A 144179-nucleotide genomic window follows, 5' to 3' on the forward strand; every position below is an offset into this window, starting at 1 on the left:
AGTTATGCATGGAGATTGTGTAGAAACTACAGTTCCTATTACCAGGGCTTCATTCTGTGTTCTCCTGACTCCTGATACGTTTCACGTGGTCAGTAATGGAAGCAGTTGATCTGGGGAATGGCTGTCACATAAAAATTCCAGGCTAGGGGAAAGGGTTTACTTTTCTCCATAATACTGGGAACAAATAGGGTAGATTAGACCTCTTTCTGTAAGAGAAGCTGCTTCTGACTGCCACCAGAATCTCAGGAAAATATTCAGATTTAAAAAAATATAGAAAGTAAAGAAACACATCGTATTCTGCTTTGGGATGAAGAAGAGTTTTATGCCACAGCCAATGTCTTCTCTGATTCCTCATGGTACATCACTCCCCTGGGGAAATTTGCCCCTCTGAATACATCTCAATGACTTCATCTATTAAATAGAGTGAGGATTAAATGAGGTAGTGCATATAAAACATGTGGTAAGCCCTCAAACAATAGTAGTTTTCTCTTTCCTTCACTTAGAATCTTTAGTGTCCAAAGTGCACAACCATAGTCCCCATGTTGTGTTGGTGACACAAGCTCACTCCTTCTCTAGTCCTCTTCACTACCCACTAAGCTGTTGTGTCCAGGGGATAGCCAATATACAGCCTAAGATGTGTCCAGCTCTTCTGCTGACCATCAGTGGCACTAACAGTGTCTCCTGTGGAATTCAGAAAGTGCATTGATTTTCTACTACATTCCTTCTAACACATGTTTGTAGTTGAAGTAGCAATTACATACAATAAAGTATGAAAATTGCATAAAGTTTTAGTGAACAGCTTGAAATATTTCTACATAACTGTACATTCCTGTAACTACCCTCACCTCATTTTAACAAACATTATTTCTACTTCTTTTAGAAAAATCTCCAAGAACACCTCGATTTTCACTTACACTTCCTTCAGTATATAAAAGCATGACATTCCAACCTGCTCTCTTTTGAGGTGCTTTGGAGTTATTTTTGTCCTTCGTAACCAAGATGTTCCAGGCTTTAGACTTCTGTCACTTGACAGGCAAGCATAGCAATGGAAATGCAACAAATTCTCCCTAATCACCAAGCATCTGTATGGCAGTAGTAAAGTTATTGCAAAACACTCCAAAACATGAGAGATGGCACCTGGTTGTAATTTACATACAGTAGCAAAGGAGAGGGAAAGTAAAATGAAACTAACATTTGATTAGTGCATACTCTGGGCCAAGGGATTGTGCCGGGTGATTTGTAGAGGTGTAGCCATTAATCTTCCAAGCATTTTCTATGTAGAGCCACACAATGCTCTCCTGAGTATCCATCATTTCTCTTACCACTTCTTCTAATCACCTTTGCAGTGATTGTCTCCCCAGAGAGAGCTATTCTTTTCTTTCAAGGTATTGCCTTGTTCCTAGCCCCTGTTTCTCTGTCTCTCTGTGTCTCTGTCTCTCTCAGCCTTACATTTCTTCCTTTGACACTCTTGAGCATCCTTTCTTGCTCTCTCCTTCTCTTCATCTCACTCCTCTCTGCTGTACTCCAATATCTCAGATTACTGAAAGTTGATCATCTGTGATTGGTTCCTGAGAACACCCAATCTTGGGTGCTTGGCCGTCTCATAAACTGTCTTCTTCAGACATCTCGCACTGGCACAGAGAGATGCCAGAATTCCAAAAGCAACAGCTCTCTCGTGGAAGGGAGCATAGGCTGCTTTACAAATTTGGCCACTGGTATTAGCTGAGTCATTCCCCACCCTTTTAGATGCCTGCTTTCTCCACTTGTTTCCAGATGTCTCTTTTTTTTAACAGTTGTAGGCATCCTTCATGGTTCTGAGCCAATATCCATATTAATCTTTCCTATTATGTTAGCGACTGTAATTCTTCAACATCATGTTCAAAGCAATTGAAAACAATAAAATAACATCTTATTTGAATAAAATTGTTAATGTTTCTCAGGAGCTTTTCAATTTGCTTCTCACCCTACCCTGTGATCTAGGCCAGGTGGACAGTATTATTTTCGTGTTTCTGAATGTCAAAGAAAGGGGAACGACAGGACGAAGTAACTTGTCATGGGTAACTTATCCCAACCTGCAATTATCTCTATATTTTACATTTTCTCTCTCCTCTACTATAGTGTACACTTCAGGAGAAACAGGACCACTTAAGTGTAGTTCACTCTTTTATTCTCCGCCCTCATCCCATGGCAAGCCCTGATAAATCAGTAGTGGGCTGTCCATTTGAACCTGGAGCTCCAGTCCAGAACTGTGTCACACTGGGCATCTGGTGCCCTGATTCTGCTCATCTTTGAGACCTCATTGTCCATTTCCCTCAGTCTGAGTTTATCCCTGGTGACCTGCAAGCCCTCTTTTGGTATGTGTTTTTTCCCATGTTATAGCTGTCTTTTTTTCTGTAACACTCCTAATTAGAGCTATCTATACTTCACCTGTCTCGATACTGGGGCCTTTGGACATCCCCTCTCTTAAATAATCAGAATATCTTCAACGAATCTGTGAGCCTGGGGAAACCCGTATCCTGTGATGTGGATGTGACCCACAAGCAGAGTCCCCTTCTGCCTTATGCTCAGTAGTTATGGCTCCTGCGGTGGGGAGACTTCCGAGCCAGCCCCCGCATCTTCACACCTCCCTAGTAAGTCTTTTTCTCCTTTTATTCCTGCTTCTCTGGCTGCATCTCTGCAGCCATTCTCTGAAACAGCATGATTCTTAATTCTCTAAGGCTGTCAATCCCTTCCCCACATTTAATCCACATTAAAAAAAATAATGGAAACAATGGTCCCACAAAATAACAATTCTTATTTCATTTATTGCTTTTTCAGATTATAATGTGACTATGCAAATAAATCATCCTGAATCAGTCTTTTCTAAAAAGTGCTTTTAAAATGGATCATTTTGCTTTTTCTTTCTTCCCTCAGCCTCTCACTTGTGTTTAATCAAACTAATTGTTGCCAGATTAAATTTGTCCATAATGTCAGTAGAGTTTTATTTTATCCCAGAATTTCCAATGTCTGCAATTTATCAGGCACCTAACAAACAAATCAGTGCTTTGAAGAGACTTACTTTTGCATGATGTTCAGCTAACAGTCCTGTTAACAAACAGGGCTTTAGACTAAAAATCTTGCTTCCCACCAGAGTGGACGTTGTAGAGCTTTCCTTTCAATTATAGTAAAACTCCGATTTGCAATGTGATGGTAAATTAAGATTTAATTAGACTGAAATTTTGGAGAACAATCTTTTTGAAAGAGCAAAGCACCTGTGCTGACTTTTCAGAGCTGGAAGTTCTCCTTCCCCTTCCCCTAGACATACATGTTCTGGACTCCTGGAATTGGTTGTCGGTGATGGTTTTATTAGGACTCTTGTGTCACAGACTTGCCAACCCAAACCAGGTAAAGACTTGGTGCTGAGAAGACTAGGAATTCAAAGATTTTAAGTATATGTGCTTTACTGAAAAAAAAAAAAAAAAAAAAGGTGGAGAAGGATAAAATAATGGAATCCAAGTTAGTTCAATTTGAGGTGAGCTCTAGGTTGAGGGCCTTTGATTAGTCCGTTCACATGCTGAATATCTGACCTCTGGTTGTACCAGTGCTTTGTATTCAAGCAGAGGGCAGTGTGAATCTTGGTTCTTCTGATTGCTGTCTGTATAAACTTGTTTGTGCTTCTTATTCTTTCTGAGCCTTTGTTTTCCTGTCCGTGAAATAGAGATAGAAATGCCTCTCTTGTAGTCCTGCACTGAGGATTAATTGGAACAATGTTTGAGTGGCACTTACACAGTGCTTGCACAGAGTAAAACAAAGTAAAGGCATTAGTCATTTTTTGTTCTTGTTGATACTACTATTACCCATTTATTTCTTGCTTTATTCATTCAACAAATATTTATTGTCTCAGGGGCCTTGCAAGATGTTATGAATATAAATACAAATAATACTTGGTCTGCCTTGTACTGAGCTCGTGCTCTGGCAGGAAACACAGATGAGAAAATCCTGAAATTATACTTCAGAAAGTTAAGTGCCACAGTAGAAGGGAAAATAGAAACTTTAACTTTCACATCCCTGTCATGTCGTGCTTGCTTCAGGGTGGTAGCTTTCCCCTCCACTTAGCACATGCCAGGAGTACAGAGCAATGCACCTGGTCAGCTCAAGGTGCCCTTGAACCGTTGGTGGGGGGTTGGCGATAAAGCATCCACACACTTCTGTTGGATGCAGGGTCAGGTTCTCATCTCTGAGTCTAGATTTTTCTCTCTGTGCCCTGCTTCTTAATCAGTTGTAAAAAAAAAAAAAAAGCCCCAGTCCCCTGGGGGAACATTTATCAACACTCTGTGTCTGTCCTGGGGTCAAGGAGAAACTGAAAACCCAAAGAGTCTTATAGGAATGTGTGTACAGTTCTTTTATCCCTATAGTCATATCTGAGCCTAACCAAAACCCCCTTAAGAAAATGAGGCTCCAAGAGGAAAGTTATTTACCTTAGATGAGATGGATAGTTTGGGGCAAGCCAAGACCAGGACCTTGATCTCCTCCTGGTACTCTGCTACGTCTACTGGCTAAATCTGTCAGAGGTGTGACAGAGCAGCAGTGTAGGCAAGGAATCATGAAAATCAGTACCGTAACAACTCTTAATAACAGCAACCTCTAACTATTACTAAGTGCCTATTTTGTACCAAGTACTGTTCAAAGATTTTGCATAGTATTATTTATTGTAGTAACACTAGGACCTAAATCATTTTATTCCTATTTTATAGAGTAATAGAGATATTAAGTTGTTGTCCAAGATCACACACTAATAGCTGGCAGGAGAAACCTTCAAGCAGCCAGTCCGACTCTCCGAATGCCTCTCCATGCTGTCCTGACTCGATATCATTTTCTGAATGACCACTCTGTGCCCAAACTTGTGCCAGGCACTCCAGGGCCAGGAACAGCATTGTGACCCCTGATCACAGGGTCTAATCATCACCTTGAGAATGAGGGGGTATAACAGCGTACAGAGTACAGACTCATAAAACCATGGATTATAAGAGCTGGTCTTCTAAGACATCAGAACTTCAGTTAAAAATAAGGACATAGCCAGGTGGTGACAAGATCCGCTGCCTGAGACTTAAAGCAGTGATCCATTCCTCCATATTGTGGCCCAGTGATTGTCAGGGACAGAAAGAGAAAAAAGAAGCGAAAAACATAGCAACAAGGATCAAAATAAATAACAAGGAAGCAGAGAGGAGAAGGAACGTGGAGGAGAGAGTGAGAAGACGAGCTGTCCAGGGAGAAGTGGAGGAGGAGAAAAGAATGTATGGAAGGATTAACCAAGATGGCGGAGTAGAAGGACGTGCTCTCCCTCCCTCTTGCGAGAGCACCAGAATCACAACTGGCTGCTGGACAATCATTGACAGGAAGCCCCTGGACTTCACCAAGGAGGATACCCCACGTCCAAGGACAGAGGGGAAGCCACAGTGAGACGGTAGGAGGGGCGCAATCAGAGTAAAATCAAATCCCATAACTGCTGGGTGGGTGGCTCACAGACTGGCGAACACTTATACCACAGAAGTCCACCCACTGGAGTGAAGGTTCTGAGCCCCACGTCAGGCTTCCCAACCTGGGGGTCCGGCTACGGGAGGAGGAATTCCTAGAGAATCAGACTTTGAAGCCTAGTGGGAATTGATTGCAGGACTTTGACAGGACTGGGGGAAACAGAGACCCCACTCTTGGAGGGCACACACAAAGTAATGTGTGCATCGGGACCCAGGGGAAGGAGCAGTGACCCTGGGGGAGACTGAACCAGACCTACCTGCTGGTGTTGGGGGGTCTCCTGCAGAGGCGGGTGGTGGCTCTGTTTCACCATGGGGATAAGGACACTGGCAGCAGAGGTTCTGGGAAGTTCTCCTTGGCGTGAGCCCTCCCAGAGTCTGCCATTAACCCCACCAAAGAGCACGGGTAGGCTCCAGTGTTGGATTGCCTCAGGCAAAACAACCAACAGGGAGGGAACCCGGCCCCACCCATCAACAGTCAAGTGGATTAAGGTTTTACTGAGCTCTGACCGCCACAGCAACAGTCAGCTCTACCCACCACCAGAGCCTCCCATCAAGCCTCTTAGATAGCCTCAACCACCAGAGGGCAGACAACAGAAGCAAGAAAAACTACAATCCTGCAGCCTGTGGACCAAAAACCACAGTTACAGAAAGATAGAGAAGATGAAAAGGCAGAGGGCTATGTACCAGATGAAGGAACAAGAAAAAACCCCAGAAAAACAACTAAATGAAGTGGAGATAGGCAACCTTCCAGAAAAAGAATTCAGAATAATGATAGTGAAGATGATCCAGGAGCTCGGAATAAGAATGGAGGCAAAGATTGAGAAGATGCAAGAAATGATTAACAAAGACCTAGAAGAATTAAAGAACAAACAAACAGAGATGACCAATACAATAACTGAAATGAAAACTACACTAGAAGGAATCAATAGCAGAATAACTGAGGCAGAAGAACGGATAAGTGACCTGGAAGACAGAATGGTGGAATTCACTGCTGCGGAACAGAATAAAGAAAAAAGAATGAAAAGAAATGAAGACAGCCTAAGAGACCTCTGGGACAACATTAAACGCAACAACATTCGCATTATAGGGGTCCCAGAAGGAGAAGAGAGAGAGAAAGGACCCGAGAAAATATTTGAAGAGATTATAGTCGAAAACTTCCCTAACATGGGAAAGGAAATAGCCACCCAAGTCCAGGAAGCGCAGAGAGTCCCATACAGAATAAACCCAAGGAGAAACACGCCAAGACACATAGTAATCAAAGTGGCAAAAATTAAAGACAAAGAAAAATTATTGAAAGCAGCAAGGGAAAAACGACAAATAACATACAAGGGAACTCCCATAAGGTTAACAGCTGACTTCTCAGCAGAAACTCTGCAAGCCACAAGGGAGTGGCATGATATACTTAAAGTGATGAAAGGGAAGAACCTATAACCAAGATTACTCTACCCGGCAAGGATCTCATTTAGATTTGATGGAGAAATCAAAAGCTTTACAGACAAGCAAAAGCTAAGAGAATTCAGCACCACCAAACCAGCTCTACAACAAATGCTAAAGGAACTTCTCTAAGTGGGAAACACAAGAGAAGAAAAGGACCTACAAAAACAAACCCAAAACAATTAAGAAAATGGTCATAGGAACATACATATCGATAATTACCTTAAACGTGAATGGATTAAATGCCCCAACCAAAAGACACGGGCTTGCTGAATGGATACAAAAACAAGACCCATATATATGCTGTCTACAAGAGACCCACTTTAGACCTAGGGACACATACAGACTGAAAGTGAGGGGATGGAAAAAGATATTCCATGCAAATGGAAATCAAAAGAAAGCTGGAGTAGCTATACTCATATCAGATAAAATAGACTTTAAAATAAAGAATGTTAAAAGAGACAAGGAAGGACACTACATAATGTTCCAGGGATCAATCCATGAAGAAGATATAACAATTATAAATATATATGCACCCAACATAGGAGCACCTCAATACATAAGGCAACTGCTAACAGCTATAAAAGAGGAAATCGACAGTAACACGATAATAGTGGGGGACTTTAACACTTCATTTACACCAATGGACAGATCATCCAAAATGAAAATAAATAAGGAAACAGAAGCTTTAAATGACACAATAGACCAGATAGATTTAATTGATATATATAGGACATTCCATCCAAAAACAGCAGATTACACGTTCTTCTCAAGTGCGCACGGAACATTTTCCAGGATAGATCACATCTTGGGTCACAAATCAAGCCTCAGTAAATTTAAGAAAATTGAAATCATATCAAGCATCTTTTCTGACCACAACGCTATGAGATTAGAAATGAATTACAGGGAAAAAAACATAAAAAAGACAAACACATGGAGGCTAAACAATACGTTACTAAATAACCAAGAGATCACTGAAGAAATCAAAGAGGAAATCAAAAAATACCTAGAGACAAATGACAATGAAAACACGACGACCCAAAACCTATGGGATGCAGCAAAAGCGGTTCTAAGAGGGAAGTTTATAGCTATACAAGCCTACCTAAAGAAACAAGAAAAATCTCAAGTAAACAATCTAATCTTACACCTAAAGAAACTAGAGAAAGAAGAACAAACAAAACCCAAAGTTAGCAGAAGGAAAGAAATCATAAAGATCAGAGCAGAAATAAATGAAATAGAAACAAAGAAAACAATAGCAAAGATCAATAAAACTAAAAGTTGGTTCTTTGAGAAGATAAACAAAATTGATAAGCCATTAGCCAGACTCATCAAGAAAAAGAGGGAGAGGACTCAAATCAATAAAATCAGAAATGAAAAAGGAGATGTTACAACAGACACTGCAGAAATACAAAGCATCCTAAGAGACTACTACAAGCAACTTTAGGCCAATAAAATGGACAACCTGGAAGAAATGGACAAATTCTTAGAAAGGTATAACCTTCCAAGACTGAATCAGGAAGAAACAGAAAATATGAACAGACCAATCACAAGTAATGAAATTGAAACTGTGATTAAAAATCTTCCAACAAACAAAAGTCCTGGACCAGATGGCTTCACAGGTGAATTCTATCAAACATTTAGAGAAGAGCTAACACCCATCCTCCTCAAACTCTTCCAAACAATTGCAGAGGAAGGAACACTCCCAAACTCATTCTATGAGGCCACCATCACCCTGATACCAAAACCAGACAAAGACACTACAAAAAAAGAAAATTACAGACCAATATCACTGATGAATATAGATGCAAAAATCCTCAACAAAATACTAGCAAACAGAATCCAACAACACATTAAAAGGATCATACACCACGATCAAGTGGGATTTATCCCAGGGATGCAAGGATTCTTCAATATACGCAAATCAATCAATGTGATACACCATATTAACAAATTGAAGAATAAAAACCGTATGATCATCTCAATAGATGCAGAAAAAGCTTTTGACAAAATTCAACACCCATTTCTGATAAAAACTCTCCAGAAAGTGGGCATAGAGGGAACCTACCTCAACATAATAAAGGCCATATATGACAAACCCACAGCAAACATCATTCTCAATGGTGAAAAACTGAAAGCATTTCCTCTAAGATCGGGAACGAGACAAGGATGTCCACTCTGACCACTATTATTCAACATAGTTCTGGAAGTCCTAGCCATGGCAATCAGAGAAGAAAAAGAAATAAAAGGAATACAAATTGGAAAGGAAGAAGTAAAACTGTCACTGTTTGCGGATGACATGATACTATACATAGAGAATCCTAAAACTGCCACCAGAAAACTGCTAGAGCTAATTAATGAATATGGTAAAGTTGCAGGATACAAAATTAATGCACAGAAATCTCTTGCATTCCTATACACTAATGATGAAAAATCTGAACGAGAAATTATGGAAACACTCCCATTTACCATTGCAACAAAAAGAATAAAATACCTAGGAATAAACCTACCTAGGGAGACAAAAGAGCTGTATGCAGAAAACTATAAGACACTGATGAAAGAAATTAAAGATGATACCAACAGATGGAGAGATATACCATGTTCTTGGATTGGAAGAATCAACATTGTGAAAATGAGTATACTACCCAAAGCAATCTACAGATTCAATGCAATCCCTATCAAATTACCAATGGCATTTTTTACAGAGCTAGAACAAATCATCTTAAAATTTGTATGGAGTCACAAAAGACCCCGAATAGCCAAAGCAGTCTTGAGGCAAAAAAATGGAGCTGGAGGAATCAGACTCCCAGACTTCAGACTATACTACAAAGCTACAGTAATCAAGACAATATGGTACTGGCACAAAAACAGAAACATGGATCAATGGAACAAGATAGAAAGCCCAGAGATTAACCCACGCACCTATGGTCAACTAATCTATGACAAAGGAGGCAAAGATATACAATGGAGAAAAGACAGTCTCTTCAATAAGTGGTGCTGGGAAAACTAGACAGCTGCATGTAAAAGAATGAAATTAGAATACTCCCTAACACCATACACAAAAATAAACTCAAAATGGATTAGAGACCTAAATATAAGACTGGACACTATAAAACTCTTAGAGGAAAACATAGGAAGAACACTCTTTGACATAAATCACAGCAAGATCTTTTTTGATCCACCTCCTAGAGTAATGGAAATAAAAACAAAAATAAACAAGTGGGACCTAATGAAACTTCAAAGCTTTTGCACAGCAAAGGAAACCATAAACAAGACAAAAAGACAACCCTCAGAATGGGAGAAAATATTTGCAAATGAATCAACAGACAAAGGATTAATCTCCAAAATATATAAACAGCTCCTTCAGCTCAATATCAAAGAAACAAACACCCCAATCCAAAAATGGGCAGAAGACCTAAATAGACATTTCTCCAAAGAAGACATACAGACGGCCACGAAGCACATGAAAAGATGCTCAACATCACTAATTATTAGAGAAATGCAAATCAAAACTACAATGAGGTATCACCTCACTCCTGTTAGAATGGGCATCATCAGAAAATCTACAAACAACAAATGCTGGAGAGGGTGTGGAGAAAAGGGGACCCTCTTGCACTGTTGGTGGGAATGTAAATTGATACAGCCACTATGGAGAACAGTATGGAGGTTCCTTAAAAAACTAAAAATAGAATTACCATATGACCCAGCAATCCCACTACTGGGTGTATACCCAGAGAAAACCATAATTCAAAAAGACACATGCACCCGAATGTTCATTGCAGCACTATTTACAATAGCCAGGTCATGGAAGCAACCTAAGTGCCCATCAACAGACGAATGGATAAAGAAGTGTGGTACATATATACAATGGAATATTACTCAGCCATAAAAAGGAACGAAATTGAGTCATTTGTTGAGACGTGGATGGATCTAGAGACTGTCATACAGAGTGAAGTAAGTCAGAAAGAGAAAAACAAATATCGTATATTAATGCATGTATGTGGAACCTAGAAAAATGGTACAGATGAGCCAGTTTGCAGGGCAGAAGTTGAGACACAGATGTGGAGAATGGACATATGGACACCAAGGGGGGAAAACTGCGGTGAGGTGGGGATGGTGGTGTGCTGAATTGGGCGATTGGGATTGACATGTATACACTGATGTGTATAAAATTGATGCCTAATAAGAACCTGCAGTATAAAAAAACAAACAAAACAACTAATACTAAACTTTCATTGGGTTATTTGTATGGAAATAATGTTAATATAAATGTTTCATACATTACATGAAATTTCTAAAAATCTTATATTTGTATTTGTATGGAAATATGTATGGAAATATGTTAATATAAATGTTTCAGACATTACATGAAATTTCTAAAAATCTTGTATTTGTATGGAAATATATATGGAAATATGTTAATATAAATGTTTCAGACATTGCATGAAATTTCTAAAAATCTTATATGTTCTGGTATAATGTTATAAGTAATAATCCTAGTTATTACTTTAAAATGTATATCTCAGAAATAACTAATTTTCTTGTCAACTGCATTATTATGAACTTTCATCAAATCTTAAAAAAAAAAAAAAAAAATAAGGACATAGGCTAGGAGCCTTGCTTGGTGATCTGGCTAGGCCCTGATTGTTTTCATTTGTTTCATGCATTGACTCTATTTATACTTGAGTGTGTCTTGTGAAGGAAGTAGTGTCTCACGTCTTGGGAGAGAGCTGAAAAGGATCAGACATGCCATGGGACTGTGAACAAAGGAAGATCCTCGGGGAAGTGTTGGTCTTGCCTTTCCCCGGCACAGGCCATCCTGATATCTGCGCCTTGTCTCCACTTATTTTTTCCTTCATGAGATGCCTGCCCTCCTCTTCTGACAAACTCTGATTTATCCTCCAAGGCCAAAAGGAAATGTTACCCTGTCACTGTAGCTTTCCCTACATTTATGGGAAAAAGTGTTCACCATTATCTCTGTGTTCCCATAGCACTTTCTGTATACAAATCTTATAGCATTTATCGCACTGTATTATAATTATGCATTTACAGCCCCTCCTTATATTCCTGGATGTATGGATAAAACCATATGTTGTCTCATCATCTGTCCAGTACTCACAGAGAACTTAAATCACAGTAGAGGTTTTGTAAATGTTTGGATTCCGTGTATTTGTTCTACCATCTCTTTTATTTCACATTACTCTCATTATTCCTTTAATGTCCCCTGGGTCCTGACCATAGATACCTTGATATCAAGGTCAGTGTTTGCTCCCTTACATTTTTCCTTGCTAAAGTGCTATGAGCAATTCTAGGAACATGGCATGATGCTGTCTGTCCACTGGAGGTATAGGCGGGGATGATGTGTATTCTTCCAAGAATAACGTCTCAGATTCTTGGTCTTTAGAAAGTGGTAGTACTAGCATGCCCCCAGGTTGTCTCACAGTTGTAACAGCAAAGATCCCAGTGGGGTCCCATACTACAGGGAGGATTCTGAGATCCATTCTTAGAGAACATGAGTCTGCACTCGTTTGCACACTCCCAGGTAGCACTGTGTCTTTGGAGGTCTCCTGACACCTGCTCTGGCTATACTATCTGTAGGTGAGCCGTTTGATCCTGAAACACCCAGAGTTTGGTAGGCATGCGATATTCATTCATTCTTTCCATTCAATTCCATAAAAACGATTTATTGAGTACCTACTAAGTGCCTGGCACTATACTATTGTGCTTGCAATTCACCAGTGAACAAAAACAATAAAAATTTTCCACCCACACAGGGTTTACATTCCAGTGAGGGGACAAACAATAAATGATATATGGAATAAATAAATAGGTTTCATAAGATGTTAGAAAAGGAGGAGAGTAACGAGAAAGAAAGAATGTAAAGAGAGGCAGTAACAATTTTAAGTCTCATGATCAGGATAGGTCTCCTTGTGAAGGTAATGTTTGAGTGAAAACTTAAAGGGTCTGAGGAATTTAGCCATGTACATTTCTGGGGAAAGAGTATCCCAGGCAGAATAAATAGTCAGTGAAAAGGCTTTACAATATGAGTATTTATATTTACATATATACAAATATATACACACACATACATTGCCTTTTTTTTTTAAACATCTTTATTGGAGTATAATTGCTTTACAATGGTGCATTACTTTCTGCTTTATAACAAAGTGAATCAACTCTACATATACATATATCCCCATACCTCCTCCCTCTTGCGTCTCCCTCCCACCCTCCCTATCCCACCCCTCTAGGTGGTCACAAAGCACAGAGCTGATCTCCCTGTGCTATGTGGCTGCTTCCCACTAGCTATCTATTTTACATTTGGTAGTGTATATATGTCCATGCCACTCTGTCACTTCGTCCCAGCTTACCCATCCCCCTCCCCGTGTCCTCAAGTCCATTCCCTACTTCTGCATCTTTATTCCTGTCCTACTCCTAGGTTCTTCAGAACCATTTTTTTTTTTTTTTTTAGATTCCATATTAGGTGTTAGCATATGTTGTTTTTCTCTTTCTGACTTACTTCACTCTGTATGACAGACTCTAGGTCCATCCACTTCACTACAAATAACACAATTTTGTTTCTTTTTATGGCTGAGTAATATTCCATTGTATATATGTGCCACATCTTCTTTATCTATTCATCTGTTGATGGACACTTAGGTTGGTTCCATGTCCCGGCTATTGTAAATAGAGCTGCAATGAACAGTCTGGTAAAGGACTCTTTTTGATAATGGTTTTCCAAGGGTATATGCCCAGTAGTGGGATTGCTGGGTTGTATGGTAGTTTGATTTTTAGTTTTTTAAGGAACCACCATACTATTCTCCATAGTGGCTGTATCAATTTACATGCCCTCCAAAGTGCAAGAAGGTTCCCTATGCTCCACACCCTCTCCAGCATTTACTGTTTGTAGATTTTTTGATGATGGCCATTCTGACTGATGTGAGGTGATACCTCATTGTAGTTTTGATTTGCATTTCTCTAATAATTAGTGATGTTGAGCATCCTTTCATGTGTTTGTTGGTGATCTGTATATCTTCTTTGGAGAAATGTCTATTTAGGTCTTCTGCCATTTTTGGATTCGGTTGTTTGTTTTTATGATATTGAGCTGCATGAGCTGCTTGTAAATTTTGGAGATTAACCCTTTGTCAGTTGCTTCACTTGTAAATATTTTCTCCCATTCTGAAGGTTGTGTTTTCATCTTGTTTATAGTTTCCTTTGCTGTGCAAAGGCTTTTAAGTTTCATTAGGTCCCATTTGTTTATTTTTGTTTTTATTTCCATTTCTCTAGGAGGTGGGTCAAAAAGGATCTTGTTGTGATTTATGTCATAGAGTGTTCTGCCTGTGTTTTCCTCTAAGAGTTTTATAGTGTCTGGCTTTATATTTATGTCTTTAATCCATTTTGAGTTTATTTTTGTGTATGGTGTTAGGGAGTGTTTTAATTTCATTCTTTTACATGCAGCTGTCTAGTTTTCCCAGCACCACGTATTGAAGAGGCTGTCTTTTCTCCGTTGTATATTCTTGCCTCCTTTATCAAAGATAAGGTGACAATATGTGCATGGGTATATCTCTGGGCTTTCTATCCTGTTCCATTGATCTATGTTTCTGTTTTTGTGCCAGTACGATACTGTCTTTACTACTGTAGCTTTGTAGTATAGTCTGAAGTCCGGGAGCCTGATTCCTCCAGCTCCGTTTTTCTTTCTCAAGATTTCTTTGGCTATTTGGCGTCTTTTGTTTTTCCATACAAATTGTGAAATTTTTAATTCTAGTTCTATGAAAAATACCTTGGTAGATTGATAGGGATTGCATTGAATCTGTAGATTGCTTTGGGTAGTAGAGTCATTTTCACAATGTTGATTCTTCCAATCCAAGAACATGGTATATCTCTCCATCTGTTTGTATCATCTGTAATTTCTTTCATCTGTGTCTTATAGTTTTCTGCATATAGGTCTTTTGTCTCCTTAGGTAGGTTTATTCCTAGGTATTTTATTCTTTTTGTTGCAATGGTAAGTGGGAGTGTTTCCTTAATTTCACTTTCAGATTTTTCATCATTAGTGTATAGGAATGCAAGAGATTTCAGTGTATTAATTTGGTATTCTGCAACTTTACCATATTCATTGATTAGCTCTAGTAGTTTTCTGGTAGCATCTTTAGTGTTCACTATGTATAGTATCATGTCATCTGCAAACAGTGACAATTTTACTTCTTTTCCAATTTGGATTACTTTTATATCTTTTTGTTCTCTGATTGCTGTGGCTAAAACTTCCAAAACTACGTTGAATAATAGTGGTGGGAGTGCACAGACTTGTCTTGTTCCTGATCTTAGAGGAAACGGTTTCGGTTTTTCACCACTGAGAATGATGTTGGCTGTGAGTTTGTCATATATGGCCTCTATTATGTTGAGGTAAGTTCCCTCTATGCTTACTATCTGGAGAGTTTTTATCATAAATAGGTGTTGAATTTTGTTAAAGCTTTTTCTGCATCTATTGAGATGATCATATGGTTTTGCTCCTTCAATTTGTTAATATGGTGTATCACATTGATTGATTTGCATATATTGAATAATCCTTGCATTACTGGGATAAACCCCACATGATCATGGTGTATGATCCTTTTACTGTGCTATTGGATTATGTTTGCTAGTATTGTGCTGAGGATTTTTGCATCTGTGTTCATCACTGACAGTGATATTGGCTTGTAGTTTTCTTTCTTTGTGACGTGTTTGTCTGGTTTTGGTATCAGGGTGATGATAGCCTTGTAGAACGAGTTTGGGAGTATTCCTCCGTCCGTTATATTTTGGAAGAGTTTGAGAAGGATAGGTGTTAGCTCTTCTGTAAATGTTTGATATAATTCGCCTGTGTAGCCATCTGGTCCTGGGTTTTTATTTGTTGGAAGATTTTTAATCACAGTCTCAATTTCAGTGCTTGTGATTGGTCTGTTTATCTTTTCTGTTTCTTCCTGGTTCAGTCTCGGAAGGTTGTGCTTTTCTAAGAATGTGTCCATTTCTTCCAGGTTGTCCATTTTATTGGCATATAGTTGCTTGTAGTAATCTCTCATGGTCCTTTGTATTTCTGTGGTGTCAGTTGTTACTTCTCCTTCTTCATTTCTGATTCTATTGATTTAAGTCTTCTCCCTTTTTTTCTTGATGAGTCTGGCTAATGGTTTATCAATTTTGTTTATCTTCTCAAAGAACCTGCTTTTAGTTTTATTGATCTTTGCTATTATTTCCTTCATTTCTTTTTCATTTATTTCTGATCTAATCTTCATGATTTCTTTCCTTCTGCTAACTCTGGGGTTTTTTTGTTCTTCTTTCTTTAATTGCTTTAGGTGTAAGGTTAGGTTGTTAATTTGAAATGTTTCTTGTTTCTTGAGGTAGGATTGTATTGTTATTAACTTACCTCTTAGAAGTGCTTTTGCTGCATCCCCTAGGTTTTGTTTCATGGAGTTTTCATTGTCATTTGTTTCTAGGTATTTTTGATTTCCTCTTTGATTTCTTCAGTGATCTCTTGGTTATTTAGTAGTGTATTGTTTAGCCGCCATGTGTTTGTATTTTTTACAGATATTTTCCTCTAATTGATATCTAGTCTCATGGCATTGTGGTTGGAAAAGATAGCTGATACGATTTCAATTTTCTTAAATTTACCAAGGCTTGATTTGTGACCCAAGATATGATCTATCATGGAGAATGTTCCATGAGCACTTGAGAAGAATGTGTATTCTGTTGTTTTTGGATGGACTGTCTTATAAATATCAATTAAGTCCATCTTTTTTAATGTATCATTTAAAGCTTGTGTATCCTTATTTATTTTCATTTTGGATGATCTGTCCAATGGTGAAAGTGGGGTGTTAAAATCCCCTACTATGATTGTGTTACTGTCGATTTCCCCTTTTATGGCTGTTAGCGTTTATGTTATGCATTGAAGTGCTCCTATGTTGGGTGCATAAATATTTACAATTGTTATATCTTCTTCTTGGATTGATCCCTTGATCATTATGTAGTATCCTTCTTTGTCTCTTGTAATAGTCTTTATGTTAATGTCTATTTTGTCTGATATGGGAATTGCTACTCCACTGTTTTTTGATTTCCATTTGCATGGAATATCTTTTTCCATCCCCTCACTTTCAGTCTATATGTGTCCCTAGGTCTGAAGTGGGTCTCTTGTTGGCAGCATATATACGGGTCTTGTTTTTGTATCTATTCAGCCAGTCTATGTCTTTTGGTTGGAGCATTTAATCTATTTACATTTAAAGTAGTTATCGATATGTATGTTCCTATTACCATTTTTTTAATTGTTTTGGGTTTGTTATTGTAGGTCTTTTCCTTCTCTTATGTTTCCTGCCTAAAGAAGTTCCTTTAGCATTTGTTGTAAAACTGGTTTTGTAGTGCTGAATTCTCTTAGTTTTTCTTGTCTGTAAAGGTTTTAATTTCTCTGTCGAATCTGAATGAGATCCTTGCTGGGTAGAGAAACTTGGTTGTAGGTATTTCCCTTTCATCACTTTAAATATGTCCTGCCACTCCCTTCTGGCTTGCAGAGTTTCTGCTGAAAGATCAGCTGTTAACCTTATGGGGATTCTCTTGTATGTTATTTGTTGCTTTTCCCTTGCTGCTTTTAATATTTTTTCTTTGTATTTAATTTTTGATAGTTTGAATAATATGTGTCTTGGCATGTTTCTGCTTGGATTTAGCCTGTATTGGACTCTCTGCACTTCCTGGACTTGATTGACTATTTCCTTTCCCATGTTAGGGAAATTTTCAACTATAATCTATTCAAATATTTTCTAAATCCGTTTCCTTTTCTCTTCTTCTTCTGGGACTCCTATAATTCGAACGTTGGTGCATTTAATGTTGTCCCAGAGGTCTCTGAGACTGTCCTCAATTCTTTTCGTTCTTTTTTCTTTATTCTCCTCTGTAGTAGTTATTTCCACTACTTTATCTTCCAGGTCACTTATCCGTTCTTCTGCCTCAGTTATTCTGCCCTTGATTTCTTCTAGAGAATTTTTAATTTCATTTATTGTGTTGTTCATCATCATTTGTTTGCTCGTTAGTTCTTCTAGGTCATTGTTAAACGTTTCTTGTATTTTCTCCATTCTATTTCCAAAATTTTGGATCATCTTTGCTATCATTACTCTGAATTCTTTTTCAGGCAGACTATCTATTTCCTCTTCATTTGTTTGGTGTGGTGGGTTTTTGCCTTGCTCCTTCATCTGCTGTGTGTTTCTCTGTCTTCTCATTTTGCTTCACTTACTGTGTTTGGGGCCTCCTTTTCTCAGGCTACAGGTTTGTAGTTCCCGTTGTTTTTGGTGTCTGCCCCCAGTGGCTAAGGTTGCTTTTAAGCCTAAGGTTTGTGTAGGCTTCCTGGTGGAGGGGACTGGTGCCTGTGTTCTGGTGGATGACGCTGGATCTTGTCTTTCTGGTGGGCAGGACTGCATCTGGTGGTGTGTTTTGGGGTGTCTGTGACCTTATTATGATTTTAGGCAGCCTCTCCGCTAATGCGTGGGATTGTGTTCCTGTATTGTTAGTTGTTTGGCATAGGGTGTCTGGCACTGTAGCTTGCTGGCTGTTGAGTAGAGCTGGGTCTTAGCATTGAGATGGAGATCTCTGGGAGATATTTCGCTATTTGATATTACAAGGAGCTGGGAGGTCTCTTGTGGACCAATGTTCTGAACAAGGCTCTCCCACCTCAGCAGCGCAGGCCTGACACCCAGCCGGAGCACCCTGTCAGGCACACGGCTCAGAAGAAAAGGTAGAACAAAAGAAAGAAAGAAAGAAAAAATAATAAAGTTATTAAAATAATTTTTTTAATTATTAAAAATAAAAAAATTAAAAGGTAATAAAAAAATAGAAAGAAAGAAAGAAAGAAGAGAGCAACCAAACCAAAAAACAAATCCACCAATTTAAGAAGCACTAAAAACTCTTTAAAAAAGGACAGACAGAACCCTAGGACAAATGGTAAAAGCAAAGCTATACAGACAAAATCACACAAAGAAGCCTACACATACATGCTCACAAAAAGAGAAAAAGGAAAAAAATATATATATCTATATATATTTAAAAAAAGGAAGAGAGCAACCAAATCAATAAACAAATCTATCAATGAAAATAAACTCTAAATACAAAACTAAGATAAACATAAAACCAGAAACAAATTAGATGCAGAAAGCAAACCCCAAGTCTACAGTTGTCCCACAGTCCACCACCTCAACTTTGGGATGATTTGTTTTCTATTCAGGTATTCCACAGATGCAGGGTACATCAAGTTGATTGTGGAGATTTAATCCACTGCTCGTGAGGCTACTGGGAGAAATTTCCCTTCTCTTCTTTGTTCGCATAGCTCCCGGGGTTCAGCTTTGGATTTGGCCCCGCCTCTGTGTGTAGATCGCCCTCTGGCCTCTGTTCCCCACCCAGACAGGATGGGGTTAAAGTAGCAGCTAATTAGGGGACTCTGGCTCACTCAGGCCGGGGGGAGGGAGGCGTACAGAATGCGGGGCGAGCCTGTGGCGGCAGGGGCTGGCATGATGTTGTGAGATAATAATAGCCTGAGGCCTGCTGTGTGTTCTCCGGAGAAGTTGTCCCTGGATCACAGGATCCTGGCCGTGGTGGGCTGCACAGGCTCCTGAGAGGGGAGGTGTGGAGAGTGACCTGTGCTTGCACACAGGCTTCTTGGTGTCGGCAGCAGCAGTCTTAGCGTCTCATGCCCGTCTCTGGGGTCCGTGCTGATAGCCGCGGCTCGTGCCCGTCTCTGGAGCTCGTTTACGCAGTGCTGTGAATCCCCTCTCCTCGTGCACCCTGAAACAATGGTCTCTGCCCCTTAGGCAGGTCCAGACTTTTTCCTAGACTCCCTCCCGGCTAGCTGTGGTGCACTAGCCCCCTTCAGGCTGTGTTCATGCCGCCAACCCCAGTCCTCTCCCTGGGATCCGACCGAAGCCCGAGCCTCAGCTCCCAGACCCGCCCGCCCCGGCGGGTGAGCAGACAAGCCTCTCGGGCTGGTGAGTGCTGGTCGGCGCCGATCCTCTGTGCGGGAGTCTCTCCGCTTTTCCCTCTGCGCCCCTGTGGCTGTGCTCTCCTCCGTGGCTGCGAAGCTTCTGCCCCCGACCACCGCCCATCTCCGCCAGTGAAGGGGCTTCCTAGTGTGTGGAAACTTTTCCTCCTTCACAGCTCCCTCCCAGAGATGCAGGTCCTGTCCCTATTCTTTTGTCTCTGTTTTCCTTTTCCCCTACCCAGGTACGTGGGGAGTGTCTTGCCTTTTGGGAAGTCTGAGGTGTTCTGCCAGCGTTCAGTAGGTGTTCTGTAGGAGTTTTTCCACATGTAGATATATTTCTGATGTATTTGTGGGGAGGAAGGTGATCTCCGCGTCTTACTCCTCCACCATCTTGAAGGTCTCCTCTACATTGCCTTTTAATGGTGTAACAGATTTTTAATAATTGTATGCCTGCCCTGTCTCTCCCTCTGAGATTTCTCCAACATTTTGAAATATGAGTTAAATTAACAGGCTTGAAATGATACAGCGTGTCATGATTGATATTAAAACCCAAGGATGGGCACTACAGCCTGCGGCAGGAATGAGGCTTATTAGTCCACGTGATGGTTGCAGACTGGAACATGTTAGAAATTGTCACAGTCGTTAACACATTCCAGCCTCAGGGAGAGAGGTTTCCGTGCGGAAGTCTGTTCAGGCCTCCCTCCCTGCATCTGCCCTGGGCAAAACCCTGTGGTCGTCAGGTATGTTAGGGATCAGTGCGGGCCAAGAGCAAGTGCCTCTGCTTGTGGGTCCCTGAGCCTGATTTCTTCCTTCTCACAGCCCACAGAGGAGCCTAATCTCAGTTAGGGAGAATGAGTTTCACAGTGAGAAACAGTACTGCCGGGCCTTCCCAAGAAGATTCAGTCTCCTTGTGTCAGGGTTTACTTTGCTTGCCAAGTCCTTGCCTGTGATGCAAGGGTAGATGGGGGCAGGAGGGTTGGGATAAAGCAATGAACAGGTATAGTCTCTGTCCCCAGTGAGTTCAAAAGATATTAGGGAAACAAAATAAGTCATATAAAAATAGTCAACAACTGAGTTTCCAAGTGAGTGTTTCTTTAAGTCAAGGGCATAAGTGCTTAGATAAGTGAGAACTCCCTATGGACCCGAGGCACCAAGGAAGGCTTCCTGGAGGAGGCGAGGACCTGAAAAACATGTGGAGGGTATACGGCTGGTTAGGGAAAATCCTTTTAGGTTAGATCAAATGGCTGGCAGGAGAAGAACCTGGGTGAGAGTTAGGGGATGGCAAGGGAAGAAGCTGTGAGATAATTTAGAGCCTCGAAAAAGCCTATTAAGTCTCTGGATCCCATTCCATTTTGTCAGGCTGTTGATTGTTGTAATCATAATCATTATCAATAAAACAGGTACAGTCTGGTGGACAGGGGTTAGAATTTGTATTCAGAGGGACTGGTTAAGTCCTAACACCATCAATTCAACAGTGACTAATGCTCAGTAATGAACTGGGATTCAGTTTCTTTGCCTTTACGAGTAGAATTACTCCAGAAAATTGAGAATCAGTTGAAATAGTTGTCATGAATTCTTTGTAAAGGATGAAATAAGGTATGCATGCTCTCTTCTCATCATTGGCATCATCTTGATAATGTTACATGAGTCGTTGCCTTCCAGAAGCTTCTCATTTAAACTTGAGACAGCTGATAACCCAATGAAGCAAGTAAAAAATATATATATGCAAGGTCAAATATCAGCTAGCATAAAGCCAGATTGAATTGATAACAGCTCATTATTTGCAAAGCATGGGAAGGCTTTTTGCCTGTGGTATAGTTTCTAGGCAGTTTTTGTGTTCTCTACAACCATACCTTCATCTGCCCTTATGGCTTTTCTTGGAACTCTGCTCATAGGAAAATGGGGGTCTGTGGCCCACCTCTGCATGTCCTATGGAAAGCAGGATATAGTTAAGGTGTCCATATAATTAACCATCTAAACAGGTACTTTTTGAGAGTGAATGGGAGTACTAATAACCAGGATTGTTCCAGGAGAACTGGCATATTTGGTCACCCTACTATATTCCCATTGCTTTGATGGGTACAGTAACCTCAGAGGCTTTGAGACGCACCCCCAAATTACAGAAGATTGTGGCCCCTGAATTTTTGCCATAGGTCATATCTACCAGTGTTCTGGCTTTGATGAGCACATCTGTGGGCAGAGGTGGAGAAAGCACATGGGATGTTCTAGGATAAGGGATGTAATCGTGCCTCTCTCTATGTGTCCTTCATAACCAGGTAAAGAGCCAAGGACTTCTAAAATAATGCTCTGGGTGATTTGTATTTTCAGCCTCTACGACATTTGGGTGCTGATTCCTGTATGAACTTTGTGCTGTATAAAGGCACACGTCTTTTGCATCTAAACTTCCTTTGAATCTTGTGAATTATCACATTCATTTTTACCTCTCCACTCTCTTCATGAAATCTTTGGGTGAGGTAAAAAAGGAAGGTGAATTTTTTTTTTCCCATTAAAAGTGGAGGCTCAGGTTTCAAGTTCACACATTTGGGGTTCAAACTCTTTTTAGCATTTGGGCCTCTCAAATGACACCCCCCCCCCTTGAAGACTTCCTAGTCTGTAGCAGTAGCCCCTTTTTTTTGTAAATTCATTACACATTGGGTATATCTTCCTTTCGATACTTAAAATTTTGTTTGTTATGAATTCTCCTGGACAATTAATCTCTAAAAGGCAGAGACCTTCTATAAATTAGATCATACTAACCCACTCTGCCTACCTACTCCAGTGTACTGTATTTGTTTGATGAGTATGTGTTAACGGGCATTGTGACCACGATTGCTTTAGTCTCACTGCTATGATACTGCTCCAAGCTTTGAAGATGTAGATTTAGATAGAAAGGGTTTCCAAATGTTGACCCTGTCATTGAATCAACGACTAGCTAAAACTCACAAGAGTGGATGGATGTGTAGATCCTTCTATTATAATGCTGAGAAAGCCCTGGCATTCAGGACATACTTAATCAAGGTCTGTTGAATGACTGAATGGATAAATTCTGTGGCAAGAGAAGAGAAATGAAGTGCAGTGCAGTTTAAAGCCATCTCCACTGCACCTCCTTAGTGGGGGTGAGTTTTTAAGACTAGGAAGGGTGATGACTTATCAGGGATGATGGGAAAAGGTAAAACCAGGTGACAAATGAGGCTTCCTCCAGACATGAAAATATATGGTTTAAGTACTGTTTTAATTTACTTTTTTAAATTTATGCCTTTTAAAATTGTCTTGTGAATACAATTAAAGTAACCTGACTCAGGGACATTTATCCAAAAATTTTACATTTACAGTAACTTTCAGTATTGTCTAATTACTTATATTTATCCTGCCAAACCATTTATCACCTAACAATGATAAAGGAGGACTGATAGAAGAAAGGAACATTTTTAATGGAAGCAAGATAGATTTTTTTTTTTTTCTGAGAAGACTTTGTTTTTCCCTGTCTTTGTTTTTTTCTATCTTTTTGGGGCAGGGCAGAGAGGCAGTTGGTGGAAGAGGTATAATCTTTTGATACTGCAACTAATCTATTCCAGATAATTTGTGTATCAATGACAAATATAGGAAAACTATCCTACGTTATCAAAATTTGACATGCTAGATGGGAGAAAAGATATATTATTTACTTCTTTCTGTTTTGCTCTTGTTAAAAATTATTGTGACTAATCTCAAAATCCAAGGACTTGTTTTCTTAAAATGGAAAAACTAACACAATTATTGGAATGAGAGAGTAAAGAGAATCACGATGTAATGTCTGACCATTCAAAAACATTCTGCTTCAAGAAGCCTAGAACTGAGACTGGGGGGAAATAAATATCTAACAGCTTCTTTCCAGGTTCACTAAACTTTATACTTAATATTGTACCTTTATGTTATTGCTCTTATTCTCATCTTAATTGCATGCCAACATAATCCAATGTTTTTCTTGGATAATCCAATGGATAGTCATTAGACTTGAAGTTTCTGCCTTATTCTTTAGGACTGAAGGTCATGTCAAAATGGGCAAAATCACAAGTATATAAGGACTAATATCGGAAGGCAATATCTCTTATAAACAGTTATTTCCATAGACCTAAGTTAATCAGATCTGTAAAAGACTAGAACTTTGGACGCGTCAAGTTGTGAACATGTCAGTGATTCAGAGTGGAGGCTGTAGTGGAGATCCTGGGAGCATCCTAAGAGCACCAGAAATTTGGACAGGAGCTCAGAGAAGGGAAGAAGAGGTGGAAGGTAGGACAGAGGGTGTTTCTTTTTATCTGGGCCAAGTCTGTGTCATTTTTCTCCACAAAGTATCACCATCAATTGTAAAAAAGTTCTATCCGCATCAGGGAAGGGCAGAGATTTCTGGAGCTAGGAGGCACTTAGATTATAACTTCTTGCATTTGGCTAAGTCAGTATTCACATATTCAACCTCTTCCCATCATTGAAAAAAATGCGGAAATATTTGCTCATGTTTGCATTCTCTTTTTTTTTTAACATCTTTATTGGAGTATAATTGTTTTACAATGGTGTGTTAGTTTCTGCTTTATAACAAAGTGAATCAGTTATACATATACATATGTTCTCATATCTCTTCCCTCTTGCGTCTCCCTCCCTCCCACCCTCCCTATCCCACCCCTCTAGGTGGTCACAAACCACCGAGCTGATCTCTCTGTGCTATGCGGCTGCTTCCCACTAGCTATCTGTTTTACGTTTGGTAGTGTATATATGCCCATGCCACTCTCTCACTTTGTCACAGCTTACCCTTCCCCCTGCATTCTCTTTTACTTGCTTTGTCTTCCTGAGGTACATATTATTACTCTACTTATTGTAACTTTAATGGGCTTAAGGAGAAAGAGGAGACACACACAGTGTGTTACTTAGGATTTCTAATTGTGAATATATTCTACTTAGTGTTGATGTAAGGATTAACAAGTAAAAACATTTATCATTGTGTTGGCATGCAGTAAATACTCAAAATATATCATCATCATCATCATTATTATTTTTATTCCTGGTTTAGACCTTCTGTTATATATTCATTTTGTCTCTGATTTCTGCTCTATGACCTTATATATCTGTGCCCTGACTACAGGTGGTGCTTCTACTAGATTATGATGATTAGCTGTAAATCCTGGCTTACCCTTGAAACATGTCTTTTGGTTTCCCTCTTTTAAAACACTTGACACCAGGCAAGTCTTGTCCCTCACTGACAATTATCCCAGGGTCCTCCAATCCATACCTGGAACCAGTGCAGTTCCTTCTTGTTTGAGAGTAGATATCTTTTCCAAAGAAGAAAACAATCCAATACAAAGAAAGATAAAAAGCAAATAAATAGCAATAAACCACAATGCACACTCTACAAAAAGCATGTACAAATTACAGTGAACATCCAGAGAAGGTTGTGATTAGCCGTATGGAAAATTTATCCCAGAGTAGATAACTTCTTGAAATGCGGGAGTATGTTTTCCCTGAAGATTCTTTTCCTTTAGCCCCACAATCTAATCTTTTTCTAAATCTTCTCACTTCTTTTTCTGACATACTACCCCTTACTATTCCCTTCTCTCTATTACCTTTGTCCTTCTCCCAGGGCTGACCTTCTTCACATGCCAAAAGCATGATACCATTCTCCAAATGGGATTGCTCATAATTATTATTCCCTAGTCTAATCCATCCTACACATCACTGATAGATGAAGCAACCTTCAATACTGTTTTGATCATGACACCCTATAATCAGAGAGGTAGAATTTCTTTCAATACTATTAACATGAAAGTTAAAGACTTCTGGTATATTTTTTAACATCCTCCCAACTTGAATCCTCTCATTTGCTGCTAAATATCCATTTCTGTATTCATTTATTAATGCATTTATTAACTTATTCAGCTAGTCAATATATGTTTAACAGTTGGCTTCTACTCACAGAACAAGCATTGTAACCAGACCTTTGGCACTTGAGTTCATGTAACTCCCTTGTTATCCCGTTATCCCTCTCTTTCTCTCTTTCTGTCTGTCTGTATCTCTCTGTCTGTGTGTGTGTCTGTATCCTTCTCTCCCTCTGTCTGTTGTCTGTGCTTCCCATCCGTCACACACACTGTCCAGACACCCGGAATCTGTACCTAGGTATTTCCCTAGTCCCTACTGGCACAAAGGTTGTAAGCAGGTGGGTGTGTGAAATAAGTTGAGCCCAAAGATTCATTCCTTTATTTTCTCCTAACTGCTTCAGCCTTCATAAAATCCAGTCCTATAGGTTATTGATTTTCACAAAAAGAAGAAAAACGAGTGGGAGTGGAGAATTACGATGTTATGTCCTAAATGAATTTTTCACAGAAAAAGAAGAAGGAAAGAACAACAACAGCTATTCTTCATCTTGGGAAGTTGGTCAGAAATGAGGTTTGGGGTCTGGAATCGGAAAGGCAGGGGTGCCTCTGTACCCAGGGGAGAGCAAGCATTGATCTCTTGGGTGATTGCCCTGACTACCTCTGAAGCTGAGAATTAGGTTCAATATGTTAGTGTTAACATTTAAGTCCTTTCAAATCTCCAGAGGCAGAATCTGCTTTCTCTTTCTCTGCCTCATTTATGTTTAGGTGAAAACTGACTTAACTCTAGCTTCCAGCTTTGCTCTTTATTGATACAGAAGCCTCAGCCTCAGGAAATCCGGAAAAGCTTTGATGAGATGTTTTAACTATTATTTCACAAGCAATGTGTTGGAAATAAAGATAAACAAAGCCAAGTCTCTTACCTCTATCACAATTTAATTTTTAGGAAAGATAGCAATAACAGACCTATTGCTGTTGCTCATCCTCTATGAAGAAAACTCATCTCAGTAGCATGGTGTGGCTAAGACTAGTCAAGCATCAGAATCACTTAGGGAGCTTTTATAAATGTACATTTGCAGATGCAACTTCAGACCTGCAATCGGAATTTCCAAGGGCGGACCCTGAGAACCTGTATTTTTTAAAAAGCAGATTTTTTTTTTAAAGTATTATAGCTAGTTTGCATTAGCTACTAGATATAATATAAAAGGCCAAAGGCAAAGCAGGTGGGGGCAGGGCACCAAATTCCACAGAGCAAACTGCTTCATATCAAAAATTTAAAGCCGCTCTGCCAAATTCCATGAATATGGGCCCAAAGCAAGAGCATAACAAGAGAAAAGACACAACTGCAGACTTCTAGCAACTGAAAGATTTCCTCAAAAAGCATATCTAACAATCTATTGATTAGCATTATGAGATCTAGGGTCAGGGAAGGGGTAAGGAAGAGGTGGAAAATAAGCCTGTGGAAAAATTTCTCAGTAGCTCTCAGTAGTAGAGGAGGGGATTTTAAGGAGAAAGCATACCTACCAGCTACTTCTATCTAAAAAACATAACCTGTTCACTTAGAAGAAAATCTGGTGAGGAAGTGAATTGAAACTAGAGGTTCTATAAGCTAAAGGATGTTGATTTGAGCCACACCAAGCTAGTGAATATAGAAAACTAGGATAATACGTGCTCATGAAGCAAACAATAAATTAGATTTGGCCTGAGGATGTTTGAAACAACAAGGTTATATAGAGGCTGATAAATACACCAAATTGAGCCCCTCCAGCCTTCTGCACAGGATGTTCCAGCGATAGCCAGAATCTTTCAAGGAAGAATAATTTCGAGAGAAATAATTGGAAATAAGACAAGAGGAAACATATGGATAAAAACGGTAAGCCATATTTTGACCAAGTTAAAGAATTCCATGGAAAAAGGAAGAATCACAAGGCACTTATGTGGCAATGGGTAGGGTAGGAACATCAGGCTATAGTGAACAAAGGGGTCAAAAGAACAAATTCTCAACTTCCATATCCATGAGAGTAGAAGGAGAATTTATTTATTCATTCATGAATTTATTTAACCACTATTGTTACCAAACTCAGGTTCGGCTGGTTTCCGCTCAAATGATAATAATCAAGAAGCAAGTGTCAGTAGAAAGGAAAGATGTTTTAATCAGAAAACCTGGCAATCTGGGGAGAAGGTGGACTCATGTCCCGAGACCAACTCTGAAGATTCTGCTCAGCTATGAAAGTTTTGTAAGGGAAAAGGGGGGGAAAGACAGCTGACTCTTCAGATGTTACCTTGCCCATGTGATCAGCCTGCAGGATTGCTAAGGGGGCTGTTGAGGGTAGAGAGCTAGTCATTCTTTAACTACTTAATTCTTCATTCTTACTTCTTTCAATCTAGGAAAAGAATCAACAGGTTAGGCAAGGCATGGTGTGCATTCAGTGGAGCATAAATCAGAATTTAGTTTAAGCTGCCTAGTGATCTCATTCCTATAATTATGTTCTTTCAAGGTTAGAGGGGAACAAAAATGGGCAAACAGGAAAAGGACAAAAGAGCTGCTTTCCCTATTAATTGAATATATACTATGCACAAGTCACTGAGGATTTGGGGATATAATGTGTCACAACAGAGACAAGATTCTCATAGAACCTACATTCTAATGGAGGAAAGAAGCAACACAAAAAATAAATGAACAATAAAAAGTGCTCCAGAGTCAATAACCTGGTTTCAAATATCAGCTGTTCCATTTACCATCTGTATTGTACTTAACCTTGTTGTGACTGTTTCTTTCTCTGCAAAATTCAGATAGAAATGCCAACCTTGAGAGGTTTTGATGAGAGTAAGAGGAAATTTGTGCTGCTGAATAGTATCTGGAATATAATAAGCATTTTGTAATACGTGTTGTATGAAATATTGGCAACATGAAAGAGCCAGTTAAAAGGGAGGAAATGGAATTCAAAGCACAGTGGAAGGATGTACTGTTAAAGCAGAAAAATTACATATATATACATATATATGTGCATGTGTATGTGTATATATATACACGCACACACACATACACACACACATACAGTTGATCCTGGAACAATATGGGTTTGAGCTGCAGGGGTCCACTTATACATGGATTTTTTTCAATAGTAAATACTACAGTATTACATGATCCATGTTTGGTTGAATATGCAGATGCAGAACCACAGATAGGAGGAACCATGGATAGGAGGGCTGACTATAAGATATAGGCAGATTTTGGACTGTGCAGAGAGTCTGCAGCCCCTAATCCCTCCGTGTTGTTCAAGAGTCAACTCTCATCTCTATCTCTCTCAATCTCTATATACATATATTATCTGTATATCTATATCTAATCTCTACACATAATGAGAAAGATAGGGATGCAGAGAAGCAGGAAAAGAAAATAACATGGTTGAAGATGTAGATGAGTTGATTTGATGGGTTTGGAATAGAGAATGGAGAAGATGAGGGAGACTTATCTTGTGGTTTTTATTTTGTCTGTAACATAGAAAGTGAGGAAGGAAGAGTTTAAATATTTGAGGAGGAGGGTAATGGTGTTGAAGAGGATGGTGGTTATGTAAAAGAATGCAAAATAAAATGGTATAGTGAGTTGGACAGAGTAGCCCTTACTTTTGCAGGCTCAGAAGTTTAATTTTATCATTATGTGAGAACAGTTCTATCTTTCAGAGATATCACAGTAACAAGTTGTTGAAGACATATCTAAACAAGGAAACTATTAATATGTATTGAGAAATAAGATGGTCACAAGCAGAGAAGTTAGAACCCATGTGGGCATGACCAACTCTTTGTGGTAGCAAGGCCTACATGGGAAGCCAGATCTCAGTCATGGAACCATCACAGTATGTTACAGAATCTCAGAACATATTCTATCTATCTGTCTATCTATCTATCTATTTATTTATTTATCTGTGTTGGGTCTTCATTGCTGTGCACGGGATTTCTTTAGTTGTGGCGAGTGGGGGCTACTCTTCATTGCGGTGCACAGGCTTCTTGTTGCGGTGGCTTCTCTTGTTGCGGAGCATGGGTTCTAGGCACGCAGGCTTCAGTAGTTGTGGCACGTGGGCTCAGTAGCTGTGGCTCGCGGGCTCTAGAGCACAGGCTCAGTAGTTGTGACGCACGGGCTTAGTTGCTCCGCGGCATGTGGGATCTTCCCAGACCAGGGCTCGAACCTGTGTCCCCTGCATTGGCAGGCGGATTCTTAACCACTGCACCACCAGGGAAGAGCTCAGAACATATTCTTTGGCTAAGGTAGGTTGAAGAACACTCTTTGCACTTCCAGGGAAGGTCGTGCCAGTGGGACCTGAACATTCTCCCCCAGCTCCTCCCCAGGGGGACACAAACAGCATTGGTCTTTCCTATTATCTTTCTACTGAGCTTTCATGGGACCAATGCTCCTTCTAGGCTTTCCTAGATAAGTTAATATATTCAGTTACTATCTTAATAGAATTTAATTGGCCTGGAAACCTTTCTTTTGCTTTTTGGTAGGTTTTCATATCTCTAGTTTATTCATCATCTATTGATTTATTATTTAACTTAAGAACAAGTACTAGAAGAAGAGTTTTACTGTTTTCCCAAATTACTGGAATAACAGAGCCCTGGTATTCTTGAGCCATAGGAAGAAAATAAATTTTAAGAAGCTCCTCCAAGAAGATATTCTAGGATGCATGATTAGTAATTATAAAACAGAAAAATATGGGTATATATCATCCAGAAATTTTGTCATGTCCTACTATGTTTGGAAATCCTAAGGTTGTGAAGTAAGCAAGGGTAAAGCCAATGGTGAGAGAAGACTATTCGTTCAGATAGACTGTGGCATGGACATATATACACTACCAAACTTAAAATAGCTAGCTAGTGGGAAGCAGCCGCATAGCACAGGGAGATCAGCTCGGTGCTTTGTGACCACCTAGAGGGGTGGGATGGGGAGGGTGGGAGGGAGGGAGATGCAAGAGGGAAGAGATATGGGAACATATGTATATATATAACTGATTCACTTTGTTATAAAGCAGAAACTAACACACCATTATAAAGCAATTATACTTTAATAAAGATGTTAAAAAAAAAAAAGACTGTCACTCTTCTGCTTACTGCTTTTTGTGATTAGAATTTAGCCTATTGCCTAAAAAGCCCCTTCATCCAAATACTGTAATGTGGTATCCTTTATAATTTGCTCTCTAGTAATAGCTCTAACGTTGTCCTAATAGTATGATTAAGGGCTGTTTCCATCCAGGGTTTAAGTGTAGGATTATTGGTTCCCCGGTTGTACCTAGTTCTGAGTCAGTGTTATTTCCCTTATTTATAAACCTTCATTCTTCCTTTAATTTTCAGGTCATAATGTATTATGTACTATTGTATTATCAACAATGATACACAGGGATACAATTGGGAATAACAGTGCTAGACATGTTAATGGAGAGATGAACTCACTCTACAGAATTCTAGGTATCAGTAATTGTTCAGTCACTTCAACCACCATAGGAGAGAACAGAATCCAGAGGCACCTCTCCATTGCAGCTTCAGGAAGTCTTTTATGGATCCTGGCTTTCTTAGAGAGCTATGCTACAATTTAAGAAAGAATTACCTTAAAATTCTGGGGAAGACATTTTTCTGTTTGAAAACATGTGTCCCAGAGGTGGCTAATGATTGGGTGTGTGATTAAAAGAGAAGCGCTCACTTACAACCAGGTTCTTCCCAGACCGTAGCTCTTAATAGCACATGCTCTTTGGATGATGATGGCTCACATTATAGGATTTCTCTATGAAATGGAACCCCGAAATCTATCTATCTTTCTTTCTTTCTTTCTCTCTCTTTCTTTCTTGCTTACTTTCTTTCTATCCTTCTCTTTTTCTTCCTTCCTTCCTTCCTTCTTTCCTTCCTTCCTTCATTCCCTTTCCTTTCCCTTCCCTTCCTTCCTTCCTTCCTTCCTTTCCTTTCCCTTCCCTTCACTTCCCTTCCTTTCCTTCCCCTCCTTCCTTCCTTCCTCTCTCTTTCTTTCTTTCTTTCCTCCTTCCTTTCTTTCTTCCTTCCTTTCTTTCCTTCTTTCTTTTTCTTCCTTCCTTCCTTCCTTTCCTTTCCCTTCCCTTCCTTCCCCTCCTTCCTTCCTTCCTTCCTTCCTCTCTCTTTCCTTCTTTCTTTCCTCCTTCCTTCCTTTCTTTCTTTCCTTCTTTCTTTTTCTTCCATCCTTCCTTCCTTCTTTTCCCTTCCCTTCCCTTCCTTCCCCTCCTTCCTTCCTCTCTCTTTCCTTCTTTCTTTCTTTCCTCCTTCCTTCCTTCCTTTCCTTTCCCTTCCCTTCCCTTCCTTCCCCTCCTTCCTTCCTTCCTTTCTCTTTCTTTCCTTCTTTCTTTCCTCCTTCCTTCCTTCTTTTCTTTCTCTTTCTTTCTTTCTTCCTTCCTTCCTTCCTTCCTTCCTTCCTTCCTTTCTTTCTTTCTTTCTTTCTCGCTCTCTCTCTCCCCCTTTCTTTTTTTCCTTCCTTCCTTCTTCACACACAGCCCTTCCTTCCCACTCGTCTTCCACTATGAAGTGCACCCCTCTGCAGCCATCACGGTTCAGTGGATAAAGTGAGTATAATGAAGCCCTGTTCATGCTTTAGGATGTTGAACTCCCCCAAATTATCACTAGAAAGCTGCTAATCGAACAAAACTAAACCTTTGTTAGGATTTCCTGCATTAAGGGAAAGCACCATCTTGATGTACTCAAGCAATGCCTGAACTGGGGAAACCAGAATTCAAATATTTATAGGGCTTTGGCTTCTGAGTTCAAGTGGTTTAAGCTAGATCTTTAAAGGTGGGATTGATTGGGATTGGGTACAATTTGTAATATAATTGTGAGAATGGCAGTACAGCAGAGTGAATGTCTTGATAAGTAATCTGTGGTTAATAAGTCAGCTGTTTCCTAGGTGTCACATAAATTGATCTGTGGGAAGTTCCTGAAGCAAACTGAAATTATTTATTAGGTTACAGCTTCTCTTTTCTGGGCAAAGCTTTCTTGGAACAAACAAATAAGTTATTTTGAGATCAGTGGCCTACAGACTTAGCTAAGTCATATTAACACAGATGGTCTCAATTTTAGATTCTCATAAACTGGTTGAGAAGACAAGGTAGCAGAGGAAATACTTAAAGGAGTTGAGGGTTGGATATACCCCATCAGTTCAGAAGGAAACAAGGTCTTTCGGAAAAGGGTGGTGATAAATACCGATGCAATTTTAGCTACTACTTAGAAAATGGATAAGATGTGTCTAGTGGAGATGGTGGAGTATTTCAGCTGGGGTTAATAACATCAGGAAAAGTATGAAGGTGAAAATCATGCTCATGCATTCATGGGACTCTGAGGTGATTTATCTATATGGAGCAGAGGTTAAATTTGGGGAGCTATGTTTACTAAGGTCAAGTCACAATAAATCTCATTATAAAGGGCCAGAATTCTAGATAGGTTGGTTTGAACTAGTAAGATTAGCATGAATGAATTGGAAATCTGTGCAACCTTTTGGCCATTTGAGGTCCTGGTGGTGGTAACTTTAAAGAGAAGCAGCCCAATCTACTGACAGTTATGGGAGATTTCAGTAACCTCATGAGACCAAAGAATCCAGTGATATATAGACAATATAATACCCCAAACTTCTCTCAAGCATATGCATATTTTAGAATTTAGATAAAATTCACATACTACAAAATCATCATTTTAATCATTTTAAGATGTACAATTCAGTGGCATTTATTCCATCTACAGTGTTGTAAAACCACCCACACTATCTAGTTCTAAAATATTTCATAACCTCAAAAGGAAACTCCACGCCCCAATCTCTTCTCCCCTCAGCTTCTGGCAACCACTAATTGCTTTCTGTCTCTGTGGATTTGCCTATTCTGAATATCTCATAAAAATAGTATCATACAATATCTGACCTTTTGTGTTTGGCCCTTTCCACTTAGCATAATATTTTCAAGTTTCATCTACATTGTTGTGTGTATCAGTATTGCATTCTCTTCTAGAGCTGAATAATGTTCTGTTGTATGGATATACCACATTTTGTTTATCCATTCTTCAGGTGATGGAGATTTGAATTGTTCCCACCTTTTGCTATCGTGAATAGTGCTGATATGAATATTTGTGAACTTGTACACTTTTTCCCAAGAGTTCTTTAGTTCATGAAGACTACACCCCCTCATAATTTTAAGGTATTCCTCACCTAACATTATAACCATCTATATCAACAAAGACACAGGATGGATGAACTTAACATCAGGATATACAAAAAAATTTAGGATGTACATGCCAACTTATTTTTGGTCCTGTTTATTTTTGGTCCTTGATTACTAGGTCTCCTCCTGTTTTCCCCTTGAGCATTCTCATAATCTTTATTATTCACATCTACATTTAAAAAAATTTTATTGGGTTATAGTTGATTTACAATGTTGTGTTAGTTTCAGGTGTACACAGAGTGACTCAGTTATACATATATATATATTCATTCTTTTTCAGATTCTTTTCTCATTTAGGTTATCACAGAACATTGAGTGGGGTTACCTGTGCTATACACTAGGTCCTTGTTGGTTATCTGTCTTATATATAGTAGTGTGTGTATGTTAATCCCAAGCTCCTGATTTATCCCTCCTACCCACATTTCCCCTTTGGTAACTATAAGTTTGTTTTCAACACCTGTAAGTCTGTTTCTGTTTTGTAAATAAGTTCATTTGTATCATTTTTTAAAATTAGATTCCACATACAAGTGATATCATCTGGTGTTTGTCTTTCTTTGTCTGATTTATTTCACTTAGTATGATAATCTCTAGGGTCCATCTATGTTGCTGCAAATGGCATTATTTCATTCTTTTTTATGGCTGAGTAATATTCCATTGTGTGTATATACCAGATCTTCTTTATCCATTCATCTGTTGATGGACATTTAGGTTGTTTCCATGTCTTGGCTATTGTAAATAGTGTGGCAATGAATACTGGGGTGCATGTATCTTTTCTAATTACGGTTTTCTCCATATATATGCCTAAGAGTGGGATTGCTGGATCATATGGTAGTACTATTTTTAGTTTTTTCACATCTACTCTTAAACACTGAATAATTCAGACACATTAATGATCGGTACTCTCTCTCATGCATAGAGAATTATCAAAATTATAAAGGCCTTGCCTGTCAACTAGGGAAAAGATGAAAACATATTCTAGACTATAGATAATCAAAGGTGACTCTGTTTACTAGATAATTTATGGTAGGTTAGAGTTTACATTTAATACAGAATGGCACAAATTTGCCTTATCTGGGAAGTTCTGACTCTGGAACAATGACGGTCAATGGGAGAGTTCAGGAGAAAAAAATCTGAACCAATTCTAAGGAAACTATTGGAGCTGCTAAAATGTTTGGAGCGTGAAAGTGATATGATAAAAATAATACTTTGCAAGGTGACTAGTGTGGCAGCCAGATGGATAAATGAGCCAATATTTATGAAGAGTTTAAAAGAGTGTAAGACAGATAGCATGAATAATAGTAATAACAAAAACAATAATAATGATATTAATAATTTTGGAGAGGAGGGCAGATAGGTAGAGAGAACAGTTAGTATATGCAATAATGCATAATAATGCATGACAATAATGCAGATATAAGGCATTGATGCTTGCCCTAGTGTGTAGGTAACAAGGAAACGTTAACCAAGTGCCAAAGCAAGATAAATTAGCAAGTCAGATAAAATGCATGCACTCTTGGGGCTTCCCTGGTGGCGCAGTGGTTAAGAATCTGCCTGCCAATGCAGGGGACACGGGTTCGAGCCCTGGTCTGGGAAGATCCCACATGCTGCGGAGCAACTAGGCCCGTGAGCCACAACTACTGAGCCTGCGCGTCTGGAGCCTGTGCTCCACAACAGGAGAGGCCGCAACAGTGAGAGGCCCGCGCACCGCGATGAAGAGTGGCGCCACTCGCCGCAACTGGAGAAAGCCCGCACACAGAAACGAAGACCCAACACAGCCAAAAATAAATAAATTAATTAATTAATTTTAAAAAAATAAAAATTAAAAAAAATGCATGCACTCTTTACTTTGCTCACCACAGCATTTATTTGTTAGCCTTAGGCCTGGCTATTCAATGTGTGACAGAGCAACAGCAGTGATTTCATCTGGGAACTTGTTAGAAATGCAGAGTCTCAGGCTCTACCCCAGATGTACCAAATCTGAGCCTGCATTTTAATAATTTCTCTAGGTGATTTTGTGTCTCTGATTAATGAAGTACCTACTTTCAAAATTAAATGTATCCTGGCAGGGGGTCAGGGGGTTGGTACTTTCTTTTACAGAAAAGTTCATTGGCTTCATTTATTTGAGATATTGGATGTGTATGGCCCCAACACTTGACATTTCCTAAGCAACTTCAGAAAAGATAACCTTTTCTTTCCTTCTTCTCTCCTATTAATAACAGCATTTCAAAGACTAATTACAACTCTACTTAATATCCTTCAAAATCTAAACTTCCTGTACTTATTTACTCATTGGTTCTATTATTTTTAATCACTCAGAATAGTTTTCCTACAGACCAGTTGTTCAATAACATTTTTCACTCTCTAGACTTTTTGAGAATTTGGTAAAATCTATGAAATTCCCTCACAGAAAAATGCGCAGAAACACATGCAAGAATTTTTTCCCCTATGCAACTTATTTTTGCATTGGAAATGTATTTTCTTTACATATATTGACTATGAAAATCTTCACAAATATTATACCTCTCATTTTTCATGCAAAAATAAATGCCTTCTTCCTGGAAAAGGGCGAATAAGCCCAAAATGTATAAAATAAACAGAATATAAACCATTTTATTGCTCAGATGCAAATTTCAATGAGATACCAGCTTTGACATCCAGCTGATTCTGATTTTTTGTTTTGATTCCAACAAGTGTTGAATGCCCTAACTTAACAAAAGTAAGGGTAAGCAGAGTATCAGAGTTGCCAGGGCTCACATTGGAGATGAAAGTAGGATTTCTTCAAGGAATAAGAGAATTCTTTAAAACCCTTCAGGTTGAATTCATGTCCCAGTATTTTCTTTCTTTGTCCTCAGGTCAATTAGGCAATCTTTGGCAAAGTCTGTATCATCGATGTTACCTACATCAGCATGAGAGAGTTTATGAATTTATAACCTCTATGCATCTAACTAAACTTCGAAATTATTGAACGAACTAACCTCCAAAAAAAATTCTGGGGGGTTTTGATGTGGTGGTGGTGGTGGTTGTTTTTGTATGTTTGTTTTCAAGGTATAACTGACTTCTGATTGCTGAAAAGAAAAATATTTTTAAAATTCTCTACTCTTGGCTATAGCCGACGGAAGTGCTTTTTTAAATATTTCGTTTTTTAAAGGCACAATCTTTCCCCCCAGAGTGGAAACTTAACTTATCCAAGAAAGGTCATAGTTTTGTTTTCTAATTTACTTTCTGCCTCGCTTTACCAGCTGTGGTCATAACAGTGCTGTCCAGTTATATATTGAACATCTTTGTCAATAAGGTCAAATACAGGCAGCGAGTGAGTCAATGAATGAAGACAATCTTCCTAGTGAAATTACCTTAAGAGATGGATTTTTTACCCTCTCTCTCAAAAAAAAGGTAAAAAAAAATAGTATTTGAATTTCATTCAAGAGTTTTAAGAATTCCCCTGGTAAGCTAAATAATTTCTATAGAGTAGTGATATTCACTTTCTACTCTAATTTCTTGAAAATTGTCTTAAATGGTGATGATTCAAGGTCTGGGGCTGGTAAAGCTAACAGTTTGCATAACAATAAGACAAGATTTCTTTAAATCAAACTATAAAGTGTCATATATTCATGGTTCTCAAAAGCAGTGAATAACAGTGACTTGCTTCATCAAAACACCAAATCATATATGTTCTACACATAAAGTGTTGCTTTTCCTGAAAATATGTGGCTATCTGGTGTATCTTGGCTTGCTTTAGAAGAACCCACTTGGTTGGGAGAAATATAATGTCACATGGTATACAACAGGCTGCAAAAGGAAGTCAGGAAAAGCCCTTTATTGCTTGAGAGATAAAGACCTCCTTAAGTGTTTCTGAGCTCCCACACCCAATAACACCGTCCTTCTCCTCCCACTTCACTCAGTTTCCAGACTCCACCCTCATCACATATATGAAGAATGTTATTTTCTTTGTTTCCTTTATTTCCTACTTTAAAAATCCAAAATCGTCATTAAAATTTGAAGAAATAAATTACTAATGTTTACATATGGGTGGGTCTTGTCAAGTTCATGCAAGAGGCACAATAAAGCAAACTGGTACAACCACAGAAAGAAAAAGGAAGTTCACATGGAACCGTCTGTCATTTATCACCTTGAGAAATCCAGGGAGACAAAGTGGAAGATATAAGAATTCTCTATTGAGTTCCTGGGTATCCTTATTATAACAGCAGTTGCTACAACTACCTCTCGTGGAGTAATAAGACTTTACGTTCACCGAGTTTTCCTTATCAAAGAAACATTTTACTCACCGTCAGTCACTGTGAATCTCTAAAACAGCTCACTAAATAGAAAGTCATCTCTGACTTATTCAGTCTCTTTAATTAATTTTATTTTATTGCATGATTGTGGAATGATTATCCTCTACTGTGCTAAGCATGGAACAAGCATCATTTCATTTAGTACTTATAACAATTGTCGACATAGGTTCTCTTATTATCTCCATTTCATAGATGAAGAAAATGGAGCTCAGGAAAATGAAGGAATGTTCAGGCAGAACTAGGACTGTATTCTAGCTTTATTTTATTTTACAATCATCATTTCTAACTGCTCCATTTCACTGCCTCCATGAAAACTTCCATATTCATCTGTAGGACAAAACCAGGAGCTACCTCACTGCACCAAAGAAACCTCCAGTTCCATTCAATATACTTTTGAAAAAAAATCTCTATAGTTTCTCTAAAATATATGCTCTCCCTAAGGTATCTTTGGACTATTTAAGTATTGTTTAGAACCCAAACAAACTTGCAGACATTTATTCTAGAGTTGCTGATAAGAAAACAAGCTAAGTCACACATCACTACCTGCGATTTTAAATGTCTGTGCTTGTGACTTTCAGTTTTGAGTTTACACTGTTTGTTTTTCTCCTACCTAGTATTTTATTATGTAGGATTCCTCCCTCCTGGTTGACAGTCACAGAAGCCTCTCATTGAGACTTACTTTTAGTTGCTCTGGAGGTAAGTGATATTTTTGAGATTCTCCAGAGCACTTGCCCGAGAAGTGAATGTCGTGAATGGTACATAGTCTGTATTGTGAACCAGATCACCCCAGCCACATGCTACATATGTGGTGCCAATTTTTCCAGCCTTTTGGATTGAAACTGTATTAGACCAAAAATAAAAATTTCGTATACTTCATTACTAAGCACTTTCTATTTAAAAGCAGCAGTTGTTCAGAAAAAATCCCACTATCCTGCACTCTTCACAAAATAGTCCAGGCTCTGTGTACACTTCTGCGCTGTAAGACTGGTTATCCAAATAATGCCCTCTTACTGTTCAACAATCAGAAATCAGATAGTCTGAAAGTAATTTTGGCGAATAATTCTGCTTATACAGAGGGAAATTTATCTCCCCTCCTATCACATAAATATTCCATTAAGGATCATGTCTTCCACCAAATTGAGAAAATCCAGAAAAAAAATGCGTCAACCAGAAGAAGCTGCCTTCTGTATTTAGTTATAAACCTGCCCAAAGAGGAGACTCAGGTAGTACAATTTTCTTGGAGTACACATTTGACATGTTCCTTTTCTAACCTAAATCACAGAAACTTGCCTTGATGAAGGAAGAACATTTTTTTTCCAAAAGGTTTTCCTATCAAAACTGTTTTACCACTTTATAATTTTTCATTGCCTCAATAAGTTCTCATGCCCACCAGGGAAATCTAGCCAAACTTGTTTGCTGACGTCACAAACTTCCATACAAAGGTTCCCTTTCGTCCATAATAGAAATCATGTATGTGGGGCACCAGAGCTCCATCCAGGCATTAAGACTGTTTTCCAAAGACGGTCATTATTCTATAATTCTCTCAGCTAATTTTGTGTGGGAACAAAGCCTTTGGCTCCCTGATACTAATGAGCTTAGGGCATTTCTCTGGTTTCAGGTCCAAGGCAGGGATTTTTCTTATTTTCCTTTCCTGTCAACTTCAGGTAAGCTAATCAGCTCTGAGCAGCCATTGCTTCTGGAGCCGGTGAGTTTCCAGCCTCTCTCCTCAGTGCTTCCATCTTTAGCCAGGTCCCTTTGCTTCCCAAGTAATTTTTGGCTCATATATCCTTTGTATTTGGCCTCCTGTCTGGCTTCCTGATAGCCTTCCTGCTGGAAACCACTCTATGGGGATTTCTTTTTGTTTTCTGAACATGACTTTTAATTACACTTGGATTATTTGTCCATCAGCTGCTGTGTAAAGTCTGAGCTACTGCCATCTAACCGCATTAGAGAGTGGCTGCTGGCCAGCAAGGTGGCCTTTGCTCCTGACTTTGCAGTGGGTCATCTGTAGAAAAACAGGGGCTATGGAGATCATCCCTTACAAACCTGATCCAAGTTTTGCACACAGCATATGATTCCCACCTGCTGGTCTTGGCAAGGGAAGGCTTTAAAATTTTTAAATTATTTTGTTATGGTTCCACCCTTTTCTATACCATCTCTGGATTTTAAACCTGTCAATGGGAAATATGGATATGTGATTATAAGTGATATTTTCTATTCTGGAGACATCTTTGATTAATGGAGGAAATTGTGCCTTTCTCCTTGACTGCCCTTTATTGACCTCTGAATATGGTGTGGCCTTAACATGCATCTCCCAAATTGACTTTGTGATTTTACTGAATATGTACATTGGGATCTTGTCTCAATCTTCTTAGAAGATTCTGTGAATTGTCGTGTAGTCTTAGAGTTCTTACATTCTAGCATACTAGCTTGACAACAATAGGTATTTAGAATGTAATTTGTTAACTAATCAATGATGACACTCATTGAGAACAACAGAAGATTAAAAACAGCTGTTGGAAGCACGCTTTTGAGGTATAAGGTCACAGGTTTCAGAAGTCTTCTGAAAAAAAAAGTCTTCTTTTAAAAAATGAATGTTATAGTCTAGCAACATTTTAAATAGATTTTTTCACTTTATTTCTTATTTGTAAAACTCACCAGTGGTCTTATTCTTTAGTAGAGAATTACAAAGGAAATTATCAAACTATCAAAACCCACTGTTTCATGCAGCTTTTAAAATTATAGTCTAAACGTATTTTTATTTGACAAGACATATTTTGTTTTCTTTTGAAGTACCTTTCCATCACTTAGAACTAGGTCTCACTCCATTACTTACTCATTTAACAGAAACATTTATTTGTAGTTCCCATTATAATAAATTGTATAAGAGGAGGAATATCTGCAAATGTGGCCAGATTTTTAAAAATTCCGTAGCATGCATTTTGTAAATTTAACATAAATTCTTATCCAATTAACTGTATAAGGTGACAATTTGTTTCTCTGGAATTTCAAAAGATACGTCAGGGTCCCTGAGGGAATCCATACTCACCAAACAAAAGCAGTACAGTGTCACAATCCTGGAATAGATAGCACATATAACAAGGAGAGGTAAAGGCAAACACATTTCTTTGATTTCCCCATGGACACTTCTGGTCATGGTATTTAAAATGAGCAACCCAATGGAAAATGTTTTTCTTACAAAACTCAAATATCTAATACTAACATTTACCTGGACCTGAATTCACCTTTGCAAGCCATAACTGACTGATCTTATAAACTTGAAACATACCCAGCAAGTTCAAGGTGACGTCTGCCTGCACATTCCTTTCCTGTCTCTCTAGGTAGTCTGTGTCAGGATCTTTTGTTACATGGAAACTAACATTCCAGAGAAGCCAAGAGAATTGTTCACCTTAGCACTAATATTTTGGTTAGAACAAAAAAGAGAGAGCCTTTAGATTAAGTAAATGTTAGTTTGATCACTAGCAGTAATACAATTAAAACTGGGTTAAACTCTTGTCATTATAACTATTTTGTGTTCAATGGGCTCAGCTGGCCTTCTTTGCTAGTTCATTCTGCAAACTGGTATTGAGTGCCCACCACATATAGAAGCTGGTGACAGAGAACCAGATAAGATATATTTTCTTCTCTCAAGGTGTTTACTGCCTGCTGAGGGGGACAAACATGGATATTTTTGAAACATCGTGAAAATGAATAGATAGCTCTATGTTTAAATGACATGGGAGTGGAGAGAGTAGAGGAACTGCAGTGAAACCAGCTGTCAGTATCAGAACTGATTTTCGAATCATTTCCTAGAGAAGACCACGCTCATTTTAATTTCAAAGGATAAGAGGGAATAAGTCACATGCAATGTGTTTATATGCACTGCGGTCGGGAATGGTCAAAGAGGCAGAGAGGAGATTAGGAGAAGAGACACAAAACCTAAAAACCACATGCTGTATTTAGCAACAAACAAACTGGTATTGCTGGAGCATAAACTATAAAATAGTAAATACTGAGAGATGTTGCCAGATGGATAGAGCCAGCAACCGAGAGCTTTGTAAACCACTAGAAATGTTACCCTGAAGATGATGGAGAGTAAGTAAAGCCCTCCAAGGAGGGGAGTGAATAATCAGAGTTGTGTTTTTGGAATAATTCTTTAGTGGTTATAAGGAGAGTGGTTGGGCTGGTGGAACAAGATCAGAGTGGGTGAGACCACTTAGGAGGGGCCAAGATCCAGGCATGCTAAAAACGGTGAGCCTAAAACAGAGAAAAGGTAGAGAGATGAAGAGAGGAAATGAAGAGCTAGTTATAAAGTATCACCAATCGAAAATTGTGCCTTGATAAAGGGATACAAGAGAAGACAGAGCAAGGTTTTGTGCTCCTATTTGTAGCTTGAGGACTGAATAGGTTTTGGTGATAACAGAGTGTTTGTTAAATTAGGTACCAAAAAAACAGTATATAGTAGACGAAATACTTCATTAAAAGGTGATAGTTAGGCGAAGCCTTCCAAGATGAATACTTTGTTAACCAGTATTTTGTTAACCAGACTAAGAATTATTTAGACTCCTGCAGTTAAATCAAGTAAACTAGAGATTAGAATGTAGAGCTGGTTTGGTGGTGCTGAATTCTCTTAGCTTTTGCTTGTCTGTAAAGCTTTTGCTTTCTCCCTCGAATCTGAATGAGATCCTTGCCAGGTAGAGTAATCTTGGTTGTAGGTTCTTTCATCACTTTAAATATATCGTGCCACTCCCTTCTGGCTTGTAGAGTTTCTTCTGAGAAATCTGTTAACCTTATGGGAGTTCCCTTGTATGTTATTTGTCGTTTTTCCCTTGTTGCTTTCAATAATTTTTCTTTGTCATTAATTTTTGCCACTTTGATTACTGTGTGCCTCAGTGTGTTTCTCCTTGGGTTTATCCTGCCTGGGACTCTCTGAACTTCCTGGACTTGGGTGGCTATTTCCTTTCTCATGTTAGGGAAGTTTTCAACTATAATCTCTTCAGATATTTTTTCATGTCCTTTCTCTCTGTCTTCTCCTCTGGGATCCGTATAATGCGAATGTTGGTGCATTTAATGTTGTCCCAGAGGTCTCTTAGGCTGTCTTCATTTCTTTTCATTCTTTTTTCTTTATTCTGTTCCGCGGCAGTGAATTCCACCATTCTGTCTTCCAGGTCACTTGTCCATTCTTCTGCTTCAGTTATTCTGCTATTGATTCCTTCTAGTGTATTTTTCATTTCAGTTATTGTATTCTTCATCTCTGTTTGTTTGTTCTTTAATTCTTCTAAGTCTTTGTTAAACATTTCTTGCATCTTCTCGATCTTTGCCTCCATTCTTTTTCCGAGGTCCTGGATCATCTTCGCTATCATTATTCTGAATTCTTTTTCCGGAAGATTGCCTATCTCCACTTCATTTAGTTGTTTCTCTGGGGTTTTATCTTGTTCCTTCATCTGGTGCATAGCTCTCTGCCTTTTCATCTTGTCTATCTTTCTGTGAATGTGGTTTTTGTTCCACAGGCTGCAGGATTGTAGTTCTTCTTGCTTCTGCTGTCTACCCTCTGGTGGATGAGGCTGTCTAAGAGGCTTGTGCAAGTTTCCCTATGGGAGGGACTGGTGGTGGGTAGAGCTGGGTGTTGCTCTGGTGGGCAGAGTTCAGTAAAACTTTAATCTGCTTGACTGCTGATGGGTGGGGCTGGGTTCCCTCCCTGTTGGTTGTTTGGTCTGAGGCGACCCAACACTGGAGCCTACCTGGGCTCTTTGTTGGGGCTAATGGTGGACTCTGGGAGGGCTCACGCCAAGGAGTAGTTCCCAGAACTTCTGCTGCCAGTGTCCTTGTCCTCACGGTGAGCCACAGCCACCCCCTGCCTCTGCAGGAGACCCTCCAACACTAGCAGGTAGGTCTGGTTCAGTCTCCTATGGGGTCACTGCTCCTTCCCCTGGGTCCCAATGCTCACACTACTTTGTGTGTGCCCTCCAAGAGTGGAGTCTCTGTTTCCCCCAGTCCTGTCAAAGTCCTGCAATCAAATCCCGCTAGCCTTCAAAGTCTGATTCTCTAGGAATTCCTCCTCCAGTTGCCAGACCCCCAGGTTGGGAAGCCTGATGTGGGGTTCAAAGTCTGATTCTCTAGGAATTCCTCCTCCAGTTGCCAGACCCCCAGGTTGGGAAGCCTGATGTGGGGTTCAAAGTCTGATTCTTTAGGAATTCCGCCTCCAGTTGCCAGACCCCCAGGTTGGGAAGCCTGACGTGGGGCTCAGAACCTTCACTCCATTGGGCGGACTTCTGTGGTATAAGTGTTCTCCAGTTTGTGAGTCACCCACCCAGCAGTTATGGGATTTGAGTTTATTGCAATTGTGCCCCTCCTACCAAAGGCTTCTCCTTTGTATTTGGATGTGGGGTATCTTTTTGGTGAGTTCCAGTGTCTTCCTGTTGATGATCGTTCAGCAGTTAGTTGTGATTCCGGTGCTCTCACAAGAGGGAGTGAGTGCACGTCCTTCTACTCCGCCATCTTGAACCAATCTCAACAATGTCTCATATTTTTATTCTGAGCTCTCTGCCTCCATTCTCCCTACCCCTCTAGTCTCAGTGCACAAAATAGTTTCCCTAAACTATTTCTCTCACAATGTCTTGCCCCTCTTGATTAGGAAAAAACAATGAAAACCTAAAGAAACAACCACTTTCTTACCTATAGATTAACAGTCAGTTGCCTTTCTATGGGTCTTTATTCAAGATCAGCACTCCTGTGCTCTCTCACTGTGAACGACTGCTGCTTTTCAATACATAGTGAGTTGAGTGTATTCCACGTATTGCCATTTCTATCATCTGCATACCATCTAATCATTTATCTATATTCTAATGTTCATAGCCATTCTCTCATTGATAAATACATATTTCAGTTTTATACTAAAATGCCTGCATCATAAGCCATGTGGTAGTTAATATCTTTACATGCATATAGTCCTTTCTTCTTTTTAGGATATCTGTCTGATAGAAATAAAATGCAAGGCACAAATGTGAGCCACATACATAACTTTAAATTTCCTAATAGGAGTATTAAAATAGTAAGAAGAGGCAGGTGAAGTTAATTCTAATAATATATTTTATTTGATCCAGTATATTAAAAATACTTCATTTCTACATGTGATTAAATTAAAATATTAAAGGGATAACCTACATTTTTTATATTGTCTTCAAAATCCAGTATGTATTATACTTTTTTTCTTTCTCATACTCTTTTCCATTATGGCTTGTTACAGGATATTGAATATAGTTCCCTGTGCTATACAATAGGACCTTATTGTTTATCCATTCTATATATAAGAGTTTGCATCTGCCAGTCCCAAACTCCCAATTCAACCCTCTGCTGTAAAGTTTAGTAGGTATTATACTTATATCACATCTCAGTCTAACCAAATTTCAAGTGCTCAACGTAGCTTATGGCTACTGTGTTGAACAGCACAGTTGTATTTATTCCCTAAAGAGAAATTCATAGTCATGGATTACTGGTTCAAAAGGCTGAGCAATTTTAAGACTTTTGCTTCTTATATTCACTTTCCCAAATAAGTCTATCAGCTTAAGCTGTATTTTTTCTTTTAATCACTAATTAATTTAATACTTCCTGTATATTGATCCTGAGCTACATGTTACAGAAAAAGTCCTTCAAGACAAAATTTTGCCATTCAACTCCAATATGAAATAAGACTGAAAGGAAGGTTGAGATGTAATTGCCTTAGTCAGGATCAAATACCACCAAGGTTTATATAGTAAAAATAAAATAAACAAATAAGTTATTAACTTTTAAAGGTTGGTCACATTAATAAACAAAAGAGCTTGAGAAATATATCCAGAATTGTTGAAAGCATTTTTAAATAAACTCCTCTTCTTAATAATTAATTTAGAGTTAATATCCCATGATCATAACCAAAAAAAGAAGAGAAAACTGGGTCTATACAAACATAATCAGTGAAAAACTGTTCAGTATGGCCAATCAAGATAATTCCAGCCCATCCCAAACAAAATATGTGTCTTCCTCCTACCCCTACAAATGGCTGATGTCTGTAATTCCCTCACCAGCAGATATCACTTTGCCCAGGTAGTTATATTCCAGCAGCACATATTTGGTTCTGCTGTGCTCCGCAGGGGTGAATTACCAATCCTATCATAGCAGCTTCGCTTGAATTTTCGGCTGTAATTGTTCACATTCTTGCAGTACGTATGCTACGAGGGCAACAGCATCAACAAACAGAAGCATTTGCAGTTTCTCTCCATCTACTGGGAAGCCGCCTTCCTAATCAATTCTCCTCAGCAAATGCTCCAGGACAGTGGGAGATTCCTTGGGCGAGAGATAATACCACCCAAGGGAAAATGCATTTATAATTGATGTGGTAAAAAGCTGTTAGACAGACATGGGTTTTCTCAACCATTTTTGTAAACACTGTTAGCAGCACTTCCTACAACAGCAGAAGCCTACGATCTCTCTACCTCTGGGTAGAAAATTGTATGCAACAAAGAAAAGCTCATGAACCAGATCCTGTGGTTGTATCTACTGCAGTCCCCCAAACTGAATAATTATTATAGAAAGTCATGGCTTACATCTACCAAACCGCACACTTTTTTTTTTTAAGTTAGCTTTTAAATAAGGTACTTGAGTTACTGTTGAGCACATTGCCGAGGATGGGGAAGTAAGGGGAAAAGAATAATAGGAGAGAAACTCCATCCAAAATTGAGGTTTCTCTTTCTTAAATGATCTTAGAAGTCATCAGAAAAAGACATGATTCCCAATATTTTTGGATTGTAAAAGATTTTATGTGCATTGCATAAAAACAAGTATATTCTGCAATTGGCAGAGTTTGATAGAGCTAACAAGTTTAAATTATTTCAGCTATCATGTGTGAAAATTCCAGCTGTATACATGGAATTATAATCTATTCTTATTTCACTTGTGGCTGCTTTCAGGGAACTATAAAAAGAAAACAAGTGCATTTTACTTTATCTGTATAATCTCAAAAGTCAGCCAAAATAACATATGCACTACAGAATGTAGAAAAGCTTAAATAGAATTCAAGGTGGTTTTCACCTTTCCCAGGGCACTGAATTTTGAATTATTGTGTAATTCTACACCTGTGAGTACAATAGTGCTTTTTTAAAAAAAACATACATAATATTAAGAATCATATTTGAGTTTGAATCCTGATTCTCCACTCATGTTTTGATGCTGAGAAAATAATATAATCAGTCTGATCCTCCACTCTACACCAGATAAGTGGGACTAATATTATCTACCTTTTAAGGATGTGGAGAAATTTAACAACGATATGAAGGTAGAGTCCCTCACATATAATAGGCATCTAATGCACAGTGGCATTAAAACAATGCTGTCTTCATGGTAAATTGTAGGACAAACCACCGGCTGCTTTATTGTAGGATTTGAGTGGAGTATCTCATCAGCCACCTTGAGTAACTTCATGAGAGTTTCCTTTCCAAAGTTATCTTTTGGTTTAAATTCAACCTCGTTATTGGTTTTAGTTTGAACAAAGGACTGACTTGAGTCTTTGAAGTTTTCACAGTGGGATTTTGATTTTATACTATAGCTCTTTGTTGCCCACTTATGCCTTGTTTTCAATTGTGTACTATTTTTAGTTTTTCTTAAATCCATGCCTATCTTTACTGTTTAAATGCAAAACAGACAACAGTAGAGCCTAGAAGAACATCACAGGAAAACCATGGCCAAATGTAATACTTTCCTTTTTCATGGTTAACTCTGCCCACATCCCTTCTGAAACTGATGTGATGATCTTTCTCTCCTGGCAAAGAAAGAAGCCTTTGCTCTTGGCTTCAGCTGACAAGAATATATTGGAGGCTTATACTGGTGTTAAAAACCAGTTGCCTGGCTAAATTTGGAGACCCAGGGAGAGCATAGAGCAATATGTGATAGGAGCACAGATTGTGGAGCCAGACAGCCAAGATACGAATCCCAGCTATGCTACTCCCTAGTTGTATGATCTTGAGCCAGTTACTTATTATCATTGTCTCAGTTTCCTTACTTATAAAGGTTCATGCCCAGGCAGTAAGATGCTATACTCAAAAGGGACAATTTAAAAGAGTTTAATAAAAGGAATATTTACAAAGGCGTGAGCAGGCTTAAGAAAAACTAACAAGGGATAATAAAACACTTTGACAATAAAAAAACCTCACCTTTCCTAGGTAAAAGGGCAAGGGGAGAGAGAGCAATAACTCTTAGGAGAGTTGTTGCTTTAGGAGTGGGCTAGCTATGGAAGTTGTGAACTTTGGTAGAGAAAAGCATGTATTGCCAATCCACAGCCTGGTGAAAAGGAAGTTGAAAAGTAAAAATATTGACCTTTCTCTCCTCCCACTCTCTAATATATTGCTTGTCTCTCCCAGTGGCTGGATTCAGTGATAAGCCTGAGGACAAGGAGCCTGATGCAGAGTGAAGAATGGAGGGGACTGGATGTAGAGTGGATAAGAGGCAATGTTCAGCAAAGTAATAGTACCTATCTTGTAGAATTTTTATACAAATTAAATGAGTAAATATCTGTAAAGCACTAAGAAGTATGCATTATATAATGTTTTTGTTTTGGTCAAAAACATTTACTATTACCTTTATTAATACTGATAACTTCATATGTTATCAGACCCAAAGACAGCTTAGGATTCTGTAGGAACATGATTGTCTCATCTTTAGACTAATTTGAAATCTCTATGATGAGATTTAGGAACAAGAAGCTGGGACCCTGAATACCAAGACGTGCCGGTAGACCTTAGGAAGGAATAGGGTGTCCGTTAGCTCACGTATTTTAGCCAGGACTACACTGGCTATGTTAGCTTGATTTTTCTTTAGTGGCAGGTGCTCACCTTAAAGATGAAACTGTGGTCAGGATGGGTGGAAGAAAAAGATGGAAATGTAGAAATTGTCTGACTTAGTGCCTCAAGTTAAAAGGAGAGCAGGATCCTAGTGGAAATTGGTCAACTTTGATGGACATGACATTATCAAGAGGTATGAGTGCAAGCACAAGTCTGTACTAACAAATCAGTTTTAATTAAGCATCTACTCGTATGCAGGCAATGTGCTGTATGGGTGGCACAGATGGAGATACTCCACAGTCCCAGATCTTCAGGTGTCATTATTTTGTTGGGTTGCAAACACAGATCGCAAACTAACCCTACTAGGAAGACATGATAAGGCAAACATGATAAGGCTGTAAATTAGTGCTAAGGAGAATAAGTGCTAGAAGATTTTGGCAGTTTGAGCCTCAGAGCAATGGCGTTAAAGACTTCATAGAAGAGATAGATTTGGGCAGGGCCTTGGTTAGAGGGTGGTTTTTATAGGCAGAAAAGAGATGGGAGGGATATTAATGTTTATGATGGAGTTGAGAGGTGGAAATATGTACAAAAGGATATATATTCAGGACAAGGCAAATGAGACTAGTCCAACAGAAACAACTGGAGAGAAAATAAGACTAAGTTTGAAGAGGTAACACAGACCCAGAAAACTTAAGATTTTGAATACAAGGCCAAGAATTTCATCATTTCCTATTTTCTATTCAGCTAAAGACATAGCCTGAGGAGTTCGATTTCCATTTTGGCTTCAGATACAAACATGAGCACATTATTTCTGGACTACCTATATTTGAATCAATGACTAGCACAGAGAAATCCATGCATGCTAACTGGTTCATATACACTATGTATTTTCTGATTTGTTGTTTGGCATTTATTGATCCCTCTCAACTTTCTATCTACTCTCTGATACAAAGTGAAGTCAGTGTAACTATATTAGAATTGATCTTGTATTCAAAAAGCTGACCTCGAGCCAATACTAATGGATTGGGGATACAGAACCGAGGCCCGACATGAGTGCCTGTCAGTCCTGCACTGGGAATGACATTGTTTGGAGTGATGAAGTACAGGATAAGAGAAGGCTGCCATCTTGTAGTCAATCTGCTCAGTTAAGACACGTGGCCCTAAGAGCTTGTGAAGTCAATAAGCATGGGTGAGTGCTTCTGCCTTGCTTCTCTTTTTCTCAGACTTGGAACTATCGCAATTAATACTAGGAAACAGCAAAGCAAGACCTTCCAGTGCCATTCACTTCAGTGGAAGGTTGTGTCAAACCTGTTACCTCACTGTGCTTAGAAGTTGTAGGGGACAGTAGTTCATCGTGAGGAAGATACTGCCATTGTGAAGATTTCTCAAAAGGCAAACAGCCCAGGAGTAAAAAATGAGGAAAAAGAACCCAGACATCACAAAATAGAAAACCTGAATGGAATGTTAACACATGAAAAGCTGCTTAACATTATTAACAATAAGGGAAATACAAATTAAATTATGTTAAATTGCTCTTCCACAACCACAAAATGAATACAAATTAGTCTGAGAATTCCAAGTGTTGACAAGATTTTGAAGTGATAAGAACCATGATACCCTGCTGGAGGGGGTGTAAATTAGGACAACTGTTTTGAAAAACAGTATGTCATTACCAAATACAAGTAAGATGGATGAGTCCTATGGCCGACAAATTTGATTCCTAGATATATACCCAAGAGAAAGAAGTACATGTGTTTCAGGAACTATGTACAAAAAGTACATTGCAGCATTTTCTGAAGAGCAAAGTACTAGAAGCAATTGAAAGTTGTCCACTGGCAATAAGATAGATAAATAAATGTTAACATATTCATATACCACAATGAATACTATATAGCAGTGAAACTGAATGGGATGTAGCTGCATGGATCAAAATAGATGAATCTCGGGCTTCCCTGGTGGCGCAGTGGTTGAGAATCTGCCTGCCAATGCAGGGGACACGGGTTCGAGCCCTGGTCTGGGAGGATCCCGCATGCCGCGGAGCGACTAGGCCCGTGAGCCACAACTACTGAGCCTGCGCGTCTGGAGCCTGTGCTCCGCAGCGGGAGAGGCCGCGATGGTGAGAGGCCCGCGCACCGCGATGAAGAGTGGCCCCCGCTTGCCGCAACTGGAGAAAGCCCTCGCATAGAGACGAAGACCCAACACAGCCAAAAATAAATATAAATAAATAAATAAATTTATTTTTTTAAAAAATTATATTTAAAAAACAAAAATAGATGAATCTCAAAAATACAATGTCTGTTGAAAAAATAAGTCATAAAAATATAGGCAGGGCTTCCCTGGTGGCGCAGTGGTTGAGAATCTGCCCGCCAATGCAGGGGACACGGGTTCGAGCCCTGGTTTGGGAAGATCCCACATGCCGCGGAGCAACTAGGTCCATGAGCCACAACTACTGAGCCTGTGCGTCTGGAGCCTGTGCTCTGCAATAAGAGAGGCCGCAATAGTGAGAGGCCCGCGCACCGCGATGAAGAGTGGACCCCACTTGCCACAACTGGAGAAAGCCCTTGCACAGAAACAAAGACCCAACACAGCCAAAATTAAATTAATTAATTAATTAAAAAAAAAATCAGCTATACTTCAATTAAAAAAAAATATATAGGCAGTGTGTTTCAACTTAAAATATAATGAATAAAACTAAACAATAATATTGTTTTGTATAGATTAATATGTGTTGAAACCATTTTAAAAAGCAATGGAATGATTAATACAAAATCCAGAGTAGTAGGAGAAAGGGAGGAAGATGCAGTCAAGGAGTGACATAGGTACTGCTAATGTTCCATACCGAAATTTGGGCGGTAGATACATGGTATTCCTTTTCATATTAAAATGTGAATGCATTTTCTCTCTCTCTCTCTTTTTCTCTACACATACACATACTATACAAATATATGTATATGCATGTATAAATACATGTACATATACAAATTTTTCTATGTAAGATATATTTAATAATAAAATAAAGTTAAAAGAAGCTCTCTGACATCCATTACCTGCATCTGGACAGTAAGCAATTGGGTTGAGTTTTTACCCATTCAAGGAGATGCACTTGCTCTTATTCCATTGGTATAAGTTGTCCAGTTTTCACACAGAATAAACTAGAAAACAAGTTTTACCTCTGGTTGTCTTCCTACTCTCTTCTCCCCATTACATAAAAACCTTCTTGAACTATTTTTTTTCTTTTTCTTGGCCGTGCTGCGCAACATGCGGGATCTTAGTTCCCAACCACAGATAGAACCCGTGCCTCCTGCAGGAGAAGCATGGAGTCTTAACCACTGGACTGCCAGGGAAGTCCCTTCTTGAGCTTTCTATTCTTACTTTTTCTTGAATTCACTTCAATCAGATTTTTGTCCCCATTTCTCCACTGAAACCCTTTTTCGCTTCTAATACCAATGACTTCCGTTAACAAACTGGGTCATTGTTTCTTAGCCCTTGTCTTATTTGACATATTAGTTTTTGTTGGTGTAATTGATCACCTCATCTTCACTTGGCCCCGGGACACCTTTTAGCAGTCCTCCCTATTTTCCAGTCTATATTTTCAGTCTCCTTGGCTGATTCCTCTTCAGTTTGCAACTTCTTAATTTGAATGCCCCTTTTTAGTCCCATAATCTCTTCTCTGTCTGTACTCACTTCAAACAAGTCCTCAACAAGTCCCATGGTTTTAAATAATCACCTAGATGCTGAAGGCTCTTAAAATTTTCTTTCCAGCCAAGACCTTTCAGAAACTCCAGACTTATATTCAAGTACCTTCTCAGCGTATCCACTTAGGTGTTCATAGGTATCTCAAACATAACATTTCCATAACAAACTTTTCAATTTCATTCCCAGCGTCAATGTGCTTCTCCTTCAGCATCTCCATCAGGACGTGGTGCCACCGTTCACTCAACTGTTCAAGCCCGAAACTTTAGATATCATGCTTGATTGCTTTTTTCTCACTCTCCCAGCATTCAATCCATCTTGTTGGTCTAAAGTTTAAAATCTATTCCCCAAACTGACCACTTCTCATCATATCCATAATTACCACCATAGTTCCAGTTTCTACAAGCTCTTACCTATATTATTGCAGTAGGTGTTGTTTCCCTGCTTTCCCACTTTGCTCCTTCCATCTGTTTCTCACAAAGCAGCTAGAATGAACCCTCTGAAAGACAAATCAAATGAGATCAGTCTTCCACAAAAAACCTTCCAAAGATTTCCCATCTTATTTTGATTCAAATTCAAGGTCCTTAACGTTAAATCAGTGCTTTATATTTGGGCCTCTTGCTAACTCTTCAATCTTACCAACCAAGCTCTCTATCTCACTCACTCTGATCTAGCTTCACTGGCTCATTTCTCTTCCTCCTTTGTAGTAAACATGATCCTGTATTAAAACCTTTGCACTTGCTAATCCTTTTGTCTTTAGTAATCTTCCCCCAGATGTATTCAGTACTATCTCCCTTTCTTGGTTCTGGTTTCTTCCTAAACGTTGTACAAGCCTTCCTTGACCACCTGATTTAACAAAACACCACTAAAACTGTCTATTCTCCCATTATGCTTCATTTTTCTTCCAGGAACTTACCATTCCTTGACATAACACTAGATACCTTTTTTGTTTGTTTGCTTCTCATTATCTGTCTCCTTCTAGAATAAAAACTTCATGGAGGCATTTGTGTCATATTTTTGATTCCACATATAAGTGATATATAGTATTTGTCTTTCTTTTTCTGACTTACTTCACTTAGTATGATAATTTCTAGGTCCATCCGTGTTGCTGCAAATGGCATTATTTCATTCTTTTTTATGGATGAGTATTCCATTGTGTGTGTGTGTGTATATATATATATATATATATATATATATATATATATATATGTGTGTGTGTGTGCGTGTGTGTGTGTATATATATATATATATATATATATATATATATATACACACACAGCACATCTTCTTTATCCATTCATCTGTCAATGGACATTTAGATTGTTTCCATGTCTTGGCTACTATAAATAGTCCCATTATGATCAACTATATTTCAATAAAATAAATTTTAAAAACCATATATAAAAACAGACCAAAAAAACTTCATGGAGGCAGAGATTATTTTTGTTCATTGCTATATGCCTAATACCCAAAATGGTGAATACTATATCATAGACACTCAATAAATATTTACTAAATGAATTAATCTATGGACCAAGTGAGTATATAGTTTAAAAGTTGGTTCTCAACTTTTTTTTAAAACATATAGTATTATTTATTTATTTATTTATTTGGTTGCACTGGGTCTTAGTTGTGGCACATGGGCTCCTTAGTTGTGTCACATGGCCTCCTTAGTTGTGGCATGCAAACTCTTAGCTGTGGCATGAGTGTGGTATCTAGTTCCCTGACCAGGGATCGAACCTGGGCTGCCTGCATTGGGAGCGTGGAGTCTTAACCACTGCACCACCAGCTAATTCCCCTGCTTTTCAACTTTTAATATCATTTTTTCCCTCTCACCTCTTATCAGAGGGGGCTCATCAACTGCTCATAATCTCTAAGTAAATTTATGTATATTCTTGATAAATACTAGCGAGCAACTCTCCAGATAAACAATCCTAATACATTAACATTTAGGTACTATCTTCCATTGTTGAAATCAGACTTGTTTTCTCTTTCTTTAAGTATCTTGTATTCTTACATGTGAACAAAGTTAGTGATTAGGATTGATGAGTACAGACTGAGTGGTTGTGATTCTCCACTTGCTACATGATTAGTTATTCAGCCTTCTCTCATGGTCACTCTGTAAATGTGATATACACAGTAATATGCAGAGTAAGCTTAGACTCTGCTATGATCCATATATGACCCAAGATTATACATCATGCCAACCTTTTTGACACAAAATATTTGATGCCTAATGATTTAATAGAGGGTAGATGTAAACTATTTTTTCAATTAGCTTTTTGATAGTTTCGTTTGAAACAAATTAAAATCTTGTCAAAGTTATGACATATCAACCCATTGCTGACTTGTCCAGATAATAATATGATTTAATGAAGTTAAATTGTCACAAGGTAGAGCTGGTTTTCAACAAGCTTATTTGAGAAGAACTATTGAAACACTGAATATTATAAGGAATTTAAAACATGTAAAAATCACATTTAATTGACGGGTGGCCTCTGGAAAAAAACAACATTTCTGTTATCCCCTGAGCCTAATCTTCTTTTCATTCAGTTTCAGCCAAAGTTGGAACTGTTTGATGCTGGGCATGATGACTAAATCTCTCCTTAATCCTAGTGGTCTTTCCTTTTATTCTGGTAATGAAGGACCTCTGCAATCTCACTAAATGACTCTTTTCAAGATTTATCTGCTTTTCTCTCCTCCACAGATCCTCTGCTTCCACTTAAGTGATCCCACTATCTTCTTTACAAGGATTGCTCAGTTTCACTTTGAAGCCTTGACTAATAATATTTCCAACTGCTCAGTCTATAGCTTGCCTCCCCTTTTCGTATATAAATATATAAGCCTGAAGTTCAAAGTATACCTGATTGAGGCCTCCTCCATGGAACCTTACCTGCTCCCCAGCAGGAAGGGATTTCTTCATGCTCTGAAATCTCAAAGCATGTTTATGTGTGAGCACTGTACATCTGACAGTTGATCAAATACATTATTACTTTGTAATGTTAATTCTCTCTAAACACAAATGGATGTGTGTCCTTGTGTGTATAAACTCCTAGAAGACATTTATAGTCCCTTGTTAGCAGGGGCTATCTTGTAATTCCACAAAGTATTCATACAATTCACCTTCATAGGTTTTTGAATATTTTTTTAGCTTTGCAACATAGCTTTGCAATTCTAGTAGCTGTTGCCTGCATTTAACTTACAAGGTGGGTTATTCCAAATGTATTGTTCCTCTTTACTTCTGTGGTCTTTGGGGGGCTGAGGAAGAGGCTGTGTTTCATGCTACATTTGGCTCTTTCTGACTTTTATCCCTCCAGTGTGGGGCTCCGTTCATTCAGGAAGTTTCCATTTGCCTTTGTGGCAATGAAGATGGCTGACACTACTCTTGTCATTTCCCGCATGACATTGCTTATCACTCCTTGTGAAATATTTAACTGGGATGAAACCAGGCAGCCTAAGGTTGGTTAGCTATCTAGAGGGGTTAAAAGGAAAAATAAAAGAGAGAGAGAGAGAGACAAGTGGTGGCCATTCCTGCAGGGGATTGCTCCAGAGAGAATGGAGATAGAGGATTATCCAACAAGCTGGAGAATCCTCTAACCTTCCAGCTCTGATGAATGACACAGCCCCCAGTATTTACCTGCTTCCCTCACATCTGTCAGCACTCTGCATTTTCAAAGCATTTTTCCATGATCTCAAATTCCCTCACTGCAGCCTTAAGGGTAAGAAAAAAGCAGAAATTGTCCCAATTTTTATATTATCTCTATCAAACAATGTTTTCTGTTTCAAAAATCTCTTTTCCCATCAGAAACAGGGCTTTTTTCCCCTTTGAAGGCTTCCCTTGTGAAGTCCTGTAAGGCAGAAGTATGCCCATTGTGACTCTGAAAGCCTTTGACTGATTGGCTTGCCTCTCAGACCCTCTCCTGCTGTGTGCTCCTTTACAGCAACAGATAAGTGTCAGACAATTAGAGATGGGACTGGAGATGTGTAAATTGTACTGTCGCCTCAACAAATTAGTAATTTCGTGATAATACACTGTCCTTGTAATGAGGTTAGGGTTACCACAGTTACCTGCCTCAATTTGTGCTCAAAGGCCATGGGTAAGATTGATGAAGATTCCATGTGGTGATTCATTTTCCTTCTTGACACTCTCCCCTCACCCCTCCTCTCCCAAGAAATGAGACATTAACCAGCCTCTGGGAGTTGAACAGAGTCTCCACCTGGCTTCCAGGTGTTCAAGGTGCCCTCCTTATGGGACATTGCCTGGAAGGTATTGCACTGCCTGTGTTGAATGGCTGAAGGAGAGCAAAAGTGTAATGCAGTGAAGGGAATCCACTTCCCACACCTCTTCATCCAGCCTTCTTTTATTCACTGATCAGGCCCTTAATGGTGTTGGTATTAGGTTCAAAAATCTCAGAGTTACCACTTTCACTTGAAAAGCTGACAAATATTAATAGACGATATCGTGGGCTTTGTCCTTCCTTCATACGTAGATATGGGAATAATTCCTCTATAGAGCTTTCCATGGAAGGAATTTGTTCATTTCTGAAAGGTCCTCCCATTGATGGGAGGCAAGCCTGTTCACTTGTCCCATTACCTCTCTAGCTGCTTCTCTAAGGAGCAAGAGAACAGAATTGGAACCATTTGCTCTGGAACATCCCAGTTAACTTGCACATAGTGGTCTGTTACAATTTAGTAACAAGGTCATCTTATGAGTGGGGTTGGTCACAGGGTTATCGACACATTATTTATTACCCGGGTATGATATTCTATACCTCTGTGGGAACAGTGTGTCCCATAATCATGATAAGTCTACCACAAGCTGATTCCACCACAATTCCCACAGAAAAGTCAAGGTTCAAGAATAGCCAATAGAATTTTAAAAAGGAAGGGAGAATGAATCTTACCTTTTAAAATATTAAGATATTAGGTTATCATAGTAATAAAAGCAGCATGGTAATAATGTAGGCGTAAGTGATACAGAAGCAGAAAGAAAAAGAGAGTTAAGGGACAGACCTAGGCATCTATGGAGAAATGGAATAAGATTGATGTAGTTACAGGTCCATGGGGAAGTGAACTTCTGGCCAAAGAACAGAAGAAGAATTGACTGAGAAGACCACATGCTCAATTTTAAACTCATAGCAGATATCAAAAATGAGAAAGATAACTTTCTAAGAGCCAAAAATGAAGAAGGAACTCAAATCTGAGGAGATTAGATACTGGCACCACAGAGGCCAGTGGATGCCCCCTTAGGGATGAATGCCTATCCCAGTGTGAGCGTCAAAGCTTGCTATGAAGGGAAGCTGGAACGAGGCTCATTGCATAAATCTGAGCAGTGACCATCAGCCTTCGAACACACCATAAAAGCAGGCCACATACCCAGGCCAAGAGTGGAGAATAAGTCACTTTTGTTAAAACAAATGCAATTTATTCCCCCACCCCTCCAGGATTCAAAATTTGAAACTGATGTATAAGAATGAATCCACAACCCTGGACAAGCATAGCATCCTCTAGCAAGATATCTCCCAGAAGAGAGAAGCTCACAAGCAAAAATTACAAGCACATCAGAAAGCCCACTGTCACGGGCAAAAATAATAGATTCAATGAACAGGAGAATTTACAAGCAAAGACCAGATATAAAAGAACAACATGAAAAGGAAAATTAAAAAGGATATTTCTAATTTTTATTGAGATAAAGAGAAGGGTGGACTCTATTAACACAGGAATAGGATATTACGGAAAAAAAAAAAAAACAGGCGTATTTTTAAAAAAGAAATTCAAGCAATAAGAAATCTAGCCCTTGAGATTAAAACACATAACAACTCAATATGGGTTAAATAGAGAAATGTTCACAGCTGAAGAGAAAGTTAGTGAACTAGATTATAGGTCTGAGAAAATCACTAACAATGTGGTCCCCAAAATAAAGAGATGGAAGAACTGAAAAAGACATTAAAAAGGTATGGCAGATGATCTGAGAATCTCTAAAATACCTCTAGTAGTTAAAAAAAAAGCTAAATGAGAATGGGGCAAAAGGAATATTTGAAGAGATAATGGCAAAAAAATTTCCAGGTTTACAAAAGGACAAATCAATAAGGTATGGACAAGCTATTCAGTAAATGATGTGGGGTAAAAATGGTCTTGTACCATACACAACATGGAAACATTGTGTGCAATCATAAAAATAACAACAACCTGGAACTAGCCTAAATGTCAGTTGCTAGAACGTTAAATGTTAATTAATGAAATGGGACATATTCCCACAATAAAATACTTTATAGCTTTTGAAAGTAAACATATTCTTTCTTTTTTCCCTTCTGTCCCCACTCACTCTCTTTCTTTCTCTCCTTTTTTTTCTCTCTCTTTATAATCTGTGTATATAGGTACCCACGTATGTAGGAATCTATCCATCCATCCATGTGGTGAAATTTAGAAAGCATAATGTGAAAGAGAGAAAATTATAAAACAATATTTAAAATAAGTACTCACTGTCTATATTTAAAACACATTTCAAAAGCCCTTGATATGCACTTAATAGTGTGTGTGTTTATGTGTATAAGGTAAAATGAACAAACAAAGAAAAAATTAAGTAAAACAAGCAAAATATGGACAGGAAAGATACACATAATTCATAATAGTGTGTACCTCTAGGGAGTCAGGGAAAGTAATGGGGCAGGGAATGTGAGACAAGGGTCAGTATTTTATAGTCAATGTGACAAAAAGTTAACAGTTTCTCTTCTGAGTACTGGGTATATGGCATATGTAGTATGTATTTTTCTCTATTTCAATAAAGAGAAAAATAATGTCTTTGTGACCTACCGGCCAACATTCTGAGCATGGCCCTCCCATTGGCAGAGTTGGGTTTTCACTTAACCATCCACTGTAGAGAACACACACACACACAGGTGCCAGCCAGATTTAGGAGAGGGTTCAGGGTCCGTAGAATTCAGAGAAAATGCTGTTCCTACTCTAATTTCCTAGGTCACTTCTACCTCAGAAAGAATGAAGACAGAACTGCTGGGAAGAAAGTGAAGTGGCAGTCATAAACACATCCTCTGTACTTTTTTTTTTTTAATCCCTAATTAATAAACCTTCGATAAAGTCTACCCCAACTCAGCTTTGTTTATAAGAAAAAGGAAAAAGGATTTGGTAATGTTCACACTGAAGAGGACAGGAAAAGCTTTAGGTTAGGACTGATGAAAGCAGTGGGTATGGGTGTGGTTGTGAGAGAGTGTGTGTGTGTGGTTGTGAGTGTGACAGTGGAATGGTGACGGTGATGAACTGACGAGTAAATGATAGTGCTTAGGGAAGGTAGATGGAAAGACGTGGTGGGAAAGCAGCAACCATCCTGTGGATTTTTCCTCCAACTTGTTCATCTGTTCAAACCATGAACCTTTTCCTAGCTTTAAACAAAGCCGGGAACCATTAGCCTAATGACTCTCAGGTGTTCACTGGGGTTGTTCATGGAAGGGTTGGTAAATGGAGGGCAACGTATCCGGGGAAAAGGTCTTTGTTGCTGGGATGGTTGGTAGAGAGAAGCAGGAAGACAAATGTATCCTCCTGGCTATATGTGAGGCAAAATGCCCAGTTATCTAGGAACCAATTTCACTGACTTTTGCAACTTTAACAAAACCATTCATTTTCCTCTTAAATAAGAACCATGGTCATTTTCTGTGTTGTAGGATAATTAACAGGGGTAAAGAGCTGTTGAAACATTGAGTGTCATTACCCTGGTGACTCATTTTTTAGAGTGGCTCTGGAGCATGATTGGCAAAGTTTGTGAGTCACAGTGGGGAAAGTTTCCAGAGTAGTAAAGCCCTAGATCTCTAACCACGCTGAACTCAGGGTACAGGACACACATAAAACTGGAGGATGCCAATCTTGAAGCTTCTGTCACTTTCTCTGAAGACATGAAGCCGCCTGTGGAGGAGTGCTGGATCCACAAGGTGCTTCCTTAAACCTGCTGTTACCAAACTTAATGAAACAGCCTCAGATCTATCCATTCAGTACATGACTTCTGTCCCTTAAGCTGTTTTTCATTAGGCATGATATGAATTGTTTGGCCATAAAAAAGGAAATTTAGACATTGATACTCTACTATTAAGTATTAAATATGGAAGGTAGCACTTATTTATTGTGTTATTTAGTGTTAATTATGGAAGATGAAAGTCAGTGGTCTCGGTCTTCAAAAAATTAATTTTACTTGTACAGAAGAAACTATTTCACCTAAAAGAACAATAGAGACACAGTTCAATCAAGTGATTAATTCTGATTTTAAAAAACAATGCCCAGGCTTTGATACAGACTCAAGATGTCAGGAAGGCTTGGTAGAGACTAGAAAATGCCTAAGATATGGGTAAGTAGATTAAAAGGAATAGCAGATTTCAACCAGAGAAGCCTGTAATATAATGTAATAGTAACATAATAGCGAAAGCATTCTTTCTCTTCATTTTCTTTATTTTCTCTACTCATGTTATTTTAGGAACTGCAGGGAATATGTAGTCAGATCACAAATGCTGTTCAAAGATCATATGGTTAATGTTGCAATTTTTTAAATGTAGAAATGGCCTCAGACTGGTTCTAACTGAGCAGTTGCTGTAAAACATACTAAACCACAGAGAACTTAGGCAGAGAAGGATTTTTTAATTTATTTGTATGATCTCTTTGGAGTGACGGTGGAGGCATTAACCACTCAGAATGGCTTTTTTTTTTTTTTTTTTTTGTAAAAGCAACATAAATATGGGCAGTTGGATTAGAGGATTAATAGCACTCTCATTGCCTGATTCTTTTTTTTTTAATACTCTTTTCAGACAGCATATTGTCCATAATGGTTTCTGATTATCTTCCCTGTTATGCTTAGGGAGAACTTTGAAGAACTATGAAGTTGGACTCAGTAGCTGTTAAAAAAATGTATTAAATGCTGATAGAAATCTGTCTAATTCTGGAGATTTTCCAGATCTAAGGAAATTGCCTTATTTGCAGCATTTCCATTCCATTGTTAACTGATTGTGTTTGTATCTTTTAAGTATATGTCACTTAATAGGAAAAAAATCAGAAAGACAAGTTATGGCAAAGAAATGTTACTGCCTTTCTCTGTTGCTGTCTTATTCCTTTGTTTGTGCACGTGCTATTTACCAGAGGACTGTGCTCCTTTATAGGTCTCCGGATTAGTCATTAACACCTTCATGTGGAGGCGAGATCCATGGGCATCCTGTGGGGAGGATAACGAGTTTGGGATTTTATTGCAGGGATTGCATTCCAGTTTCCAATTTTTTCTATAGGTCACTCATATTGCAAGTAATTCTTGAGCAAACCATTCCCCATCTGTTCAGATCTTGTTATAACAAAATCAGCCATGACAGATTATGGTATATAAAACAGAATAAACTTTGCCCAGCTGGTTGTACAGAGTAAGGAGAAAAAAGATATACAGGGCCCTCTGGCTACAGAAAGCTGCAGTCAGGAAGAATGGAAGGTGTAAAAAGGTTATGGGGAGAGAAAAGTAGGGCTGCCTATTTGGGAAACCACTTCTGGCTACTGATTAATATAAATGGGAAAGTAGACCTTTTTTTAATCTGATTTTATCGTGGTAAGAATACTTAACAGGAAATCTACCCTCTTGACAAATTTAAGTGTACAGTATATTATAGTTGACTATAGTTACAATGTTATACAACAGATCTCTAGAACTGATTCATCTGGTTTAACTAAAAATTTATACCTGTTGATTAGTAACTTCCCTTCCCTCCAGCCCCTGGCAAACCATCAGTCTATTCTTTGATTCTATGAATTTTACTATTTTAAATACCTCATATAAATGGAATCATGTTATATTTTTCTTTCTGTGACTGGCTTATTTCACTTAGCATAATGTCCTTAAAGTTTATCTGTTGTACAAGGTGGGCTTTCCTTCTTTTTTAAGGCTGAATAGTATTCCATTGTATGTATATACCACATTTCTTTATTTCATTCATCTGTTGATGGACATTTAGGTTATTTTCAGTTATTTCCATATCTTGGCTATTGTGAATAATGCTGCAGTGAGCATAGGAATGCCAATGTCCTTGAGATCCTGATTTCAATTCTTCTGAGTAAATACACAGAAGTGGGATTACTGGATCCTATGGTAGTTCTATTTTAACTTTTTGAGGAACCTCCATGCTGTTGTCCATAATGGCTGCACTATTTTGCATTCCTACCAACAGTGTGCAAAGGTTCAAATTTCTCTACATCCTCATCAAGACTTCTTGTCTTTTGAGTTTGTTGTTGTTGTTGTTGTTAATAGCTTTGTTTTAACACATCTCCAGGGATACCCCTCTGCTGTCTCACCACAAAGATGTTTACACAGAGCCCAAGTCCCGCACCAGGTAAAGAGAGCCCATGCCAGCCCATGTGGCTGCCATCACTAGGACTGGCATGAGGAAAAATCTCATCATCCTGAGTTGAGTAGTCTCTCTAGCATATTCCAATGAAAAGGCCATTTTGTTCATGATAGTTCTAAGACTCCAGAGACCACCTCTTTGAAGAGCTGCTTTCAACTTTCAGACAACTATGGGTTCATTTTTGCAGGGACAATTCTGGAGAACAGGGCTTGTTTAAGAAACTTTGCTCCAAATTTTTGCCCTTGCAATGCAAAGAACCTCATGAGTTATGGACGTCAAAAGGTGGCATTTCTAATGCCCATGTTATTGGAGAAGTTGGCACGCAGGCCTACCACAGGCCTCTCATGTCTCCTGAGTTACCTTTTCAGGAATAGATTGTAGTATCTGGTTGTGGGTATATGTGACAGAAACACTGCTCTTCTCTTGCCCTGAAGTTGTGGGGCTGTTGATCTCCTTTGCATTGGTTTGGCAAGAAAAGCAATAGGTCCATTTTTCTTCCCTTGCTAAATGTGGCAGGCTGTTTTTGATGCATAGAACTTATTTGGGGAAATCCATTGACCAACTCTCTTCCCCCACCCCCAGATTTTCCCACACCTGTCACCAGTTTCACTCTTTAGCATTTTGCAAAAGCAGTCAAATCAGTAGCTAGTTAATTCAGAAAACAAAACAGCAAATAAAATGAAACTACAACAGTCAGTGGGGTGCTGTGACCTCCTTTCTTCTGCTGAGATTTCTCACAGGTTCAAAAAGGGAAAGAGACCCATTAACTTATGCATTTTCACAGCTTTGGAGTTAGTGCTATGTGGTCATTATGCAGTTCTTTAAAGTAATCTAGAATATTTATTTTGAGAGGTACATGATGCCTGGGTGATAAGACTAACCTTTGGAATTCCAGAGTGAACTACATATCATTCTCTAATAATTTGATGTGTACATTAATTTTACATATCAGTATTATATGCATTATATCGTATGAACTGAAATGTGCATGTGATGTGTATATACGCATTTATACTTATTTCTTTGAATTTTCCTATTTATTTTTTATAGCTCCTGATCCTAGAACATTTACCAAATGGGATTACAAAGTTTTAAAATATCAATATTTATGCATTTCTTATGAAAATTAATTATTTTTAATATTTAATTAATTTATTTTTCTTTTGTTTCTAATTTTTGAGAAATAACATTTTTAATCTTTATGATGTTAAATTTATTGATTCTTTACTTTGGGAATCCCTCTAATACTTTTAAACTTAGATTGTCCTGCCCCCTCTAAATATATTTTTGACCTTTGCTTATATTTTCTCAAATTTTTTATAGTTAAACAACTAGTCTGAATACCAATATGGATTTTTTTTGTTGATACATTATGTGAGATTTTATATAAGGTTTGATGTTTCCCCAAATAAGTAAACAATTTTCTAATATGATTTAATAAATTATCTTTCTCTTTCCCAAAGATTTTTGATTTCTCCTTTGTAGGTATAAAGTTCTTAGATAAACTAAAGCATGCTCAGAGATGCTGTATTCTGGCTCAATAACTCTTCAGTCAACATTTATTAATGGATAGATTAATGCATGGGAATTTCTGAACTGTTCTGCATCAATTTATTGATATATCTTTCCTTGTAGTTCTAAAATGATCTTTTAATTATTACCAATTTGCACTGTTTTAATATGTGAAAGGAGAATTTGCTCATGCTAATACCTTTGTTAATGGTTTATATCAGTGACCGCTGGCTATTCATTCAGGGGAATATTAGAATCACTTTAAGATTAACATCAAATTTCTCCGGTGATTTTGCTTTAAATTAGGGTAAGCCTATTAATTAGCACTTTTTCAAAATGTTATTCTGTATAACACTATGTCATAGGTTAATTAGGTGCTACCAAAGATATATATCTAAATAAGTCTTGGTTAAACAAAACTATATTTACTGTAGGTTCACCTATGGCAGAATTTCTGAGAACCAGCCAACAGTTGAATGTTTATATGATTGTCCAATAAAAAAAGTCAGTAGAATTTCCTGAACTTCTTTGTCATGAGCCGTGAGCATGTGTGTGTGTGTATTTGTGTGTGTGTCATCTGTACTGACATACTCTAAATCAGTGTCCTGAGCATTAGCATTTGGATACGCTTCCATAAATAATTTTGAAAATAAATGTAATCTTTATAACACCCAGCCTTCTTAACTAGGGATGTAATAGTTCTCCATTTGTTTCCTTCTATTTTTTTAAATGTCTCAGAAAAGTTGTCTTTTGTTTTCTTTTATTCATAGTTCCCATAAGTTTTCTTAAAATTGTTTCAATATATTATTTGAATTTGTTATTATGAATAAGTTTTCCAAAGTATTTTCTAAACAAATGTTGCCAGTATGTAGAAAATAGTTTCTAATTAATTTTGTATTCAGCCACTTATCTAACTCTCTTGTTAACTTTAATGGATTTTCAGCTGATAGTCCAAAGCTTTCTCAGTAGAAAAGTATAGTATGTACAAATAATTGTGATTTTATTAATTTATTTTATTTTATATTTTTGATTTAAATAAGAATCCCAAGATTATGTTAAGTAATAATACATTGAAGCCGTATAGACTAGTATATGGAAAGGTGGAATAGAAGTTCAAAGTAAGCATTACTTTGAATATTAACTATTATTTTATTTATTCCTATTTTAGTAGATACATTTATATATTTCACTATTATAGTATGATAGCTTTTATTTCTTAATTTGATGCATATAACTGAGTTTGTTGTATGTATCATTCAGAATTTTGTCAGATATTTTTTCCTTATATTTTTCAGAGGAATTATTTTCCTCCAATCAGAATATTCTGTAGAATTTATTAGATTAAATGACTTTTTAGTGGGCTATAGATAGAGCAATAAACAAAACGTTCAAAATCCATGTCCTAAAGGAATACGTATTCTAATGGAAGAGAAACAAATAAAAATAAAATTAAAAAGTCAAATTCAAATTATGCTAGATAGACTGCTTAGAACAATAACTAACATCATGATATATCTCATCGGCGTTCCCGAGGCAACAAAGGAGCAGAGGTACTATTCAAAAGGATAATGGCTGAGAAAAATTCCAGAAAGATTAAGAGATACAAAAAGGCTCAACAAACCCTAAGAAGATTAACCTGTTTAAAGTAGTCATTTCCACGTCCTTGTCTGCCGAAGCCAATAGTTAGATTACCTGAAAATCTCCTTCCATTATTTACCTTTTGTCTTGATTTTCAAATACATTTTCTTGCCTCTTCATGTTTCATGACATTTTATGGTACATGGAAATGATGCTACTTTCCTGCAGAAAGTGTTCACACTGCCCTCTGTTAGGGAGACTGTGAGCAACTAATCATCACCACCAAGGATTAGAATGGTCTGTCCTGGGCTTCAGTATTATTAGTAAGACCGTCCACCTTGGATTCATTTCTGTTTCTAAAATGTGGCATCCTTGGGATTTTGATTTAATTCTAGAAGACTGAGATTCACTTCTGCCCTCTAGAGTTTTCATCGTAACTCTTTAATTTCATGCCCAGAGTCTTCAGGAGAAACTAGTCATAGTTTGAGTCCTTCTGGTTGGACTTTATTTTCAAAATACTGTGAGACCACAAGAGATTTCTTGCTGCTTTTTAGAAGTTTCTGGTCTATCTCTCCAAACTCCCATGCCACCCAAAATTCAGCAAATGCTCTATGAGGAAATCAGTTGTGTTTGGAGGACCCCATCACATTCCATTATGTTTCACCAGCCTGTGCAAACCTCCAAAACCCCACTGTTTTCTCTTTCCTTCAGCAGACTCCTTCTGCCCTGATCAAGTCCGATCATTAGCCCATGTCTAGAATGGATAAATGCCTTCAGGAGAGAAAAAATGGCCAGTGAATGTTAACTCACTAAAAATCCCAGTCTTTCCTTTCTGGAATTTTAATTCATCTAGTCTTCATTACTTTCACAGCTCTCTTACGTCTTTTAAAATAGAACATTTGTTATCTATTTTTTCAGGTGTTACAAATAAACTTTGTCAACCTAATGTGACCTACTGCATTCTACTCAGAAAGAATAACTGAAAAGAAACCACACTTAGACATATCATACTGAAATAGCAACAGACCAAGAATGCTAAATGGAGGCAGAAATGGAAGAAGGTTTTAGGTATACTGGCTTTTCCTGCATCCAAGTGGGGTGCATCCAAATGATAAATGGATGGGTACCCAACTTCTTGAAAAGCTATTCAAAGTCAATTAGCACAGAATAAGTCTATGAGAGTTTAGGGATGAGTGTTTGTTTAAAAAAAAAGAAAGTGAGCCACAGAGGGATGAGGAGTTTTAGAAAACAACGTGCAGGAAAACATCAGAAAAATTTTTCAACAAGTAATAGGCTCCAAAAACTTGGCTGGGTTTTAGGCATCTTCATACAATGAAATAACCTGAAATAAGAAAGCTGTGACCTCATGTCTGAAGGAGCTGAACTATTGACGGGTGACTGAAGGAGGACCAGCTATTAGAACAGGTGTTAAAGGCACAAGCCATGATTCTAGTACTGTTGCATAGACCAGAGTGTGATCAGGATATAACTAATTGATCTTAAATTTTCTGAGCCCCTTAGCTCCATGTTCTGCAAAGCCAAATTCTCTTGTCTAAGAATATGATTATTCTCAGAGCCTGAGACAGAACTGAGAGGAAAACATGGATCTGGGTATCAGGCTCTGCTTTTCTCCCTGACCCTGCCTTGATGTGCTTTCCTACAACTTACCCTTGACCATTCGTCTTTTGACCCTTACCTGTCACTTGTCTTATTACTTATTAGTGTTTTTTAAAGTGCTACAACTTAGAAAGAAGCCAACTCTGAGGAGCATTTCCCTTGGTCAGAAACTTCTGCTGGCAAAGATAAAAGACTGTAAAGATCAAAAGAAATTGAAATCGATATAATAAAGACATTGAAAGTCCAACCCATTTGCCACTGTCACCTGCACAGGGCAGATGGTTGGGTAGCAAAGAAGAAGCAAGATGTGTTGGAAACAATAAAGTTTGCCAAATAAGGGGTCCTCTCTCCCGTTGAATGGTCCTTGCCATGGCAGTTAGGCCCTTTCTCAATGCTGGGCATCATGTGAACTTCAGGGTATCTCACCAGAACTTGGGTTCATTTCGATGCCCCACTGCCCTCCCATGCCCCTGCAGAGAAAGATGGAGAAGGACAGAGAAGCTCCTGAGTTCTCTCATCAACACAGTCAGTCAGAGCTCTTGGAACCAGCCAGAGAAAGACAGACAGGACCCCAAGAAAATAACATGACAGTTTTCTTAGAAAAGTATGGATAAGGCCAAATGACTAGAAACCAAGTACAACTGGACATGCATCCAGAGGTAAATGAGGGAGATGATTGATCTCCCAAGGAGTGCTAGTACTTTAGGGAGGAGGGTACCTGTAGAAGTAAATCAGGGTTCTTTAGGGATGAAGGTATCCAGATGTTTCCTGGCTTACAGCTAGGAAAGATTGATTATACTAAATCTTTGAAGGCTCAGTTTAGAAGCCAGAGGTGCTAAGTTTTCAGGATGTCTAACGTCAGGATAGTTCCCAATTGGTGGACATTTTTCTTGAGTAAACAAAACAAAACAAAACAAAAAAACAATTGTTTCAGGTTCAGATTCCCCAGGCAAACCGTCTCTGTCACCAGCAACCCTACACTGAACATAGAAGTACACTGACAGACTTAAGTAGCCTAATAATCAACACGCCAACGCCACCAAACCCACCATACTCAACAGTATTGATTGCAGATTACAAACTAGATATCCACCAGTCAAATGCTAGCAAGAATGCTTATTTGTGACACACTTGTTTTACATTGTTATAAATTAATTATAATTATTTAAATCCTAGAATATTTCACATTAAATCCAGAATTTTAGCTTTTTTTTTTTAAAAAAACTTACAAGTTCTGAAAATACTGAGAATACTGGGTTCACATTTTGCATGACAACGATTAGATGGAGGTTGCCCACTTTAGATGGAGCATGGGCTATACATTGTTTGTTTTCTTCTTACATCTAACACATTTCTGTCCCATTCATTTATATTCCTGGCTGAGTCTACCTAAAAGTTTACAAACCAGGTACACATATGTATCACAAAGTCTGTCTCATAAGTTCTGTTTACCTGGAGGTAAATAGAATTCCCATAAGACCAAGCATCACCATCACTAATCAGGAATTACTCTCTTTTCAGTCCATGTTTTGTCTGTTTTGTTTTGCATTATTTTACTTTCTCTGTAGTTCGGTTTACTCAATAGTCAAAAGCAATGGCTACAGATCAGTTTTCTTATCCATAAAATGAGGACATAAATCATAAGATTTTACATAATTAAATGAAGTAATGCATGTGAAATTCTTGGAATAGTTACCGCAATTTTATAAGTCTCTAATAATGCTCTTTGTTATATCTGTTAGCTTTATTCCATTAAAAAAAAAAACTGCCTCAAAACTCTGGATTAAAACAATCATTTATTTAGCTCACAATTATTTGGGGCTATTGCTTAGTTCTTCTGGTCTGGGATAGCTCAGTTGATCTTTCCTGGGCTTGTTCATGCATCTATAGTCAGTTGTCAGGTCACAAGGTCACATCAGGGATTGTCTGGTGGCTGGATGGTCTGGGATGGCCTCACTTATATATGTGGCTATTAACAAGATGATAGGGCAATGGGATAACTGAGAATTATGCCTCTCGTCACTCAGGAGGGCAGCCCAGACTGCTTCACATGCAGCTGGAGGTTTTCAAGAGCAGCAAGAGAGAGCAAGCCTCTCTGTGAAAGCCATTTCCCAGTCTCTGAGTGCATACATTTGCTCCTATCCCATTGACCAAAGGATGTCACATACCAAGCAAAGACTCAATGATGAGAGAAACTCGCTCTGCCTCTTGATGGGAGAAACTTCAGAGTCACTTTGCAAAGGGATACACATGTAGGGATGGTGAGAATTTGTAGCTGCTTCTGCAATCTGTCATACTGGCTTTTGTAGTTACTTTACATTATTACCTAAATAAGAATATCTGAACATCTGGTCATTTAACTTCCCTGAGTCACATCTTTGATTGGCTCTCCATAAAAAAAGCCCTATAACTCTTACTAACATTCAGGATCCTTTGGGATTCGACTTTGTGTTCCTCTCTGGTCTCATCTGCTTTTCACCGCCTACTACATGGGTTCCACTCATTCTGAGCTATTTGCTATTCTACAGATATGTTATACTTTCAAAATTGTGTACCTTTTGTATATTACCTGTTACCCAGTGATCACCTAAGAAATTCCCATTCAGATCTCAAAATTCTGCTCACATTTTCATTCCTCCATAAAAACTTTCCTGACTCCTCTTCCTCTCCCACAGAGTGTTTCTCCTTATTTAATAATACATCTCTTACACTTTACTGTAAATGCCTGCATAGCTGCAAATCCATGTACAGCTGTGGACCGGAACTGTGTCTTCTACATCTCTGTGATCGTATCACTTGGCAAAGTGTGTAGAATCAAGTAGATTCTCAATAAATGTCTGGGGAATGAAGGAACAAATAACAGGATGACATACCAATTACACGTCCTTCAATATCCTCTAGAGACGAAGTTGAAGAAACCATAATTACACATGCTATGGTACGTGAGAGAGTCCTAAATATCCAGGGCATAGTTGTGTGGTCAGATTTCCTTGACCTCAGATTTAACCCACTTTTTATTGTTTCAAATGTATTTCATCACAGAGGAAACACTCTCTCCTTTCACTCCTAGTGAAAATAAATGCTTTGTCTAAAGTAGACCATTCCCTGCTCTGAACTGATAGGACAGGGTCAAGCATTTTCCAGATCCTGAAACTAAGTTTTGTGCAAAAGTGCATAACTGTTCTTAGTAATGGGTCTGGAGAATAGGACGTAGCCAGTGCGTGCCAGGGGACAGGCTGCTGTGTGAGAACGATTTATGATCTGTCAGGTGGGAACTTTTATGGTGCTGTACTAAGAGACAAAGAAATTTTAGGAGCTGCTAAAAGCAACACAAAATATGCTTTCAAGCTTAATGAAGAGAGGCGATAGAATCAGGTTGGCATGTATGGCTAGCTCCATGTGTTAGAGAAAAGCTGAAATGTTCTTAGTGTTACATATTTTGATTTTGCTAAATTTGTTTTGGGCAGAATGGATATTTATGTCCCTGCACATCGAGCAGTAATTTCAATGTCTATCAATATAATGAGTTTTATTTGAAAATTGTGCCCCACAAACAGTTTTTATGTGCGTTTGTCATAATTTTTTTTCCACACAAAAGCATTTTTTAAGGAAAAATAGATAATAAATCCATTCTTTATTGTTTTGGCTAAAGGAAGTAGCCATACACAGGCTGAATATCATTTTTATTTAACTGATTGGAAAATATCCCCATAGAAATGGGCTTAAATGAGATAAAGTGTTCAGATGGGCAATATCTCCAGACTTTTTTCTCTACAGTCTGTTGATCTAACCACTGACCAATAATGAGTTTCTAGGATAGAATAAACTTCAGGCTGGAGAGTAAGAGCAGATTCAAGCAGATTGCAGTCATAAAACTTAGAATAGATGAGCACCGTTAGACCATATTGTCTAAACCAACTACATTAAGGGTGAGATCAAAGCATTTTAAGTGATAGACCAGGGTTCAAATAGCTCAAATATACATCAAACATAAGGAATTAACTCTTTCTACACTTTAGGAATATCCTTTGGTGTCTTAATTAAATGTTGGCAAAACCGTATTTCTATAGTTACTCCAATCGGGTTTCACATAATACTCTCAACTTCACTATAAATCAGTGAAAGAAATGATTGATTCAGTAGAATTCATTTCAATATCATTGCAATGCTGAAGGTTACCCAAATCAACCACACCTTATCATTTATACCATGATACCCTAGGTGTGCATAAAAAATTTTGTTGGTTGATTTAGAAAGCAATGAAAAAGAAAGTATCAATAGCATATAAAAAGTATGTTTCTTCTCTTTTTATGAAAAAAATGGAATAGGCATGATTAATATCTTCCAGATATTGATACTATACGTGTTTTTTCAAATATAAATATGAAGAGTTACACCCATCCGTTCATATATCCATCCAAAAAAGCACATACCTGTGTGTTTAAATTGTCCTGCAGTGATGCCTGTCAGTGTTGGAAACGTGCTTAGAACTTTAGGGAAGTAGAGTCTGATGATAAACAGCCACCTTGATAAATAAAATCTAAAACTAAGAGTCCTGGTTATCCCCTTGGGTCAAAAATTCTTCTAGCGCAAATGGCTTTGCTCCATCTGCTGGTGACCATTCAAATGGTCCTAGCGGAAAGGCCTCAACCCTTAGGTTAATGGGTTGCAGAGATTTTGATTCAGTACAGCTGAGGGCTTGTGCTGGTAGTACAAAAACTTGCGTTTTTCACATTATCACAGGTGAAGCTGAAAGTTAGCCTGTGAGGACTTTGAGGCTTTAAATTGTTTTTGCTAACTTGAAAAGGCATACTGGATTGTGGATCAGAGATTTTCCTGTGGCCTGATGAATTGTCATGCTTTTGGAAGAAGTAGGCCAATAGTATCTGCATAGGTAGATAGCTAGCTAGATAGATAGGGGGCAGTTTTAGAAGCTAAACTGCCTGAGTTTGAGTCCTAACTCTGCAACAAATTAACTCTGTGATCCTGGGAAAATTAATTAATCCCTCAGGTTTCCTGGCACAGTAGAGCTAATAATAGTACCTACCTTATAAGGTTGTTTTGCTCGTTAAATTAATTGACAGGGGGAGAGAGAGTGGGAGAGAGAGAGAGAGAGAATTCATTTTCCCCCAAAAGAAAGGAGTTCAACCGAACTCTTCCAGTACTTTTGCCTGCACTTGTACCTCAATTTAATTAATTTCTACATTACTCAAGGGGGAAGAGAGTAAGAAGCCTTCAAGGAAACACTTCCCATGACCTGAGAAGGAAACAAAACGTGCAAGGGTGAGTCTTTGGACAAAATCATGAAGGATTCACCTTTCTTCAAGTTGAGTGTCTTGAACCTTTTCTGTTTTCTCCTTTGCAAATCCACAGGTAGACCCATGCTCTTTAGAGAGCGTACTCAAGGGGAGCGCCCCTTGAATGTCTGGCAATTATTTTCCTGTGCACGTGGTCTTGTAGAGAGTTGAAGTAGTTGAGAGATGGAGCTATAGTGTTTGTATTTTTTATAAGCTGTGATCCTGAGTCTGACATCCAACTCTGGTTATATCACAGAGTAGAAGAAAGGGATTATGAGGCTAGACTCAACAAAAGCAGTAAAGATGTGTTTCTCCTAGGTGAGGAGGATTCTCTTTCTTGGATTATATAGGGATATACTTTGAAAAATGCATCGGCAGATATAAAAGGATTTGCACTCAAAAGGAAGACAATATATTGTTTTTTAAATAATCTTTCACTGAAACAAAACTTACTATAAAACAATATTTTTTTAAAGTGCTATAGTAGGAGAAATAAAGCCACCCATTGTCCAACATGAGAGATTGCAATTAATAACATTTTGGAGTATATCAGGTCTTTTGAAAAAAAGTTCACTATATAAAACTCTATGAGAATTATATTGGATATTTGATTTGTATCTTATTTTGTTCGTAACATAGCGTACTGTGACCAAGTTCCTCTATCCTGAAAATTAATTGAAAACTTAATTTGTATTGATGGGGTTTAATGGATATCAGAGTCTTCTCCTTTTGAAAAAGTAGATTGTTTCTAATCCTTCTCCATTACAAATAATTATTTGTGTATTAAATTGTTTTCTGGAAAATCTGTTTCAATTCATATATCAAGTAATAGTATAAGAACATCCATTTTTCTGCACCCTTGCTAACACTGAGTATGGATGATATTTTTTTTAATTTGTAAATTAGCCAGTTAGATTTTAAAAAGCTCATTACTATTTTGTTTGGAATCTATTGTTTACCAGTGAAGTAAACTTAGCTTTAACCGACTGCAGATATTGGATTTGGAAGTGAAAATCTGATGCCAACTTTCATGATCCGCTTTAGATTCTTGACTTCTATCCCTGATAGTTGGGCTTAAAAATGAGCCCATCACCATCTGTCTGTGTCTGCCCCATTTCTGTTACTTGGAGTCGTGCATGGGCGCAATCACACAGACCCCCCTTGATTCTACACATAATCAAGAGGAAAATTTAAAACCCCAGGAAAAAAGCTTTCACAGAACAGGAATTGTACCCTTGATCTTTACATGCTAGAAGCAGTCTTCAATTTTCTCCATGGAGATCTGTTTTATGTGTTATTTTGGTTTGCTTCTAACCCTGTTTTCTACCGCAAAAAGGCAATTTCTATTACTGGACTCTTGATTCGATGTGCAGTTAAATGCTACATCGCAGCTGAGTTTCAATATTTCACAGTGGATGGGAAAAGTATTAACAAAGTTTGTGTTTTCCTCCACATGTAATAACCACTAATTCATGGGAGTTAGGGGTTTCAGTGATCTGACTCTGTACTTCCATAACAGCATATATTCTACCTTTTTCATCAGAATTTCACCCAAATACAGTGTTTTTCAGAAAACCCTCTGGTTTGCCTATTTGACAGAACGTCAGTCTCTTAGTCATTTAACTCAAGTGGTTCAAACTTCTGACCCCCTTGGACAGAGGAAGGCCAAAAAAGACTCAAGGACAACAGAAATTTGTGATTCAGTCTGCTCTTAACAAAGCTGTATATTTCCCCATCTTGCTGTCCAGTAGCTACCATTATCTGTTCTCCAGGTTTAGATAATTCTTATTCACACACACAAAATCATCTAGATGAGCCAATAAAATCCAACTGATACCTGCAAGTGTGTCTCAAAGATGGCAATGAAAGGAATTTGATTTCTGAAATCTATCAGGATTCCTTCCTAGCCAAGAAGGTTCATTTTATGGGTTCGAACTTTTGAGTATGAAGTGATCTTCAATATGAGTCTATATTCTGAGTGATGCAAAGAAATGAACAATGCTGCCTATTAGTGGGAGGTCCAGGAGCTGAGGGTGAACCCCTAACATGTGAAATCAGGAGGCTCAGATGGAATGGGAGGGATGGAAGAGTGAGCATTATTCCTAAAGGGAGTGTTTTTATTGTTCTTTTGTTTGTTCTTAGTATTTTCTCATTGAGTTCTCGGTAGGTGTCTCTATTCCCCCAAACACGTTAAATTCCTCAAGGTCATCTTGGGACCTGACATATTTGGATTGTAAATCCAGGTTCACCAATTACTAGCTGTGTGACATCAGCAAGTTTATTTAACTATTTTCTTTTAATCCCAGTTTCCTCTTGAGTTAAAAAAAAAAGATAAACATATATCATAAGGTTGATGTGGGATTGAATATCATAATATGTACAACTGGAGCATAATAAACATTAGTATATGGGAGCTACTTTAAAATATTATTCTTTTGAACCTCTACAATATCAAAATTGCATTGTCCACAGGATCAACATTTTAAAATTCTTTTTGGTTTTGAATTAAACTGGAGTAGAGTATTTTAATATATTTTATTGATTTATTTATCCTTTCAAATACCCAAGTCTTCATATTTGAAAGATGTGTTTGAAATATGTCATTAAAAATAGAGATGATAGGAGGAAAATGAGTCATATCACTTTGAAAAGACAGTGTTTGGCACACAGTAGGTACCAAATAAATATTTTCTGAGTGAAGGAACATGTGTGTGTACTCCAAGCCACTCAGCTCAGTGGAGGAAATCATGTTTCAATTTGGGTCTCCAGTATGTTATAGAGGCAGAATGCAATGATAGGGATTTCACGTTACCAGATATATGCTAGAAGTTTCATTCGGCTAAATGCAGAACATCTAACAAATTATAAGTTTGTTTTACTGAAAAATTAATCTCCTGAAAGGGGAACCTTCAACAGAGATCTACCTCTGACAAAGAAGAAAGAGTTTATATACGGAAAGCCAAAGTACTTTGGAAAAAGGAGATCATAACCCCCAAAGCTGATCATAGCTGGGGTAAAAGGAACCGGACTTTAGGAATCTAGATTGGTCAAAGACCAAGAGAAAAATCATACAGGAATTCATAATGTGAGTTTTTAAGTGGAGAGGTGACTCCAGTCTTGCAGGGGATGTCTCCAAAGTGCATTCCAAGTTCACAGTGGTAAATGCTCCTGAGGATCAGTGCTGAGGGGGATTCCTCAGGATCCCTAGGAAGGGGCCAAGGAGCTCACAGACTGAGTGGGATTTTGAAAGGTGCAGGAGAAAGGAAGTGAGAACAACACAGAGCAAAGATAAGTCTAATCTAGTAATGAAGACTCCTAAGGATGACAAGCACAATCACATCTTCCAAGGAGCTAAGAGTCGCGAACAGCGTTAAGCCCCCTTCTCCTAAATAGATGCCTAGTGCTTTCTCAGGAAAGGAAGATGACCTAGAAAGGGAAAGTCATGCTACTTGGGAATGACAGCTGAATTCTCTTTTTAATCCTTAATAACCTAACTTCCTGTTGTCTGTACTTCCTAACATCTGACTGAACTCCTTAGTCCAGTGATCTGGCTACCACTCCTACTACCCAGTTGGCACTGTCTCATTTACAAACCTCGACCCAAAGGACATTCTGCAGTTCTCACCTCGCTTCTTGCAGCGGCATCCCTCATTATCCTCTGCTTTCTCCTCAGCCTTCTATGACAACTCTTTCCTCTCTTGCAAGCCTTGACATAGGTTTGCAATTTTCAGTGCTCTGTCCTAGACTCTCTGTCTTCTTTTCCTGTACTTTATCTTGGCAACAAACTTTTCACAAGTTCATCATGTCCATTTTTCTATATCCAGTTTGCAATACCGACCTGCCTCTTAAATTCAGGTTTGCCACTCAGATTTCTCCTCCGAGCCGCTTACTTGGCAGCTCCATTCAAATTCGACTCAAATTCTATAGGTTTAAAATTGAACTCATGACCTCCCCATGATCTTTTTTATGGCTGAAGCTCATTTACTTTTCTGTGTTCCGTTATGCAAACTAGAGACATCTGAGCTACGCTTGAACATTCGTAGTGATAATTACCAGATATTTTCCTTTTGAATATGTCTTAACTATGGCTGAGTCTCCTCAGGTCACTCCTAGGGCAAGTGTCTCCTTACTTCTATCTCCTCCTCATCTTGGTGCTCTCAGAAAAGACCTTTATACTGCGACCAAAAATCTATATAAAATAAAATCTGGAGATGATCCCTTCTAGCCTAAAACCTGCAATGGCTTCCCATTGCAATTAGTCCAGCTTCTGAACTTCTTAACGGAAGCGGGAAGGTCTGAGCCTTTACCACACTGATATTCAATCAGCTCATTTCTTTTTTCCTTTTTTAGTTTTTTATTTTCATAAAAGTTATTCGCATACACTGTTTTAGAAAGCTGTTGTTTTTCCTTCAGAATTCTAAGTGACGTACTTATACTGTTACTTTTTAATTATTTTAAGGATAACGTTCATTTAAATTTCTACTATTGAGAAAAAATACTTATCCATCTTACATTGCTCTCCACACATGCATCTCATCTTTCCATCCCTAAAATATGAATATATCACAGGTTTGTTTCAATTAATTTTAGGCTTTTTATTATTTGCTTATGAAATAGTATTTGTTGCTGAGCCACATAGTATAGTATAATTATATTTTTATTTATCATGTTTTTGATTTTCCTAGAGTTAATTTTTGATTTGCTTTTTTTCACTATACTTATCATTAATTCATCCCCAAACTCTCAAGCAACAATCTGTTATTTCCTCTTGATGTATTTAAGCACATCAGGAAATTACTTAATTTAGATTTGTTAAACTAAATGTATGTATGTATGTGTGTGTATATATATATACACACACACACACATATTCATGTATTTTTCTTAGAGAAGTTCTGCATCTTCCTCCTTCAGTTTGACTGCTTGTTCCCTAAGGCCTTCTGCCAAGCCCTTGTCCTAAGATCTCCCTTGACCATCACCTTGGGACTTCTTGTACTTCTCTTGGGTTGAATTTTCTTTTCCACATATCCCTGTGTCTTGACTGACTACTCACTTTTTGTTTTTCATTGGTTTGCAGTGAATATAGTCCAGTATTTTCCAGTTTAGGTAAAAATTTGTGAAACTGTGTATATGTTAAAAATTCTTGTTCTGTTTTTATAATTGAGTCATTTGAGGACATTGTTTCCGGGGTTGCTACTGAACAACTGATGCCATTCTGTCTCCTGATCTTTTTTATGCAATCTGTTTTTTTTTTTCTGCCCCAGAAGTTTTGAAGGTCCTCTATTCATTATTGGTGTTTCAAATTTTTATAATGATATGTCTTTAGGTCAGATTTCTCTTCATTTTTCAGGGAATTCAATAGTTCCTTTTATTCAAAGATAACTTTCAGTTATGGGACACTTTCTTGAATTATTTCATGGATAATTTCCTTTGTTCAAAACCCTCTAACCAAAGGAAACCTGTCTGTAGTTGAACAAAGTTGCTTTTATTGACTTGTTTCAATGATGGAGAATGTACACCATGATGAACCATGGAGATCTCAGAAATAGGGTGTAAGAAAGGACCAATTACAGCATTTGGTCTTGTGGTGAGTCTGGGAAAGGTTAAAGAAAGTGGGTTCTACTCTAGATTAGATGCTGTTGGGAAGTGAAGGTCATTCTTTAGAGTATCTTAGTCATTCTCATCTAGAAGGCAGGAGAAATGAAGGCTTGCTCAAACAGAAATGATAAACAAGCAGAATTACTCATTAGTTAGAAAAGGAGGCTATTTGAGTATTTTTGTGGTTTAGACAATGTTCTCATTTCTGTCTGTGCTCTTCATGTTTATAGAGTAGTCTTATTTTTGTCCTGCTCTGTTATTGTCAGAGAGTGTCTTTGTCTGATGTTATTTTTTTTGTAAAATTACAGTCATCCCTTGGTATCTGCAGGGGATTGGTTCCAGGGCCTCTGTGGATATGGAAATTCAAGGATGCTCAAGTCCCTTATATATGGCATAGTGTTTGCATATAACCTAAATTCAACCTCCACTATTCTTTAAATCATCTCTAGGTTACTTATAATACCTAAAGATATAATATCAATACCTTATATAATGCAATATAAATGCTATGTAAATAGTTGTAAAAACAATGTAAATGCTTATGTAAATAGTTGCTGGTGAGAGGCAAATTCAAGTTTTGCTTTTGGGAACTTTCTGGAATTTTATTTTATTTTTTATGTTTTTGATCTGAAGTTGATTGAATCCATGTTTGCAGAAACTGCTGATATGGATGGCCTACAGTATTTATGTTTGACAGGAGAACAGCAATAGCCGGCTGCAGTGCTGGGTCACCTCCTAGCAGTACCAAGGCCCAGCTGAGAGTGCCAGGCCTGTTCTCCACTGCTTTTCTCTTTCAAACCTTTAATTTATTTTTTTTCTTTTTTGTGGAATTTATATTATTTGATTGTTGAGCAAGGTGGGCTAGCCCTTTAATTATCTTTTACTTTTTGTTTTGTCTTTGCTATTTTCCATCCTTGTCCCTCTTTTCTTTCTGCGAGATTTCCTAGATTTAACTTGCATCTTTTCCAGTGAATTTAATCTTCAAGAGCTCATTGTGGCTCTCCAGATATTTCTTTTCATGGTGTTCTGTTCTTGTTCATGCATGGAATGCCTTATTTTGTTGCTGTAAAGATACACGCATTTAAAGATGGTTGTGGCTTTGCTTTGTTTTCATTTAATTTTATTTATTTGTTTTTGTTTTAAGTTATCTCTCAGCATTATTTCTCTCTCCTTATACATCGTTTTCTCAGTAAGTTTCTTTTTTCCCCATCTGTTGATTTTTGTTTCTCCTTTTATGTTTAGCAGTGAAACACTAAAAAGCTCTATGTACATTAGTATTTTTTCTTTTTTTCATATTAGTGGGCTTCACTACAGTGTGATGTGTTTGGGCTATATCACTGGAGTTCCCACAACTGTTGCTACCTATAACTCTATTTATTTAGTTAGTTAAGTTAGCTACTTAATTTTGTCAGAATCTAGACATTGGGTTTGCCTGGCAGTATAAATCTGGCTTGCAGGTATGAAGGGGAGGCAAGTCAGGTAAAGAAGCTTGAGGTTGCAAACTCAGTATGTACATGTTTTTATTATTCTCCCTTTTCAATGTAGAGGCCCTGTACCTGGTGTTCCAAATCCAGAGTCATATGATAGAAAAGAGTAGGGGCAGCTGCTCATTTTTTCATTATCAGTGACATGTGAGTTTCTTAGAGCATCTGCATTTTTCTCGTACAGACTTTCATCCAGTTCTCTTTAGTCTCACTTGGACCTTGCTTTTAGACATTATTGAACCTCTAGCATGTGTTTTTTCTAGGATTTTCCAGCATATATTAATTTTCACTTGACTCTTGTTATTCTCACTGCTAGCTTATGTATGTATGTATTCTCTACATCTGTTAAGTGAGTTACTATTTATTCATCTATTCTCCACATTCTAAATTTTTTTTATTGTTCCCTAGTTTTCCTTTGGCTTTGTCATGAGGATTTGGGGGTCACCAAAAGTAATCAAACTTCCATGTTTAACTGGAAGTCTCAGTTCCTACTTTAGAAATAAGAAAAAAAATTAGATTCTGAAAGTTGAGACGAGCACAGCATGGATGCCAAGCTGGAATCTAGAATGGATATTAAAAAGAAAATATATGAGTGATTAAAAATGGAACAGGCACATGATTTTATTAAGAGTAAGTTATATTGGTCTATCCTAATTAGGTATCTTAATAAGTTAACTAACTTAGCCAATCAATGAAATGCATTAGGTGGAGTAAACTAGATGGTAGAAAGGGTATTTTAATATATGTTCCTTCACTTGATATAGGGAAATAGCATGGGTAATGGATAGGACAAGGCCTTTGTGTTAACATACAATATGGGATTAAATCATGGCTAAACTAGGTATGACCTTGGACAGGTTACATAACGTTTTATGTGTCTTTTTCCTCATCTCTGAAAATGGGCTTAATAATGCTTGTCTATTAAGGTTGTTGAAAGTGTCCAATGGGATCATACATGTCTGGTGTTGTGCCAGAGAGTCATCAACTCAGCCTCAGATCCACCCTCTTCTATACTGTCCTTCGCATCACAGTGGAGGAGCTGGGACTACCTTCCCCCAGGTCTTTTTCGATAAACTTTTAAGTTAAATTCTGCCAAAGAAAAGCAAGGGTTTGAGATTTCAGTGAGAAGCGAAGGGAAAGCATTTTTCTCTGGTGGCAGCTGCTGGCAGAGTTGTAAGTGAATGGCAGATGTGAGATATGGGTCCCCTTCCTGAAGAGCTTCTTCAAACCACTCACTTCAGTCCTGCAGCCAATTGAGATCAACAACCACTGCCTCCCTGGACAAGCCCTTCCAAATCCCAGGCTTCCTACTGCAAGCAGCTGAGTGCAGCCTCCAGGGACTGACCTGTGATTTCCTGGGCTTCTAGATTTTGTGAACTCTTCCAGTAGCTTCTCTGATATTCACTCATCCCTTCCAACTTTCCTTTGACACCTAGCACACTGTATCAAAATTATTCCTACACCTTCATACTGATACATATATGATTGGTGGTGGGGAGTAGTGTGAGAAACCAGCTTGACCTTGAGTCGATAATCCCACCATCAGAGGACCTAATGTTATATATTTGACACAACATCCCAAAATATAAAGATATACTAAAGCAATAGGACAAATCAAATGAAAATATGAAGTGTTTCGGAGTATAAAGGTGCCACAGAACTTGCATCAAAAAAGAAGGTAATGGAATCCATAGATCACAATTATCCTATCTTGGCTCAATCATATCAAGTTTGAACTATGATTTTTAAAGTTTGTTAGTATTCTAATGAACCTGTCATCTTTCTTTGTGTTTGCCCTGGATCTCTGTCTTATTTAAGCAAGTGACCTTGTCTTACAGAGCTCCACATTTCCCACAGCACTTAGCACAGAGCCAGCCATGTAAAATATCCTCACAAAGACTTATTAAATTAATTTTCTTAAATCCCTTCTGGACTGCCCACTTGCTTTCATTAATTATGTTAGACCTAGAGGAGATGACCTCTACTTGCTGTCATGATTGAATTACATCTTAGACTTGTAGATTCTTTGAACAATATAATTTTTGAGGGGAAGAGATAAACTATTAGAGTTAGAACATATTCATTTTTAAGATGAGGAGATGAACATTTTTATCTTGCATGAATTTTTCTACCTCCCTCCCCACCGGCACATATATACACTCATGTCCCCCTCGTACACTTTCTCTTATAATCATTTCTAGCTGCGAAATGATGGATTTGGAATGAGAATAGAGATATGTTTTCTCTTTGGCCTTTTCAGCTGGTAAACCACAAATAAATATCAGCCTTAACTATTATAATGCAAAATACAAATATGCCATGTCAAACTATTTTTTAAATGATAGATTTTCATTTTTTAATTACACTAAGTATTTCTTCAGAGATTTAAGAGATTTTAAGCTTTATGAGCATTAATGCCTTTGTGATTGTGATTTGTTTGCCCCTAATTAAAAGAATCAGGAGCACATTTAGAAGAGAATATTGATGCACCAGGAAAACCTATGAAGAATGCAGCTCCTTATTTTCTCCTTTTGTTTCAAAGATCAAAAATCTAGCACGTGGCAGAAATGAGGCAAATGTGTTATGATGGGATAATTGTGACTGTGTCCTCTGTTCCATCATTCATTAACAACAGGATAAGTATGAATCCTGGATTTTGCTAATCTGATGTCTTGGCTCTGTTTTTGGTAAACAGTATAAGTTATTTCCAGAAAGGCTGTGGAGAAAAAATGTGAGATATTAGTACAGAATCCAGCACTCTCATAAAACTTACAAAATTTTTGTCTGGCCCAGGAGACACACTACCCATGTGTCTTCAGGAGCCCAGGGGAAGACATCAGACAGTCTCTCTCACATTCAGTATCTTCATCCCCAGTCTTGGTTGCACCTGGATGAAAGAGAGTCTGCCAGCATTTCTTTAGCAGGCTTCTGGCTGTCAAAACAAACTAGAGCCTCGTGGGGTTGCTCACACTTGCCTGCTGAGGAGAAAACACTGTGTTAAGTGTTTTACATACATTATCCTATTATATCCTTATATCCTACTCAAAGCCTTTTGAGTAGAGTCTCCATTAAACAAATGATGAAAGTGGATCTCAGATAGGACTACATTGTTAACGTGTATCTTTTAAATGGAAAGACCTGGATTTGAGCCTCAGTTGCTTGGTATCAAAGCAGGTACAATATAGTGCTTCCCAGCACTGATCTCTTGGTAACATTAGCCCTAGAACCTCCTTCCATTCCATTCCTTTGATGCCGGAGATTAACTGGTAGATAGTATAAGATATTACAAGTCATGGAAAGAAAGAAGTTCTACCTCACTGTGTGCTAAGAATGCTGTTGTTACATGATAATGTTGACATTTAATTAAAATATTATTAATGCTAGAGTTCAAGCTCTAGTGAGGCAAATCAATATCTAGTGAGGATATTTGTCTATTTGGTTCAGTGTGGGACCTCGTGTTCTTGGAAGAGTGATAGGCAAAAAAGGAGGAACTCAAGAAATAACTGTTGAATGAATGCATTTTCCAGGTTGAGAACACTTCCCATGCCAACTTTGGGATGCTCACCATTATTTCTGCTTTGTTGCAGAAAAGAAAGGTTGCACTTTGGAGGAATAAATGAACCATTTAGAATTCACTGAGAAAAAAATAATAGAAGTTCCTACAAGCCACAGCTAAATAAAGTCTGCAGCTGCTCTTTCAGAGTGGTTCACCACTGGTTATAAACTATAGGCATTTCTGCTTCCAATCCACTAAAAGCATTCATTTTTCTTCAGAATAAGTCTCAGTCCATTCCTCAAACCCCTACCAGCAATAGTTGGTGCATACATGGTAGGAGGAAAAGGATGCCTTGGTCTAAACAACCAGAATGCTAAGTCTGTCCAAAGAAGCAACTTCCTTTCAAAGAGGTTGTTTGTTTGTTTGTTCCTAATTAATATGCCTCTAGTAAGGATGAAATTAGGAGAGATACCTGACTGCCATAGGATTCCAGTGGCTGCTTTGCTTGTCTATGTGTGTTTAAAACCAAGAGAGAGGATAACAAATTTTTAAAAAATGATAGAAAGGCATAAAATGAGAGGAAAGAGATTTATGCAAGTAAAATAGAGATGACAAGATACAGAAGATAGAAAGAATGTGAGACGACGAGAAAGGGAATTCCATTATATTTCAAAGGAAATGAGTCTGTAAATTGACTATTAGGATATGATTAAAAATATTACATACATTGAGGAAAAACAACACTGGAGTAATGAGTCAGGACATACTTTCAAAGAGCCACACCTCAACTGCACAGCCACCTGCCATCACCTGGTTACAGTTGACCCCCCTGAAGGCATGGTGTCTAGGAGGAAACAAACAAAAGCAAATATCAATATCTTAAATGTCTTCACTCTCTTCCTGATTTGTGTTTTTCACCGTGATCCCTATTTACTCATGTGAAAAAGGAAGAATACTTGCCAGTGCATGGTCTTACTGAAGCAGAGGAAATATTGCAGATTTTCCTTCTAACTCTAGCATCCAGGCTTTGCAATAAAATAAGCAGTTTGATCATTTATATAATCATTATTTTTAAGAGAGCAATTCAATTCCCAAATTAAAGAGCTGATGTATATAAACAGATATGATGCTCCCTTAAACACTCTCATTGAGAAGTTACTTTTTAATTGCTTTGCTTATAATTTCAACTTCAAAGCCAGTAATAGCTTCCGAATTAATAGCTCATAGCCCATTTGATACACTGATATTTAATTAATGAGTTCATAACTCCAGCTGCATATTGCCTTTCTGACACCTCCTCCAGGTTGTTAGTTTCCATATTGCTGACTGTTATCTGCTAACCATTCTTAGAGAGGTCATTTTGCCTATGTAATCTTTTTGGGCTGGATGGTGAAAAAGAATGGGCTCAATCAGAGAGAAAGTTGCCTCTTTCCTGCTTGGTGATGTAGCTAGCTTTGTTAGGCCTCCAAGGATAGCTGGAATTTCGTATTGTTTTTTCTTAGAACATTAGGACGTGTCCACACTGATGTTAAATAATTGTACCTCTATGGGGTTTGGAAATGGGGAAGTGAACGGATGAGTCCACATCTTTGCCTTCTTTTTTTCCGGAGCCTTTCCAAACTATCCTATACTCCACCGTGCTTTTCCTCTCCGTGACTCTTCTAGTCACTTTGCAGGAGTTGACAAACTGTGGCCTTTGAACAAAGAATTTGTTTTAGATTTTTAAAGGACTGTAACAAACAGAATAATGGAAAGCATGTGAGCCCTTTACAGAAAAATCTTGCTGACCCCTGAAGCGTAATTAACATGTACCATCAGCTTTTGTGACTGAAATCCTTCCCCTGGGCATGGCCTGGCCAATTTCCCTCTCCAGTTCACAGAACATGTTTTCTATAAGTGTTGATAACAGTGATGAGGCTCTTCTAAGACAGGCCAGCCCTGCTCACAGGCTCTTCCTGTTCAGCAGGCAACCAGCCATTCTGCGGCTACCTGGCATTCATTATCCCTTCCAGGTGAGTTAGCACCACTTAGCATTGTGGCCTCTTCAGGGTTTCCCAGTGAAGTAAATGTCTCTGACATTGAATCTCCCTCTACAAAATCCGCCCCCCCCACAAAAAAAAAAAGTCCTCAGTTATGACTCCTGGCATTTGGTCCATCATTTGAAATCACCTCTGCTGAATTTAAAATGTTGACCTTTCAGAGAACTCTATTGAAGAGCAATGACTCTGGGTCATTCACGTCCACAGTTTTGAACTACTCTCATGTTACCCACCAGGAGTTGGTTGATTGCCAGAAAAAGCCAGAGCTAGAGAGAGGATGACATAGAACAAGTACTGAATGAGGGACAAAGGATCACACCTTAGTGTGTATCTGCCAGCTCCCCTAGTGGAGAATTAATTTATCCAGATCCTTTCCACTAATAGGTCTTCACAGGAGAAAGGAAAGAGGTATACCAAAAGAACAGAGGAAAGGAAGCAGACACAAATATGTCTACTTCAGTGTGTAGCTGAGGGCTGGCCCTGCCAGGATATTATAGATTGCCATGAAGTTAGAAGTAATTAATGATAATTGAAATAGCTGTGAATTATTAGTAGTATTTGGATTATTAAGATAAAGATAATTATAATAAAATTAGGTACTACAAATAATGATTGCATTAATGATTTTAATTTTAATGATTGCCTTAAAAGTGTGCTAGAAATTTTCTATAAATGGACTAATAATAATAATGATGATAATAATAGCCACCATTTATTAAGTGCTTACCTTGCATAGGAACTGGGCTATGTTCTCCACAGACATTCTCTTAACTGCTTAAAAATGTTTTGATGGTGTGGATTAATGAGAAAAGGGACCCTCTGTGAGTTTCGAGGGAGTTTATGCCTAGGCAGTTTTCAGAGGAAAGAATTAGCTGAAGAAGGATTTCATTAGAATTCCACATATGAGGACTTCCCATTATAAGGACAGCACTTCTGAACCTCATTCTCCTAAGATCAGTAAGGGGAGAATATTTAAGATAGACTCTTGAGTACTCTCCATGGAATCTTGTGCAGGGAGCTCATTTCCACATGCACAGATAGGAGGCTCGTGCAACGCACACAACCTTGAAAGGAGCATCCCATGCAGACTACAGCAAAAGTCATGTCTGCTTTGTCCTGAGTCTGACATATTTAAGTCTGTTATCAGCTTCTGAAAATGCTGAGCTCTTGTGCAAAAGGAATACTGGTATGTGCAGTTATATATAAAGTTTTGTGATAAATAAGTCTGCTAAAAAGCGAGAATCTAGTTTGTATATTGATTGTCCTTGAACCTGTCTCTAAAGATATTGCATCAAAAAAGAGATCAGCAAACACTAATAAAAGGTACTATTTGTTGAGTGTTTAGAATGTGCAAGATATTGACAAGCATTTGGTGTACGCTATAGCGTTTGAGTGAGTTGGTAATACGATCCCTGCTTTCTTGTAAGGTAACTGAGGCTTAAAGAACTTTCTTGATTTCTCCAGTGCCATGCAGACAACATGTAGTATAACTGAGATGTAGGTATGCAAGTATTTATAGGATCTCTTAGCTATTAAGCTATCAATTGTTTAATTTGGTAGTTTGATGTAATGTCCCTTCTTTGTGTGTGTGTGTGTGTGTGTGAGTGTGTGTGCGTGTGTGTGAGTGTGTGTGCCTTTGCATTATGAGCCACGGAGAAAAGGGGCAGCTAGTCTCACAGCAGCAAGCAGTGTTATGCTTTTAATTAGCACATGCTTTGATGACGTTGATAGCATGCGGCGTTTTCCTCTTTTCTGCTCTGAGCTATCCATCAACAGGGATCAGTATCCTTCCTCTTAGTACTATTGGGAAACTAGCCCTAAGGTACGTCAGGAAAGGAAAACCATTCATCTAACTGCAGTTTCTCTCTCTGCTTTTGTTTTCTCTTTTTGTCTGTGAACACAGCCAGCTGTCTAGAATTTTGAAGATTCCAAAGCTCTGTCTATTGAGTTAAAATCTTTCCCCTCCATTTAGTCTGTGAACCAGTCTTTTTCTAATAGAAAGCCTTATAAAAAGCTAATGGATAGAAGTGTTTATGTAACTGTAGAACTACCACTTATTTTTGATTCCACTCAGATCTTGTTCAGCACCCCATGGTTGGGAATTGGGTAAAACTACTAAAGTCATCCTATACCTTAATAAAAACCTAACTGTTAAAACAAAGAAAGTTTTTTTTTTTAAGCCCTCTGGAGGTAATTTTTAAAATGCCTTTTCCTCCTCAGAGACACATCTTGCAAGCATCCAAGTTCCTTCTTTGTCAGAATCTGGGCGAGATGGCCCACTGTGTGGACACATTAGTTTGAACATCTCACTGAAGCCCAGGTGAGATCACTGAACATTACCATTACTCTTAGTGATCTTCTGGAATGTATAGTACCTAGTACCTTCCTTTTTTTTTTTTTTTTTGGTTTATGGGATGGTAGCTTGCAGTTGGCAAAGCAAATCAGAGGAACACCCAAAGTTAAATGTGTGAATAAAATACAAGAAAAACATAGTAATGACTAATAAGATGTAAATGCCAAGAACTTTTCTTGTCTTTGAAATGAGACATCTGTGCCCTAGTTTTACATGCTCATCCCTATAAGTGCTTTAGCGTGTTTTCCCCGGTCTGTCGGCACAGACATATTCTGAAGGCCTTGGAGCTTTAACACCTTCACTGCTACCGAAATGCCCTGGCAGGCACTCTCGTGGAACATCTGCTGAAAGCAAGAGATGCGTGATGCGGAACGCACCCTCGAGTGCTTTGTTAGAGGGGTTGGCACAGCACCACGTCTCTAATGCAAGAAAAAACTGTGTTTCTGGGTCACGTCTGCAGGAAGCTGGGCTTGGGGGACACCGCATCTCCCCAGCAGGACTCCTTGTCATATGGATTCACCAGTTCAGAACCTGGCCGCGTGTCTACATGGGAGGAGGAGGGCAGATGAAGGGCTGTCTCAAAACTGAGCTGCCTCGAGCCCACACATGTTTGCATAGCTTGCAAAGTAGCAGGAGTGTGGGCTGGTCGTATCTGCAGAGAAACAGTTGGTCTGAAGTGCTCACATCTGACCGGGGGAATTGCTGACACTCCACGTGACAGCTTCCAGGGAGCGATGATGGCCAGGGTTTTAGGAACGTGCTCTGCCGGCTAGGGAGAGCCTTACTCGGAGGCAAAGGGTTTTTAGAGGACCCCCACTTCCTCAGGGCTCCCCAAGCTACTAGTTAACCCGTCTGATACCTCAGAACCTACCCCTCTCCACCCCACTCTGAAAAAAGTTTGTCTTTTAATAGCGAGAGATGGGCTTAAAAATAAAACCTTACAGTGTGGGGGAAGAGCTGACAAACATACATTGAAGGAGAAGCGTCTGATAAATTGTTCTAGAGAGAGTAGGATAAAGAAAAGGACTGGCTGAAAAGTTGTGAAAGGGATGAGGAGGAGGAGAGCAGAGGCAGAAACCTCAGGGGAAAAAAAAAAACATAGTCGAGGACACCAAAGTCTACATTTATGACTATATTATCAAAGCCCAAGACCAAATACATATTCTATTAAACAATGTATCTGTTCCATTGTTGACCATTTTACATCATATCCACGGACTAATTTGGCCAATAATCCTGTGACATTCTTTCTGTTTTATAGATGAAACTAGGCTCAAAAAAAAGCTCAGTGACTGTCACAAAGTTAGCTAAGAGAGATGCACAAAATATTGGAAAGTAAGTGGAATTTGGGGTCAGACGGGCCTGAGATGTGAATCCCAGTTTCAGGAATGATTAGCTCTGTGACCTTGAGCAAGTTACTTCAGCTCTCTGTGCTTGTTTCCGCATCGGTACTATAGGGATGAAAATAGCCTCTTTTCAGAGTTGTTATGAGACTGAAAGGTTAAATGACTTCCAGGTTTATGCAACTGGCAAAGAATCAGTGCACAAAGCACACAGTATAATTCTCAACACATGGCAAGTGTTAAATAAACGTTCGCCAGTATTAGAAGTGGCAGAGCCTGGATTTAAGCTCAGGTCTCCCAGGCCTGTGTGTTTTACATCCTGTCACCTGTTATACTATCATCTCCACAAAGGACGATTACACAGGAACAAAGAACATCTTGCCATTTATGCTTTTTTAGGCACAACTGTGGCCAATGACAACATCAAACTATATCCAGGGACAGTTATTCATATTGATCATCACCCTCTGTTCAAGAGATAAAAGCAATTTCTGGAAATGAATCTCAGCATAACTTAGGAGAATAAAGAAGTCATTTCCATACACACAAGGTTTAGTCTGGTGATCTGAGCTTCTCAGAGGACTTCATTCCATCACCTTCTCATGAAGCTTTCCCTCAGACCCCCAGCCCATTGATTTGAGCTTTTTCTGAGCTACTACTTCACTGAATATCTTTGATACAAATATTCAATCATTTATTCATTCAAAAATATTTATTGGGCTTCTGTTGTGTGTCAGGCACCATTTTGGGGCACTGAAGATAGAGCAGAGAGAAAAATAGACAACCCCTCTGCTTTCATGGGACACACATTCTGTGTGCATGTGGTGGGAGCAGACAAAATAAACACATAATGACTCAATTGTATTACGTTTCTGTGGCTTTTGTAACAAATTACCATATGCTGGATGGCTTAAAACCACAGAAATTTATTCTATCACAGTTCTGGAGGCCAGAAATTCAGACTTTGTATTACTGGACCAAAATTAAGGTGTTAGCAGGCCACACTCCCTCCAGATTCTCTAAGGGAGATTATGTTCTTAGCCTCTCCCAGCTTCTGGTGACTGCTGACATCCCTTGGCTTGTGGCCACATCAATCTCTTCCCTCTCCTGTGTGTGTGTGTGTGTGTGTGTGTGTCTAATCTTCCTCTGCCTCTGTCTTACAGGAATACTTGTGATTGCAATCGGGGCCCACCCTGACAATCCAGGATTATCTCCTCATTTCAAGATCTTTAATTTAATTATATCTGCAAATAAAGTAACATTTACAGATTCTGGTATTTAGGACCTGAGCTCTTTGGGGTGTATTATTCAGCCTACTAAAGATAATATGTCAGATGGCAATACATATTCTGCAAATAATATTAATCATGATATAAGAAATAAAGAAGGACAGTAGGGATTAGGAAATGGGGTTAGGAAATGATATTTTCCATAAGGTCGATATGGAAGACATCACTCCTATGGTGAATGTAGGCAGAGACTTGAAGGAGGTGAAGCCATCTGGAGGAGGAGAGCTTCAAGTGATGGGAACAGTATGTGCAAAGGTCCTGAGTAACATCTAGGTGGCCTGTGTGCTACAGGGAAGTGAATAAGAGCTAGAGGGTAGGCAGTAAGGTCAAATGGGACCTTTATCCAGACTGAAGTGTGAAGCTGTAGGAGGGACCTAGGGATCTGGTGTCCAATTAAGAGATTGTTGCAGGAATTTAGATAAAAGATTATAAAACTTTGAACCAGACTGTGCCCTGGGATCATACACTGGCAACTTGCTTCTATAGGTCCATAGGATAGCAACATCTCAGCAAAGGTCAGATAGATGTCCAGAGTGCAAGAGGTATGGTAGCTTAGCCACTTATGCCACCAGATCAGCGTGGGATTCACTCTCACAGTCCTGCCAGGGACTGGAAATGTCTCTCTGAAGCACAGCAGCCTGCAGGGGAATCATCCTTCATTCTCTGTGGGAGAACTAATAAAACTATTTTATTTTAATTCTTTTTAGTGAACTCTATCTGGTTATTTTAAGTGAGGACTAAACACATTAACTCACATTTGAAATGATCTTTGAATAACAAGATTTTAAACATTAAGCACAGGTTGCACATTTTATTGCAAACCTTTCCAATTTACATATTCTTATGTATATACAAATGAATACTGTGAACAATTTTTTGAAAATAAATTCACAATATTTAGCACAGCAAAAAAAAAAAAAAGCACAGGTTGCCAAATATTTACTCTGAAGGGTAATTGGTCAGATTGAAGCTCACTGTATTAATAAATTGGAAGCATATATTAGGATTTTATTAAAGGCCAATAAGCCAAGTGAACTAGCTATACTTTTCCTTCATGAGTAGCATTACAGTAGGCCATTAAGTGGCTTTTCTTCATGTTATGTGTTTAATTTTATTTTAGGACAAATCATATTTTCTCTGCTGGAGGTGAGAGAATCTGCAATGGGAAACTGCTCTTTTCATAGAGCAAAGCACAAGAGGGGAGAGTGAAACAAATCAGCAAAGCCCATCTTATAGAATGGTACTTCCTTTTAATAGGTGATAAACGGATGGTGTTAATCATTAATAACTAGTCAACTGAATGAAGATTTATCAGTTGCCAAAAAGAAAAGTGATTGAGCTCTATGGTCCTATGAATGGTAATAAAAGCCTATTCGTTGTTCAGAGCTTGACCAGGTGAGATAATTCCACTGCAGCCTGTTTCACTCACTGATTACAATGAAAAACTTTGGGTAAAATACAAAAAGCAGCTCTCTGAGGACTCCACTTATGTGTATACTAGGCTGCTTGAAATTGTCTCACATCTCACTGATGCCCCGTTCATTTTTTATCAGCTATTTTCCTCCCTGTGGGTTTCACTTTGGATTGTTTTTATTCCTATGTCTTCAAGTTAATGAATTATATTATTCTATAGTAGCTAATCTGCTGTTAATCTCATCCAATGTAATTTCCACTTCAGACATTTTACTTCTCAATTCTAGAAGCTTGATTTCAATCTTTTTATGCCTTTCATGCCTCTATTTAACATGTTCAAAATTTCTGTTACCTCCATAAACATAAGAAAAACAGTTATAATTATTTTATGTCCTTATTTTCTGATTCTTTGTCTATGTCATTTCTGAGTCTGTTTTTACTGATTGGCTGAAATTTCCTGGTTATTTGCATGACTGTTCATTTTTGACCAAACATCAAACATTATGAATTTTGGTGTGTCAACTATTTTTGTATTCGTATAAGTATTCTTGAACTTTGTTCTGAGATGCATTTTAGTTACTTGGATATAATTTAAACCTTTTGAGGCTTAAGTTTTGCGATGGCATGATCAAGACAGCCTTTAGTATAAGGCTGACATTGGGCCTTTATTTAGGCAATACTCCTTTGAATACTTTACTTGATGCCAGGGGAATTATTCAGTTTTTCCACTCCAGCTGGTGAGAAGACAACCTGTTCCTGGTTCTGTGTGAGCTCTGCACATTTTCTTTAATTATTTCGGGTGTTGTGTGTTGTGTCTTTTTTCTCTCAGCTTCAGGTCATTTTTTCACAGGCATATGTTGATCAATACCTTGCTCAACATTCAAGGGTGAACCTCTGCAGTTTTCCAGGCACTCTCCTCTCTCTGTCTCTTTTCCTCACTGTCTCTTTCTCTGTGTATTTGTGGGTATGTGTGTGTTTGTGTAGGTCTCCACTACTCTGTCTTGCAGACTCTACCCTCTACCCTCCTGGCCTTCTTGAAGATTCATCTTAGTCTTCTCAATTCAGGGAGACTGCCACCCTCTGACTGGGTTCTCTTTCTCGTCCTGCAGCCTGCAAACTATCTCTAATAGTAAGTTACAACAATCATAGAGTTCAGCTTTTTTCTTCCCCCATCTTAGCAATCGATTCAAATCCACTAAAAAAGAACAAAGACCTCAATCCATCTCTCATGATATAAAAATAACTAAATATGGATTATATATCTAAATGTAACACCTAGAACTGTAAAACTTCTAGAAGAAAACATGGGAGAAGGTCTTTGTGACCTTGAATTAGTTAGCATTTTTAGATATGACACCAAAGGTATGATTCATCAAAGAAGAAATTGAGAAATTGGACTTCATCAAAATAAAACTTTTTTCTCTGTGAAAGATAGTGTTAAGAGAGTGAAAAGATAGCCATAGATTTTAAGAAAATATTTGCCAGTCACATATCTGACAAAGGACTTGTATCCAGGAAACATAAAGCCCTCTCAAAACTCCACAACAGGAAAACAAAAAACCCAACAAAAATTTTTGAACAGATGCTCAGCAAAGAAGATGAATGGATGACAAATCACCACAAGAAATGAAGTTTGAAATTATTCATCTTTGGGAAAATACAAATGAAAATCACTATGAGATACTTCTACATACTTATTAATATGGATAAAATTGAAACAAACAAAAACAACCAACAATACCAAGTACTGTTGAGGATACCGTTGAATGAGAGCAAGAATAACTCTCATTTGTTACTATGGAAATGCAAGCTGATAAAACCTCTTTGGAATAGAGTTGATGTATACTTAGCATGAGACCCACCAATACCACTCCTACATATTTATTCAAGAGAAATGAAAACTTATGTTCATATAAAACCTGTATATGAAAGTTTATTTGCAGCTTCATTTCTAATGTCCCATCCCAAATGTCCTTCAACTGGTGAATAGATAAACACTGTGGTATATCCATACAATTGGGTACTACAAAGCAATAAAGAGAAATGAACTATTTATGTATGAAACAACATAGATGAATCTCACACAGGTTACTCTAAGAGAAATTAGCCAGACCAAAAAGGCTACATGCACTGTATGATTACATTTTTATGGTATTCTCAAAAAACCAACCGGACAGACAAAAAGATCAGTGGTTGTCAGGATATGGGAATGGGGATTGGTTGACTATAAAAGAAGTTCCCAGTGGATTTTTTGGGTGATGGAACTCTTCTGTATCTTGTAGCGCTGCTTCATTACTCTATCCATTTTCCAAAACTCATAGAACTGTACACAAGAAGTACTGGAATTTATTGAATGTAAATTTTAAAATAAATACATTTAAAAAGCCTATTTATTTTTATTTCAAACAAAGAAATATACTTCCAAAGTACTTGATGTCCAAAATAGTTCAATGGTTGACAACAATTAATTGATGAATTTTAAGTTCTCATCACAAATATCCAAATTGTGGCCTTGCCCTAAATTGTCGGACTCTTGACAGGATCCTTTCCCATGTTTGGCCTTGAATTTCTCCTTACTTCCTTTAAGACAGTGAGATTTGAGTGCTTCTAATAATAACAAAAAAGAGGAGCTGCTATTGTTGTGAGAGTCACCATGGGCACCCTGAATGGATCTCTTTAGAAAAAGAGAAAGGCCAAAAGAACCTCCTAAGAAACTTATCCAAGAAAGTCTTTTCTCGTTACTCTCTAAATGGCAACTTCTTGCTTCTTTTCTGTAGAAAGTTCAAAATATGTCTCTGATCTTTTATCCTCTCTTATATCCTCACCCACCCTGAACTAATACCTATCTTTCTGACCTTTAGCTCTCTATTTAGTTCTCTGTGACCAAAACTCCAAAGCCAATCCCAGGAGAACAGACTTTTATGTCTTACTCTTGTCTTCTTACTGTCTGGAATATTGTAGAATATGCATGTCATTTCCCATCCTTTTCTTGAAACATTTTCTCTTCCAGGTTTTAGTAATGCCATATCCTCCTGGTTTATTTCTTCCTACCACCAGCCAGCAGCTTATAATTTCATGTGCTGACTCAGCTATGCCAGGCTTCTAAATGATGTGCTAGCCCTACCTGTGGTCTAAAAGTCTCCTTTCTCATCAAACTATCCTGACTCTTTTTTTTTTTTGAACCATGTCTCATTCCACAGGTGCAACTAAAACCATAAGCTGGCAACACCTGTGGAAGTCTGCAAGTTGTCCCTCCCCAAATCTGTTTGCTCCATGCTCTTCAGTGATAGAATTTAAGTAGGACTGAATTTCCCAGCCTCTCTTAGTTAGATGGGGGCATATAAGTAAGTTTTCATCAGTGAAATATGAGCAGATGAAATTAGTACCACATTCATGTCACTTTTTGTAAGGTAATTGCTTCCTCTCCGTTTCCTCTGTTCTTCCCTCTCTACTGGTTTAGGAATGGCTACAACTAGAACAGCTGCCTGTAAAGACCCAGAGAGGGGAGCCACATGTTGAAGTCCTCAGAAACAATTGATCCCTTCCAAGATGTATTTAAAATTTTTTGAGTCTTCCTCAATAGATGTACTTTCACTTTCAACTCTGAATCTGGAAATTTTCAGAGAACTGACTTTGATCTAGTGGAGTTGTTTTCACTGCAGATATTTGTAGAGAGAAAAATGTGTCTGGGGATTTATGTACAACCTATACCTCAGATGTTAATAGCCAATACTGACATCTAAGGCCCAGATTGAAACAAACATTGAAGCAAAATACCCACTCCTAAAGGAATGCTCTCCTGCAGGATAATACTGAAGATATAATCAAGATAGACTTTTCCTAAAATCATACCCTTTATTGTCTTCTTCCTTTGTCTCTCTCTGCCTCACTTACTTGCAGGTTTCTCTTGTGAGTATTTCCTTAATAAAACATTTGCATACAAATTCAATCTGAGGGTGTGGTTCTGCAGAACCTGACATAAACCACTGTTCATGTCCTAACTCAATCTCTTAGCCTATTTCCTACTCAGTTATGTAAAAAATAAGTCAAAGAAGAAGTTCTTCATATAAAAATAGATACACACATCAGTGTGGAAAAAATAAAGTTACTACAGGAAACTACAGGGAACTTCGGACACTCAAGGTTTACACTCTCAGTGTAAAATATAGAATAAAGATGAACTTGAACCTTGGTGAAATCAAGAATAATATCCCATCATCAATTTTGATATTAGATAGAGGTAAAAAAAATAAAAAAATCAAGAGGCAATAACTAAATCTCATATGTATATGGATTTGTAGCCAGAATTTGTACTAAGCAGGTAGACTTAAAACTTAAGAAAGAGAACTTATTTTAAAGGACTCCTGCATTGGTAGTTTCTAGATGCCTGAAAAAAGAAAACATAAATACCCTCCAGAGAAAAGCACCATAAAGCTGGGCTTCAAAGAATTCCACAGATAAACTTTTGAAGAATATGAATTCACCATCAAAATTAACATAACAAGCAAGGGAAAAAAAGGTAACATGAGGGAGAACCAGCAGAAATGGCAGATAACAAAGAAACTCAAAATTTTTTTTAGAAATTTAAAAATCAGACATTGAATATAAAACAAGTGTTCATGTCTATCAAGAAATAAAAAAGTGAAATAGAATATTATTGAAAAAGGTAATATAAAAGCTAACTGCTGTGTTTTAATGGTTGTATCCCCTCCCAAACTCAGATGTTGGCATTCTAACACCTAACTGTGATGGAGTTAGAAGTTGGGGCCTTTGGAAGATGATTAAATTATGGAGGTGGAGCCCTCATTAATGGACTTCATATTCTTATAAAAGAGATACCATAGACCTCCTTCGTTCCTTCTGTCATGTGAGGATACACCAAAAAATCTGAAACTGAGAAGAGGGCCCTCACCTGATCATGCTGGCATCCTGATCTTGGACTTCCAGCCTTTAGAACTGAGAGAAATAAGCTACTCAATCTGTAGTATTTTGCTTTTGCATCTCAAATGGACTAAGGTACTAAGTTGAAAAGAATCAAGCAGAAATTTAGAAATAAAATATAAAATATTTAGAAAGAACAGAAGAAAGAATTGTGGCCTGAAAGATAGATCTATAAAAATTATCCAGAATACAGCTCACAAAAACGAAGGGAAATGTGAAAGAGAGATTAAGAGAAGTTGAAACTAGAATATGGAGATCTAACATTTGTCTAAATGGAGTTCTCAAAGAAAGGATAAATAATGGCTGAAATATTTTCCATTAATCAGAAATCCTCAGATTCATTAAGCAATATGAAACGTACACAGGTTTTAAGGAAAGTCTTCACACTTTGACTTAAAAGTAATACAACTGAAGAACATTAAATGAAAAAATAATACTAATAATGGACACCAGAATATAGCAAAATATCATCAGCGAGTTGAGAGAAAATAACTGTTAATACTGAATTTTATACCCAGCAAGATTATTTTTAAGTAACTCTTAAATTTGACTGCTATACCAAGAAAAATTATATTTTCAAGAACAGGAAAATCTTAAAACATTTTTTAAAATTAAGAACAGAAAGTATTTTTCCCTACACACACACACAAGCACACACTCTCTCTCTCAGCATTCACTAAAGGAAATTTTCATTAGGGAAAGACAGAAGGCCTAAGGTACAGGAGGACATGTAAAACAACTACTTCCTACAAAATAGTGGTAATAGTGTCTCATGGGGTTAAAAAGGATAAAATAAAAATAAACAAAAACAATGACATAGAATTTGAGAAGTGAGTTATTAATATTATTATGTACAAATATTTTTGTATGGTTTCAGAGAAGAACAAAAGTAAAGGTTTTTTAAAAAATTTTAATAAGAATACATATTAAAATTCCTTGGATATCACTTAAAGAAAATAGAGTATGTAAATTCCAATTGACACATTGGAAAATGAAATGAAAAACAATTAAAAAGCAGGCAAAAAAAGAGGAAAAGGAATAGAAATGTTTGAATAAATAAAGGTATTGAAATGGTCTTAAATAAATCCAAATATATTAGAAATTACAATAATGTAAACTGATTAAATAGTCTACATAAAAGAAAATGATTGTTAGACTCCTGACAAAAACTAAACTACACGCCACTTACAAGTGATGCATCTAAAGTATATTAAGGAAAATAATTAACATATGTAAAAGAGTCACTACACACTAATAAAATATTTAATTCGCCAGGAATATATAGTAATACCAAACTTATATGATCTAATAACTAGCTAAATTTATATAAACCATCGTATCAGGAGAGTTAAATATACTTCCTTCAGTAATTCATAAATTACATAGGCAAAATAAATGAAAAAAATTATAGAAGAATAGCAAAATTAACTGCATTGACCCAATTAATATTCATGGAATGTTGCACCCAAGAAATGATTAATATATATTATTATCAAGTACTCAGAGAACATTTATGAAAACTAATCACATATTGGACCATTAAGCAAATTTCAAAACACATTAAAAATTTTTTCAGAACACATAAAAACATATTCTGTTGTCCTAATAAATGTAAGTTAGAACTCAGTTATAAAAATATTGCTAGAAACATTCTTATTTCTTGGAAATTAACAATATCATTGCTTAACACATATTTTAAAAATCATCATGGAGTTAAGAATATGCTTAGAACAAAACAATGAATATGTTATGTATCAAAATTGTGGATTGAGTTACAGTGGAACTTGGAAGGAAATTTTTAGCCTTAAGATTAAAAGAAAAAGTCCGAAAATGAATGGCCTAAGCATCCAAATTATGTTTTTTTGTGGTTTTTTTTGTCTTGGGAGTGGTTCATGAAAGTGGGAGAAAGAGTCTAAAAGAGGCGAGACAGAAAGAAAAATGATAAAGATGATTAACTACAGAAAAGCATCATAAATTTCCAGCAATATTTATCAAGAATAAAAGAAAATGCTCAAAAATCAATATTAAGAATGAATAAAAACATATAACTTTAGTTACCTCAAAGGTAAAAAGTAATAAAGGGACATGAGGAACAATTTTATAATAATAATAATTTGAAAACTTTGGTGAAATGGACAAATGTATAAGAAAACATAACATCAAATATTTCTCAATAAGAAATAGAAAACTGAGCAATTCTACAGCCATTAAAAATAATCAGTGGTTAAAATTTTTCCTGCAGAGAAAGCATCAGACAGAATGCTTTATGACATATTCTATCAAACACTGAAAGACCAAGTAAATCAAATATTTACATCCAAGAGAGTATATATTGATACATTTTCTGTGGGCACTTGAAAACAATTTGTATTCTGCTCTTGTTAAGTGAAATATTTCAGAAATGTCGATTAGATCCTTTTGATTGATGGTGTTTTTCAGTTCTTCTATATCCTTGCTGATCTTCTGTGTAGTTGCTTGATCAATTATTGACAGAGAAGTGTTCAAGTCTGCAACTATAATTGTAGATTTGTCTTTTTCCCTTGTTAGCACTGTAAGTTTTTTGCTTCACTTATTTTGCAGCAACTTGTTTTGTACAGTCACATTTAGGATCACTATATATTCTAGATAGACTGACTTTTATCATTATACAACTTCCCCTTTTGTCTCTGGTAATTTACTTTGCTCTGAATTATACTTTATCTGACTTTTTTATACAACAGGTTCTTATTAGTTATCTATTTTATACATATTAGTGTATATATGTCAATCCCAATCTCCCAATTCATCCCACCCACCCCCCACCACCCACTGCTTTCCTCCCTTGGTGTCCAAACATTTGTTCTCTACATCTGTGTCTCTATTTCTGCCTTGCCAACCAGTTCATCTGTACCATTTTTCTAGATTCCACACATATGCATTAATATACAATATTTGTTTTTCTCTTTCTGACTTACTTCACTCTGTATGACAGTCTCTAGGTACATCCACGTATCTACAAGTGACCCAATTTCGTTCCTTCTTATGGTGAGTAATATTCCATTGTTTATATGTACCACTTCTTCTTTATCCACTTGTCTGTCAGTGGGCATTTAGGTCACATCCATGACCAGGCTATTGTAAATAGTGCTGCAATGAATATTGGGGTGCATGTGTCTTTTTGAATTATGGTTTTCTCTGGGTATATGCCCAGTAGTGGGATTGCTGGGTCATATGGTAATTCTATTTTTAGTTTTTTAAGGAACCTGCATACTGTTCTCCATAGTGGCTGTATCAATTTACATTCCCACCAACAGCGCAAGAGAGTTCCCTTTTCTCCACACCCTCTCCAGCATTTGTTGTTTGTAGATTTTCTGATGATGGCCATTCTGACTGGTGTGAGGTGATACCTCATTGTAGTTTTGATTTGCATTTCTCTAATGATTAGTGATGTAGAGCAGCTTTTCATGTGCCTCTTGGCCATCTGTATGTCTTCTTTGGAGAAATGTCTATTTAGGTCTTCTGCCCATTTTTGGATTGGGTTGTTTGTTTTTTTAATATTGAGCTGCATGAGCTGTTTATATATTTTGGAGATTAATCCTTTGCCCGTTGATTCATTTCCAAATATTTTCTCCCATGCTGAGGGTTGTTCGTCTTGTTCATAGTTTCCTTTGCTGTGCAAAAGCTTTTACGTTTCATTAGGTCCCATTTGTTTATTTGTGTTTTTATTTCCATTACTCAAGGAGGTGGGTCCTAAAAGATCATACTGTGATTTATGTCAAAGAGTGTTCTTCCTAGGTTTTCCTCTAAGAGTTTTATGGTGTCCAGTCTTACATTTAGTTCTTTAATCCATCTTGAGTTTATTTTTGTGTATGGTGTTAGGGAGTATTCTAATTTCATTCTTTTACATGTAGCTGTCCAGTTTTCCCAGCACCACTTATTGAAGAGACTGTCTTTTCTCCATTGTATATCCTTGCCTCCTTTGTCATAGTTTAGTTGACCATAGGTGTGTGGGTTTATCTCTGGGCTTTCTATCCTGTTCCATTGATCTATAGTTCTGTTTTTGTGCCAGTACCATATTGTCTTGATTACTGTAGCTTTGTAGTATAGTCTGAAGTCAGGGAGTCTGATTCCTCCAGCTCCGTTTTTTCCCTCAAGATTGTTTTGGCTATTTGGGGTCTTTTGTGTCTCCATACAAATTTTAAGATTATTTTTCTTCTAGTTCTGTAAAAAATGTCATTGGTAATTTGATAGGGATTGCATTGAATCTGTAGATTGCTTTGGGTAGTATAGTCATTTTCATAATATTGGTTCTTCCAATCCAAGAACATGGTATATCTCTCCATCTGTTTGTGTCATCTTTGATTTCTTTCATCAGTGTCTTATAGTTTTCTGAGTACCGGACTTTTACCTCCTTAGGTAGGTTTATTCCTGGGTATTTCATTCTTTTTGTTGCAGTGGTGAATGGGATTGTCTCCTTAATTTCTCTTTCTGATTGTTCATTGTTACTGTATAGGAATGCAAGATATTTCTGTGCATTAATTTTGTATCCTACAACTTTACCAAATCCATTGACTAGCTCCAGTAGTTTTCTGGTGGCATCTTTAGGATTATTTATGTATAGTGTCATGTCATCTGCAAACAGTGACAGTTTTACTTCTTCTTTTCCAATCTGTATTCCTTTTATTTCTTTTTCTTCTCTGATTGCTGTGGCTAGAACTTCCAAAACTATGTTGACTAATAGTGGCAAGAGTGGACATCCTTGTCTTCTTCCTAATCTTAGAGGAAATGCTTTCAGTTTTTCACCATTGAGAATGACGTTTGCTGTGGGTTTGTCGTGTATGGCCTTTATTATGCTGAGGTAGGTTCCCTCTATGCCCACTTTCTAGAGAGTTTTTATCATAAATGCGTGTTGAATTTTGTCAAATGTTTTTCTTCATCTACTGAGATGACCATATGGTTTTTATTCTTCAATTTGTTAATATAGTGTATCACATTGATTGATTTCCATATATTGAAGAATCCTTTCATCCCTGGGATAAAACCCACTTGATCATGGTGTATGATCCTTTGAATGTGTTGTTGCATTCTGTTTGCTAGTATTTTGTTGAGAATGTTTGCATCTATATTCATCAGTGATATTGGTCTGTAATGTTTTTTTTTTTGTAGTATCTTTGTCTGGTTTTGGTATCAGGTTGCTGGTGGCCTCATAGAATGAGTTTGAGAGTGTTCCTCCCTCTTCTATATTTTGGAAGAGTTTGAGAAGGATGGGTGTTAGCTCTTCTCTAAATGTTTGATAGAATTCACCTGTGAAGCCATCTGGTCCTGGACTTTTGTTTGTTGGAAGATTTTTAATCACAGTTTGAATTTCATTACTTGCGATTGGTCTGTTCATATTTTCTATTTCTTCCTGGTTCAATCTTGGAAGGTTATGCCTTTCTAAGAATTTGTCCGTTTTACCAGGTTGTCCATTTTATTGGCATAGAATTGCTTTTAATAGTCTCTTATGATGCTTTGTATTTCTGTGGTGTCCATTGTAACTTCTCCTTTTTCATTTCTAATTTTGTTGATTTGAGTCCTCTCACTCTTTTTCTTGATGAGTCAGTCTAAAGGTTTATCAATTTTGTTTTTCTCAAAGAATCAGCTTTTAGTTTTATTGATCTGTGCTCCTGTTTTCTTTGTTTCTATTTCATTTATTTCTTCTGTGATCTTTATGATTTCTTTCCTTCTACTAACTTTGGGTTTTGTTTGTCCTTCTTTCTCTGGTTCCCTTAGGTGTAAGATTAGATTGTTTATTTGAGATTGTTCTTGTTTCTTGAGGTAGGGTTGTATTGCTATAAACTTCCCTCTTAGAACTGCTTTTGCTGCATCCCATAGGTTTTGGAGCCTCATATTTTCATTATCATTTGTCTCTAGGTATTTTTTGATTTCCTCTTTGTTTTCTTCAGTGATCTCTTGATTATTTAGTAACACATTGTTTATCCTCCCCGTGTTTGTGGTTTTCGCGGGTTTTTTCCTGCAATTTATTTCTAATTCTATAGCGTTGTGGTCAGAAAAGATGTTTGATATGATTTCAATTTTCTTACATTTACCAAGGCTTGATTTGTGACCCAAGATGTGATCTATCCTGGAGAATGTTCTCTGTGCATTTGAGAAGAAAGTGTAATCTGCTGTTTTCATATGGAATCTCCTAAAAATATCAATTAAATCTATCTTGTCTGTTGTGTCATTTAAAGCTTGTGTTTCTTTATTAATTTTCTGTCTGGATGATCTGTCCATTGGTGTAAGTGAGGTGTTAAAGTCCCCCACTATTATTGTGTTACTGTCAATTTCCTCTTTTATAGCTGTTAGCAGTTTGCCTTATGTATTGAGGTGCTCCTATGTTGGGTGCATATATATTTATAATTGTTATATCTTCTTCTTGGATTGATCCCTTGATCATTATGTAGTGTCCTTTCTTGTCTCTTGTAACATTCTTTATTTTAAAGTCTATTTTATCTGATATGAGTATTGCTACTCCAGCTTTCTTTTGATTTCCATTTCCATGGAATATCTTTTTTCCATCCCTTCACTTTCAGTCTGTATGTGTTCCTAGGTCAGAAGTGGGTCTCTTGTAGACAGTATATATATGGATTTTGTTTTTGTATCCATTCAGCAAGCCTGTGTCTTTTGGTTGGAGCATTTAATCTATTCACATTTAAGGTCATTATCAATATGTATGTTCCTATTACCATTTTCTTAATTGTTTTGGGTTTGCTTTTGTAGGTCTTTTTCTTCTCTTGTGTTTCCCACTTAGAGAAGTTCCTTTAACATTTGTTGTAGAGCTGGTTTGGTGGGGCTGAATTCTCTTAGCTTTTGATTGTCTGTTAAGTTTTTGATTTCTCCATTGAATCTGAATGAGATCCTTGCCGGGTAGAGTAATCTTGGTTGTAGGTTCTTCCCTTTCATCACTTTAAATATATCGCACCACTCCCTTCTGGCTTGTAGAGTTTCTGCTGAGAAATCAGCTGTTAACCTTATGGGAGTTCCCTTGTATGTTATTTGTCATTTTTCCCTTGTTGCTTTCAATAATTTTACTTTGACTTTAATTTCTGTCAATTTCATTACTATGTGTCTCGGCGTGTTTCTCCTTGGGTTTATCCTGCCTAGGACTGTCTGCACCTCCTGGACTTGGGTGGCTATTTCCTTTCTCATGTTAGGGAAGTTTTTGACTATAATCTCTTCAAATATTTTCTCTGGTCTTTTCTCTCTCTCTTCTCCTTCTGGGACCCCTATAATGTGAATGTTGGTGCGTTTAATGTTGTCCCAGAGGTCTTTTAGGCTGTCTTCATTTCTTTTCATTCTTTTTTTCTTTATTTTGTTCTGCAGCAGTGATTTCCACCATTCTGTCTTCCTGGTCACTTATCCATTCTTCTGCCTCAGTTATTCTGCTATTTATTCTTTCTAGTATACTTTTCATTGCAGTTATTGTATTGTTCATCTCTGTTTGTTTGTTCTTTAATTCTTCTAGGTCTTTGTTAAACATTTCTTGCATCTTCTTGATCTTTGCCTCCATTCTTTTTCTGATATCCTGGGTCATCTTCACTATCATTATTCTGAATTCTTTTTCTGGAAAGTTGCCTGTCTCCACTTCTTTTAGTTGTGTTTCTGGGGTTTAATCTTGTTCCTTCATCTGGTACATAGTCCTCTGCCTTTTCATTTTGTCTATGTTTCTGTGAATGTGGTTTTTGTTCCACAGGCTGCAGGATTATAGTTCTTGCTTCTGCTGTCTGCCCTCTGGTGGATGAGGCTGTCTAAGAGGCTTGTGCAAGCTTCCTGATGTGAGGGACTGGTGGTGGATAGAGCTGGGTGTTGCTCTGGTGGACAGAGCTCAGTAAAACTTTAATCCACTTGTCTGCTAATGGGTGGGGCTGAGTTCCCTCCCTGTTGGTTTTTTGGCCTGAGGCAACCCAGCACTGGAGTCTGCAGGCTCTTTGGTGGGGCTAATGGCAGACTCCAGGCGGACTCATGCCAAGGAATTCTTCCCAAAACGTCTGCTGCCCATATCCTGTCCCTGTGGTGAGCCACAGCCGCCCCCTCCTCTGCAGGAGGCCCTTCCACACTAGCAAGTAGGTCAGGTTCAGTCTCCTATGGGGTCACTTCTCCTTCCCCCTGGGTCCTGATGCACACACTACTTTGTGTGTGCCCTCCGAGGGTGGAGTCTCTGTTTCCCCAGTCCTGTCGAAGTACTGCAATCAAATCCAGCTATCCTTCAAAGTCTGATTCTCTGGGAATTCCTCCTCCCATTGCCAGACCCCCAGGTTGGGAAGCCTGATGTGGGGCAAACATTATGGAGATGACCACCTGGATTGATTACGTAGTAGTATGCTACATGTACCTAGGACACAATCCACTTTCTTGAGATCTGCCCACAGTGTTATGAAGTCTTTTTGCTCTGTCAAGTGCTCCAAAACAGTAGTTTGCCACATTTCTTTTTTAAAAGTCTCATTTATTGCAAAATGGGCATGAAGAGTTGTAGAATTATGCATTGATATCAAAAATCTGAGATCTTGATATAGACTTGCTGCAAAGGTGGCAAAAACATATTTGTTAATGTGTCCATTTGTCATTTAATATTCACTGAGCAATTATCATGTTGCATGCTTTATACTAAGTATGTAGTCTACAAAGATTTGGTAAACATAAGCCTTGTTCCTCAGGAGCAGGGTTTAGCAGAATTGGGAGTGAAGTCAAGGAACAGATTAAGCCTGGTTGGGAAAGAGGATGGGAGAAGACTCAAAAAATCTTCCATGAGTTGATCTCATTCTTAAAGGATGAATAGGAGTGAGATGTTAGCCAGGAGAGTAGTTACAAAGGGAGTGGTGGACCAAGTGATTAGTTAACCAGCAGAAAAGGAGGGGAAGACCATTACAGAGACAGAATAGTATAAGCAAAGTCAAGAAATTTCAAACAGGTAAGTTCTGAGGAGCTCTAAGTGATTTAAAGACTTGGAGTGGGGAATGTGAAATAAGCAGTGGCAGGAGATGAGACTGCAGAAGTATTTAGGGCTCAATTAGGGAAAATAACATTTTAATTACTTATACCTATATAGAAAACACAGAGTCACCAAAGCTTTTTTGGGCTTTGCAAACTATATATTATTCTTCCACCCTATTCCAGACCTGAGATATGTGACGCATAGGCTATGATTCATAGGGTGATCCTAGGGTTAACTAACCCAAGATAGGTAACATTTATACCCACTGTCCCAGCATAATCATCAGTAGTGTCCAATTTCACTCTTGAATGTGTCCTGGTTTGACTTATAAATGATATAATTGTATTCAGACCATTTCACTGTTTACTAAAGAAATATAAAAGCATTGCATAATTAAGGATGTGTCTCATTTTATTACTTTTTTACAGTTCCTGTCATCTGAGACTGAAATTCTGTAAACTAAATTGGATTGATCCTTAAAGAAAGTGAATTGTAGGGAAAAAATTAGTGTACCTAGATTTTAGCTGGAATGCAGACATTTAGGGCAAAATTTTGAATGAGGAGGAAATAGTGAAGGGTGACTGCAGTTATCTTAGGCAGTTTACCACAGTAATTTTAGGTACAACTCTAAATTTAGACTCTGTGAGTAATAATTCCAGTTCCAGCATTTACCAGAGGTTGGAAAATGTACTAGACTTCCCTACCCACAGTTTCTCCATTTTTGAAATAGCTATAATAATACTCATGATATTATTGTAAGAATTAAAGCAATAAGCATACATAAAACAGTTATAACACACTTGGTATAGCACTATATAAGATATTATTATTGCTAAGTGGTTTGCTTGTGCTGAATTCTAGACTCTTAGCTTTAGCTGTTGTGTAATACACACCTGGTCCAGATTTCCTTGAGTGGTCACTTCTTTCTTCGGGTCTCAACTACCCTGCTAAAACTGATAACGAAATTGTGATCAATACTATATACTTGATGCACTTTATTATATCTTCCGGTGTCTTTTTCCCCACCAGTTTGTGGGCTCCCCAAAGGCAGGGCAAATCTACTTCTTATTCAAAATTACATCCTTCCTTAGGGCATTAAAAACTGTGCTTAGAATATAGCCCATGCTAAACAGATTTTTTTGAATGAAGGAAAGAATGAAAGAATAAATGAATTGGTCCTATTATTTTCTGTGATGGTGGGAGGTTCCTGGGGGTTATCTATAATCTGTGTGTTTCTCTGGCATGTTAGACAACCAGAGCAATATCTCATATCGCCTCTCGTAAATTGCCTCAGGCCACTGGTCTCAATAAGGGGCGACTTTGCCATCCAGAGGACATTTGGCAATGTCTGAAGACATTTTTGGTTGTCACAGTTGGGGGAGTCTTACTGGCATCTCATGGATACAAGTCAGGGATAATGCTTAACATCCTACAATGTACAAGGCAGCTACCAACAACAAATAATTATCCAGCCCCAAATGTCAGTATGCTGAGCTTGAGAAATCCTGGTAGGTACATTGATATAGCACATAATTTTTGTGATACTTAGCCACATCTCCTTAATACACCTTTGATTTCAGGTTTATGTCAGTGTGCCACCTTAAGCCCATATGATATTTATGTGTGTGTTTTTTTTAACCTCAGGAATTTATTCCCAAAGGCTTAGGCACTTGGTTAGCCTGAAGTCATGTATGCTGGGCAACCCGGGAGTGGCAGGAAGTCAGTGGTCTTGGAGGACAACCTTAACCAATGTGGAATAGGATTTGGTGGATAAATGGCTGAGCATACAAGTATTTTAAGAGACTATTTTTTTCACCTACATTCTACAGGGTTATTCAGACCTTTCTCTGTGGGACTGAGACCCAGTGGTCTTAAGTAATAACTTTCTTGGATTTTTCTCCTTCCCTCTCTTGCTCTCCTTGCTCTATCACTCCTATTCTCAAATAAACTACCTGTACCCAAGTACCTGTCTTAGCTCTGTTTGGGGATGAACCCAAACTTAGGCAATGGATCTTCCTTTAAAAAAAGTAACAACACCCAGAAGTGATGAAACGAGGGTATGAAAGTTGAGCTATTCCAAATCCACTGTTGGACACATTGGAAATATAATAGTGAAATTAGTCAAAACTAAACAGATTCCCATGAGTCACTTTCATTGATCTCAGTCATTTATATGACTAAGGCATGAGATATGAAGGTTTGTGCACCCTGTGTACTGAGGCAGAGCTGGAAATTCCTACTGTAGAAGTAATATCTACTGTTCTTGCTCACTCATTTTACTTTTTTTGGTCTGAGTAGAGTATGTGATAAGGGAGTTAAGAAAAAGAACTAGCTATTGTAATAACTGGGAAAGAGGAGGTGAGAAAATCAGTATTCATTTACCACATTCCCTCCTGTTCAGATGTCATAGATGTTCTTTAAATCACTGCACAAATTTATAGAGTCTGTCATTCAACTGAAAGCATTAATGAAACCCTATTGAAGGCATAATATTATGAAAAATGATGTAGAGAAATGAGGAAGACATATAAGTTCTCTAGATCGAGACAGGATCCACACTTGAAGTCCCATACTATAAATTTATATGTAATTTTTCTGAGGGTAGATGAGAGTTGCCTTAGCAGGTGGAGTTAGCTGGGGACCTCGCAATATCCGAATCCTGACATCCAAAAGCTTTCAGGGTTCAACGCAATCAGTCATATGAGTGCCTACATGCAATATTATTCTGCCTAGATTTCTTCATGCATTATATATAGGTTAAAAGAGGTTGCCATAAATAGTAGGTTCATAGAAAGGACAGATTGAACGTTTGAACTCTTTGCAAAAGAAAAGAAAAGTGAGAGAGAGAAAGACCATTTTTCACTTCCTTCCTGGACTCCCCATCACCCCTCTAATGCAGGCAACTGCAGAAGCAACGTTAGTTCAACATTAAAATTCGATCAGCCTTTTTCTTGATTCCAGTCTGACAGGCCTCCTGCATGGCAGAGAAGCCACAAGGTTGAATGAATGGGTTTCTAAACAAATTGGGTCAGACGCTGCTTTTGCTTGACTTACTTAAGATTGATTGGTAATTAAGTGGTTTAAAATTGGTTCTTTCCTAGAGGAGCAAACTTGGAGCAGGGCTTCTCAGGTTTTTTGAGACCTTCCAAGAATTAGAAAAAAAAATAGTAAAGAGAAATAGATGTTTTTGAAGTGTTTTGGTGTCAAAAGAAGAATGGGATGTGGTCTCCTCTTTTGACTATTCAAAAGGGGAAGATACATTTAATGATGGAAAAATCACTCCGTGGTCAGAACTGCAGGGGGTAACAAGTGCTGTCTCTTCTAGAGAACACAGAATAAATTAATGTACATCCACCTTCCTCTTCAAATCGAAGTCAGTGATTTATGGACTGACCAGCAAACGTGGAACTGAATTGACTCTCTCCGGTGGCCTAGATAGTGTTTGGTAAGTGAGTGCAGAGGCAGAAGTGGGGGGAAATGGAATCCGGGAAGAAGCTTAAGTGACAGCCCGGGGCGGGTAGGTCAGCTCAGGGTGAGACTAAATAGATTGGGAGAAGAAATCCCAACACCACTTATTCAGGACCCAGTAGAGTACACTAAGCATTACTAAAAATCACAGTTAAATCAAAGTCACCTGTCCTGTACTCCTGTGGAAATGTATGCATATCTTACATTAAATATAATGGAAATTATAAACTTTATGAAATATGTATTTATTTGCTTATCTCAACCCCTAAAATATGCACCCTGATATTTCTTTTATATCTTTCCTAGGTGACAGGTCTTATTTATTTTTATTTCTCTGGAATCTGATGGAAGTTTGTATAGAACTTAATGCAGGCTTGAATACATCAAAAATGTATAGAGCCAGACAAAAGACACAGGGGAAACTTTGTTGTTATTGTTGGGGGGGTCAAGAGCATAGAGAATTTTATCTATTTTCATGCTTTGAGTTTCCTGGAAGCATCAAAAGTCTTTCTAATGCATATATTAATTTAATGAAAGTTTCTGGGGAATAAATAGTTGTAAGACACTGAAGGAAATAAGACAATCGATCAGACAGAAATACTATCTTTAAAACATTTATACATCCTACAGGTAACAAGATGATAATGATTCTGTAAGGTAAAGGGTTACAGGGTATAAAAGTACAAATTATTATATTAGTTGGATTGATTATGTAGAGACTTTTAAATGGAACAGACATCAGGGAAAGCCTGGAAAATAGACAAAATTAGGGCTGGAATTGGAGGATCATTAGGATTTGAATTTGTGTAAGTTCGATGTACTCTGTGAAGAATTTTTTTAAAACACACACATGTGGAGAAGGATAGGGACAGGTACACAGAACATTAGATGGCTTGGCTGTAATGTACAGTCTGTGAAGGAAAATAAGTGTAAGTTGGGGCAGATCATCTAAGGTCAGATAGTCAAGGGTCTTAAGTGGCAGTTTGAGGTCTGGAGCTTTGTTCAGTAATCAATGGGAACCTACCGAAGATTAGTGAGCAGAGTTATGCCCAAGGCAGGTACATTTGGTAATGATACTCAGGATGGATTCAACTATGGGGATTGGAGTTAGGGAGTCTGAATTAGTATCAGAAGTGTGCCAGGGGAGAATCCTTTCACAATATATATATTTATCATATCATCGTGTTACACACTTTAGATATTTTACAATTTTATTTTTCAGTTATATCTCAATAAAGCTTAAAAAAAGTGTGCTAAAAGTGCACTTTAGCTAAAAGTGTGCTAAAAATCGCTGGCTCAGTAGTGGAGGAGAAAGACAAGAGAGAGATTGGTTTCAGACATGTTGAATTCAAGTACCACACCAGGTACTTCAATGACCTGATCTCCATAGCTTTTGATTACCCATTGTTATGCCAAAGATACTATATGTAATAATACCTTTTTTTCAATGTGAGTTCTTTATTTCACTAAGCTTTATGCTAACCTTAAAAATGATTTTCATTTTCTAAGCAAGTATTTTTCAACCTGGGCTATACATTTAAATCTCCTGAGGAGTTCTTAAAACTAGGGAAGCCTGGAGCACCTCCCCAGACTCATTTGGGATGGGGCCCAGGAATCTATTTGTAATGTTCCAGAGCCGATTTAGATGTGTAACCTAGGCAAAGATGATAAATAGTGCTGATTTTGTACATTTATGCTCCCACATGGGAAGCAGTCCTGCATTATATGCTGCCTGTGACTTCAGGAAGGGACAGTAATTAGTGCAATCACAGATGCTTACACTGAGTGATTCATAGAACATCTTAAAATTTTATGAAATCCTTACAGTTTGTAATTATGCATTTCAACAGTTTTTTTTTTTTTTTTTACTTTTTTCCTTACTTTACTAGTTGGTGACCTAGGATTATTCTTGAAAATTCATTTTTGAATGCTTATTTTTAAAAAGTTCATTATCATTTAATTGGTTGGAGTTAGAAATTGCTTCATAGTGAAGCAATGAAACCGCTTTTTTGGCCTCCAGTGTGTATATTGAGCTGTATGCTAAGAAAGGGAATAGAGATTGCCCTGAATAAGACCGTCATATTATGAGAATCAAAATCTCAGTCAATTGTGTATGAAAACATTAAACTTTAAATACAATTTCTAAAAAAATGTATTATGAAGAAAAAATTTCAACAAAGAATCCACAATCATTTTCATATTTATGTGAATATAAATATATGTAAATATTTCATATGTAGGCTATTTTATTTTGTCTTCCAGTTCCTGTTCGTGTATGTATATTTTTGCATAGTTGTAATATAGATATTCAATAAAATTTCCTTCTTTCTCATGAGTTACTTTAGTTACCATTACATCATTAAGTTTTTTCAATATCTTAATACTGACTTTACAATAGCATTTTAATGAGTGCATAATACATCATCAAATGGATACACTATAATTAAGAGATCATTCCCCCATCCAGTAGACACTTGGGTTGTGAGTTTTCTTATGATAAACAATGCTGTTGTAAACAGGTCATCTCTTCTCTCTTTCAATTAACAAATATTCATTAAACAATTATTTATAGAATTTCCTGTTGGGGAAAGATTCAGATGTGAATAAACCACTACTTGGCTTCATAGAGCTAACAATCTCATAGGAAATCACATGAACCAAGCCATAGTAGATAAACATACAAATATGGAAACACAATGGAGGGAAATTTAACTATGATATATGGATCAAATACAGTTGACATGAAGAAACAACATTTGCATTGCATCCTGAAAGGTACAGAGAAATTTAGCAGGAAGACAAGGTGGGTAGCAACCCATTCTGAAGAAATTAAGATTTTTGCAGAGGTTCAAAGCTTATAGAAAGACACAGAGATAAAACTGGAGGGAGCAGTTTGTTTGGTGTGATAGTTTAAAACATCTAAGTAAGAGTAGTGGAAAATGCATTTGCAAAGAGAGCAAAAACTTAATTTCTGTATTTTTTTCTTTATAATAAAATGAGTGATATTATTATGAGGTCAGAAAAAAAGAGGATTTTTATAGTTCTGGGTATGTATTGCCAAGAACTTTGCAAAAGGTGTGCATAAGCACACCAGCTTCACCAGCACATGACTGGTGTTACAAATATAATTAGCATCTTAGGTGTATTTGGTTAACTTCATTTGGTTAACTCTTTATTGTGAAATATATCATACATACTGAAAAGTATATAATATGCATAGTATGCATGTATCCAATACTAAGCTTAATAAATAAATAGTTTTCCAATGGAATAGAAGTCCTCCCACATTAACTCATCCTCCTTACCCACCCCTTCACAGGGATAACCACTTCCTTAAGTGCTGTACTATTCTTTATACTTACGTTGAGTTCTAACATATATGTATATAACCTTAAAAACTATTTGGTGAAATGCTTTGCCCATTTTGAACTTTACATACATAGAATCATATGTTATATATTCCTTTTGACCAGCTACTTTTGCTCAACATTTCATTCCTGAGATCCATGTTGTGACTACTTGCTATAGTTCATTTATTTTCACTGCTTTATAATGCTGTACTGAATAAGCAGAATATATACCACAATTTATCTGTCATCTGTCTATCTATCTATCATCTATCTATCTTCTCTACTGTTGATCAAATTTTTCATCATTATTACTGTTTTGAACACTTTGTACATGACTCCTTGTGGCCAATCTCTCTAGGATATACACCTAAGTATAAAAAGGCCAGGTGTAGATATGTGCATCTTCAGTTTTACTAAGTGACATCAAACTTTTCCAAAGTAACTGTGACAGTTTAAACTCACACCAACAAGTGTAAAAGTTGCATTGTTCCATTGCTCCACATCCTTGTCATCACATTTTAATTTTAGTCATTCTAGTACCTATGGAATAATGCCTTATTGTTATTTCATTTTGGATTTTCTTATTTTTTAATGGTATTGAACAACTTCAATGTTTTTGAACCATTTATGTTTCTTATTCTAGTTGCTACTGCCCAGTCATGATTTTGCCATTTTTTTTTTCTTTGGGAATTTTGTAGTAATACATTTTACAAATTATTAGTTTGTTACATGTTTCAAATGCCTTCTCCCTGTTTGTTGCGCATCTTTTTTTTTTTTTTCTTTAAAGTGTTTCTGATGAGCATTAAAAAGAGTTTTGTGCGATTATCTTATGCAAGAGAGAAGAGCATGCTTGATAATTGAGACAACACTAAGAAAGCAAAACAGATTTCTATAGAGAGAGAAGAAGCAGGCCATGATCACTTTGTTTGAACCCTGAGCCAAGGGCATGCCTAAATGTTATCGCTGGAATATCCAGATTCTAATAGGTTTCATTTTTTGTTAGAGCCCATTCAGGTTAGCTTTTCTTTTAATTGCAAATTATATTCCTGTAATGGACAGTGACGTCATGCTATTGTCTAGGATTTTGTTTACACTACTTCATGTCCCCAAGTTGGAATTACTATGCAGTTGTTAAATAAAAACCCAACTAACTTTCATTTGTCTCATTTCAGAATTTGGTGATTTTTCTCTGCACAATCCCTCAGGAGTCTTTATTATTTTTCCAAGTATGTTTCTTACTTGCCTTGAATATAGGCAAGTCTCTAATGTAGGTCTTTGTGAGCCAGAACAAACTTCTCCCGTCAGGATACTGGGAGAAAAAAAAAAAAAAATGAATGCATTTCACATTTCCACACTGAAGGACATTTTCCTCAAGATGAATTGGTAACCTTCAAATATATTGGATGACTGACTTTCCAGGCCTAATTTGGAAAAGAATTACTTTGAGACCTATGAAAAAGACACCATCTACCAAAAGACCCTTCTGGTGGACCAGTCTCTCCCCTTGGACCCTGGATCTCAATCCTCCTTGCCTTGTCAGGGACTTTGTTCCTTCATTTATTCCTTCTCTTCTGTCTCAGCACTCTCTGCTCTATTGTTTTTTATTTCTATAAACAAAGAAACATTCTTTAGTATCTCTCATTAATTTTAAAAAAAGGTCCCTTTTCTTCTCATGTCCCTCCCATTTCTCTGCTCCCCTTTAGAGCAACACTCTAAACAAATAAAACAGTTTCCTATACACAGTGTTTCCACTTCTTCCCTTGTCAATCTTGTCTCCAGGGCAGTTCCATCCTTATCACTCCAGTGAAAGTGTTCTTGTCAACAGACACGTTTTTGTCTTACCCAACCACTTCATACTCTCTTTTCTGAAGGATGTTCCTCTCTTAGCCTGTTGGACACCATACGCTGTTCCTGGCTTTCATCTATTTTCATTATCTTCTTGATTTACTTCTCTTTTTCTACTATTTGCCTAAATCAGGAACTGCCCCACAGAACAATATGGACCCCTTACTTATCTCCACCTTTACCCCTAAGGTGGTCCATTCATTACCATAGTTTTGATCAGTATCTGCATGATAGTAACTGCAAAATTCATATCTCCAGCTGAGATTTCTCCATTAGACCAAAGGGACATATTTCAAACTTGTCTACTGTATGTCTATATTTGGATGCCTCAAGACCATTTCAAATTTAACATGAGGAAACTTCTTACTTTGAAAATTTTCCAGAAAACCTTTTCACCCTTATTCTTCCTCATCTCTTTTAAGGGCACCATTATTACTCAAGAATGATTTGATTATTACTCAATAACTTGGTCAAATCAGAAATCTGAAATACATTCTTGATTCTTCTCTTTATCTCACCCACAAAATCAAATTTACTGACAACTCATTAGTGTTTTTACAAAATACGCCTTGAACCCACCCTTGCTCTTGATAATTACTTGTATAATCATATTTTCAGAAACAATCCTATTTCATCAAGATGGTTCCTATAGCTCCCTAATTGGTCTTTCCCATTTACTCCACTATGATCCATTTTCTTCATAACAACCAGACTGATATTTTTTTCCAACATAAGTAAAATTACATCATTTCCCAGTTTTAAAACTATTAGTGACTTTCTACTCATTTAAGGAGAAAATCCAAACTCCTTTTCTTGGCCTGCTTGGCCCTGCCTGACCTTTCCCTAGTCTCTCTCCATCCTTACCTCATGACAGTCTCTCCCTCTCCTGGCCGTGTCCTTTCTGACTTCAGAGACTTTGCATTTTCTAGGTGTTTTGCCTGGATTGTGGTGCCATTACCCCATACCTCCATATTCCTACATGACTGGCTCCTTCTCATCCTTTAGTTTCATCTAAACCCGCAACTACCTTATCTCAAATAGTTCACCCCAACATGTGATTTTTCTATCACCTTACTTTCTTATGTTAATGATAGCACTTGCCAAAAGTCTGGAATTATTGATATGTTTGTGTAGTACATTGTAGATACACAATAAATTTTTGTTGAATGAATTAATGGAAGTGATTTACTGGGACTGAAAAAAAACGATGTGTATATGCTAGTTATCAGTCTCATACTGGCATTAATTTTTTTACAAAGCTGTGACTTCTTTTCACTGCCCTATTTATTCAGTGTACAAATCATAACCTGAGGGATGCTCTACAGTGTTCTCCTCTATTTTTTAGGTGGTTGTACTAGTTTGCCAATAAGGTGAAAGTTTGGATGAACTAACCTACACAATTAAAATACTAACAAAAATGTTTAAATGAAAAAATCACATTGCTCAAGAAGTAAATAAGCAAGAAAAGTAAACAAAAAACAAAAAGTTTATTTGACAGTAATTTTACACCTATTATGAACCTGACAAATCTTGTTTGGCTCTCTGGAAACAAGCTGGTATTAAGGTGATCCCAGTATTTACAAGCCAAGGGCAATAGATTGGTACTTTTCAGTCAAGAGACCAACTAATAACTACAGACTAAGGCCTATCTTTCTAAACTTTCCTTATTCCTTCAAATTTTTCCCTCAGAAAATTTTGCTAATATATTTCAGAGTTTGATTAATCTGAATGCAATTTTCCCGACATCTGGCACTTATTTAAGCTTTTTGCATTTGTACATAGTTTTTTTTCTCTTTAATTTACTCCAATTCCTCAAACAAGAAAGTAAACTTCAAAATTATAAAGCATGATGATCTGATAAGAGAAAATGAAAGTGTTTATGAACTCTTGAGGTTATTTTGTGTCTACATCTGGAGTAAGTGTGGAAATGTATATGGTTATAAGCTAATTTAAATAACGTTGGAAAATAGTGAAAAATGTCTCATGAATCACGAAACTTGGATTAGCATTTTATTCATCACAGCGCTTCTCACCTTAATAAAGGGCTGAATGGGCCAAGAACAAGCCATGATGCTAGTTACATCTTTATGAGTAAACACAAATTTGGAGACATGCCATACAGAAATCATGGGAACTCATTACAAAGAAACAAACTAAGGACATTGTTAGCGATGTGTTGTATTGATGTAAAACAAGTAAAATACTCATGGGTAGGGCAATTTAGGCACATACAATAGCTGAAAAAAAAAATTTCCGAAGTTGATATTCCAAGTTCATGACCAAGTTCATGACCAAGTTCATGAAGTTCCAAGTTCATGACCAAACTTATGTAGTCTAATTCATAATCTTATCATTATTATTATTATTATTATTATTTTGGCCACACCACGTGGCATGCGGAATCTTAGTTCCCTGACCAGAGATCAAACCCATGCCCCCTGCAGTGAAAGCATGGAGTCTTAACTGCTGGACGGCCAAGGAAGTCCCCTAGTCTGGTTCTTTAAACCCACCACTAGATATTGAGCTGCTTAAGGACTATACCTTTTCATATTCACATCATAGATATATGACAAAGTTTTTTTGGCACATAATAGTCATCTTTGGAATTAACCAGAGAAATATTATTTGTCCAACCTTCATTTTTTTGTTAAATAATGAAATGTTATTGTCACTACTTTTAGCTTGCATGACAATAGCTATCATTTGTGCTGTTTACAGATGGTTCCCAGCTTACAATGGTTCTACTTATGAGTTTTTTACTTTACAATGGTGCAAAAGCAATATGCATTCAGTAGAAACCGTCTTTGAATTTTGGTCTTTTCAGGGCTAATGAAATGTGGTACAATAGTCTCTGGTGAGGCTGGGCAGTGAGCCACAGCTCCCAGTCTGCCACGTGATCACAAGGGTAAACAACTGATACACTTACAACCATTCCGTACCCAGACAACCATTCTGTTTCTCGCTTGCAGTAAAATATTGAAAAAATTACATGAGATATTCAACACTTTATTATAAAATACGCTTTGTGTTAGATGATTTTACACAAGTATAGGCTAATGTAAGTGTTCTGAGCAGGTTTAAGGTAGGCTAGGTTAAGCGGTGATGTTTGGTATGTTTGGTGTAATAAATGCATTTTTGACACGGTATTTTCAGCTGTAATGAGCTTGCTGGGATGTAACCCCATTGTAAATCTAAGAAGATCTATATTTGGTTTTAGATTGTGTCCTTTGGGAAGAAGCTACCTGAAATTCTATAAAGAACTGAGCATATATTTGATATACACCTTTCTTGCCCTAAATGTACTTTTGTTTATATTGCAAATATGCTAGTCTTTACTACTGTTAGTTTTTTAGGAATTGATAGAATGATAAAAATACAGTATTAGCAAAGTTAAACACAATTCTGTTTTAATAAATATTGTAACTTTCAGACTGAGGAAAACGGCATATGTCAAGAAATTTCTGATGACAAATCTTCAAGCAGATTTTAAACTTCCAAGTAATCAGTAAAATTTAGGAGTACCTTTCACTCTTCTTATTAATTTTAAAGATTATGTTGGAGGTCAGGGTAAGAAGACTGAACAAAATTATTCCCAAATTTTGCTACACTCCCTATGAGTGTACATTTATTTTTATTAGATAGGAAGAAAAAATAACAGTCAGATGAAGCTGTTTTTAACTGAAACTTAGATGTATCTCAAGAAGTAAAAGAACATGGTGATTGTTAGGGATGGTAAGAAGGCAAATTCTTGTTGAAAAGTTAGCAGCCATTTAAAGATTGCATCTGGCCCACATATGGTATTTTATGTTATTTGTTTTTACTTTTTAAGGAGACAAGATTTTCTCTGTCCACGCTTATCACTGAAATGAAGGAAGATTAGAAGACTTCTAAACTTAAGAAGGGGGTCAGGGAATATTTGTTATTTAGATAAGGGAGATGCGATCAGATTTAAATTATTGAGTAATAGATAACAGCTGAAATTTACTGTGTGGGGTAATTGCAAATTATAGTCAGGTGTTTCTACTTTTAAAGTTATTCTAGATTTTATCTTAAATGTGATTTGCAAATAATGGTAGGGATTTATTATTATTACTATTATCAAAATAGAGATATTGGTGTGGATTAATTTAAATAACTATGCATGCTATTCAGTGAATAGCATGTAGGTATTTCTGCGCATTAGAAACCAAACTGCCCCAACCAGTACTAATACTTAAAGTCCCTTTTCACCCTGTGGCAGTGAATGGAAAAATTTACACAGTTCTGAAAATGACCTAGATTTTAGGAAGGTGATTTTATTCAAGGAAGCGTAAGAAATGTCTGTCATCATAAATGCTGTTTTTTAAGGAATTTGTTTTGTTGTATTTTTATTATTCAAAAATGAAAATAATTTAATGTAAACAACTATACAAAATTTTTATTTAGAACAGAAGACATTATAACTGACAGTTTATAAGGAGGAGGTGGTAATACCTTCATGAGAGACTACTGTTAGCTCTAAGTGATATGTTACTTCTCCTTCTGCGCATGTGATACTGTATACACGTCCTACATAGGGACAGGATAAGCATGTGTTTTGGCCACATCCTTACGGATTCTGATCCAATAGCTCCAGGTGAAACTCAGAAATCTACACAAGTGCTTGAGGGAATTCTGATTTTGGTTCTTAAAGGAAAACACATTGAGGAGCACAGATCTAAAATACCCTCCCACCAGCAGAGACCAGGAACGTGCCTCCATATGGCCTTTCTCTTCTCTACTGAATGTTTCCCCTTATCTCAACTGGTTCATTTTAACACCCTCTCTGAAACCTTTGCAGATCACCTTCTGCAAGTAAATGCAATTTCCCAGTGCCCACTACATGTCCTTTCAGTAATACTGCCTGAGCACATTGAACTATACTTATTTTATTTTATACTGTTTCCAACTACTTTGTCGGTCCTTTGAGGACAGGGACTGGGGCTATTTTTTCTTTTTACTTACTTTTTAAGATCATTGGTCCAACGATAGTGCCTAGTGTATAGTATGCACCCAGTGCATATTGAAATGAACGAATATATTGAAATGAATGGATAAAAACAACTAATCAGCTAAGCTGCTTCTGTATAAGCATGGCTGTGGCTTTGAAAGAAATGAAACGCATGGAAAACATCTTTTGGTAGGATCTGTGTTCTTTGTGTGCTTCCAACTTCATGATCATTTTGCATTCTCTGCATAATTTTTAAGAACATATGTTCTTGGCAGATATCCTGGTTTATGACTTAGTTAAGTGTCTAATAAGAGTCCAGTCATTAGTATCTGTTATGTAAATCTATGTTTAGTATGATAAAATCAGATGGAATCCCAAATTACTGATCATAAGAAATAGCTGATTTTTAAATACTGAAAGTAAAACATCATGCTAAGTGCTTTAATTATTTTTTCCTTGAAACGGATGGTTTTATTATATCTGACACTATTAAGACAAATGAATTCTTTGGGGGACTAAAATCTGAAAAGGCTGCACATTTTAAGTGCTTTCTCTTTGGGTGAAGATTTATTTTATTTTAATGTGGGACCACTTAGTGAGTAAGAAGGTTGTAAAAGAGTTTTGTGTGCACATTAAAATTTTACATGCTCTATGTTCTTAATATTTTACAATGTATATCAGTATATATTTCCTGAAAAAGTAGAGGATCCCTCAGAATGAAAACAATAATACTTAAAATTGCTATTTTTGTGTACCTAGTATGTGACAAACACTCAGATGCCTGCCTTATGTATATAAATGGGAGACTTGGAGGGTTCAGTGTGATATGGTTATTTCTTGGTAGTTGGTTTTCATGTTGAATGAGAGATTCAAAAGTTCGACTAGACCTGCTAAATGGCACCTGCTCAAGTTCCTTCGTTAATATTTGTTAAGACGATATGCAGGTATACCTGGTTTTATCGTGCTTCAAAGATACTGCATTTTTTGCAAATTGAAGGTTTGTAGCAACCCTGCATCAAGCAAGTCTATCGGTGCCATTTTACCAACAGCATTTGCTTTTTCATGTCTATGTCTCACACTGCTAATTCTCGCAATATTTCAAACATTTTCATTATTGCTATATTTGCTATGGTGATCAGTGATCTTTGATGTTACTACTGCGACTCGCTGAACTCAGTTGATGGTTAGCATTTTTTAGCAATAAAGCATTTTTAAATTAAAGTATATACACTGGTGTTTTTAGACATGGTGCTATTGCACACTTAATAGACTACAGTATAGTGTAAACATAACTTTTATATGCACTAGGAAAGGAAAGAATTTGTGTGACTTGCTTTATTGCAATATTTGGTTTATTGTGGTGGTCTAGAATCGAACCCACAGCATTTCTGAGGTATGCCAGTACTTGGATATGTTTGATTTTTAATAAAGACCTATAACCATGAGAAATATGCTTAATTAAGCTTATAAAATGACACTGGAACATAACATTTGAAATTGGAACTACTTTGAAAAATCTGGGGAGAGTAGTCATCACAACTAGCAGTCTGAGCTTTCTGAAGCTGTGTGCATATGCAATGCAGGGTACATTCTTGGCTCTAAAGATGTTGCTCCTTCAAATGGAAACACCTAAGCTAAATTAAAAATGCTATGGGACATTAGGAATCATGATCTCAACCTGGTTTATGGAGGCTTTTCTGAGGGACAACCTCTTGCCATGGACATGACAAGGCTAAATGAAAGTGAGTTTGGGGTCTGATTTCACAGTTAAAGGTATAGATGATTATGTTATTTCCAATTTTCTCTGTGGATCCAAGGCAGAGGATAAATTTTTAAGTATATCAAATTGATATATTTTGCAATAATTTCCCTTGCATTCAGCATGTATGTGGTCTTTTCTTGTACCACTTGAACTAATATAATCCCAAGATGCAGCCACTCTCAAAACTTGACCTACACATTTCTTTCCCAGATTGAAAACAAAAGAGTTTCTCCTCCACAATTTTCTCTTTTCTCGTTCCTCAAAATGAGTAACTATTGTAGTAGCTACTGAAAAAAAATAAAAAGGTTTGGATAAAAGATTATATTTGCAAAGTGTGACTAAATTACAGGGATGTATGTTGAATTGCATGATGTTATTAAAGGCATGTTTTAATAGAGTTTTACATTCTAAGACAAAAGGATTTTCTGTAGAAAGTATGTATTTTGGAATAAAGGCTGAGATTCAAATAGTGTTCTTTTTTTTAGTTGAAGTATAGCTGACTTAATATTATATTAGTTTCAGGAATACAACATAGAAATTAGATATTTTTATAGATTATATTCCATATAAAGTTATGAAATATTGGCTATATTTCCTGTGCTGTACATTACATCCTTATAATGTATCTATTTTATACCTAGTAGTTTGTAACTCTTAGTTCCCCTCATTTATTTTGCCCCTCCCACCATGCCTCTCCCTTCTGGCAAAACAGTCTGTTCTCTGTATCTGTGAGTCTGTTTCTGTTTTGTTATATTTGTTCATTTGTTTTATGTTTTAGATTCTACCTATAAGTGAAAATACAGTATTTGTCTTTCTCAGTCTGACTTATTTCACTAAGCATAATATCCTCTAGGTCTATCCATGTTGTCACAAATGGCAAGATTTTATTATTTTTGTGTCTGAGTAATATTCCATTGTGTGTGTGTATACACACAAATGCCACATCTTCCTTAGCCATTCATCTGTTGATGGACACTTAGGTTGCTTCCATATCTTGGCTATTGTAAATAATGCTGCCATGAAAATTGGGGTGCATATATCTTTTCAAATTCGTGTTCTCGTTTCCTTCAGATAAATACTCAGGAGTGAAATTGCTGGATCGTATGGTAGTTCTATTTTTAATTTTTTAAGGAACCTCCATACTGTTTTCCACAGTGGCTGTACCAATTTACGTTACCACCAACAGTGTTATATGGTTCCCTTTTCTCCACACCCTCACTGATGGTTGTTATTTCTTGTCTTTTTGTTGGTAGTCATTTTGACAGGTATGAGGTGATATCTCAGTGTGGTTTTGATTTGCATTTCCCTGATGATTAGTGATGTTGAGTATCTTTTCATGTGCCTGTTGGCCATCTGTATTTCTTATTGGAAAAATGCATATTCAGGTCCTCTGCCCATTTTTAAATTAGGTTGTATGTTTTCATGATATTGAGTTGTATGAGTTCCTTATATATTTTGGATTTTAACACCTTATCAGACATATCATTTGCAAATACCTTCTCCCATTCAGTAGGTTGCCTTTTCATTTTGTAGGTTTTATTCACTGTGCAAAAGGTCTTAAGATTGATTAGGTCCTATTTGTTTATTTTTGCTTGTTTCCCTTGTCTGTGGAGACAGAGCCAAAAAAAATATTGCTAAGACCAATGTCAAAGAGCATACTGCCTAGGCTTTCTTCTAGGAGTTTTATAGTTTCCAGTTCATTTTGAGTTTATTTTTGTACACAGTGTGAGAAAATATTCTAACTCATTCTTTTTTTTTTTTTTTTTTTTTTTTTTGTCTAAATCTTATTTAATGTGTTCTATAGTCCATATTATAGAATACATTTATACATATATCACGTATTAATATATACTGTATATTTTATATAGTCTTGCAAAAGCACAGAACTGTTTTTTATAAAAGTTAACCTTAAATCTTTGCCAAATTATTAAACAGATATAGCATACTAGAAATTTCTTTCACTTTCTCAGAGATTTAGTTTCCTTATATCTATGATAGATATAATTGCATCTGTACTATATATCTGTATATCACAGTAATTTTTACAAAAGTCAAATGAAGTTTGAGAAGATCCAGAGACATTTTTGCAGTAAAATCCACATTATTGAATGTGCTCATTTTACAAGTCGTCATAAAGACAATACACAATTTATTACCTTAATCATTTAAACCATTCTACCTAACACTATAATGTCACTTTGCACTGAATCCAAATATCAGTTGAAATCCATTTCATATTAAGTATGCCTGGGATGATTTTATCCTATGCTGGATTTAACAAAATCATTAGTGTGAGAATAACACAGAAATTTCAAAAGTATTAAAATCCATTTCCAGTTTTTCATATTGGTAAAATATATCATAGTGAGATAGGAAAGTGCTTATATACTACTTAATGAAGTATAACTTTGAGCAAATCAAATACTGGGTCAGACTGAACTTTTAACCCATACTAACTGCTATCAACTCTAGCCAAAGAAAACTAGTAGTTCATTATTTCCTATAAGCCATTATTTCAAAGCTAAGAGTTTCCTGTAATTTTGTATATATTGCTTTTGCTAAATATGTTGAAGGCCCTTAAAAACTGGGATATGCCACATATGATCATAAAAGCAGTGAGAATGTAATAACCTCTAATGATAAGAAAAACTCCTTATGCCTACAGTTTTGTATTACCTTTTTATTCAGTTTTTATAATTTCTTCTATTGCTTTGTTTTTTTTAATATGCAATTTTATTCTTTATTCTTTCTCATGACATTCCTTTCTTTTGTTTAGTTTCTTCTCTTTTGACCCATTGTGTTAAACTATTCTTGCAGAAGATAATTTGTCATCACTGCCATAATGAATCTAATTTTCCTTAACCCACACTGGCCATGGCTTACAATATTACAAAGGAAATTCCCTGAAAGGCTAATAAGGGGCACTATATGAGAAGTGTGACTGGATTATTATAGCTTTAATTAGATCAGCCAAAATTCTTGTTGAATACTCTTCAGAGAAGTATTCTTTAGTAGAGGAAATTGTATTCTTAAAAAAAATTCCTTATTCAAGACTACAGTCCTATTACTGCTAAATATAAAATCAGAGAAGTTCAAAGCATGCAATTGAGTTGGACTTTTTCTACTATATTTTTAAAAATTACCAATGCTAAATGTGCTGTATCTTTTCTCAGTTATCCATTCTAATACCTGATTATATTTGTAGAATTACCTTTTCTTTCATTTAGATTATGCATATTTATGTATATAAGAATGATAAAAATAGATTAGATACCTATATTATTGAAAACCACCACATAATTCTGGTATAGGATTTAATAATTTAATGACCATTTTCATATCAGTTATTTTAGGAAATCCTTCTAACAGAATTCAGAGTGATATAAGCATAATTCTCTACTCCCAATCCCAGAGCAGAAAAAATGTAAAACCATTGGAACCAAAATATTGAGAATTAATAGATATTTACTTAAGATTTAGTTAAGAAATATTTGGTTAATAAATATTTACTTAAAACTTAGTTGAAAAAAGACAGAGGCACTTGAATTTAATACCTATTTTTAGTATTTACATACCTCTGTTTCTTAAAAATAAATAAGTCATTGGTAGGATCTCAGATTCAACACCTAGACATTTGCAACATCAGTCTCTTAATCTCCTCATAGCTTTTTTACTATATACTTTTCTTTCAATATCTGAATGCTACCATTTTTAATAAGACAAATATATTTGCTCTTCTCATATCATTTTAGGTTATACTTACTTTTTTATGGTTTTTTTGTTAATACTCTACTTGTGGTCCATCTTTCGTGATTCTTTCATACATATTTTTTTCATGATTACTAAGGATTGTTTTTTTTTTTCCCCTTCTTCATTTATTTATTTTTTTTTTTTTCACACACACACACACTGTATTTTATTTTTACAAGAGATAAATCGACTGACACCAAGCATTGTACATGGATGACCACAACAAAAGCAACAATGATTGCAATTACCAAACATGAAACACACTCATACTATGTCATAGTATTGACATTCAGTCCAGTAATCCTCCACTGTAACAGCTCCTTTACTTTGCAGTGAAAATTGATTTGTATATTCTTTGCCTCTGAGTCCTTGTGGAATTTTTTTTTTTTTTTTTTTAAATTCAGACAGAAAGTCACAAAACTTATACTCATCCTCATCAGTTCACTCAGTCCCATGTAATTAATTTTTTTTTTTCATCTTGATCTTTTGTTAGCACTTTTATGAGTTCATCAGTTTTTCATTAGAGTTCTGAAAATGCTTATTCATTCAGTTCAGCAGTACAGTCCGTTACCAGAAACCTGTACTTGTCAGAGTCTTTTCCATGTATTTCTTGAAGATGAAACCCTTTTATAGGAACATATTTGCAAAATCATCAGAGTACACCCAGAACTGTCTGTAAATGACAAAAGACTTAAAAATGACCACGGTTAAAGATTTGATGACAGTTCATAATAATGCAGTTGACAAGAAAATTAGTTATTTCTGAGATATACATTTTAAAGTAATAAATAGGATTATTACTTATAACATTATACCAGAACATATAAGATTTTTAGAAATTTCATGTAATGTCTGAAACATTTATATTAACATATTTCCATACATATTTCCATACAAGTACAAATATAAGATTTTTAGAAATTTCATGTAATGTCTGAAACATTTATATTAACATATTTCCATACATATTTCCATACAAATACAAATATGATTTTTAGAAATTTCATGTAATGTCTGAAACATTTATATTAACATATTTCCATACATATTTCCATACAAATACAAATATAAGATTTTTAGAAATTTCATGTAATGTCTGAAACATTTATATTAACATGTTTCCATACAAATAACCCAATGAAAGTTTAGTATTAGTTGTTTTGTTTGTTTTTTTATACTGCAGGTTCTTATTAGGCATCAGTTTTATACACATCAGTGTATACATGTCAATCCCAATCGCCCAATTCAGCACACCACCATCCCCACCCCACCGCAGTTTTCCCCCCTTGGTGTCCATATGTCCATTCTCTACATCTGTGTCTCAACTTCTGCCCTGCAAACTGGCTCATCTGTACCATTTTTCTAGGTTCCGCATACATGCATTAATATACGATATTTGTTTTTCTCTTTCTGACTTACTTCACTCTGTATGACAGTCTCTAGATCCATCCACGTCTCAACAAATGACTCAATTTCGTTCCTTTTTATGGCTGAGTAATATTCCATTGTATATATGTACCACATCTTCTTTATCCATTTGTCTGTTGATGGGCATTTAGGTTGCTTCCATGACCTGGCTATTGTAAATAGTGCTGCAATGAACATTCGGGTGCATGTGTCTTTTTGAATTACGGTTTTCTCTGGGTATATGCCCAGTAGTGGGATTGCTGGGTCATATGGTAATTCTATTTTTAGTTTTTTAAGGAACCTCCATATTGTTCTCCATAGTGGCTGTATCAATTTACATTCCCACCAACAGTGCAAGAGGGTTCCCTTTTCACCACACCCTCTCCAGCATTTGTTGTTTGTAGATTTTCTGATGATGCCCATTCTAACAGGAGTGAGGTGATACCTCATTGTAGTTTTGATTTGCATTTCTCTAATAATTAGTGATGTTGAGCATCTTTTCATGTGCTTCGTGGCCGTCTGTATGTCTTCTTTGGAGAAATGTCTATTTAGGTCTTCTGCCCATTTTTGGATTGGGGTGTTTGTTTCTTTGATATTGAGCTGAATGAGCTGTTTATATATTTTGGAGATTAATCCTTTGTCCGTTGATTCATTTGCAAATATTTTCTCCCATTCTGAGGGTTGTCTTTTCGTCTTGTTTATGGTTTCCTTTGCTGTGCAAAAGCTTTGAAGTTTCATTAGGTCCCACTTGTTTATTTTTGTTTTTATTTCCATTACTCTAGGAGGTGGATCAAAAAAGATCTTGCTGTGATTTATGTCAAAGAGTGTTCTTCCTATGTTTTCCTCTAAGAGTTTTATAGTGTCCAGTCTTATATTTAGGTCTCTAATCCATTTTGAGTTTATTTTTGTGTATGGTGTTAGGGAGTATTCTAATTTCATTCTTTTACATGTAGCTGTCCAGTTTTCCCAGCACCACTTATTGAAGAGACTGTCTTTTCTCCATTGTATATCTTTGCCTCCTTTGTCATAGATTAGTTGACCATAGGTGCGTGGGTTAATCTCTGGGCTTTCTATCTTGTTCCATTGATCTATGTTTCTGTTTTTGTGCCAGTACCATATTGTCTTGATTACTGTAGCTTTGTAGTATAGTCTGAAGTCAGGGAGTCTGATTCCTCCAGCTCCATTTTTTTGCCTCAAGACTGCTTTGCCTATTCGGGGTCTTTTGTGTCTCCATACAAATTTTAAGATGATTTGTTCTAGCTCCGTAAAAAATGCCATTGGTAATTTGATAGGGATTGCATTGAATCTGTAGATTGCTTTGGGTAGTATACTCATTTTCACAATGTTGATTCTTCCAATCCAAGAACATGGTATATCTCTCCATCTATTTGTATCATCTTTAATTTCTTTCATCAGTGTCTTATAGTTTTCTGCATACAGGTCTTTTGTCTCCCTAGGTAGGTTTATTCCTAGGTATTTTATTCTTTTTGTTGCAATGGTAAATGGGAGTGTTTCCATAATTTCTCTTTCAGATTTTTCATCATTAGTGTATAGGAATGCAAGAGATTTCTGTGCATTAATTTTGTATCCTGCAACTTTACCATATTCATTAATTAGCTCTAGCAGTTTTCTGGTGGCAGTTTTAGGATTCTCTATGTATAGTATCATGTCATCCGCAAACAGTGACAGTTTTATTTCTTCTTTTCCAATTTGTATTCCTTTTATTTCTTTTTCTTCTCTGATTGCCGTGGCTAGGACTTCCAAAACTATGTTGAATAATAGTGGTGAGAGTGGACATCCTTGTCTCGTTCCTGATCTTAGAGGAAATGCTTTCAGTTTTTCACCATTGAGAATGATGTTTGCTGTGGGTTTGTCATATATGGCCTTTATTATGTTGAGGTAGGTTCCCTCTATGCCCACTTTCTGGAGAGTTTTTATCAGAAATGGGTGTTGAATTTTGTCAAAAGCTTTTTCTGCATCTATTGAGATGATCATATGGTTTTTATTCTTCAATTTGTTAATATGGTGTATCACATTGATTGATTTGCGTATATTGAAGAATCCTTGCATCCCTGGGATAAATCCCACTTGATCGTGGTGTATGATCCTTTTAATGTGTTGTTGGATTCTGTTTGCTAGTATTTTGTTGAGGATTTTTGCATCTATATTCATCAGTGATATTGGTCTGTAATTTTCTTTTTTTGTAGTGTCTTTGTCTGGTTTTGGTATCAGGGTGATGGTGGCCTCATAGAATGAGTTTGGGAGTGTTCCTTCCTCTGCAATTTTTTGGAAGAGTTTGAGAAGGATGGGTGTTAGCTCTTCTCTAAATGTTTGATAGAATTCACCTGTGAAGCCATCTGGTCCTGGACTTTTGTTTGTTGGAAGATTTTTAATCACAGTTTCAATTTCATTACTTGTGATTGGTCTGTTCATATTTTCTATTTCTTCCTGGTTCAGTCTTGGAAGGTTATACCTTTCTAAGAATTTGTCCATTTCTTCCAGGTTGTCCATTTTATTGGCATAAAGTTGCTTGTAGTAGTCTCTTAGGATGCTTTGTATTTCTGCAGTGTCTGTTGTAACTTCTCCTTTTTCATTTCTGATTTTATTGATTTGAGTCCTCTCCCTCTTTTTCTTGATGAGTCTGGCTAATGGTTTATCAATTTTGTTTATCTTCTCAAAGAACCAACTTTTAGTTTTATTGATCTTTGCTATTGTTTTCTTTGTTTCTATTTCATTTATTTCTGCTCTGATCTTTATGATTTCTTTCCTTCTGCTAACTTTGGGTTTTGTTTGTTCTTCTTTCTCTAGTTTCTTTAAGTGTAAGGTTAGATTGTTTACTTGAGCTTTTTCTTGTTTCTTTAGGTAGGCTTGTATAGCTATAAACTTCCCTCTTAGAACTGCTTTTGCTGCATCCCATAGGTTTTGGGTCGTCGTGTTTTCATTGTCATTTGTCTCTAGGTATTTTTTGATTTCCTCTTTGATTTCTTCAGTGATCTCTTGGTTATTTAGTAACGTATTGTTTAGCCTCCATGTGTTTGTCCTTTTTACGTTTTTTTCCCTGTAATTCATTTCTAATCTCATAGCGTTGTGGTCAGAAAAGATGCTTGATATGATTTCAATTTTCTTAAATTTACTGAGGCTTGATTTGTGACCCAAGATGTGATCTATCTTGGAGAATGTTCCGTGCGCACTTGAGAAGAACGTGTAATCTGCTGTTTTTGGATGGAATGTCCGATATATATCAATTAAATCTATCTGGTCTATTGTGTCATTTAAAGCTTCTGTTTCCTTATTTATTTTCATTTTGGATGATCTGTCCATTGGTGTAAGTGAGGTGTTAAAGTCCCCCACTATTATTGTGTTACTGTCGATTTCCTCTTTTATAGCTGTTAGCAGTTGCCTTATGTATTGAGGTGCTCCTATGTTGGGTGCATATATATTTATAATTGTTATATCTTCTTCTTGGATTGATCCCTGGATCATTATGTAGTGTCCTTCCTTGTCTCTTGTAACATTCTTTAATTTAAAGTCTATTTTATCTGATATGAGTATAGCTACTCCAGCTTTCTTTTGATTTCCATTTGCATGGAATATCTTTTTCCATCCCATCACTTTCAGTCTGTATGTGTCCCTAGGTCTAAAGTGGGTCTCTTGTAGACAGCATATATATGGGTCTTGTTTTTGTATCCATTCAGCCAGTCTATGTCTTTTGGTTGGGGCATTTAATCCATTCACGTTTAAGGTAATTATCGATATGTATGTTCCTATGACCATTTTCTTAATTGTTTTGTGTTTGTTTTTGTAGGTCCTTTTCTTCTCTTGTGTTTCCCACTTAGAGAAGTTCCTTTAGCATTTGTTGTAGAGCTGGTTTGGTGGTGCTGAATTCTCTTAGCTTTTGCTTGTCTGTAAAGCTTTTGATTTCTCCATCAAATCTAAATGAGATCCTTGCCGGGTAGAGTAATCTTGGTTGTAGGTTCTTCCCTTTCATCACTTTAAGTATATCATGCCACTCCCTTCTGGCTTGCAGAGTTTCTGCTGAGAAATCAGCTGTTAACCTTATGGGAGTTCCCTTGTATGTTATTTGTCGTTTTTCCCTTGCTGCTTTCAATAATTTTTCTTTGTCTTTAATTTTTGCCACTTTGATTACTATGTGTCTCGGCGTGTTTCTCCTTGGGTTTATCCTGTATGGGACTCTCTGCGCTTCCTGGACTTGGGTGGCTATTTCCTTTCCCATGTTAGGGAAGTTTTCGACTATAATCTCTTCAAATATTTTCTCTGGTCCTTTCTCTCTCTCTTCTCCTTCTGGGACCCCTATAATGCGAATGTTGTTGCGTTTAATGTTATCCCAGAGGTCTCTTAGGCTGTCTTCATTTCTTTTCATTCTTTTTTCTTTAGTCTGTTCCGCAGCAGTGAATTCCATCATTCTGTCTTCCAGGTCACTTATCCATTCTTCTGCCTCAGTTATTCTGCTATTGATTCCTTCTAGTGTAGTTTTCATTTCAGTTATTGTATTGGTCATCTCTGTTTGTTTGTTCTTTAATTCTTCTAGGTCTTTGTTAATCATTTCTTGCATCTTCTCAATCTTTGCCTCCATTCTTATTCCAAGGTCCTGGATCATCTTCACTATCATTATTCTGAATTCTTTTTCTGGAAGGTTGCCTATCTCCACTTCATTTAGTTGTTTTTCTGGGGTTTTTTCTTGTTCCTTCATCTGGTACATAGCCCTCTGCCTTTTCATCTTCTCTATCTTTCTGTAACTGTGGTTTTTGGTCCACAGGCTGCAGGATTATAGTTTTTCTTGCTTCTGTTGTCTGCCCTCTGGTGGTTGAGGCTATCTAAGAGGCTTGATGGGAGGCTCTGGTGGTGGGTAGAGCTGACTGTTGCTGTGGCGGTCAGAGCTCAGTAAAACCTTAATCCACTTGACTGTTGATGGGTGGGGCTGGGTTCCCTCCCTGTTGCTGTGGCGGTCAGAGCTCAGTAAAACCTTAATCCACTTGACTGTTGATGGGTGGGGCTGGGTTCCCTCCCTGTTGGCTGTTTTGCCTGAGGCAACCCAACACTGGAGCCTACCCGTGCTCTTTGGTGGGGTTAATGGCAGACTCTGGGACAGCTCACGCCAAGGAGAACTTCCCAGAACCTCTGCTGCCAGTGTCCTTATCCCCACGGTGAAACAGAGCCACCACTCGCCTCTGCAGGAGACCCCCCAACACCAGCAGGTAGGTCTGGTTCAGTCTCCCCCAGGCTCACTGCTCCTTCCCCTGGGTCCTGATGCACACATTACTTTGTGTGTGCCCTCCAAGAGTGGGGTCTCTGTTTCCCCCAGTCCCGTCAAAGTCCTGCAATCCAATTCCCACTAGGCTTCAAAGTCTGATTCTCTAGGAATTCCTCCTCCCGTTGCCTGACCCCCAGGTTGGGAAGCCTGACGTGGGGCTCAGAACCTTTACTCCAGTGGGTGGACTTCTGTGGTATAAGTGTTCGCCAGTCTGTGAGTCACCCACCCAGCAGTTACGGGGTTTGATTTTACTCTGCTTGCGCCCCTCCTACCGTCTCACTGTGGCTTCTCCTCTGTCCTTGGACGTGGGGTATCCTCCTTGGTGAAGTCCAGGGTCTTCCTGTCAATGATGGTCCAGCAGTCAGTTGTGATTCTGGTGCTCTCGCAAGAGGGAGTGACAGCACGTCCTTCTACTCCACCATCTTGGTTAATCTCTCCTAACTCATTCTTTTTACATGTAATTATCAACTTTTATCAATACCATTCATTGAAGAGTTTGTCTTTTCTCTATTGTGTATTGTTCCTCCTTTGTCATAAATCAATTGACCATATTTGTGTGGGTTTTTTTTGGCTCTCTATTCTGTTCCACTGATCTATGTGTCTGTTTTTGTGCCAGTGCCATACAGTTTTGATTACTTTAGTTTTGTAGTATAGTCTGAAGTCAGGAGTGTGATACCTCCAAGCTTTGTTCTTTTTTTCTCAAGATTGCTTTGACTATTCAGGGTCTTTTGTGGTTCCATACAAATTTTAGGATTATTTGTTCTAGTTCTGTGAAAAATATTGTGCATATTTTGATAGGGATTACATTAAATATGTAGATTGCTTTGGGTGTATGGACATTTTAATAGTACTAATTCTTCCAATCCATGAACATGGGATCTTTCCATTTATTTGTATCATCTTCAATTTCTTCTTCAATGTCTTATAGTTTTTAGAGTACAGGTCTTTCACCTCCTTTGTTAATGTATTCTTGGATATTTTATTCATTTTGATGTGGTTATGAATGAGATTTTTGTGATTTCTGTTTCTGATAGAAATTAGTATATAGAAATGCAAAATATTTCTGTATATTATTCTTGTATCCTTCAACTTTACTAAATTCATTTATTAGGTCTAATTGTTTTTTTGTGTTTTTTTTGGTGGAGATTTTAGGATTTTCTATACATAGTGTCATGCCTTCAGCAAAAAAGTGACAGTTTTACTTCTTCCCTTCCAATTTGGAAGCTTTTAATTTCTTTTTCTTATCTCATTGCTGTGATTAAGACTTCCAATACTATATTAAATAGAAGTGGTGAGAGTGGGCATCCCTGTCTTTTTTCTGAACTTAGAAGACAATCATTCTTCATTCACCATTGAGTATGATGTTAGCTGTGGTTTTGTCATAAGGGCTTGTATTATGTTGAGATATTTTCCTTCTATACCCACTTTGTTGAGAGTTTTTATCATAAATGGATGTCTAATTTTGTCAAAAACTTTTTCTGCATCTATTGAGATGATCAAGTAAGTTTTATTTTTCAACTTGTTAATGTGGTATATCACATTGATTAATTTGTAGATAGTGAACCATCCTTTCATCTCTTGAATAAATCCTACTTGAGTGTCATGATGTATGATCCTTTTTATGTGTTATTGACTTTAGAATGCTAATGTTTTGTTGAGGATTTTTGCATCTGTGTTCATTAAGGATAGTGGCCTGTAGTTTTCTTTTTGTGTAGTGTCTTTGCCTGGTTTTGGTATCAGGATAACGCTGACCCCATAGAATGAATTTGGAATTGTTCTCTCCTCTTCATGTTTTTGGAATAATTTGAGAAGAATAAGTGTTAAACTTCTATAAATGTTTGCTATTATTTCCCTGTGAAGCTGTCTGGTCCTGTACTTTTGTTTGTTGGGAGCCTTTTGATTATTGATTCAATTTCAATACTAGTATTTGGTCTGTTCTGATTTCCTATTTCTTCTTAATTCAGCCTGGAAGATTGGATGTTTCTAGAAATTCATTAATTTCTTCTAGGTTGTCCAATTTGCTGGCATATAACTGTTCATTGTTTTTCTGTGATATTGGTTATAACTTCTGTTCTTTCATTTCTAAGTTTGTTTACTTGGGCCCTCTCTTTTTGTTCTTAGTGACTCTGTCTAACAGTTTACCAATTTTGTTCATATTTTTAAAAAATCAGCCCTTAGTTTTATTTATCTTTTCTATTTTTGGGGTCTCTATTTTATTTATTCCCACTCTGATATTTATTGTTTCCTTTCTTCTCTTGACTTTAGACTTTGTTTTTTCTTCTTTTTATAATCCCTTTAGATGTACCTTTATGTTGTTTATTTGAGATTTTTCTTGTTTCTTGAAGTAAGCCTGTATTGCTACAAACTTCCCTCTTAGAACTGCTTTTGCTACATCTCATAGATTTTGGAAAGCTGTGTTTGTATTTGCATTTGTCTTAAGCTAGTTTCTGATTTACGCTTTGATTTCTTCATCAGCCCATTGGCTTTTTAGTAGCATGTTTTTAGTCTCCACATGTTAGTGTTTTTTCCATATTTATTCTTGTAATTGATTTCTAGTTTCATACAATTATGGTCAGAAAAGATGCTGGATATAATTTCAATCATCTTAAATTTATTGACACTTGTTTTGTGGCTGAGCATGTGATCTATCCTGGAGAAGGTTCCATGTGCACTTGAAAAGAATGTGTAATGTGCTCTTTGGATGGAATGTCCTGTAGATCTTGATTAAGGACATCTGGTCTAATGTGTCATTTAAGGCCACTGCTTCCTTCTTGATTTTCTGTCTGGATGAGCTGCCCATTGATGTAACTGTGGTGTTAACATTCCCTTCTGTGATTGCATTACTGTCTATCTCTCCCTTTATGTCTGTTAATATTTGCTTGAAATATTTAGTTGCTTCTGTACTAGGTACATATATGTTTACAAATGTTATATCCTCTACTTGCATTGGCCCCTTTATCATTATATAAAACCCTTCTTTATCTTTTGTTATAGACTTTGTTTGAAATTCTACTTTGTCTTATGAGTATTACTACCAAGGCTGTCTTTTTCTTCCCATTTGCATGGAATATCTTTTTCATCCTTTTACATTCAGTCTGTATGTGTCTTTAGCTTTTACATTCAGCTTTATGTGTATGTGTCTTTAGCTTTGAAGAGAGTCTCCTGTAGGCAGAATACATATAGGTCTTGTTTTTTTTATCCAATCAATCAGCCACCCTATGTCTTTTGATTGGAGCATTTAGTCCATACAAATTTGAAGTGGTTATTGATAGGTATGTACTTATATTCATTTCTCTTTGTTTTTTTTTGTATCTCTTTTAGATTTTTTATTTGTGGTTACCATGAAGTTTATATATATAGACCTATATCTACTTGTTTTAAACTGATATTTATTAAGTTCAAACACATTCTTAAGCTCTACATTTTTATGCCTCCTCATGTTTTATGTTTTTTATATCATATTTTAGATCTTTGTACCTATCCCTTAACTATTTTTTAAAAAATATTTCCTCTTTAATTTATTTTATTTATTTATTTATTTTTGGCTGTGTTGGGTCTTCGTTTCTGTGCAAGGGCTTTCTCTAGTTGCGGCAAGCGAGGGCCACTCTTCATCGCAGTGTGCGGGCCTCTCACTATCGCGGCCTCTCTTGTTGCAGAGCACAGGCTCCAGACGCGCAGGCTCCAGACGCGCAAGCTCAGTAGTTGTGGCTCATGGGCCTAGTTGCTCCGCGGCATGTGGGATCTTCCTGGACCAGGGCTCGAACCCGTGTCCCCTGCATTGGCAGGCAGATTCCCAACCACTGTGCCACCAGGGAAGCCCTCCCTTAACTATTTATTATAAGTATAGTTGATTTTATAATTTTTTGAACTAGCTTATTTAAGTGGTTTGTCCACTGCCTTTACTGTATATTTACCTTTACCAGTGAAATTTTTCCCTTCACATATTTTCTTATTTCCTGTTATAGCCTTTAGAAAAGTCTTTTTGCTTAAAGAAGACCCTTTAACATTTGTTGTAAGGCCAGTTTATTGGTGATTAACACTTCTAGTTTTTGCTTGTCTGGGAAACTCTAGATCTCCTTGAGTTTTGAATGATAACCTTGCTAGGTAGAATATCCTTGGCTGTATCCTTTTTCTTTTTAGCACCTTAAATATATCCCACCACTCCCTTTTGGCTTGCAAAGTTTCTGCTGAAAAATCAGCTGATAGCCTTATTGGGGGGGGGGGTGTTCCCTGTATGTAACTATTTTTCTCTCACTGCCTTTAAAATTTTCTATCTTTAAATTTTGCCATTTTAATTATGATATGTCTTGGTGTGGGTCTCTTTCAGTTCATCTTGTTTAGGACTCTGTACTTCTTGGATCTGGATATCTGTTTCCATCCTCAGGTTAGGAAAGTTTTCAGTCATAATTTCATTAAATATATTTTCTACACCTTTCTCCCTCTCTTTTTTTTTTCAGGACCCCTAAAGTGAGAATGTTAGTATACTTGATGTTGTTTCAGAGGTACCTTAAACTAACCCCATTTTACAACAAAAATATTTTCTTTTTGCTGTTCTGATTGGGTGATTTCCACTATTCTTTCAAGTTGCTTATGCATTCTTCTGTATCATCCAATCTGCTGTTAATCCCTTCTAGTGTATTTTTATTTCAGTTATTTTATTCTTCAGCTCTGATTATTCTTTTTTATATTTTCTAGTTCTTTGTTGAAGTTCTCACTGTGTTTCTCTATTCTTTTCCCAGTTTCAGTGAGCATTTTTATTACTATTTCTTTGAATTCTTTATTAGGTAAATTATTTCTCTCCACTTCATTAAGTTTTCTTTTTTCCAGGGGCTGGAAGTGGCTATGAAATTAGGCAAAACAGCTACCTTTCCTGGTAACTGGTCTTGAACACGTGTCCATGTGTGGGAGAATCTCTATGCAGTCTGTGTGTGCCCAGTGGCTTTGGTGGGAGAGCTTTGTCTAAAGTGAGCATGAGCTGCATCTTCTTCCAGAATGTGCTGGCAGCTGCTGCATTGGTGGGAGGTAGAGCCGGAGTCAAAGGGGCTAGAGTAGAGTCTGGTGTGAGCAGGAGCGTCTCCCAGGCTCAATGGCTGCCCTGTTAGGAGGTGGGGTTGGGGCCTGAGGGGCTGGAGCAGGACCCCTGAGGGAGTTAGGCTTCTCCCTGGAGTGATGACAGTCTCAGCCTTGGTTGGGGGCAGGGCTGGGCCCAAGGCACTGGAGCAGCAGTTCTAAGTTGGTTCCTTTCCTCCCTAGTGCATGCAGTGGTGGTCTCCACCTTGGCTGGGGGCAGTGTCAGGGCCTGAGGGGCTGAAGCTGCACTTCTGAGCTGGGTGTGTTTCACCCTGGTGCACAAGATGGGAGTCTCTGCCTTGGCAGGGAGCAGTGCTGGAGCCAGAGGGGCTGGAGCAGGAGCCCAGTGCAGGCTGGAGGGCATGCTAAGGCAGTCCTGGCAGGCCAGCCAGAGCAGCAGGCTTTCACTCTTCTGCCTCTGCATTATGACTGGGGGAAAGCAAATCTATGTATGCTCTGTTCAAGAGCACAGTCTTGATTTCTTATAGTCCTCTGGTAATCCCAACTGATTTTCGATCTAGCCAAGGGGACTCATCTTCCTGGTGCCAGATCCCAGGGCTGAAGTGCCTAATATGGGGCTTGAACCCCTTGCTCTTAAGGAGGATACCTGAGCCTGTGAAATCCCACTTCTCTTCTCGGTCACCTGTTAGGGGTGTGGGTCCCAACTTGATTGCTTTTCTTTCCCTCTTGCCAGATCCCATGTAGTTCTCTTTTTTATAACCTTGGTTGCAGAGAAGCCATTCTGCTAGTCTTAAGGTCATTCTCATCAAGAGTTGCTGTATATTAAGTTTTAGTTTTAGTGTGTTGGTGGAGGGTGGTGAGCTCAGGGACTTCCTATTCTGCCATCTTGATCCCTCCCTTTCCTGAAATCTCAAATGCTGTTCTTGTACTGGTAGCTGGATGACTTAGTATGGTCTATTTCTCTGAGACTCAATGTCCTGATTTGTGATATTTGTAAAATAAAATTATATGTACCTCAAATTATTTCCTATGAATATAAAATGAATCAAGAGATTTAAGCACGTACTCCAGTGTCTGTTGCACATTAACAACCTCAGATATGTTCATTTGCATTTCTCCCAGCCCGTACTGAGAGCCTTACTGATATTGGCATTGAGAAAGGACCACGAAGTTAAGATTTAATCAAATGTAAACAATAGACCCATGTGATTTAAAGCTTTCACAAGTGTGTATAATCAGTTAAATAAATCAACTGAGCAACCAGTCACACAACAGATGAATTTCATACAGAACATTGTCATCATATCCTAATAAACACATTGCAAAGCTCCCCTCCCTACCATTGCTATTTTGTTGATGTTGTTGCTGTTTTTATGGCAGCAGGAAAACTGAATAACATGGAACATCTTCATTAGAATTAGGGAATTTAGCAAGATTTCTTAAAGAAACATATATATCAATACATGTGTTAAATGTATATACATATTTGTCTCCTTGAGCATGTTTGAGAAAGTGATTGGGGAAATATTATTATATAATATTTAATATTATTGTATAGATAATCTAATGTACCTGTTTATATATATATCTATCAGTCTTTGTCAGATTCCCTAGACCTCTCACTGGGATCTAAATTTCAGATCCTGTGGTCCCAAATCAAAATACATATATCTTGTAGAAATCTTGGGCAAGAAATTATCCAGAAATAAACCACATCCAGGATGGCTACAACACTAAGAACCGTGAAAAGTAAAGTGCAAAATTGCCCTGTAGGGAATCCTTCATCATCTGGAGCACATGTGGTGGATGTGGACTAGTACTGAAGATGAGTTCTCTGCCAAAAATGACAAATGTGCATTTCGTTAATTTAGTAATTATATTTTTCAATTTTGGAAATTTTATTCAGTTATTGACTTTTGATCCTTTTTTCTTTTATCTCTTTGAACATAGTAATCATGTTTTAAAGTTTTTTCACATTTTTAAATTTTTGATTTATATTTTGTCTTGGGGAAATCAGTCACCATACTGACAAGTCAACAAGCTGAACAAAGCAAAAAAAATTTTTTTTCTAATATTTTATTTATTTATTTATTTTTGGCTGCGTTGGGTCTTCGTTGCTGTGTGTGGGCTTTCTCTAGTTGCAGGAAGTGGGGGCTACTCTTCGTTGTGGTGCGTGGGCCTCTCATTGCAGTGGCCTCTCTTGCCACGGAGCACGGGCTCCAGGCGCGCGGGCTTCAGTAGTTCCAGCACATGGGCTCAGTAGCTGTGGCTCGCGGGCTCTAGAGGGCAGGCTCAGCAGCTGCAGCACACGGTCTTAGTTGCTCCTTGGCATGTGGGATTGTCCTGGACCAGGGCTCAAACCCATGTCCCCCGCATTGGCAGGCGGATTCTTAACCACTGTGCCACCAGGGAAGTCCATAAAGCAAAATTTTTGAACTTTGTTATGAACTGAATTGTGTCCCCACCAAACGTATACATTGGAGCACTAACCCCAATGTGACTGTATTTAGAAATAAGGCCTTTAAAGAGATAAATAATGTTAAATAAGGTCATAAGAATGCGGCCCTAATCCAATAGGAGAGGTGTCCTCATAAGAAGAGAAAGAAACAACAGAGATCTCTTTCTCTCCCTTACTCCATATGCACACAGAAGAAAGGCCATGTGAATATACAGCAAGAAGAAGGCTGTCTGCAAGCCAGGAAGAGAGGTCTCACCAGAAACCAACCCTGCTGGCACCCTTATCTTAGATTTCTAGCCTCCAGAACTGTGTGAAAATTAGTTCTATTGTGTAAGCCACCCAGTTTGCAGTATCTTATTATGGCCACTCGAGCTGACTAATACACCAAGAATTATAAATGCTTAAATTACCTTTAATAATCTTCCAAACAATTATGATGATGATGTTTAAAGAGATAAAAGCTTTAAAATAAGAAAAACAAAATGGCAAGTAACTAATTAGAAATTCCAGATATAAAAAATATAGTTATTAATTTACCTAAATGGACATTAATTATCAGAGTAAAAGTAGATTTCTTATAACAGGACTGAAACCATTGCAAACCTCAACCCCACCCGGCTGGGTCCAAATGTAAACATATGCAAATGCTGGGCAGTATATAACAAAAGTTATAGTTTAAAAATTAATGGCTATTTAGGTCTTCTGCCCATTTTTGGATTGGGTTGTTTGTTTTTTTGATATTGAGTTGCATGAGCTGCTTGTAAATTTTGGAGATTAATCCTTTGTCAGCTGCTTCATTTGCAAATATTATCTTCCATTCTGAGGGTTGTCTTTTCATCTTGTTTATGGTTTCCTTTGCTGTGCAAAAGCTTTTAAGTTTCATTAGGTCCCATTTGTTTATTTTTGTTTTTATTTCTATTTCTCTAGAAGGTGGGTCAAAAAGGATCTTGCTGTGATTTATGTCATAGAGTGTTCTGCCTATGTTTTCCTCTAAGAGTTTTATAGTGTCTGTCCTTACATTTAGGTCTTTAATCCATTTTGAGTTTCTTTTTGTGTATGGTGTTAGGGAGTGTTCTAATTTCATTCTTCTACATGTAGCTGTCCAGTTTTCCCAGCACCACTTATTGAAGAGGCTTTCTTTTCTCCATTGTATATTCTTGCCTCCTTTATCAAAGATAAGGTGATCATATGTGTGTGGGTTTACCTCTGGTCTTTCTATCCTGTTCCATTGATCTGTATTTCTGTTTTTGTGCCAGTACCATACTGTCATGATTACTGTAGCTTTGTAGTATAGTCTGAAGTCCAGGAGCCTGATTCCTCCAGCTCCGTTTTTCTTTCTCAAGATTGCTTTGGCTATTCAGGGTCTTTTGTGTTTCCATACAAATTGTGAAATTTTTTGTTCTACTTCTGTGACAAATGCCTTGGTAGATTGATAGGGATTGCATTGAATCTGTAGATTGCTTTGGGTAGTATAGCCATTTTCACAGTATTGATTCTTCCAATCCAAAAACATGGTATATCTCTCCATCTGTTTGTATCATCTTTAATTTCTTTCATCAGCGTCTTATAGTTTTCTGCATACAGGTCTTTTGTCTCCTTAGGTAGGTTTATTCCTAGGTATTTTATTCTTTTTGTTGCAATGGTAAATGGGAGTGTTTCCTTAATTTCATCATTAGTTTATAGGAACGCAAGAGATTTCTGTGCATTAATTTTGTATCCTGCTACTTTACCAAATTCACTGAATAGCTCTAGTAGTTTTTTGGTAGCATCTTTAGGATTCTCTATGTATAGTATCATGTCATCTGCAAACAGTGACAGCTTTACTTCTTCTTTTCCAATTTGGATTCCTTTTATTTCTTTTTCTTCTCTGATTGCTGTGGGTAAAACTTGCAAAACTATGTTGAATAATAGTGGTGAGAGTGGGCAACCTTGTCTTGTTCCTGATCTTAGTGGAAATAGTTTCAGTTTTTCGCCATTGAGGATGATGTTGGCTGTGGGTTTGTCATATATGGCCTTTATCATGTTGAGGTAAGTTCCTTCTGTGCCTACTTTCTGGAGGGTTTTTATCATAAATGGGTGTTGAATTTTGTCAAAAGCTTTTTCTGCACCTATTGAGATGATCATATGGTTTTTATTCTTCAATTTGTTAATATGGTGTATCACATTGATTGATTTGCATATATTGAAGAATCCTTGCATTCCTGGGATAAACCTCACTTGATCATGGTGTATGATCCTTTTAATGTGCTGTTGGATTCTGTGTGCTAGTATTTTGTTGAGGATTTTTGCATCTATGTTCATCAGTGACATTGGCCTGTAGTTTTCTTTCTTTGTGACATCTTTATCTGGTTTTGGTATCAGGGTGATGGTAACCTCGTAGAAAATAGACATTTCTCCAAAGAAGATATACAGATTGCCAACAAACACATGAAAGAATACTCAACATCATTAATCATTAGAGAAATGCAAATCAAAACTACAATGAGATATCATCTCACACCAGTCAGAATGGCCATCATCAAAAAATCTTCAAACAATAAATGCTGGAGCAGGTGTGGAGAAAAGGGAACCCTCTTGCACTGTTGGTGGGAATGTAAATTGATACAGCCACTATGGAGAACAGTATGGAGTTTCCTTAAAAAACTAAGAATAGAACTACCATACAACCCAGCAACCCCACTACTGGGCAAATACCCTGAGAAAACCGTACTTCAAAATGAGTCATGTACCACAGTGTTCATTGCAGCTCTATTTACAACAGCCAGGACATGGAAGCAACCTAAGTGTCCACAGACAGATGAATGAATAAAGAAGATGTGGCACACATATACCATGGAATATTACTCAGCCATAAAAAGAAATGAAATTGAGTTATTTGTAGTGAGGTGGATGGACCTAGAGTCTGTCATACAGAGTGAAGTAAGTCAGAAAGAGGAAAACAAATACCGTATGCTAACACATATATATGGAATCAAAAAAAAAAAAAAAATTGTCCTGAAGAACCTAGTGGCAGGACGGGAATAAAGACGCAGACCTAGGGGCTTCCCTGGTGGCACAGTGGTTGAGAATCTGCCTGCCAATGCAGGGGACGCGGGTTCGGGCCCTGGTCTGGGAGGATCCCACGTGCCACGGAGCGGCTGGGCCCGTGAGCCACAATTACTGAGCTTGCGCGTCTGGAGCCTATGCTCCGCAACAGGAGAGGCCGCAATAGTGAGAGGCCCGCGCACCGCGATGAGGAGTGGCCCCCGCTTGCCGCAGCTAGAGAAAGCCCTCGCACAGAGGCGAAGACCCAACACAGCCATAAATAAATAAATAAATAAAATTTAAAAAAAAAAGACGCAGACCTAGTAGAGAATGGGCTTGAGGACATGGGAGGGGGAAGGGTAAGCTGGGACAAAGTGAGAGAGTGGCATGGACATATATACACTACCAAATGTAAAACTGATAGCTAGTGGGAAGCAGCCGCATAGCACAGGGAGATCAGCTTGGTGCTTTGTGACCACCTAGAGGGGTGGGATAGGGAGGGTGTGAGGGAGGGAGATGCAAGAGGGAAGAGATATGGGGATATATGTATATGTATAGCTGATTCACTTTGTTATAAAGCAGAAACTAACACGCCATTGTAAAGCAATTATACTCCAATAAAGATGTTAACAAATATATAAAAATAAAAATTAATAGAAAATTTTAAAAGAAAACATGGGACCACTAGTTAGCGGAAATAAAGAGGGATTTCAAAGTCATGTTCTTATGTTACTTATGATGCCAACCTGGGGCTATGATGTAAAGAGTCTTCTAAGCACTTCTGCTAACCAGGAGGGATGTCTCAGGGAGGGGAGGTGGGCTGAGGATGTGATGTTCCAACATTGAATTAACTGTGCGTGCATGGAGTCCTGAGTGTTGGCTTATGGAAGTTGAACTATTACAAAGTGGCACCAAAGTGACTGAAAAGAGAGAATAGTTATTTCTGGTTGCTTGAACCTCAAGGGAGGTTGATTGGAGCATTTAGAACACTGGGCTACCTTTTTTAACCCTGACTTAAATCAGACTCTGACCTCAATTCTTGCCTGAAACTTAGCTTCTCAGCTTCTCCCCCGAAAAGAGCCCTGGCTTGTTTCTGACCTCACTAAATATTATAAATCACATATGCATTTCTCCAGTAAAATGTCATGATGTTCAACTGGAACAGGCTGGTTATATATGTTGCTCTTTTCAGAAGAAAGAACGAAAAGGGCCCATGCTCTCTTTTTCTTTACCTGTCAGGATAGGTTCATTGTGAAGAACAGGGCAGCAGCTGGACTACACCTGCCCCAGCCCCATGGGAAGTTCTGGTTCCTCCTTGTCTTTCTGCCAACAGGGCCCACCCCCCTCACTGTGTTCCCAGGTTTGGGGCAACTTACAAAGCAATGTTCCCCGCTCTCTGTCTTCTAAGAATCTTGGGAGTACAAATTTATTTCCAGAAGAGCAAGATGAGACTAGTACATTTTCGTAGGGCTCCTGCTTTATCTGTGGTTGTAATTATTAGCTTTCTTAAACTCCCTTTCTTTATCAAAAAGTTGACAGCAATCCAGTTTTATAAATATTCTATGTGATAGCCATTTGAAATGAACTCTTTGAATCGATTTCTAAAGTAAAAAAATAATAATAATTGCCTTTGCTTGTTGGCATAAATTTAAATAATGTTTAAGCATCATTCTTCCACTCAAGGTGACATCAGTGATAAACCTGGGATGGGTGCTCTGTAAATATTAATAACATATCAAAATGTGTAATTTGTCAGTCAATATTGTTACAAAATTGGCCTGAATAATG

Source organism: Balaenoptera ricei, chromosome 13, assembly GCF_028023285.1.
Source record: "Balaenoptera ricei isolate mBalRic1 chromosome 13, mBalRic1.hap2, whole genome shotgun sequence".
In the NCBI taxonomy this organism is placed as follows: Eukaryota; Metazoa; Chordata; class Mammalia; order Artiodactyla; family Balaenopteridae; genus Balaenoptera; species Balaenoptera ricei.